This window comes from Coregonus clupeaformis, chromosome 31 (genome assembly GCF_020615455.1).
Source record: "Coregonus clupeaformis isolate EN_2021a chromosome 31, ASM2061545v1, whole genome shotgun sequence".
NCBI lineage: Eukaryota > Metazoa > Chordata > Actinopteri > Salmoniformes > Salmonidae > Coregonus > Coregonus clupeaformis.
This window is the reverse complement of record NC_059222.1, coordinates 45,734,936-45,879,114: the sequence shown is the minus strand read 5'-3', so window position 1 is coordinate 45,879,114 and position 144,179 is coordinate 45,734,936. Positions and strand designations below refer to the sequence as shown.

At 44.3% G+C, this 144,179-nt stretch overlaps 6 protein-coding genes and 1 long non-coding RNA gene across 18 annotated transcripts in view; 2 read left to right on the top strand and 5 right to left on the bottom strand.

Annotated features, from left to right (window-relative positions):
* dnajb12b (DnaJ heat shock protein family (Hsp40) member B12b) overlaps positions 1-6,508 on the bottom strand; it is a 19,761-nt gene extending 13,253 nt beyond the window's left edge. The window contains exons 1-6 of the mRNA XM_041836059.2: positions 6,328-6,508; positions 5,639-5,810; positions 5,132-5,277; positions 4,702-4,875; positions 4,490-4,557; positions 1,201-1,310 (exon numbers count right to left, since the gene is read on the bottom strand). Coding sequence (XP_041691993.1) covers positions 1,201-1,310; positions 4,490-4,557; positions 4,702-4,875; positions 5,132-5,277; positions 5,639-5,810; positions 6,328-6,460 — 803 coding nt within the window. The 5' untranslated portion in view covers positions 6,461-6,508. The remainder of the gene's footprint in view (positions 1-1,200; positions 1,311-4,489; positions 4,558-4,701; positions 4,876-5,131; positions 5,278-5,638; positions 5,811-6,327) is intronic.
* Positions 6,509-12,725: 6,217 nt separating this feature from the next.
* On the bottom strand, positions 12,726-20,472 carry scd (stearoyl-CoA desaturase (delta-9-desaturase)). Its single transcript, XM_041836058.2, has 6 exons — positions 20,215-20,472; positions 19,675-19,934; positions 18,880-19,010; positions 15,833-16,038; positions 13,951-14,183; positions 12,726-13,483 (listed from the first exon to the last, which is right to left on the bottom strand). Exons 2-6 carry the CDS (start codon positions 19,910-19,912, stop codon positions 13,278-13,280), a joined length of 1,014 nt encoding a protein of 337 aa, XP_041691992.2. The 5' UTR covers positions 19,913-19,934; positions 20,215-20,472; the 3' UTR covers positions 12,726-13,277.
* A 15,634-nt stretch (positions 20,473-36,106) lies between these two features.
* sec31b (SEC31 homolog B, COPII coat complex component) lies at positions 36,107-56,916 on the bottom strand. 6 transcript variants are annotated; one of them, XM_041836051.2, is made up of 27 exons: positions 56,791-56,916; positions 55,446-55,560; positions 54,891-55,014; positions 54,580-54,775; positions 54,227-54,322; positions 54,059-54,067; positions 53,597-53,737; positions 50,440-50,582; positions 49,630-49,729; positions 49,273-49,434; positions 48,739-48,915; positions 48,205-48,438; positions 47,430-47,597; positions 47,026-47,161; positions 46,620-46,798; positions 45,653-45,779; positions 45,084-45,229; positions 44,709-44,882; positions 44,065-44,247; positions 43,422-43,713; positions 42,654-43,028; positions 42,238-42,282; positions 41,556-41,611; positions 41,021-41,179; positions 39,109-39,228; positions 38,874-38,945; positions 36,107-36,700 (listed from the first exon to the last, which is right to left on the bottom strand). In XM_041836051.2, exons 2-27 carry the CDS (start codon positions 55,522-55,524, stop codon positions 36,521-36,523), a joined length of 3,873 nt encoding a protein of 1,290 aa, XP_041691985.2. In that variant the 5' UTR covers positions 55,525-55,560; positions 56,791-56,916; the 3' UTR covers positions 36,107-36,520. The 6 variants fall into 6 exon arrangements, with proteins under 6 accessions (XP_041691985.2, XP_041691987.2, XP_041691990.2 ...); XM_041836053.2 differs by having other exon boundaries at positions 48,739-48,891; positions 56,791-56,915; XM_041836056.2 differs by lacking the exon at positions 42,238-42,282 and having other exon boundaries at positions 56,791-56,915.
* A 6,186-nt stretch (positions 56,917-63,102) lies between these two features.
* On the bottom strand, positions 63,103-69,109 carry ndufb8 (NADH:ubiquinone oxidoreductase subunit B8). The gene is made up of 5 exons (XM_041836048.1): positions 68,974-69,109; positions 68,418-68,544; positions 68,033-68,132; positions 63,917-64,072; positions 63,103-63,275 (listed from the first exon to the last, which is right to left on the bottom strand). The coding sequence occupies exons 1-5, from the start codon at positions 69,083-69,085 to the stop codon at positions 63,183-63,185; spliced, it is 588 nt and encodes a 195-aa protein (XP_041691982.1). The 5' UTR covers positions 69,086-69,109; the 3' UTR covers positions 63,103-63,182.
* Positions 69,110-70,513: 1,404 nt separating this feature from the next.
* Positions 70,514-72,350, bottom strand: gpx9 (glutathione peroxidase 9). The gene is made up of 5 exons (XM_041836049.2): positions 72,076-72,350; positions 71,800-71,893; positions 71,442-71,572; positions 71,050-71,180; positions 70,514-70,904 (listed from the first exon to the last, which is right to left on the bottom strand). Exons 2-5 carry the CDS (start codon positions 71,882-71,884, stop codon positions 70,847-70,849), a joined length of 405 nt encoding a protein of 134 aa, XP_041691983.1. The 5' UTR covers positions 71,885-71,893; positions 72,076-72,350; the 3' UTR covers positions 70,514-70,846.
* A 912-nt stretch (positions 72,351-73,262) lies between these two features.
* Positions 73,263-119,183, top strand: fbxl15 (F-box and leucine-rich repeat protein 15). 7 transcript variants are annotated; one of them, XR_006657697.1, is made up of 7 exons: positions 73,263-73,438; positions 73,728-73,887; positions 74,010-74,512; positions 78,450-78,597; positions 78,881-78,922; positions 79,037-79,194; positions 118,945-119,183. XR_006657697.1 is itself a non-coding variant. In XM_045209904.1 (6 exons), the coding sequence occupies exons 1-5, from the start codon at positions 73,413-73,415 to the stop codon at positions 78,920-78,922; spliced, it is 879 nt and encodes a 292-aa protein (XP_045065839.1). In that variant the 5' UTR covers positions 73,264-73,412; the 3' UTR covers positions 78,923-78,966; positions 118,945-119,183. The 7 variants fall into 7 exon arrangements, 2 of the variants coding, with proteins under 2 accessions (XP_045065839.1, XP_045065838.1); XR_006657695.1 differs by having other exon boundaries at positions 79,037-79,308; XR_006657694.1 differs by lacking the exon at positions 118,945-119,183 and adding an exon at positions 80,055-81,037.
* On the top strand, positions 74,521-76,184 carry LOC123482385. Its single transcript, XR_006657698.1, has 3 exons — positions 74,521-75,199; positions 75,262-76,046; positions 76,143-76,184. It is a non-coding gene; the product is annotated as an uncharacterized LOC123482385 (long non-coding RNA).
* Positions 119,184-144,179: the final 24,996 nt, after the last annotated feature.

Sequence of the window (144,179 nt, the reverse complement as noted above, 5' to 3'; positions counted from 1 at the left end):
GACCCTCATCATGTCTTAACCATGAACCAACCCTCATCATGTCTTAACCATGGACCGACCCTCATCATGTCTTAACCATGAACCAACCCTCATCAGATCTTAACCATGGACCAACCCTCATCATGTCTTAACCATGGACCAACCCTCATCATGTCTTAACCATGGACTGACCCTCATCTGGTCTTAAGCATGGACCGACCCTCATCAGGTCTTAACCATGGACCGACCCTCATCAGGTCTTAACCATGGACCGACCCACATCAGGTCTTAACCATGGACCGACCCTCATCAGGTCTTAACCATGGACCGACCCTCATCAGGTCTTAACCATGGACCGACCCTCATCAGGTCTTAACCATGGACCGACCCTCATCAGGTCTTAACCATGGACCGACCCTCATCAGGTCTTAACCATGGACCGACCCTCATCAGGTCTTAACCATGGACCGACCCTCATCATGTCTTAACCATGGACCGACCCTCATCAGGTCTTAACCATGGACCGACCCTCATCAGGTCTTAACCATGGACCGACCCTCATCAGGTCTTAACCATGGACCAAAGACCCCTTATGACTACTTTCCCCTAAAGTCAATCTATGACCTGTGACCTCCCTAAAGACTACCAGGATGCGTCCCAAATGGCACCCTATTCCCTATTTAGTGTACTACTTTTGACCAGGGCCAATAGGGAATAGTGCACTATATAGGGAATAGGGAGCCATTTGGGACACAGTAGATGACCATCTCTCCACCTCAGTCAAACTAATGCAGCTAGCAACACAAAGAAACTGCTGAAAACCACATTTCCAAACAATTTCCAGAAATAATCATTACTAGAGGATTACCAAATTGTGAAATACTTTGTCATAGCAGGATAAGTGTGCAATTGGGGAATAATCCGTCCCATCAAAGGCAGTTCAGCATTTTGTAATACAAGGAAAGAAGAACCATAAAATGATTGCATTATTTGGGGGGAAGGTGCTTCATAATATATCATAGTCAAATATATGACTATATGAGTTTAAGACAGCACAACTAGGGTTGCAAAATTCCAGTAACTTTTCCAAATATCAAGAAATTCCAGATTTTTCCAGAAATCCTGGTTGGAACATTCCCAGAATCAGGTGAGCAGAAGCATAGGACCTGGCTTCTCCACGAGGTTATGATCCAGGTGTGGGGGGTCAGGGGTCAGACTCACGGCCTGAAGCTGAGGCTGTATGGGGCAGTGGAGACCATCATCTGACTGAGAGCTGACACAACCACCAGGATGACGATGGGCAGCAGCTGGACGAAGAGCGCAAAGCCTCCCTGCAAATCACAAAAACACACAGGTTTGTTAGACACAACAATAACAAACTGATAGGGTAGACTATACAGGTTTGTGTGAGTTAACTGATAACACTGATATATATATATATATATAGATATATATATATATATATATATATATATATATATACACACACTGCTCAAAAAAATAAAGGGAACACTATAACACATCCTAGATCTGAATGAATGAAATAATCTTATTAAATACTTTTTTCTTTACATAGTTGAATGTGCTGACAACAAAATCACACAAAAATTATCAATGGAAATCAAATGTATCAACCCATGGAGGTCTGGATTTGGAGTCACCCTCAAAATTAAAGTGGAAAACCACACTACAGGCTGATCCAACTTTGATGTAATGTCCTTAAAACAAGTCAAAATGAGGCTCAGTAGTGTGTGTGGCCTCCACGTGCCTGTATGACCTCCCTACAACGCCTGGGCATGCTCCTGATGAGGTGGCGGATTGTCTCCTAAGGGATCTCCTCCCAGACCTGGACTAAAGCATCCGCCAACTCCTGGACAGTCTGTGGTGCAACGTGGCGTTGGTGGATGGAGCGAGACATGATGTCCCAGATGTGCCCAATTGGATTCAGGTCTGGGGAACGGGCGGGCCAGTCCATAGCATCAATGCCTTCCTCTTGCAGGAACTGCTGACACACTCCAGCCACATGAGGTCTAGCATTGTCTTGCATTAGGAGGAACCCAGGGCCAACCGCACCAGCATATGGTCTCACAAGGGGTCTGAGGATCTCATCTCGGTACCTAATGGCAGTCAGGCTACCTCTGGCGAGCACATGGAGGGCTGTGCGGCCCCCCAAAGAAATGCCACCCCACACCATGACTGACCCACCGCCAAACCGGTCATGCTGGAGGATGTTGCAGGCAGCAGAATGTTTCCCACGGCGTCTCCAGACTCTGTCACGTCTGTCACGTGCTCAGTGTGAACCTGCTTTCATCTGTGAAGAACACAGGGCGCCAGTGGCGAATTTGCCAATCTTGGTGTTCTCTGGCAAATGCCAAACGTCCTGCACGGTGTTGGGCTGTAAGCACAACCCCCACCTGTGGACGTCGGGCACTCATACCACCCTCATGGAGTCTGTTTCTGACCGTTTGAGCAGACACATGCACATTTGTGGCCTGTTGGAGGTCATTTTGCAGGGCTCTGGCAGTGCTCCTCCTTGCACAAAGGCGGAGGTAGCAGTCCTGCTGCTGCGTTGTTGCCCTCCTACGGCCTCCTCCACGTCTCCTGATGTACTGGCCTGTCTCCTGGTAGCGCCTCCATGCTCTGGACACTACGCTGACAGACACAGCAAACCTTCTTGCCACAGCTCGCATTGATGTGCCATCCTGGATGTGCTGCACTACCTGAGCCACTTGTGTGGGTTGTAGACTCCGTCTCATGCTACCATTCAAAAGTGACCAAAACATCAGCCAGGAAGCATAGGAACTGAGAAGTGGTCTGTGGTCACCACCTGCAGAACCACTCCTTTATTGGGGGTGTCTTGCTAATTGCCTATAATTTCCACCTGTTGTCTATTCCATTTGCACAACAGCATGTGACATTTATTGTCAATCAGTGTTGCTTCCTAAGTGGACAGTTTGATTTCACAGAAGTGTGATTAACTTGGAGTTACATTGTGTTGTTTAAGTGTTCCCTTTATTTTTTTGAGCAGTATATATATATATATATATATATATATATATATATATATATATATATATATATATATACATACATATACATATACATATACATATATACAAAAGCATGTGGACATCCCATCAAATTAGTGGATTCGGCTATTTCAGCCACACCCGTTGCTGACAGGTGTATAAAACCGAGCATGGCATTACTGAAGAGCTCAGTGACTTTCAACATGGCACCATCATAGGATGCCACCTTTCCAACAAGTCAGTTCGTCAAATTTCTAACCTGCTAGAGCTGCCCCGGTCAACTGTAAGTGCTGTTATTGTGAAGTGGAAATGTCTAGGAGCAACAACGGCTCAGCCGCAAAGTGGTAGACCACACAAGCTCACAGAACGGGACCACTGGGTGATGAATCGTCTGTCCTCGGTTGCAACACTCACTACCGTGTTCCAAACTGCCTCTGGAAGAAACGTCAGCACAAGAACTGTTCGTCGGGAGCTTCATGAAATGGGTTTCCATGGCCGAGCAGCAACACATAAGCCTAAGATCACCATGGGCAATGCCAAGCGTCAGCAGGAGTGGTGTAAAACTCGCCGCCATTGGACTCTGGAGAGGTGGAAATGCGTTCTCTGGAGTAATGAATCACGCTTCACCATCTGGCAGTCCGACGGACTAATCTGGTTTTGGTAGATGCCAGGATAACGCTACCTGCCCCAATGCATAGTGCCAACTGTAAAGTTTGGTGGAGGAGGAATAATGGTCTGGGGCTGTTTTTCATGGTTCGGGCTAGGCCCCTTAGTTCAAGTGAAGGGAAATCCTAACGCTACAGCATACAATGACATTCTAGACGATTCTGTGCTTCCGACTTGTGGCAACAGTTTGGGGAAGGCCCTTTCCTGTTTCAGCATGACAATGCCCCTGTGCACAAAGCGAGATCCATACAGAAATGGTTTGTCAAGATCGGTGTGGAAGAACTTGACTGGCCTGCAGAGCCCTGACCTCAACCCCAGCGAACACCTTTGGGATTAATTGGAACGCCGACTGCGAGCCAGGCCTAATCACCCAACATCAGTGCCCAACCTGACTAATACTCTTGTGGCTGAATGGAAGCATTTCCCGCAGCAATGTTCCAACATCTAGTGGAAAGCCTTCCCAGAAGAGTAGAGGCTGTTTTAGCAGCAAAAGGGGGACCAACTCCATATTAATGTCCATGATTTTGGAATGAGATGTTCGATGAGCAGGTGTCCACATACTTCTGGTCATGTTGGTTAACAATACAGTCCCTCCCAAGTAAGCCATTCTCAGTTTTAAGCGCAAAAACGACTCAAGGACTCCCCCTGCTGTACAGCAGGCCAAAGTACATTAGAAAATAATTAAGAAAATGCCCATGCAGCACATTGGATAATTAATTAGTTTTGACTGACTCCCTGAAGATCATGGTAGATAAATTGATCTACTTAATGACCTGAACTGCAAAATGTGCAATCAAGAAACATCCCTGGCGTACCTCTCTCTGTTGTCCCTGCTGTCCTGCTGGCCTCTGATTCCGCCCATTTCTGTATACATGAACGTTGCCTTGAGAAGCAAAACAGACAACCAATAGATAGAGCATTAGCAGTGGAGTTGTCAGTATTTAGCAGTACAATGATACACATTGATGAAGTAAAAGAGATGTAGATGCAATGGTTTCTAATGACTGTGTGTGTGTGTGTCACTCACTTGCTGGAAAACCCCCTCCGAAGAACATATTGAAGAGGTCCTCTGGTGAAATATCAGCCTGGAAGTCTCCGTTGGTCTGGCCCTGTCTTGACGGATGTCTCTTCTCCTCACCACACTGGTCATACTGTCTCCTCTTGTCAGCATTACTCAGGCAGGCATAAGCATTTCCAATAGCTGGGGGGAAAACAAACACCTTTTTTTGTATCTTCAAATGACATTAAATGATATACAATTAATTGGAGCGGTTTCCCAGAGACAGATTAAGCCTAATCCTGGACCAGAAAGCATTCTCCATTGGGATTCTCCATTGAACACGCTTTTTAGTCCAGGATTAGGCTACATCTGTGTCTGGGAAACCGGCCCCTTGACTCTTAAGAAATCGTTATCACGTTCAAATAGGCATAAGAAAATATGTATGGTTTCTGTTTACCTTTAAATGCCTCAGTCGCACCAGGTGCATGGTTTTTGTCGGGATGGAATTTCAACGCTAATTTTCTATATGACTTTTTAAGATCATCTTCAGATGCATCTTTTTTCACTCCAAGAATCTCATAGTAGTCTTTACACTGTTTTATTCTGCAAATAAAGATTTCATCTATAAGACAGAACCATCGAAAACAGTAAATTGTTTCAGGAACATAAGGATATTTTCAAGTCATGGCAAATGTTCTGACAGGGAAGATTAATTGTGGAAAGTGGGAGTTAGACAGATGTTTGATGTTAATGTTTTATAAGCTTTGAAACAGTTTCAATATAACATGCCATTTAGCAGACGCTTTTATCAACAACAACAATTAAGGCAGCCTCCCCGTGTTAAATGCTGAAGACACATTTTGATTGAAGGTACTCAGTTGTGCAACTGACTAAGTATCCTTTTCCTTCCAATTACATTTTATATGATAATAATTGCAGTGATACTAAAATCGCTGCATCCTACTTCTTGACAGCGTCCAGCTGGTCTGAGGTGTAGGATTTGGCTGTCTGGGAGGCTTTCTCTCCTTGGTCCTCCTCCCCAGGTCTTCGCTGCCTTGGTCCAGTGCCATCACTGCTTCGTGACTGGTTGCCATGACCAGGGGTGAAACCATTTTTTGCAATCAAGTCCAGCAGTGCTGGAAATACAGATAGAGTAACATTTAGAGCAACAGAGTATAGTAGTTTCCCCCAGAAACGTCCCCACTGAGCAGGCCCATCGGGGCAAATCTCTGATGACATCTCCCTCTTGTGCAGTCAGAAGCACCTGGAGTGAGTTATTCTGAGTAATAGCGTCAAAGACCGTTAGCTATGTAGCTACACAGTTTGTATTTAGCTAGCAATATGAGATTGGGTGCAACTGAATGCACAGACTACATAGCTAACGTTAGGTATCTAACTAGCTAGCTAATTTACCTAGCAGCATCCAATGAATGCAATGGACTGTGTCTACTTCAACTACTTCCAAATACAACAGTGACAATGCAAAATTGAGGAAGATTAACTGTTTTATATGAAAAATCGACGATAATTAGCTAGCTAGCAGTGAGATGGGTAACGTATTTTTGCAACTATAGCGGGCCCTCAATTTCCCAAGATAAGATAGCCTGGATGCTAGCTGGCATTCATGTCGCTTCTCAAGCGGCGGTCTTTTACCTCTCGCCTTATCCGTCGGAAAAAGTTTCTGTGCCTTTTCTAGAAATCTGACGGCCTTCTCTGCTTGATTGTTTGTTAATGCAGCAGTTGCGATGTCAATGCAACGCTCTGCTTCGTCTCTATTTACTTCCATTGCGGAACGCAGCTTGAGGTAAATAAAAAAAACAATGCTAATAGCCGTTTACGGCGCTTTCTAATGACGTCACGTTTAAAGTCTGGAAGAAGTGGTGGGGTCATGCTGGTGTTGCCCACTAGATAGAGCCAAACCTTCCATAACAAAGCCATCACCTACAGAGAGATGAACCTGGAGAAGAGTCCACTAAGCAAGCTGGTCCTGGGGATCTGTTCACAAACACAAACAGAGCCCACAGAGCCCCAGGACAGCAACACAATTAGACTCAACCAAATCATGAGAAAACAAAAATATAATTACTTGTCACATTGGAAAGAATTAACAAAAAAACAGAGCAAACAAGAATGCTATTTGGCCCTAAACAGAGAGTACACAGTGGCAGAATACCTGACCACTGTGACTGACCCAAAATTAAGGAAAGTTTTGACTATGTACAGACTCAGTGAGCATAGCCTTGCTATTGAGAAAGGCCGCCGTAGGCAGACCTGGCTCTCAAGAGAAGACAGGCTATGTGTACACTGCCCACAAAATGAGGAAACTGAGCTGCACTTCCTAACCTCCTGCCAAATGTATGACCATATTAGTGACACATATCTCCCTCAGATTACACAGACCCACAAAGAATTCGAAAACCAATCCAATTTTGATAAACACCAATATCTATTGGGTGAAATACCACAGTGTGCCATCACAGCAGCAAGATGTGTGACCTGTTGCCACAAGAAAATGGCAACCAGTGAAGAACAAACACCATTGTAAACACAACCCATATTTATGTATTCTTTATTTTTCCTTTTGTACTTTAACTATTTGCACATTGTTACAACACTGTATATAGACATAATATGACATTTGAAATGTCTCTATTCTTTTGGAACGTTTGTGAGTGTAATGTTTACTGTTCATTGTTTATTTCCCTTTTATTTATTATCTACTTCACTTGCTTTGGCAATGTTAACATATGTTTCCCATGACAATAAAGCCCTTTGAATTGAATAGCCCTTATGGGGCCCCATGATGGAGCCAGATGATGTTTTGAGTGGAATCAAATCAAATCGAAGTTTATTGGTCGCGTACACAATTTTATCGCAGGTCCAGCGAAATGCTTCTGTATCTAGTTCCAACAGTGCAGCAATATCTAGCGATACAAATAACACATCATCCAAAAGTACATAAATAAAGAACAAGATATTAAGACATCAGAACAAGCCAAAGGTGGCACCACGTGTTCAAAAGTGTTGTGGCAAAATTCTTAGGTGTCTTTCTGGGGCCTGGAGTTTTTCCTGATCTCATGACCTGGTCTCTCTGCTATCTCCTGTAGTCCACGATCAGCTCCTTCGTTTTGTAGATGTCGAGGGCGAGATTAGCACACTGACCTGTATCTGACCTGAGACAGCACACTGACCTGTATCTTTGTCCAGGGATTCGAACCGGCATCCCTTATTATTACCTTAATAAAATAATAAGGGGTTGCCGGATCGAATCCCGGGTCCGATGAGAAAAGTCTGGTGGGATAGCTAACAGAGACTTGTTATGAAATCCTAGATACCGTTGCCTAACGTTGTGCTGAAACAGGTAGGGATCATCTACCTTAACTTGTCCAATAAGAAACGTGTTTTCCTTTTTCGTTAAAAAAGGTTTTGAAACAGTGCGCACTGATGAATACACGACCCAGTTCTACCCAGTTCACTTACCCTCATCTTTGAAGTGTTGACTGTGCTTTGGCTTATTATCAGTTCTGTTATTATTGGTATTATTATATCATATTTACAACTTCACTTATAGATTAAACAAAGGGTACAATGTATTTTTATTTGATTGGGCATTTGAACAATATATTAATTCAAATCAACGTTGCATTTAAATGCAGGAACATACAGTATCTTCAACACAGCATATTTCCCACCTGTAGAAAATCTTCTATTTACAGTGCATTACAACATTCCTCGCAAAATGTGTCAGACTGTTGCTAAGGCATTTCAAGAATACTGGAAAAAATAACTGCACTGCAAACGGTAGAGCAACAACAATTCATTTAATTATACGTTTAATTGAAAATATCTGAATTTTACTTCAGAATATATTTCATATTTTACATATACCAGAACATAAGAATGATAACGGTTTCGCTTCCCTCAACATGACAGAATGAACAATATTAATTTGGGGATCATTGAATAATACAGTAAGGGAAGTATTTGAATGACTTGTTGTAATAATTTGGAGTTCGGTAAACTCTATGATTAGCTCTCACTAGCATTTCACATTAAAGTAGCCTGTTTCCCAGATCAATGTGTGCTGTATAGCCAACTCCTGCAGTTGTTTTGATATACAGCACAAACCGATCCGGGACTGGGACCAGGCTAACGTTAAAGCACCTTTTTGTTCAAAAGTTCCATGCAGATGCCATGTCCTGTGTCTGTACCTCCTACAGGTTGGCATGTCTATCGGACTCACAAGGCCATTGTCTACTAAAGCCCAGTAAAACAACCAATGGATTCCTCTCTGAAGGAACTGAAATACTTATATCTGCATTGTGGTACGTGTCATTTCTGCCTTTCACTTTTTAACAACAAAACTGAATGGGATGTGAACACAGAAAAGGATCAGGAATGAATGTAAGTAGTCGTAAGGCATTGGGCAGTAGTAGAGTATCCTGGCTCAAATTCTCTTTTTAAAAGGCCCAGTGCAGTCGAAAATGTGATTCCTGTGTTTTACATATTTCCACACTACGAGGTTGGAATAATACTGTGAAATTGAGAAAATTATGATAATTCCCTTTTAGTGTAAGAGCTGTTTGAAAAGAGCCTGAAATGTCAGCCTGTTTTGGGCGAGGGAGTTTTGGCCTTGCATGGTGACATCACCAGGCGGTAAATTAGTTAATATATAAATAAGAAAGAGGGTTCCAAACCCCTCTGCCAACAACAGCTAGTTTTCAGTTCCCCCTCCTTCCCTCCCCAGTCAGACCACTTCCAGACAGTCCTAGCTAAATTCTTGCTTGAGAAATTGCCCTTTGCTACGAAGCTATTTTTTGTTTATTTTTGACCATTTTAATTGAAAACAATCACAGTAAGGTACTTAATTGTTACCCAGAAAATGCTAGATATTGCTATAAAAACAGCTGCATTGGACTTTTAAAATAATTTAAAAAGGTGCTCTAATAATTCTGTCCATTTTAGAAGTCCTGTGCAATTGCCAAAGGAAAAAGTACTAGAAGCAATACTTTTTCATGACATTTTTTTCAAGTAAATGAAAACCACAATGGCAAAAAAAGACAATAAATGCATACAGAACATTTTGTCAAGTTAACATACAAACAGAATCTTTCAAGTTGAATAAAGAGTAACTCCCCTATTGAACAATCTCATCTAAGTCACAATCTGAGCCTCTGTAGATCATCCAAAGGCCCCTGGACCTTATATTGACCAAATAACACCTGAGTCTACTGCATGTGTTACTACTTTACTGAGGAAAACATATCAACAAGATTGCCTCAGTGTCAATGTTATCTTTTGCATGCTTTACGACTGTCTCAGGTAACAACTGACATAATTTAGCTAGTGTCAGGGAAATCAGGGCAGTTGTTTAGGTTATGACAAAGACCACACTTTTAAGCGTTGGCCCAGTAACCGAAAGGTCACTGGTTCAAATCCCAGAGCTGACTAGGTGAAAAATCTGTCGGTGTGCCCTTGAGCAAGGCACTTAACCCTAATTGCTCCTGTAAGTTGCTCTGGATGAGAGCGTCCGCTAAATGTCTAAAATGTTCAATGTTTTAAAATCTTGTACAATCTTATGACCTAAGTAGCTTGCTAAACAGCATTATCCAGCTACAACAGGCTAATAATGGCTCTAAACAGCATTATCCAGCTACAACGGGCTAATAATGGCTCTAAACAGCATTATCCAGCTACAACGGGCTAATAATGGCTCTATGGTATGGCTGCACTAGACATGTCCAATCAATGGCACATTATGGGTACATAGAGGTAACTGCCAAAATAAAAGTAACACCAACATAGTCTTAATAGGGCGTAGGGCCACCACGAGCCAGAACAGCTTCCCCTTGGTATAGATTCTACATAGTCTTAATAGGGCGTAGGGCCACCACGAGCCAGAACAGCTTCCCCTTGGTATAGATTCTACATAGTCTTAATAGGGCGTAGGGCCACCACGAGCCAGAACAGCTTCCCCTTGGTATAGATTCTACATAGTCTTAATAGGGCGTAGGGCCACCACGAGCCAGAACAGCTTCCCCTTGGTATAGATTCTACATAGTCTTAATAGGGCGTAAGGCCACCACGAGCCAGAACAGCTTCCCCTTGGTATAGATTCTACATAGTCTTAATAGGGCGTAGGGCCACCACGAGCCAGAACAGCTTCCCCTTGGTATAGATTCTACAAGTGTCTGGAACTCTGTTGGAGGGATGTGACACCATTATTCCTGGAGAAAAATCCATCATTTGGTGTTTTGTTGGCGAGGTGTAATATGCTGTCTCGGTGCCGCTCCAGAATCTCCCATAAGCGTTCAATTGGGTTGAGGTCTGGTGACTGAGACGGCCATGGCTTATGGTTTACATCGTTTTCATGCTCAGCAAACCATTCAGTGACCACTCGTGCCCTGGGGACGGGTGGCATTGTCATCCTATGGGGGCATAGCCATGGTAGCCAAAATAATGACCTGCCCAGCATTTGACCCTAAGCATAATGGGATGTTAATTGCTTAATTAAACTCAGGAACCACACCTGTGTGGAAGCACCTGCTTTCAATACACTTTTGTATCCCTCATTTACTCAAGTGTAATTATTTTTGGCAGTTAACTTTAGATAGATTTATCATCAAATATTACGAGAAAAATCTACTCACATTGTCATGCTATGGCAGAGATGAAATACAACATATGGTAGTTGGCGAATGTTTGAAACTTAATTTGTATTAACTCCTTATATAACCATGTTATAAGTAAGTTAAATATGATGATACTGCAGGTTCCTCTTCAAGGGTAGACGGGATTCAGAAGTACATTTCATGGCCATAATCCTAACAACTACATTTACATGGACCTTTTACTAGTTTACTTTAATCAACTAATCATTTTTATTGAGTTGTCTTTTTGTCAATTCAATTAAAAAGGGCTGTAGACTACAAATAGCTTGAGAAGGTGCACACAGCCTACGGTATAATGCCCAAGGCATAGGGCAGAGAACTGATTCACAGGGGAAATGCTTCCATTTGGAGAAAATAGGCCTAACTGATGTGAGGCTGGATATGCCTCTATTCATGGCCGGATTACCAACTGGGAAATGAGCTTTAAGACGGCACATTTTTCCTCTCTGCCCCATGGCAAAATGTGTAGAATTGCAGGAAGTTAGCTTTAAAAAAAATGTTTTTGCTCCACCGCCATGAGGGGGCCTCCAAAATATTCTTGCCCAGGGCCCCAAATGTGGTTAGCCGGCCCTGCTTCTTTAAGAAACATTAGCACATTCAAAATTATTATTATATTTTCCAAAAGTAACAATTATTATAACCTGGTTGAAAATGAAGGCATTTTGGGAAGGGGGAGCATGTATTCTCAATTTGTTTTTCTAAAATGTATAAAATATTTAATCTCTTAACAGTTTGTGACAGTACAGTCATATCTGTGCTTTATTCAGTTCCCCTGCAATTCCTCTCAATAAAGTAACAGTCCTTCTGTATACTTTAAACAATTTGCTGTAAACTGTAACCATGTTGAATAAGAACCAAGTCAGCTGAAACCTAATACAGATACTCTATGAAATGGAACATGGTTTTCCACATTTCAGGACTCTATTCCTTATTAATATCCAGTAATCATGAAAGTAATTGTCTACGGTTTCCAGATTTTTATGAAATATGACTTATAATTAATTACAATATGAGTGAAATAGTTTTCCTTCCAAAAAATTGTAATTAAGTATGTTAAAAAGCAGCTTTTCTGTGTTGGAATGGTGTGGGCGTTTACCAGTCATTAAAAATATTAATGTGAGTAGACCACTGATTGGCCAGCACATCATAATCTATGAGCAAGCATTTTTGTTTGAAGTGTTTTTTTTCCTCCAATTTATGCTTTGGCCACAAATACGAGTATAGGACGAGTTCGCAATATTATTTGGGTATGAGTTAACAGAATATGAACTTTTAAAAGTTTGATTTTCACTGGACAGTTACTTTAAAAATAGAAAAGTATCTGTTTTGGTCACATGACCCACATTACATGAAATCTACGGACAAAACTGACAGCTTCACTTCAAGATGGAGATTTAAAAAGGTGTCACAACAACAGTTTAAAATGTCATTTCAGCTTCCGTATTTTTCAAATCTCTCCTTTAATACTTTGACTGCAGTTTAAGAAACTATTGATTGATTGCCTATGCAACATCAAAATGTACCACTGCAGCAGAAAAAAAGCATTCGCAGCTCAGGAATACCTCATCCGGCCTACTGAGGGAGACTTGACCAATGGCAGCATTCAGCTTTGGCAACAGACATATTTGGACCATTTCACACAACAGACTAGTGGCTGCAGCGAAGATGAAATGAAACAGTAAAACATAACAAGGTGATCAAAGTCCCTTTTTCAAAAGCTAACATTCATCTTTAAGAACTCTTTAGGAAATGTATAGCTCACAAAAGGGAGAAGAGTGAAGCCGTGATTGTAGCTACAAGATAGAGAAGTGCCTCTCAAAATTACACTGCAAACTAAACTTTTGTCGGTTTTTTTTATATATATATATATATATATATTTTTTTTTACATTGGTTTTGTTTTGGAGCTTTTTTGAGATTGGGGGAAAACCTCCTAGCCACTCCGGTTGCGGGTGCTTCCGTCCCCAGTGCGCTGGGCCCGGGCCAGGACTATTTCAGGGGACACTCTCTTGCAGTCCTTTGCCAGGCCGAGGAAACACATCAAGTCGATGAAACAGGTGGTCAGGTTCAGCTTACAGCCAAACTCACTTGTTGCGTAATCATAAGGGAAGGTGTGGTGATAGTTATGGAACCCTTCACCTGAAAGTGACAGGAAACCGTCGTTAGGCTAACGGGTGACCATTATTTACACATAATAATATATTCAAGATATCTTGTAAGATGTGAACGCCCACACATGGTTTGAGAAGAGCTACTATACACATATTATTTTCTGTCGAGCACAGAGTTGGGAACTGAAACCTAAAATTCATGGTCCGCATGAACTTGCTCTTCTCTACAATGATTGCATAACCAATCCCCTTTGATCTCTTCCCCAAACAGGTGCAATCAAAGCAAACGGACACCATGTAAAACATATTAAACATGTGCAGCATCACTCAGGAAGGTAATTACAAGCACAGAAGGCAAAGCTTGTTATGTAATGCTACTGTTCTGCCATAACTGTGTAGTATAGAGTCATTTTACGATATAATTAAATGTTATAAAAAGGGGCAACTTAATGACATTTTAAGATCTTTTAAAATGGCAAGAGGTAGGTAACATACCTATGGCACTAAGGGTGACAAACTTGTTCTCTCTGGGGTTGATGTTGGCGTCGTAGGGCCGGTTGCCCCACATGTGGGCAGCACTGTTGACCAGCCAGGTAGCGTTCAGTACCAGGGTGTACCTCAGCAGGCCTGGCACAAAGTAGCCCAGCCACAGGCTCTCTCCCCACAGGCACCAAGGAACAAACATGGGGACTGCGAAACACATCAACAGCACTGACATCTTGTAATACCTGTGGATAAAAAAACAAAAAATAGTACAGAGACATATCCTCCATGACATGTTGTAATACCTGTGGAGAAGACAAGAGAACAGACATATCCTCCATGACATGTTGACATACCTGTGGAGAAGACAAGAGAACAGACATATCCTCCATGATATGTTGACATACCTGTGGAGAAGACAAGAGAACAGACATATCCTCCATGACATGTTGTAATACCTGTGGAGAAGACAAGAGAACAGACATATCCTCCATGACATGTTGTAATACCTGTGGAGAAGACAAGAGAACAGACATATCCTCCATGATATGTTGTAATACCTGTGGAGAAGACAAGAGAACAGACATATCCTCCATGACATGTTGTAATACCTGTGGAGAAGACAAGAGAACAGACATATCCTCCATGACATGTTGTAATACCTGTGGAGAAGACAAGAGAACAGACATATCCTCCATGATATGTTGTCATACCTGTGGAGAAGACAAGAGAACAGACATATCCTCCATGACATGTTGACATACCTGTGGAGAAGACAAGAGAACAGACATATCCTCCATGACATGTTGACATACCTGTGGAGAAGACAAGAGAACAGACATATCCTCCATGACATGTTGTCATACCTGTGGAGAAGACAAGAGAACAGACATATCCTCCATGACATGTTGTAATACCTGTGGAGAAGACAAGAGAACAGACATATCCTCCATGACATGTTGACATACCTGTGGAGAAGACAAGAGAACAGACATATCCTCCATGATATGTTAACATACCTGTGGAGAAGACAAGAGAACAGACATATCCTCCATGACATGTTGACATACCTGTGGAGAAGACAAGAGAACAGACATATCCTCCATGACATGTTGTAATACCTGTGGAGAAGACAAGAGAACAGACATATCCTCCATGACATGTTGTAATACCTGTGGAGAAGACAAGAGAACAGACATATCCTCCATGACATGTTGTAATACCTGTGGAGAAGACAAGAGAACAGACATATCCTCCATGACATGTTGACATACCTGTGGAGAAGACAAGAGAACAGACATATCCTCCATGACATGTTGTAATACCTGTGGAGAAGACAAGAGAACAGACATATCCTCCATGACATGTTGACATACCTGTGGAGAAGACAAGAGAACAGACATATCCTCCATGACATGTTGACATACCTGTGGAGAAGACAAGAGAACAGACATATCCTCCATGATATGTTGATATACCTGTGGAGAAGACAAGAGAACAGACATATCCTCCATGATATGTTGAAATACCCATCATATGGAGGCAGCACAGAAGATAAAGGTCTATTCAAACTGTCAGTTTAATAGATATATCTGTACAGGTCCAAACACAGCAACACGGTCTCGGCTGGCAGGCTCTTCTTTGACAGATTATCACATTATTCAGTTACAAATACATAACATGCCATGAGGTTATGGATGTTTCTGATCTTCATTAAAAAACTAGGAATTACCATTTTTAAGAAGCTTCTCAAACCTTATGAGCCATATTGATGATCTAACAATGACTAAGCTAGGTTTAGTGCCATCACAGATTATGGAGTGAACAGAAACATTTATGGAAGAGAAAATGCAACCAATACTGTATGAATTGATCATCGGGAAGGAATACATACTTCCTCTGGAACATGACAACTTTGTCGGCCTTCAAGTCACTGAGCTCCAGCTTCTTCCCTTTCTCAATGACGTCTGGGTGTTTACGCACCAGGAGCCAACCGATGTGGGAGAAGAAGAACCCTCGGATGGCGTTGTGGGGGTCGGCATCGGTCTCTGAAAACTTGTGGTGAACTCTGTGGTCCCGAGCCCATTCAAAGATGTCATTCTGTAATGGGGACACAAAGACTAAGATTTATACACAGAAATAGAATCCATAGAATGGGCCTCCCCATTCAAGTCAATGATGGCATAATGGGTGGACTGGCAGCCATTTTGAGTGTACCCATGCCTAGGTCGTTAATATACAGCCATTTTGAGTGTACCCATGCCTAGGTCGTTAATATACAGCCATTTTGAGTGTACCCATGCCTAGGTCGTTAATATACAGCCATTTTGAGTGTACCCATGCCTAGGTCGTTAATATACAGCCATTTTGAGTGTACCCATGCCTAGGTCGTTAATATACAGCCATTTTGAGTGTACCCATGCCTAGGTCGTTAATATACAGCCATTTTGAGTGTACCCATGCCTAGGTCGTTAATATACAGCCATTTTGAGTGTACCCATGCCTAGGTCGTTAATATACAGCCATTTTGAGTGTACCCATGCCTAGTTCGTTAATATACAGGTCAAGACAGCGGAATAATTCCATGCGGAGCATTCGAAAAGAAACAAATTGATTTCAGCTAACTACTCAGTAAGCACATAGAATAACTGTTGTACTGTCATTCTGGTCATTTTAAACCATTTTTCAAATGATCTACATCCACTTTATTAGTTGGCGGAACGCCAACTAATAAAGTGGATGTAGATCATTTGAAAAAACGTTTAAAATGACCAGAATGACAGTACAACAGTTATTCTATGTGCTTACTGAGTAGTTAGCTGAAATTAACTACGATTTTGTTTATTTTCCACTTTTTCATGGCGAACTTTCAGTACTGCTAACATTCCCTTCCAGTCATTTTTACTCACTAATCCTGTAGAATCAGCAACGGCGCTAGTCCAATGAATTTGTTTATTTTCAAACGCTTCTGCATGGAATTATTACGTTGGCATAAACTTTGTTATCTTCTAACTAGACCCATGCCAGGAAATAAAAGCAGGAAGTGTCCCCTTCAATCTTTGCTGTGTTGTCAACTCAAATGACATTACAGAAAATACATCCCATTGCATGAGCCATATACAGTGAGGGGGAAAAAAGTATTTGATCCCCTGCTGATTTTGTACGTTTGCCCACTGACAAAGACATGATCAGTCTATAATTTTAATGGTAGGTTTATTTGAACAGTGAGAGACAGAATAACAACAAAAAAATCCAGAAAAACGCATGTCAGAAATGTTATGAATTGATTTGCATTTTAATGAGGGAAATAAGTATTTGACCCCTCTGCAAAACATGACTTAGTACTGGGTGGCAAAACCCTTGTTGGCAATCACAGAGGTCAGACGTTTCTTGTAGTTGGCCACCAGGTTTGCACACATCTCAGGAGGGATTTTGTCCCACTCCTCTTTGCAGATCTACTCCAAGTCATTAAGGTTTTGAGGCTGACGTTTGGCAACTCTAACCTTCAGCTCCCTCCACAGATTTTCTATGGGATTAAGGACTGGAGACTGGCTAGGCCACTCCAGGACCTTCATGTGCTTCTTCTTGAGCCACTCCTTTGTTGCCTTGGCCATGTGTTTTGGGTCATTGTCATGCTGGAATACCCATCCACGACCCATTTTCAATGCCCTGGCTTAGGGAAGGAGGTTCTCACCCAAGATTTGACGGTACATGGCCCTGTCCATCGTCCCTTTGATGCGGTGAAGTTGTCCTGTCCCCTTAGCAGAAAAACACCCCCAAAGCATAATGTTTCCACCTCCATGTTTGACAGTGGGGATGGTGTTCTTGGGGTCATAGGCAGCATTCCTCCTCCTCCAAACACGGCGAGTTGAGTTGATGCCAAAGAGCTCCATTTTGGTCTCATCTGACCACAACACTTTCACCCAGTTCTCTGAATCATTCAGATGTTCATTGGCAAACTTCAGACGGGCATGTATATGTGCTTTTTTGAGCAGGGGGACCTTGCGGGCACTGCAGGATTTCAGTCCTTCACGGCGTAGTGTGCTACCAATTGTTTTCTTGGTGACTATGGTCCCAGCTGCCTTGAGATCCTCCCATGTAGTTCTGGGCTGATTCCTTGCCGTTCTCATGATCATTGCAACTCCACGAGGTGAGATCTTGCATGGAGCCCCAGGCCGAGGGAGATTGACAGTTCTTTTGTGTTTCTTCCATTTGCGAATAATCACACCAACTGTTTTCACCTTCTCACCAAGCTGCTTGGCGATGGTCTTGTAGCCCATTCCAGCCTTGTGTAGGTCTACAATCTTGTCCCTGACATCCTTGGAGAGCTCTTTGGTCTTGGCCATGGTGGAGAGTTTGGAATCTGATTGATTGATTGCTTCTGTGGACAGGTGTCTTTTATACAGGTAACAAGCTGAGATTAGGAGCACACCCTTTAAGAGTGTGCTCCTAATCTCAGCTCGCTACCTGTATAAAAGACACCTGGGAGCCAGAAATCTTTCTGATTGAGAGGGGGTCAAATACATATTTCCCTCATTAAAATGCAAATGAATTTATAACATTTTTGACATGCGTTTTTCTGGATTTTTTTGTTGTTATTCTGTCTCTCACTGTTCAAATAAACCTACCATTAAAATTATAGACTGATCATTTCTTTGTCAGTGGGCAAACGTAGAAAATCAGCAGGGGATCAAATACTTTTTTTCCCCTCACTGTAAGTTAGCATAATTTGAATGAACATTCTACATTACAGCCTGATCTCGCGATAGCTCACATTCTGAGCGCATGCAGCCGTCTGCTTGACCAGGCTAACAGAATGATACTTTGGGGAAAGTTTGTTCATCATATCAAACGAAGACGTTTTGTGTGTATACCGATACTATCTGTCATCTGATGTTTAACCCGGTTAAATAAAAGTGAAGTGGGAAAGACATGTTTTACCTGAAAGGCCATGGAGTTGGCAGTGGCGAGAAAGATTCTGAGAGGTAACGAGGCCTTGTAGGACCTGTGGCTCCATAGCCGGTGAGCCCCAGCAGTCACTCCTAAAGCGCTTATTAAAAAGCAAAACACAGCTGTGTGTGGAGAGAGAGAGAGAGAGAGAGAGAGAGAGAGAGAGCGAGGGAGAGAGACAGAGAGAGAGAGATAGACAGAGAGAGACAGAGAGAGAGACAGAGAGAGGGGGATAGAGGGGGATAGAGGAACAACATCTATTTAATGAACATGCAGAGCATCAGGTGGCAGAGATCAAGAATGGATCCTGTACTCTTTTGTTTTTCCTAAAACATTCATTCATATGTTTGCCATCTAATCAAGTAAAAGGGTATGTTATTCCATAACAGGGTATAAACTAGTGATAGTGAATAATAATAGATTAGTAGGGTCACCTACTATAATGTCTATTTTCCATAGAATCATTCATTTGGGGCTCATCTCCGGGATAGAATAATCAGATTTGGTTAGGACTTTTTCGTGAATGCATAATAACCATTCTTTCTAGAACTTTCTACATGTCTGGTTATTAAGAGTATTACAGTTGCAGAGAAATGACAACCATCCGTATTCACCAGCAGGGGAGAAAGAAAGAGTCAGGGAGCTTTGCGCTACGCAGCACTGAAGCCTGGCGAATCCAGCTGTGCGACCAATCCGATGGGCAAATTAACTACGCCATAAAAAACAATTTCAATGTCAAACCGAGTTCATTTGAAATAACAAGTGGGTTAGGTATATCATACTTACACCAAGCCCAGGTCAAAACATGAGCAGATGGGACGAGGGAGATGCCGTACACGGCTGCAATGTGCAATAAAGTCATCAATGTGATATTTTTCCACACGATTATCATTGGAGGTTTAGGACCTTCTTTCTCCTTGTACGTTTCATCAAACACATCATCCCTTCTTGTCGCCGATTCTGCGAGCACATCACAGTTCCTGTGTCTCCCCGGACCCTCTACCTTCGCGTCAGTCATCCTCATCGTGATTTTGTTGTTGAATGAACTGGCAACGAATGCAGACATTTTTGTTACCTTCAAAATATGTGACAACACAACAGGCATACACAGTAGTGACATGAATGTGAATTAAATGTATTGTTTCTGCAGAAACTGACATGTTTAGCTAATGTCACTCGAAATCGTGGTTAACGTTGCCGGATGATGACAAACCCTGTCTGTTGCTGGATGATGCTGAACACTGGCATCGCGACATCGTGTACGTTAGCTAGCTAATGTTGGATGAAAAGTCCCCCGTATTCCATGAAATAAAAGATCAAACGTACCTTATGAAGGTGACTTCTGTAGATTGATGCGACCAAATATGACAGAATCAAGCTTCAAATGGTGGTATACGGCACTGAATTCAAAATAATATCGGTCACTATGATGATGTGACTTCCACAGTGTTGCTGATGCCGTTCTCCTCACCAGGTGCTCCGGTTTTGGACAAGATATTTGCGAGACTGTAATTGGACAAGCTGGGTTTGACACCACCTTTCTCGCGACATGTCATTGGTTGGCCTTTTATCTCCTGTTCACGTTTTTGTAAGAACTTGTTATAGAATATTTTCATAATTTACATAATCATGTACTACAGTCTGGTTTTCATGTCTAGGACTACGGTACCGTTCTTGGTTATTACACCGTTCCCCCCTCAAAAGGTAAAATATTGGATAGAGAAAGTGTAGGCCTACTTTAGTCACAACTCAATAATACATTTTGGTCAATAATCATCTATTGTGCAGGTTTATACAAATAGTTTATATGTTTGATTGGATTGAATTGGCACTCTAGAAATTGAATGCATTACTGACAATACCAGTAGCCTATACAAAAAACATATTATAAGAACCAAAAGGTTGATTTGGAACATCAGTGACAGAAATAGCCCATTGTAACTCTGTCAGCATAATGGGACTATATTCAGCCATTAGATTTCCTATTTTTAGTCGTTTAGCAGACGCTCTTATCCAGAGCGACTTACAGTTAGTGAGTACATACATTTTTCATACTGGCCCACCCATGGGAATCGAACCCACAACCCTGGCGTTGCAAGCGCCATGCTCTACCAACTGAGCTACAGGAGGCTTAGATAGGAGGTAGGCTACAGTCATTCCAACCCTCTCTCAGCTCCAGCTATGCCAAGTGCCTCCCACACCTATATGATGCATTCCACAGCATGCCTCAGAATGTCACACCACCTTTACAGTGGCTTCAGTGGTGCTTGTTTCAGCGGCTCTTATGTGCTTGATTCGTTCATCCTTTCCTTTTAATATCACTACTTTCATTCAAACACTGAAGAAGGAGAAGAAGAATACTTTGTCCAGTGAGACAGCCCACAGCCACACCCACACACGGTTGTCCTGCAATGATGGGAATGCAGTGAGAGATACTGTATGACAGTGCTTGACTTGAGCGGGAGGTGTGCAGACTCGAGCTCCGTACCGGCACGTTAAATGTTTTGGGAAATGCAAACCAGCTCCTCTATAAAACAAAAGAAGCCTGTCGCCGGCGCAGATTCATACACCGCGGCAAAAAACGTTGTTCAAAGCAGAATGAAGGCGGGATCTGCATTGAAAAGCAATGGATTTGGCCATTCATTTCCTGTTTCCGCTTTGTTCAAATGTATTTGCTGCTAGTCTGTGAAACTGTGCGTGACAGTAGGCTGTACCCGATTGTGCAGATTGAAAATGCGCCAGCCTGAATGGCATGATGCGCTGTTCAAAGTGTCAAATTAGGGTTTGTAGGGTCATGAAAAGTCATGGAAATATGATCAATCACTTAAAAATCGGCCATTATCGGAATGACCCTTCATTGCGTGGCTGTGTGTGCTGCAACTAGTACCCCCCTGTATATATAGCTTCCCTACTGTTATTTTATTTTACTTCTGCTCTTTTTTTCTCAACACTTTTTTGTTGTTGTTTTATTTTACTTTTTTATTAAAAATAAATGCACTGTTGGTTAAGGGCTGTAAGTAAGTATTTCACTGTAATGTCTGCACCTGTTGTATTCGGCGCATATGGCCAATACAATTTGATTTGATTTGATTTGATGTGTACCAAGTGCGAGTGGGCCGTTGCCCGAGGAGAGAGCGCGGCATTTCTGCAGCAGGTATAAAATAATGACAGACAATAGACTAACTACACTGAACAAAAATATAAACGCAACATGCAAATATTTCAAAGATTCTACTGAGTTACAGTTCATATAAGGAAATCAGTCAATTGAAATAAATAAATTAGGCCCTAATCCAGTGGCGACCGTCATTCAGGGCAGGTGGGGCAGAGCCACATTTTAAGCTAAAAAATGAATAACAATAATACATAAATGCAGGTGTTTCAGCCTAGCTCAGTGCTTTCTGTGGTGGTGGGAAAGACAGCGGAAAAAATACAGACCGTAGGTGTTGGTAATGTTCTCTAGTTGCGCCAATGATTAGCTCATTGTTCTGTCACTGGTGGGGACCATATGTCACTGCCAAGTCTAAGGGTAGAGCTCGAAAATTCAAGCCCCTTGGGTGCTGCCATAGTAGAAGTACCCATCCAAGAAGGCTCAAGGTCATTGGCCACAGATAAAATGACATCAAATCACGTTATATCTACAGTAGCTTTGATTGGGCTGATCATGTCAACATCATACTTTCAAAATCTTAGCTAATCTTAGCTAGCAGTCATCATCATGAATCAAGTCGACAATCTACTGGCAAATCCTTTTTAATCCTTATCATATGAAGAGAAATAATGAAGAGAAATTATAGATAAAACGTATCGGTGCTCATCGGCCATTGGACATAAACATTACAGGACAAGTTGGAAATCGCAAATTCAACAATGGAAGGAATCAGTGGCTAACTGCAAGCATTGCAAAGCAATCACCAGCCTGCTATTCAGTGGAGTGGCTGTGTTGTCCCAAATCTGGGATTACGGGTCTCTTTTTCAAGTTTAAAATGATAAACATTCAACATTGGCCATGCTGTCAATGAAGCATGATTTGTGTCGCGCTCAAAACAACTGTTAACTCGGAACAGCAAAAACTTGACTTCGGTGAGTTCAAGACAACTGGGAACTCGTGAAAAAACGAGCTCCGACTGGGAAAATAAATGTTGAATGGTCATCCAACTCGGAATTGTAAATCAGATACTCTGGCCTCTTTCTAGAGCTACGACCTGAAGATCAATGACGTCATCATGATTCGACCTTGTTTTTTTCAGAGTTCCCAGTTGTCTTGAAAGCACCATAAATCCAGAGAATGCCAGACTTTGATGACAAAATCTGCCCACGAAGGACCGTCGCGCCACCTTCATGTTCAAGTGAGCACAGCACAACAAGGTGAGTCCAAAAATGTATTGTATGCTGCTGCATAAATGATGTAATATGCCAGGGAGATATGTATACTGCAGCTAAGAAAGTAATACTAAGTGTATGTTGTGTATTAAGCCCATGTGCCTCACCCTAATAATTTGGTCTATTTTCGCCTCTTAATTTCGCCTACTGTTCTGACTTGGTGGTGCACATGTAGCCTATAGCCTGTTTTAGAGAAATGTAATCATCGAATATTGTAAGAGCTTTCATTGTCTGCTTATATGCCCCCTTTATTTATCCTACGGTTCTGACTTGGTGTACAGGGAGAACACTGTAAGAACGGCCCATGTTCTGAATTCTGTCGCTGTACATTTCAAAAGTGCTGAACAAATAGTTATATTGACTATGTCCGTCCCAGCTCGCTCATTAATGTCTTAATCGAAATTACGGATTGCCTCTTATCCGCTTGTCGTCCCCTTATGCCATAGTTTGGACATCTCAATTGTCAGTAGAAACCACATTTGTTTAAGCAAGTCAGCCATATCAGCTATGTATTTTTTTAAAGGCAGTGAATGAGGCTGAGTAAACTGTTTCGCTGCCAGACAAGGCTCCGCTGATAGCCAGGTGTAGCAGTGGCAAGATGTTGGGACTGCTGTTGGGACTCTGCTGTTGGGACAGCTTTATGTAGGCCCTAACAGTTTGTGGGCACCGTTTGTCACGTTATAGTGCAGTTAATGCATTGTTTAGTGTTGTGTTGTGGTGGCTCTGCTGGCATGCCTCCCACATTTTAGTTTTTGTTTGCCCCACGGCAGGTTTGGGCGGCAGGTAGCTTAGTGGTTAAGAGTGTTGTGCCAGTAACCGAAAGGTTGCTGGTTCTAATCCCCAAGCCGACTATGTTGATGTGCCCTTGAGCAAGGCACTTAACCCTAATTGCTCTGGATAAGAGCATCTGCTAAATGACTAAAATGTAAGATTTACATGCTAAAATCGCCACTGCCCTAATCTATGGATTTCACATGACTGGGAATACAGATGTGCATCTGTTGGTCACAGATACTGCCTGGATCTGACTGAAAACCAGTCCGTATCTGGCAGGGGCACAACTTTCATTGGGGATGAGGACATGTCCCCACCACATTCTGAAATTGCATTTTTGTCCCCCCCCAGTTCTCACTGGAATGTGATACAAAACGAACATGCGGACGCCTCCAAGCGGTCGGGTAGGCTGTTTCTAAAACCAAAGTTGCGCCCCCTGTGCTATTTACAAACACGTGACTGACGCAACTGTTCTGGGGACATACGCTAAGCTACATAATGTACACTGAACAAAAATATAAACGCAACAGTATCAAAGATTTTACTGAGTTACAGTTCGTATAGGGAAATCATTCAATTGAAATAAATTCATTAGGCCCTAATCTATAGATTTCACATGACTGGGAATACAGATATGCATTTTACAGGAATTATGTACAGATCCTTGCGACATGGGGCTGTGCATTATCATGCTGAAACATGAGGTGATGGCGGCGAATGAATGGCATGACAATGGACCTCAGGATCGCGTCACGTTATCTCTGTGCTTTCAAATTGCCATTGATAAAAAGCAATTGTGTTCGTTGTCTGTAGCTTATGCCTGCCCATACCATAACCCCACCGCCACCATGGGGCACTCTGTTCACAACGTTGACATCAGCAAACCACTCGCCCACACGACGCCATACACGTGGTCTGCCATCTGCCCGGTACAGTTGAAACCGGGATTCATCCATGAAAAGCACACTTCTCCAGCGTGCCAGTGGCCATCAAAGGTGAGCATTTGCCCATTGAAGACGATTACGACGCCAAACTGCAGTCAGGTCAAGACCCAGGTGAGGACGACGAGCATGCAGATGAGCGTCCCTGAGACGGTTTTGCAAACCCACAGTTTCATCAACTGCCCAGGTGGCTGGTCCCATACGATCCCACGATCCCGCAGGTGAAGAAGCCGGATGTGGAGGTCCTGGGCTGGCGTGGTTACACGTGGTCTGACGTTGTGAGGCCGGTTGGATGTACTGCCAAATTCTCTAAAACAACATTGGAGGCAGCTTATGGTAGAGAAATGAACACTAAATTATCTGGCAACAGCTCTGGTGGACATTCCTGCAGTCAGCATGCCAATTGCACACTCCCTCAAAACTTGAGACATCTGTGGCATTGTGTTGTGTGACAAAACTGCACATTTTAGAGTGGCCTTTTATTGTCCCCAGCACAAGGTGCACCTGTGTAATGATCATGTGGTTTAATCAGCTTCTTGATATGCCACACCTGTCATGTGGATAGATTATCTTGGCAATGGAGAAATGCTCACTAACAGGGATGTAAACAAATTTGTACACAAAATTAGAGAGAAATAAGCTTTTTGTGCATATTGAACATTTCTGGGATCTGTTATTTCAATGTTGCATTTATATTTTTGTTCAGTGTTACACGTTGTTTTGAATTGGCTATCTCGCTAGTTAATTATAACTAAGCTTTAATGTCATTGTCACCTTTCCACCTGCACTAGCCTGAATACATCTGCACCGTTGGAAAGCTGGGATTCCCCTTTATTAAACCGTAGCCGCAACAACAACAATTCTAAGAATAGCTTAATTGACAAATAACTGGCTGTGCATCACAGGAGGTTGGTGGCACCCTAAATGGGGAGTACGGGCTCGTGGTAATGACTGGAGTGGAATCGGTGGAATGGTATCAAATACATGGTTTCCAGGTGCCATTCCATTTGCTCTGTTCCGGTCGTTATTATGAGCCTCCTGTGCTTTGCATAGATCTATCTTGAAATATGAATATTTGAGCCTTATATATAAACAGTTAAGCCGTGTTCACATTGGCAGTTTGAAGTGACTCAAATCCTATTTATTTGCATAATCTTAGCTTGCTACATAACGTCTGAGTGATAGGAAGCACAAGAACCACCACCAATCAGCCTACATCACTGCACACTCACCCGTCGTTACTATGACAACTAGGGTAGCCTTGTCTGCAAATGACTGCTGTCTGAACACACACAAATCCGATTTGGTCACGCTGTTTGGACAGTCAGTAGTCCAAAACGGATTTGAGCATTAAGGCCTGCAGGAACAAGGCTTTAGATACCATGCTTTGAAGTAGCCTACCATTTCCATTTGATCCCTGATTCATTGAATGAGGGAATAATTTTGTAAAAACAGACGTATTTGGTTGTAATGTTGCAATATTTTATATCAAGGGTGGCAACCATCCTCCAGGATTGCTACTGGGTGTGCAGGCTTTTGTTCAAGCCCTGGTCTAACCACATTGTAGCCTAAACATCAGCTGCTCAACAGGACCTTGATAAGCAGACTTGGGTGTTTCAGGGCTGGATCAAAAGCAAAGCGTGCACACCCAGGAGCTCTCCAGATGGCCGGTTGACCACAACACAACATGGATGGACATCATGAAAATGATCGGAGAGGTTGAGAGTAGAAGAAGTTCAGGAGAAAGAACAAACATAATGTAATTACTGTAAAATTGACTGTGTCCATAAATATAAATCAATAAATAACATGCCATTTAGCAGAGGCTTTTATCCAAAGCGACTTACAGTCATGCGTGCATACATTTTTGTGTATGGGTGGTCCCGGGGATCGAACCCACTACCCTGGCGTTACAAGCGCCGTGCTCTACCAGCTGAGCTACAGAGGATAGTGGGTATGGGCTGGAAGTAGAGGCCTAGGCGTTGTTGTTCACTAGGTTACTCCAAGTAGGGAAAGGGTGGCGGGGTTGGAAAGTAATAAAGGGGAATATATACAAATGTTTAAAGGATATGTGTATGTATGTATGTGTGTGTGTGTGTGTGTGTATGTATGTATATATATATATATATATATATATATATATATATATAAACATGGGGGATTGGAAGTGATGCAGACAATTACATTGATGGAAGTTACAATCTATCTGCAATATTAAGCTGATCTACCCCCCACCCAAAAAGAAAAAAAAAACATCAGACACCGCAGTCTTCCAGTGTCAATAATGGTTACTATTTAATATAGCCTATAATAATAGTCATGGAAATGTGGTTAAGTCATGGAGAAGTCATGGAAAACGTGTATGAACCTTTAACAGTGAATAATCAGAGGTCTCTAAAGCATAATGTCATTTGGGAATTACAGATCCTGCCCTTCTTTCATCCCAGGTCAAACACTGGAGTAGGCATTTTACTAACCAGATCCATGGCTGTGCTATCTTAGTCTTTGAGTCCACAGCTCTCAGTGAATTGCAAGTGAAGTGTTCCCTAAAATTCAAAGCTGGCTAGAGCTCTAGGAATCATGTGTGGGTAGGACTATGAATGGCGCTATATATATCTGCTTCCCAAATGGCACCCTATTCCCTATATAGTGCTCAACTTTTGACCAGAGCCCTCTATTCAAAAGTAGTGCACTATATAGGGAATATGGTGCCATTTGGGATATAGCCATATGACTCTGACACACCCACCAACATGATAAGACGTGTGCATTTCCCATTGGTGACTGTAGGATACTTATATATATGCATTGTGTTTGATGGAGGTTATGGTTACATCACCTTGTCAAGAAGAGGTTACTCTAGGTCATGAAGGCACTGAGGCGGTTCACCTGGTAAAATCACCCGTACAACAGCTTACAACGTCTGATTCAACACAACCAATCAGCAACAGTTCTTCTTCAACATGTGTTCCCCTCTGACCAATCCTACGACATGCCTGCAAAGTGAGTGAAAACCTTAGCAAGGCATCACGTCTGAAGTAAAACATATATATATTTTTTTATCCAGACCTATAATTTACGGTCAGTCCTATCTGAGATCCTTGGGACGTCCCTAACCATTTTAAATTTCAACTTCAATCGGGACGTCCCAAGGATACCAGATAGCACGGACATATAATTTACATTCCCTATGGATGATAGTTGCACAGATAGAACAATGAGCCAGAAATTCCACCGGATGTATAAATGTGAAGCATCCGGTTGGCGTTTCCACTCACTACCAAATATGGTGATGAGAGGAAGCCCAATGGCCGGCTGAGGGACAAGATGGAGCGAGATGGATTTTGGCCGACATTCTGCCAATTCTCTCACCGATGAAACATTTTATCTCCATACGGTTTTCTGTTTCCAGAACTAGAATCTGTAACAAACAAAGTAGATGTTTTGTAAACTTTACCCTTTGCCAAATTTTCAAAAAAATTGCGTTGTTTAGGAGTGCAATGGTGAATTGAGTTATTGAATATATATCAATAGAATCTCACTAGCTCGTGCTTGGCTCCGCTCACCTCCTTGCTTCTTCTGCCCACTATGATTCATTTGCTCCCATTGGAAACGACAGGCTCTGGTCTATCTTGGGTTAGTTATAAAAATCTTTGATAGTGGGGTGACGCAATCCTACTTTAAAACCTCCAGTTTTGTTGTATGGGTATGGCAGAGTTTTGGCGCCACCTACTTGGCAAGACGTAACATGAAAAGACAGAATAACGTCACTGTCTCGTAATTATAGGGCAGCCAATATAGTTTTCTCTATCTTCCTTTGCTGAAGAATCACCCTCACACAATCATAAATCCCTTTATACACTTTCTGCACTAAACATTTACACTTGCTTATACAAGTCTGAATTCAATGTTTTATAAAAAATAAATAAAAAATACAGCAAAGGATGACAATGTAAGCAACAATGGATTGTATAAATATTTGTGCAACAAATAATGTGCACTGGTTGAGGCACTTCAATGCCTTCTGCTGCCATATGATGTATTCTTCTGGCTCTCTCTGGACAACCTGTTTGACTGACTGACAGCTCTTCAACCAACCTATAGTACAGAATAAAACGAATACAATAATAATAATAATAATAAGCCATTTAGCAGACGCTTTTATCCAAAGCGACTTACAGTCATGTGCGCATACATTTTTACGTATGGGTGGTCCCGGGGATCGAACCCACTACCCTGGCATTATAAGCGCCATGCTCTACCAATTGAGCTACAGAGGACCACAACAGGGTGTAACATACCACATCAGATAGTTTATTACATGACCAGAAGTATGTGGACACCTGCTTGTCGAACATCTCATTCCAAAATCATGGGCATTAACATGGAGTTGGTCCCCCCTTTGCTGCTATAACAGCCTCCACTCTTCTGGGAAGGCTTTCCACTAGATGTTGGAACATCGCTGCAGGGACTTGCTTCCATTCAGCCACAAGAGCATTAGTGAGGTCGGCACTGATGTTGGGCAATTAGGCCTGGCTCGCAGTCGGCGTTCCAATTCATCCCAAAGGTGTTCGATGGGGTTGAGGTCAGGGCTCTGTGCAGGCCAGTCAAGTTCTTCCACACCGATCTCGACAAACCATTTCTGTATGGACCTCGCTTTGTGCACGGGGGCATTGTCATCATGCTGAAACAGGAAAGGGCCTTTCCCAAACTGTTGACACAAAGTTGGAAGCACAGAATCGTCTATAATGTCATTGTATGCTGTAGCGTTGAGATTTCCCTTCACTGGAACTAAGGGGCCTAGCCTGAACCATGAAAAACAGCCCCAGACCATTATTCCTCCTCCAACAAACTTTACAGTTGGCACTATGCATTCGGGCAGGTCGCGTTCTCCTGGCATCCGCCAAACCCAGATTCGTCCGTCGGACTGCCAGATGGTGAAGCCTGATTCATCACTCCAGAGAACGCGTTTCCACTGCTCCAGAGTCCAATTGTGGCGAGCTTTACACCACTCCAGCTGACGCTTGGCATTGCGCATGGTGATCTTAGGCTTGTGTGCGGCTGCTCGGCCAGGGAAACCCATTTCATGAAGCTCCCAACGAACAGTTAACGTGCTTAAGTTGCTTCCAGAAGCAGTTTGGAACTCGGTAGTGAGTGTTGCAACCGAGGACAGACGATTTTTGTGCGCTACACGCTTCAGCACTCGGTGGTCCCGTTCTGTGAACTTGTGTAGCCTACCACTTCACGGCTGAGCCGTTGTTGCGCCTAGACATTTCCACTTCACAATAACAGCACTTACAGTTGACTGGGGCAGCTCTAGCAGGGCAGAAATTAGACAAACTGACTTGTTGGAAAGGTGGCATCCTATGACGGTGCCACCTTGAAAGTCACTGAGCTCTTCAGTAAGGCCATTCTACTGCCAATGTTTGTCTATGGAGTCTGCATGGCTGTGTGCTCGATTTTATACACCTGTCAGCAACGGGTGTGGCCGAAATAGCCGAATCCACTAATTTGAAGGGGTGTCCACTTACTTTTGTATGTACATTTGAAGTCGGAAGTTCACATACACTTAGGTTGGAGTCATTAAAACTCGTTTTTCAACCACTCCACAAATGTATTGTTAACAAACTATAGTTTTGGCAAGTCAGTTAGGACATCTACTTTGTGCATGACACAAGTCATTTTTCCAACAATTGTTTACAGACAGATTATTTCACTTATAATTCACTGTATCACAATTCCAGTGGGTCAGAAGTTTACATACACTAAGTTGACTGTGCCTTTAAACAGCTTGGAAAATTCCAGAAAATGATGTAATGGCTTTAGAAGCTTCTGATAGGCTAATTGACATCATTTGAGTCAATTTTGAGGTGTACCTGTGGATGTATTTCAAGGCCTACCTTCAAACTCTTTGCTTGACATCATGGGAAAATCCCCCAAAAATATGGTAGACCTCCACAAGTCTGGTTCATCCTTGGGAGCAATTTCCAAACGCCTGAAGGTACCACGTTCATCTGTACAAACAATAGTACGCAAGTATAAACACCATGGGACCACGCAGCCATCATACCGCTCAGGAAGGAGACGCGTTCTGTCTCCTAGAGTTGAACGCACTTTGGTGCGGAAAGTGCAAATCAATCCCAGAACAACAGCAAAGGACCTTGTGAAGATGCTGGAGGAAACAGGTACAAAAGTATCGATATCCACAGTAAAACTAGTCCTATATCGACATAACCTGAAAGGCCACTCAGCAAGGACGAAGCCACTGCTCCAAAACCATCATAAAAAAGCCAGACTACGGTTTGCAACTGCACATGGGGACAAAAATCTTACTTTTTTGAGAAATGTCCTCTGGTCTGATGAAACAAAAATATAACTATTTGGCCATAATGACCATTGTTATGTTTGGAGGAAAAAGGGGGTACTTGCAAGCCGAAGAACACCATCCCAACCGTGAAGCACAGGGGTGGTAGCATCATGCTGTGGGGGTGCTTTGCTGCAGGAGGGACTGGTGCACTTCACAAAATAGATGGCATCATGAGGAAGGAAAATTTTGTGGAGATATTGAAGCAACATCTCAAGACATCAGTCAGGAAGTTAAAGCTTGGTCGCAAATGGGTCTTCCAAATGGACAATGACCCCAAGCATACTTCCAAAGTTGTGGCAAAATGGCTTAAGGACAACAAAGTCAAGGTATTGGAGTGGCCATCACAAAGCCCTGACCTCAATCCTATAGAACATTTGTGGGCAGAACTGAAAAGGTGTGTGCGAGCAAGGAGGCCTACAAATCTGACTCCGTTACACCAGCTCTGTCAGGAGGAATGGGCCAAAATTCACCCAACTTATTGTGGGAAGCTTGTGGAAGGCTACCCGAATCGTTTGACCCAAGTTAAACCATTTAAAGGCAATGCTACCTAATACTAATTGAGTGTATGTAAACTTCTCACCCACTGGGAATGTGATGAAATAAATAAAAGCTGAAATAAATAATTCTCTCTACTATTATTCTGACATTTCACATTCTTAAAATAAAGTTGTGATCCTAACTGACCTAAGACAGGGAATATTTACTAGGATTAAATGTCAGGAATAGTGAAAACTGAGTTTAAATGTATTTGGCGAAGGTGTGTGTCACGAATACCGCCGAGGCTGCTCCTCCTCCTTGTTCGGGCAGGCTTCGGCGTTCGTCGTCCCCGGAGTACTAGCTGCCACCGTTTGATGTTTTCGATGTTTGTTTTGTCATGTCTAGTTTAGTGCACCTGTTTCGTATTCTGTCATGATTATGTCACCTAGAAGTTTCCCTGTGTTATGTTTTGTAGTCGTGTGTTGATAGGTTCGGTGCCTTGGCTTTGTATAGTATTTTACGCACTACGCGTATTTCTACTCTCGTTGTTGCATTACGCACTGCGCGTGTTTTGTTCGCCTCCAGTGTTTGAGGCCGTTTATTTTGTGTCTATTTACAAGTATTAGTAAAGTCGTCTTGACATCCTCTGTAATCCTGCGATTGACTCAACCACCGCATCCACATCAGCACATATCTGACAGTGTGTGTAAACTTCCGACTTCAACTGTATAGTGTATATTACAAAGCAAGATTAATGAGTTAGCCAGCTAACTTAAATACTCTCAAATAACTTTATTTTTTAGAGATAAAGCTTGAAATGGGCATGGCCTAATTGATTCAACAACCAAAAACATATCTAAGCTTAGGTTTCTTAATGAACCAGAAAATCAAGTTTTTTTTGCTTGTTTATCAAAGTTAGCTGGTTAACTCATTGATCCCGATTTGTAGTATACCACATCTGACATATCTTCTCACAACCTCACCTAGACTATCTGCATTGACCCTTTTTGCACTAACCTTTTTGACTCATCACATAAGCTGCTGATACTGATCATTATCTGTCACTTTATTCCTAGTTATATGTACATATCTACCTCAATTACCTTGAACCCCCGCACATCGACTCGGTACTGGTACCCCGTCCCCCGCACATCGACTCGGTACTGGTACCCCGTGTATATAGCCAAGTTATTACCTTGAACCGCCGCACATCGACTCCGTACTGGTACCCCGTGTATATAGCCAAGTTATCGTTCCTCATTGTGTATCTAGTATTACTGGTTTTACTTTTCTATTATTTCTCTATTTTCTTTCTCTTTGTATTGTTTTGGAAGAGCCCTTAAGGAAGCATTTCACGGTTAGTCTACACCTGTTGTTTATAAAGCATGTGACAAATACAATTAGATTGGAATTCAGTTTTCTTTCTCAAGTTCAACACTACAAGTATGAAAAATGTATGCACTCACTAACTGTAAGTCGCTCTGGATAAGAGCGTCTGCTAAATGACTAAAATGTAAATGTACAAAAACATTTGATTTGAATTAGCACATTACATCATCTAGATTAAAATTAAGTACATAAACAATAGAATGGATCAACTTTGGTGTGATCATTTTTTGTGCACAAATCCCCCCCCCCATTTCTACATTTCTAGAAACAAAATATAGGATGCAACAGGTCAAATAAGAAAATACTAATTCATTATTAAACAGGGGGAATTACTAATTCATTATTAAACAGGGGGGAATACTAATTCATTATTAAACAGGGGACATTACTAATTCATTATTAAACAGGGGAAATTACTAATTCATTATTAAACGGGGGAAAATACTAATTCATTATTAAACAGGGGAAATTACTATTTCATTATTAAACAGGGGGGAGGGGGGAATACTAATTCATTATTAACAGGGGGGAATACTAATTCATTATTAAACAGGGGGAAAATACTCATTCATTATTAAAAGGGGTAAATACTAATTCATTATTAAACAGGGGGGAATACTAATTCATTATTAAACAGGGGAAATTACTAATTCATTATTAAACAGGGGAAATTACTATTTCATTATTAAACAGGGGGGAGGGGGGAATACTAATTCATTATTAACAGGGGGGAATACTAATTCATTATTAAACAGGGGGAAATACTCATTCATTATTAAAAGGGGTAAATACTAATTCATTATTAAACAGGGGAAATTACTAATTCATTATTAAACAGGGGGAAATACTAATTCATTATTAAACAGGGGGAAATACTAATTCATTATTTTACAGGGGGGAATACTAATTAATTATTAAACAGGAAGAATTACTCATTCATTATTAAACAGGAGAAATCACTAATTCATTATTAAACAGGGGGAAATACTAATTCATTATTAAACTGTGGAAAATACTAATTCATTATTAAACAGGGGGAAATACTAATTCATTATTAAACAGGGGGAAATACTAATTCATTATTAAACAGGGGGAAATACTAATTCATTATTTTACAGGGGGTAATACTAATTAATTATTAAACAGGGAAAATTACTCATTCATTATTAAACAGTGGAAAATACTAATTCATTATTAAACAGGGAAAATTACTAATTCATTATTAAACAGGGGGAAATACTAATTCATTATTAAACAGGGAAAATACTAATTCATTATTAAACAGGGGGAAATACTAATTCATTATTAAACAGGGGGAAATACTAATTCATTATTTTACAGGGGGTAATACTAATTAATTATTAAACAGGGAAAATTACTCATTCATTATTAAACAGTGGAAATTACTCATTCATTATTAAACAGGGGGGAATACTAATTCATTATTAAACAGGGAAATACTAATTCATTATTAAACAGGGGGAATACTAATTCATTATTAAACAGGGGGAATTACTAATTCATTATTAAACAGGGAAATACTAATTCATTATTAAACAGGGGGAATTACTAATTCATTATTAAACGGGGAAATATTAATTCATTATCAAACAGGGAAATCGTCAACAAAAACATAGGGGAAGTGTATTTTACGGACCACTTGCAATTAACACAAATATTTCAAGAGATTTATTCATGGGTTTCTTTGCCATAAATCATATTTCAGTCGATAACTAACATGTTCTTCAATCGGCATGAAATGTCAAGTATAACCACACCAGAGCTGTTTAGAGTGGTGTGGGTATTACCGTTTATACACTACAGAAGACAGGACATTTTAAACAGGGTGAAAAGTCAACAATCAGGACAGTCATTTAGCAGACGCTCTTATCCAGAGTGACTTGCAGTTGGTGAGCGCATACATTATTATTAATACTGGCCCCCCGTGGGAATCGAACACACAACCCTGGCGTTGCAAACGCCATGCTCTACCAACTGAGCTACATCCCTGCCGGCCATTCCCTCCCCTACCCTGGACGACGCTGGGCCATGGGTCTCCCGGTCGCGACCGGCAACGACAGAGTCTGGATTCGAACCAGGATCTCTAGCGGTACAGCTAGCGCTGCGATGCAGTGCCTTAAACCACTGCGCCACACGGGAGCCTCATACAGTATCTCAATCACACAAGCTAGCTGACAGCAGTGGGCCACTCTATATCGATTATAACATAGACTGACTATAATAAAAATCCAGCAACTTGACAAGTATCATTAAATTACATTCTGTTGTTGCATAGCTCTGGTCCAGGGCAGGTGCTGACACAGCTCAGCTTCAGCAAGCCTCACTTAACACCCTGGATCAGAGCTAGTTGTTGCAGTGCTTTGGCCTGACAACGTAACAAACTAGGAGATGGCACAATGGTAAGTAGAACACACTGGTAAGTCAGTGAAATGTTTTTAATTCATTCACTTTTCCTAACCATTCTAAAAATCAGCTGGATGTGGTTTGTTAAGGAAAGATGAGGTAGGAAGGTGGACAATACAGCCTTTCTCTCTCCATCAAAGTCTTCCCCTAGTTGGATGTGTTACCATGATTAGAACTACTGACAGCCAAAGAATCCAAGCACACATTGTTCCGAGACATTGTGCATATTTCTCCACTCTCAAAGATATAACATTTTAATAATCCTCATTTATTACTTATATATTTAACATCAGCTATCTTTCCCTCAAAAGCAAAAGGACTCTACTTTTTAAATAATATTGGGTGTTTTGCTGTTGATAAACACCACAGTAACAATAACTGGTCTTCTCAGAGAGAAAGAGAATACCTCTCATCACCAGCCAAGTCAGAAACCTTTCAATGAGTCAGCGAATACCACAAAATCTGCAATAAATGTTTTTATCAAAGCACATTTCAACAGCTGAAAAAGAAATAATATATATAACATTATGATCCATTCATATGATAACACTGAAGTCTGGTTGTTTTGTCTTGGTGTGTTTTGGAGTGCGTCCCAAATGGCACCCTATTCTCTTTATAGTGCACTACTTTTGACAAGAGCCCACAGGGCCCTCATAGAGCCCACAGGGCCCTCATAGAGCCCACAGGGCCCTCATAGAGCCCACAGGGCCCTCATAGAGCCCACAGGGCCCTCATAGAGCCCACAGGGCCCTCATAGAGCTCTTATAGAGCCCACAGAGCTCATTGGGCCCTTAGAGTCCACAAGGTCTGGTCAAAAGCAGTGCATTATAGGAAATAAGGTTCATTCTAGACGCTAGCCTAGGTGTGAGATCAGCGGTCAGACGGCCAGCTTGTTGGCGATGGTCATGACCACTTTGAGGATGGGCATGAAGGCTTGGATCTCGCTGAAGTTGCTGCTGGTGACCACAGCAGTGTGGACCTCTAGGCCACGCGGGTAGTTCTGGACAGACACACAGCGACTGATCTCATGTAAACCACCCAGGATGTTGGTAGACAGCTACAGGATGACGGGAGAATTTAAGTTACTGTAGGCATGTAAAAACTTTCTTTACAATATTTTATGCACGTGGACTACCTTGACTGGGTCTGTTATGTAGTGGACTACCTAGACTGGGTCTGTTATGTAGTGGACTACCTAGACTGGGTCTGTTATGTAGTGGACTACCTTGACTGGGTCTGTTCTGTAGTGGACTACCTAGACTGGGTCTGTTAGTGGACTACTTAGACTGGGTCTGTTCTGTAGTGGACTACCTTGACTGGGTCTGTTAGTGGACTACCTTGACTGGGTCTGTTCTGTAGTGGACTACCTAGACTGGGTCTGTTATGTAGTGGACTACATAGACTGGGTCTGTTAGTGGACTACCTAGACTGGGTCTGTTATGTAGTGGACTACCTAGACTGGGTCTGTTATGTAGTGGACTACCTAGACTGGGTCTGTTAGTGGACTACCTAGACTGGGTCTGTTAGTGGACTACCTAGACTGGGTCTGTTATGTAGTGGACTACCTAGACTGGGTCTGTTAGTGGACTACCTAGACTGGGTCTGTTATGTAGTGGACTACCTAGACTGGGTCTGTTAGTGGACTACCTAGACTGGGTCTGTTCTGTAGTGGACTACCTAGACTGGGTCTGTTCTGTAGTGGACTACCTTGACTGGGTCTGTTAGTGGACTACCTAGACTGGGTCTGTTATGTAGTGGACTACCTAGACTGGGTCTGTTATGTAGTGGACTACCTAGACTGGGTCTGTTATGTAGTGGACTACCTAGACTGGGTCTGTTAGTGGACTACCTAGACTGGGTCTGTTCTGTAGTGGACTACCTTGACTGGGTCTGTTCTGTAGTGGACTACCTTGACTGGGTCTGTTCTGTAGTGGACTACCTTGACTGGGTCTGTTCTGTAGTGGACTACCTAGATTGGGTCTGTTATGTAGTGGACTACCTTGACTGGGTCTGTTCTGTAATGGACTACCTTGACTGGGTCTGTTAGTGGACTACCTTGACTGGGTCTGTTCTGTAGTGGACTACCTAGACTGGGTCTGTTCTGTAGTGGACTACCTTGACTGGGTCAGTTAGTGGACTACCTAGACTGGGTCTGTTATGTAGTGGACTACCTTGACTGGGTCTGTTCTGTAGTGGACTACCTTGACTGGGTCTGTTAGTGGACTACCTTGACTGGGTCTGTTATGTAGTGGACTACCTTGACTGGGTCTGTTCTGTAGTGGACTACCTTGACTGGGTCAGTTAGTGGACTACCTAGACTGGGTCTGTTATGTAGTGGACTACCTTGACTGGGTCTGTTCTGTAGTGGACTACCTTGACTGGGTCTGTTAGTGGACTACCTTGACTGGGTATGTTATGTAGTGGACTACCTTGACTGGGTCTGTTATGTAGTGGACTATCTAGACTGGGTCTGTTATGTAGTGGACTACCTTGACTGGGTCTGTTATGTAGTGGACTACCTTGACAGGGTTAGAATGAGAACTAACTGACATCATGGTACAGGGGTCGCGTTAATGCAGAATTCTGTGATTTTCACGCAGAAAAATTAAATAAAACGCATAAGAAATATCTTGTTGCGTTTTGTAAAGACAGATGTAAAATGCTTCTTATTGTAATTTCTGCTCGGCATCAGACTAATTTTGTGCTTCAGTTACACTTCTCCACTTGGATGAAATTTCATGAACAGGCATTCTATCAGTAGATAGCGCTCTGACTGATGTGGAGCTACTAAAGACTTTTTACGGTAAAATGCAAGATTAACTTCAAGCAAAACATTGGGAAATGTAGCTGGCTACATTCTTTCTATGATAAACATTCGAAATATGATGGCCATGCATCGATTTTGCAAAATATACCTTGCCTTTTCATTGTAAGCTCATTTACTTGTGTGGCTGCCAGCCAAATAGCGTTGCACTTCTGTTGTCATCTGATGAAAATGAAGCCAATTTCTGCTGAATGTGTTGCACTAATGTATTTTCTGTGAAGGAAAACTATAGTTGCACGTCCCTGATCACGCTATTGAAGCAAAAAAAACAGTTGACTTTCAATGTAAAACGCAGGTGAAATGGTTTTAAAAAACGCAGATTTTTTGAAGGTCTGCGTTTTGAAAAAGCAGATTGCTGAACTCTAAGGCGACCCCCGGTGGTAAACTATCTGCTACACGTTCTCACCGTTTGCTCTCTCAGCTTGTCATACAGGTACCCAAGGCGTTTCGATGCATCGTCAAGTTTTCTTTTTGTTTGCTGAGAAAATAACACATAGAATATTAGATGTCAGACTACAACAGGAGCACATACAGAACGGCTCTGTGTGTAAGACTTACCGCTTCGTATGCAGATAGATGGGTAGAAATCCTGGCTTTTGAATATACAAGACCTGATACTACTGTCCTGTGTAAAGACTTACTGGATCTTGTGCGGCTAGCTGGCAGCGTTGAACCAGGCTGTCGAAGGTCTGTTTGAGGACCATGTGCTCTGCAGGAATCTCTCTCTGCTCCACCCTCTCAGCCGGCAGCGCCTGGAGGAGCTGAAGGGGCCCACAGGGGTTAGAGATCTGCCCATCTATAGATATTTATATGAGCCCACAGGGGTTAGAGATCTGCCCATCTATAGATATTTCTATGAGCCCACATGGGTTAGAGATCTGCCTATCTATAGATATTTCTATGAGCCCACAGGGGTTAGAGATCTGCCCATCTATATATATTTCTATGAGCCCACAGGGGTTAGAGATCTGCCTATCTATAGATATTTCTATGAGCCCACAGGGGTTAGAGATATGCCCACCTATAGATATTTCTATGAGCCCACAGGGTTTAGAGATCTGCCTATCTATAGATATTTCTATGAGCCCACAGGGGTTAGAGATCTGCCCATCTATAGATATTTCTATGAGCCCACAGGGGTTAGAGATCTGCCCATCTATAGATATTTCTATGAGCCCACAGGGGTTAGAGATCTGCCCATCTATAGATATTTATATGAGCCCACAGGGGTTAGAGATCTGCCTATCTATATATATTTCTATGAGCCCACAGGGGTTAGAGATCTGCCTATCTATAGATATTTCTATGAGCCCACAGGGGTTAGAGATCTGCCCATCTATAGATATTTCTATGAGCCCACAGGGGTTAGAGATCTGCCTATCTATAGATATTTCTATGAGCCCACAGGGGTTAGAGAACTGCCCATCTATATATAGATATATATTTCTAGGAGCCTGCCAGAGCCTATTATGAGGGAATAGGAGTTAAGAACTAGATGTTATGTTTCAGGTCTCTCTTGAATTTTGCATACAGATGTTAGTTAACCTCAATCCCACCCTTTTCCTTAAGCAGAGCGAATGGAGACTTGAGTCTGGCAGCCTGACTTTAGGGGTTAGTGGTCACCCTGCCAGGCCTTTAATAAGCAAGTAAATGGCAGCCTGACTTTAGGGGTTAGTGGTCAGCCTGCCAGGCCTTTAATAAGCAAGTAAATGGCAGCCTGACTTTAGGGGTTAGAGGTCACCCTGCCAGGCCTTTAATAAGCAAGTAAATGGCAGCCTGACTTTAGGGGTTAGTGGTCACCCTGCCAGGCCTTTAATAAGCAAGTAAATGGCAGCCTGACTTTAGGGGTTAGTGGTCACCCTGCCAGGCCTTTAATAAGCAAGTAAATGGCAGCCTGACTTTAGGGGTTAGAGGTCACCCTGCCAGGCCTTTAATAAGCAAGTAAATGGCAGCCTGACTTTAGGGGTTAGTGGTCACCCTGCCAGGCCTTTAATAAGCAAGTAAATGGCAGCCTGACTTTAGGGGTTAGTGGTCAGCCTGCCAGGCCTTTAATAAGCAAGTAAATGGCAGCCTGACTTTAGGGGTTAGTGGTCACCCTGCCAGGCCTTTAATAAGCAAGTAAATGGCAGCCTGACTTTAGGGGTTAGTGGTCACCCTGCCAGGCCTTTAATAAGCAAGTAAATGGCAGCCTGACTTTAGGGGTTAGAGGTCACCCTGCCAGGCCTTTAATAAGCAAGTAAATGGCAGCCTGACTTTAGGGGTTAGTGGTCAGCCTGCCAGGCCTTTAATAAGCAAGTAAATGGCAGCCTGACTTTAGGGGTTAGTGGTCAGCCTGCCAGGCCTTTATTAAGAAAGTAAATGGGAGATGAGAACTAGAGAAGACTGATACTTTCAGGTCTCTCTTGATGTTTCAGATCCGTATTGAATTGTGCCAGTTAGTACTGGGTTAGGTTGGCACTAGTCTCATGCTACCAGACATCCCACTGTATTCTGGCTCCAGAACTGGGCATGGAGAAATAGAAAGGCTGGGGTCGAGACTAGGTTGTCACTGACCTGTACGCTGGGCTCCTGAGGGGCCCCTGGGGGGAACTGCTGGGTGCGACTGGGGTCGTGGCCCTGCTGTCCTTGGGGTTGATGAGGGCCCTCCATGGGAAAACCCCCCATAACAGGGGCGGTGATGGGAGCAGGAGGAGTGTAGTTCTCTGGGACACCCTGAGGCACAGACAGAACACAGATTCACACACTACCAGGTTAATTACAGACAAACAAAAAAAATTCACCTTATACTGGTTAACATATAGCTAAGATCTTAAATGTGTGTTTAAACATGTGTAAGTATTGAAATACCAAAAGATACAGTCTACAACATCTGGGGAACATATTCACTGAATACTGGTTCTCATAGAACTAAGATGGTTAAAGCATGTTTAAGCCTCTGTAGCTATTAACATTTCCAAGATGGTCTACTGGTCCTGGACTGGGTCGGTTCCTAATTGGAACTGGTCCGCATTTCTCCAGTCCGAGCTAGTCCATGTTGTCAGAGAGGATAGGGAACCCGGTGTGAAGGTAATTCATCCAGAGGAGTTACCTTTTTCTTCCTGGGACCCCCTCGTACTGCAGGTGGGTCATTCCAGCCGTCTTGTCCTATAGATAGTGAAATAGGAATAGTCAGCCACAAGAACACTTCTGAACCCAGACAGCAGCCAAAGCCAAGAGCCTATAGAGACCTGGGGATCCATGGAGTTAAATGGAAAGGTCTGTGACATTAAGATGAGCAGGGTTATTTCGCAAAATTAGTCTTAAAAGCGCTTTCAACTCAAAAAAAATAAAAAAAATAAAGTTATTTCCACTAGAGCAGCAACAAACAGGTGACTTCAACAGATAGCAGGCCATGGCCAGGCAGCATCGAAGTGCAGTTAGATTGGACACACGGACTGTCGATAATAACACATTATTGTTGTTGCATTATCTTCACTACTTGGCATAGCCTAATACTGTGGTAATGGATATTTTTAAGCATTCAAATATCAACTTAAAAACAACAGATACTTTGGTATTAAATTAGGTATTATGTTTACATGTAATATAATCACCAGCATGGATTCTTTCACTACATCGTTACAATGGTTTGTTATAAACCCTAGACCGACTCTACGTGTCCCTGTACGATCATGTGACGGCACAAGCAAACACCTTTCTACATGTTGGCAGTAACACGCTCTTATCCCACCACATCCAAACCTAGCCCTGTCTCTCACTCTCACTATCACCTGCATCATCGTCAACAAGGGGAGGACTCAGCCAAGGGAAGTACCCTGAAAGTTAAACAAGGGGGGGACAGCTCAATCAAAAGCATGTATCAATTAACATTACAACATGTGCTAATTCACTTCTCCAATCTCACTACACATGTTTTAGTATTTATAAAAAGAGACAAGTGTCATACAATCATCTATTTCTGACTACCATTCCTTCTTTAAGCATAAATTAATAAAGATTATTTAAGATGTATTGGCTCATAACAGAAAAACAGTGGTGTTACACGTCAATACCTACGTCCCAAATTGCACCCCATTCCCCTTTATAGTGCACTACTGACCTATGAGCCCAGGTCAAAAGTAGTGCACTATATAAGGAAAAGGATAGTATTTGGGATTCAACCCATCAATTGCATCATGGTCAGTACCTGTAGGAGGAGGAGCAACCGAGGGAGCAGAGAAGGACTTGACGGCTGGGGCTCCAGGACCTCCTTGTGGGTACCCAGGTCCCATGGGTGGGTATGGGCCAGAGGGGGGACCTGCAGGTGGGCCCTGGCTGTGAAGGTGAGACCCCCCTGGTGGGTACATGCCGACGGGGGCCCCAGGCTGCTGGTAGCTCGGTGGCATGGGGCCTGAGGGGAGCGAGGTGGGGGTGAAGCCTGAAGGAGGAAGCCCTGGGCTGGGCATGGTGGGGAGGCCGCCAGGGGGGTGTCCAGACAGGCTGGAGCCTGGCATAGTGGGTCCTGGAGCGAAGGCAGAGAGTCCTGCAGACATGGGCTGTTGTGGCTGGAGTGGAGAGAACCCTGAGTTGACAGGAGACAGAAATGTTACATCAAGACCAATCTGGAGTAGACAGAGTAGCACCGGGTTCAGCAGGGCCCGCCTTGTATATTACCTTCAGATAGAAATATATTACGTAGAACAAACCAGTTTCAAGTTTTAATGTAACGTACACAAGTACAGTGCAATGCCTTTCTTGCAAGCGCCAAACCCAACAATGCAGTAATCAATATCAATGAAAACACAGGATATAAGATAAGAAGAACAAGATAAATAATAATAATAATAATATAATATAATAATAATAAGCCATTTAGCAGACAGATAAAGTAAAGTAAACACACTATACACAAGGTCAGTTCCAGATACAACGTCTGACTACTGAACACGGTCCTGGACTGAGGGTGAGAGCCTACCTGGGGCAGCGGCAGGATGCTGGGGGTAGGCTGGCCGTATCCCTGTCCGTGGCAGCCCACTAGGTGGAGGACCATGGGAGGAGGGTGGCAGACCACTAGCTGGAGGACCATGGGAGGAGGGTGGCAGACCACTAGCTGGAGGACCATGGGAGGAGGGTGGCAGACCACCATATGAAGGAGGAGGTGGTCCTCTGGAGTGAGCAGTAGCAGCTTGAGGAGTGAACACGGTAGTCATAGGAGGCTGAGGCTGGCCAACCACTGGCATCACAGGAAGAGGAGGCTGGTGGGGCCCCTGGAGAGAAACATCATCATTTATACACAGTCTGCGTCTGAAAGACCACCCTATTCCCTATATAGAGGACCACTTCAAAAGTAGAGCGGCACGCAGAGACAGAAACATACATGAAATCATAACAACGTCCTAAAGCCTGCTGACTTTTCACAACATGTACTCTAGCAACTGCTATGATATCATGGACACTTCAAGTGGAGATTACGTTCATCAATGTATAAAATCAATGGAAATAAGTATGTTTACTTGATTGTGTTTTATAATCCTCAAATCATTTTTTATTGTGTATTGTTGCACTCTCATGGCTGAGGCAAAAATGTGTCAAACAACAAGCATTGATTCCTAAAATACCGGCGTCAGTGTTGTCTGTGCTGGTGGTTGTGCTTGGGAGGGGGCAGCAGGGGCCTGGGAGGGGGCAGGGTGGCCCCCCGTCACACTGACTATGTTGTAGGGGAACGGTGGGGGCTGTTGGCGCCCTGCTGCTCCCTCAGCCTGGGCGTGGAACAGCCGGTCTCTCATCATCATGATGGAAGCCTGCAGGGACACACAGCACAGAACAAAACCCTTACCTCAGTTATAATAGCACTTTAAATCTTAGTTAGCCAGCTAACTTGCCTTAATATTATGAAATAACATATCTTTTTTTTAATTTTTTTTAAAGATAAGCTTGAAATGGGCATGGTCTAATTGACTCAACAACCAAGAACACATGGAAGTTTAGCTTTTTAAAATCAGTAGTAATTTCTGGTTGTTTATCGAAGTAAGCTGTCAAACTCATTGATCCTGCTTTGTAGTACATCCCTCTGGAGTACCAGATGGGAGGGAAATGAACTTTCTGGACTACAACATTAGTTCCATACGTAGTACATATTACATGCAGGTCTGAACACAATCCAGGAGAGAGAAAACATGCGGGCGTCTTCGAAGCGTAATGACATGATGAAATATTTCCTTGTTGATAAGGGAATCTGAAGAGTAGTGTCGGTTGTGCTTACCTGGTCTGAGGCGTCTGGCAGGTAGGACATTGCTGTAACCAGGCTGCCCTGTGAGGCCAGGAGACCAGCATAGTGAGTCAGCTTGTCAGCCAGGACAGGACTCTGTAGCGCCACCTCACTGCTCCTCAGACGCTCAATAGACTTACGCAGGACCATCACCTTCTCCACCAAGTCCTGGCAGTCAATCACACAGACGGCATAATGTTACTACCCGGTTCCTACGATGTCATTACAGACAGTATCTGGTTGGAAGGAATGCAACCAAATTGGCCAGTTATCGGATCACATCATCATGTTATAACACGAGGGTTCACTTGGAAACGTGACTTCCATGGTTAAATAAAAGGACAAATATATAGATAAACTATTTATTACCTCTAGAACCAGAGGAGAGGAGCAGTCCCTCTGCAGGGCCCAGCATTCCACTAGTTTCTCAATGTTCCCAGAGCAGATGTAACAGAGACATGCCTGCAGACAGCGTTTCTCTGTCCCCTCACCCTCCAGACGTGACCCCAGGGTGTCTACAGTACCAGGAGAGGGAGAGCGAGGGAGAGAGGGAGGGAGGGGGAAGAGAAGGAGAGGTTAGATAGCAGATGTAACAGAGACATGCCTGCAGACAGCGTTTCTCTGTCCCCTCACCCTCCAGACGCGACCCCAGGGTCTCTAGCAGTCAGGGTAAGAAACAGCATCAGACAATACCAACCATACAACAGATATAGTCATGACAAACGCTACATAGCATAGAGATCAGTTCCAGTGCTACCAGGAGAAAGGGGGGTGGGGTTTAGGAATAGGAAGGAGAAGAGCCAATCAGGAACAATCAGGCCTCTCTTGTGAAATAGATTTTTTAGTCACTGCATAAATAAGTGCTGAAATTAAGGTAAAAAGCAAGTCGGAGTTTACTGATTCCTTTGCTACAATCCTCAACATCTTGGTGTCCTTACCACACAGATGAGCAAACTCGTTGGGGTGAGCGTAGGTTAGGAGAGCGGCGAGAGCCTCCTTCCAGTTATCCAACTCACAGCTCTGCACGATGTCTCCCCAGTTCTGGGTCACCACGGATGAGATCAGCTGAGGAAAGATCGAAAGTAGACTTAACATGTTGTAGACTTAACATGTTGTAGACTTAACATGTTGTAGACTTAACATGTTGTAGACTTAACATGTTGTAGACTTAACATGTTGTAGACTTAACATGTTGTAGACTTAACATGTTGTAGACTTAACATGTTGTAGACTTAACAACCATGTTGTATTTATTGACGTCGACTCAGTTGATATAAAATAACTATATTCTGAACTAAACTAAACTTTGCTAGCTAGTAATCAAGTCATACAAATATAATATAATCAGATAGCCCTGAGGGTATGTCCCAACTGGACCCTGGTCAAAGGTAGTGCACTAGACAGGGATAGGGTGCCATTTGAGACGTAGTTTAAAAGTCCCCTGTCTGACCATGGAGATGCTTGTCCAGGTATGTCCCCTGTCTGACCACGGAGATGCTTGTCCAGGTATGTCCCCTGTCTTACCATGGAGATGCTTGTCCAGGTATGTCCCCTGTCTTACCATGGATATGCTTGTCCAGGTATGTCCCCTGTCTGACCATGGAGATGCTTGTCCAGGTATGTCCCCTGTCTTACCATGGAGATGCTTGTCCAGGTATGTCCCCTGTCTGACCATGGAGATGCTTGTCCAGGTATGTCCCCTGTCTTACCATGGAGATGCTTGTCCAGGTGTGTCCCCTGTCTTACCATGGAGATGCTGTTCCTCTGCTTGTCCAGGTATGTCCCCTGTCTTACCATGGAGATGCTTGTCCAGGTATGTCCCCTGTCTTACCATGGAGATGCTTGTCCAGGTATGTCCCCTGTCTTACCATGGAGATGCTTGTCCAGGTACGTCCCCTGTCTTACCATGGAGATGCTGTTCCTCTGCTTGTCCAGGTATGTCTGCTGGGTCTTCTGCAGTAGCTCCTCTCCTCCACTGATAGCCAGCAGGATGGCCTCAGCGTAGCGCCCGTCGTTCAGACACAGATCCACCGCTCCCTCAAAGTTACCCACCAGCAGAGCCTGGCTGATCAGACCGTCTGCATCTGCAACAACAGAGGCATAAATCACTGAATGAGATACGGAGAGTGACATTCATACAAAGGGCCAGTTACCAGGACACAGATTCATATTAAGGCTAATCCTGGACTAAAAAGGTTTTACATTGAACATGCTTTTTTTTATTTTTTATCTGTGTCCGGGAAACCAGTCCATACTGTTTAGATTTCACAGGAAGAGAGAGCTGTGATACTGAACAGAAAACAAGCAGTACCTGCTGAGACAGGGATTTGGAAGCTGATCTTCTCCTTGTCCTGTGGTTGTGGTGGGATGTGACTGAAAAAGTCTGAGGGGGAGGATGAACCAGGGGTCTTGGTGGAGTCGACTGCATCACCGGACTCTTCTGACCTCTGGAAAAACAAACAAGAACTATTAACTTTGATGGAAGGTTGGTGCTGGTAATATACATGTTATCTGTAAACACTAAAGGGGACATTTTAACAGAGTCATCTGACAGGATTCATTTTGTTATGAAAAAGAGACCACACGTCACTTCTGATACCCGTCACTGCCCTCTGGTGGACTGTGGAAGAAATGCAGTCTGGACTAGAATTAGGAGTACTATGAAGAGAATGGACTATGTAGCAGGGCTATGTAGAGGCATGTTCCTGGTCTGACCTGAGTAGAGAGAAGCTGTATCTTCTCAGCCAGATCGTTGGCATCCACTCCATGTCCGTTCGGCTGCAGGTTCTTCCCCAAGCAGGTGGATATCTTTCTCTCCAACTCCTCTTTGCTGAAACCCAGAAGTCTCAGGAATTTGACCCGGGCTTCGTCTTCAAAGTTGACCTGCAAACGTCAGGAGGTGGATAACATCACAAACATTAAAACAGCCCTTGCAGAACTTGTGTTCATCATTGACAATATATTGGTCATGGCTGTTTCTTTCCAAATCCATCGTAAAGAGAAGCCTACTGTTCATGCAACGTGTCATCTCCAGAGGTGTTCTGTGATTCCTACTACTGTTCAGTCTGAAGGATACGCAGGACCACAGATGTCACAGATAACTGTACTCTTTTAATCACAACGTTAACTGAACAATGGGGGGGTGGGGGGGGGGGACGTAAACGTATCCCAGGGTCAAACAATGTAACATTATGGGGACAGTGTGAGATTTCAGCAATGAAACCCCTTTTCTACTTACCCAGAGTCATGTGATCTCACGGATACCATTTTTGTCTCTGCATGCAGTTTTGAAGGAAGTTAAAAAGGTAGTTTCGAGAGCCATTGCTAACTAACGTTAGTGCAATGACTGGAAGTCTACTGGAACTGTTAGCATGCTAAAATGGTATCTATGAGTTCATCTGACCCTTGGTAAGTAGAAATCTCCCAAAAATCTCCCATTATCCCTTTAAAATGAACCTTTCATGCCACTGTTAAGCGTCATAACACCTACCAGGAGAAACCTCCATATGTCCTGTTCAGAGTCTGTTGGGGCCTTGTGGATCTTGGCCTGGCAGTAGTCTGACAAGGAGCCGGACTGCAGAGCAGCCTGCAGCTCTCTGGAGCGCTGGAGGAACTCTGTTTCCGTGGTGACCTGGCTCACAAACACCTGCCTGGGGACAGGGACGGGCTGTGGGCTCTGGACTGGAGGCTTAGGGCTCCCAAATGTGATCAGCTTCCCACCAAACTACAAGGAGAAGAGATGGGGGGGGGGAATGTAGTATTACCATGATGCAGTTATAATACATTGTAAGACTTGTCACGAGCACGTTTGGCCCCTTTATAAGTAGAGCGTCACCGAAGAGTAACACTTTACGTCATGACTAAGAATACACATTAACCGTGAGTTTCCTCCATAATCCATAGGTTCTCATGCCTTACTGCTTAAACATATTGGGGTTCCTCACAATAGGCATCTACTTATGTTATTTACCTTCAGAAATACAAAAAATTGACATACAAAAATATATAAGTACATTGCACTTACAGCGAATGAGGCTCCTACGGGCCTGCGCACCCACTTGGGGGGCTTCTTCAGCGGAGCGACGAGGGTGGTCTGAGGGGTGGGTTGGGGAACCTGCAGAGGGGGCAGCACCTGGCCCGTCCCAAACGGATCCATGGTGTCAAAGGACGAGGAGATCTGTGGGAAAGTACCACACATGGACTGCATTCCAATCTAAATATTATTTAAAGGTAAGATAGATGAGCAGAGCTCTTTAATGAGGGGGGATCTACAGCCATGTCCTACCATTATAGCAGCAGTAGCAACCACATTTAAAGCTAGGCTACACACCAGACTCTGCCAAAATGTTAAGACAATCAAATCGCATCTATTCCATACCCCTGGTCAAAAGTAGTGCACTAGATAGGAAATAGGTAGCCTTTGACATTTTAGTCATTCAGCAGACACTCTTATCCACAGCGACTTAGTGGCAGCCCTGGATTGTGGGTGTTTTCCTTTAGACAGTAAATAGACACGGCCAGTGGATGTAGAGCTGTAACACAGATGGAGACTCTCTACCTGATCAGCCCTTCTCTGCTGCTGGGCCTCCAGGCTTCCTCCCATCACGCTGTAGACACTGATCCACCCGTCAAACGAGGCTGCCGACAGCAGCCCTGGGTTCCTGGGGCACCACTGGATGTCAAAGCACCACTGGTTGGTTGTTGGTAACTCATAGATCACCTAGAGAGACGGGAGAGAGATTGGATCACCATTACAACGTGAGACGATTTAGAAAAGATCTAGAGACAGATCACCTGGACACCAGAGGCATGTGAAGAAGCCCTGGGCAGGGAAAGACGGCGGAACTTTGTTGTGGAGGCCATATACACCACATGGTGTGATGAGGCCTTTCAAACAGATCAGAAAACCAGGTACCTCTCCAGTGTTTGGATTCCAGCAGAGGATCCTGTTATCTTTAGCACTACTGAGCAACAGCTCTGGGTCTGCTTGGCTCCACGCTATGGACAGAAGTCCCCTGAGGAGGAAAAACATGACGCCATCATCACCTACAGTCAAGGCTTTTTCTTTGAACTTCAACTATGAAAACACAACAACAGCCTAGCTATAAAATCTAATTGTATTTTATTAATCCCCAAAAGGGAAATGTGACTGCACCACCTAATACATACAACACCAATAAAAACACAACAAACGACATTCAGACAATTACAGCAGCACATCACCAATGCATTAAACAAGAAAGAAACGTTGGATTATGTGTGGAGATTACTATTGTTACATTTACATTTACGTCATTTAGCAGACGCTCTTATCCAGAGCGACTTACAAATTGGTGCATAGATATTACTGAAACATTAAGCATTTAGCTGCACCTGCCATAACAGAGACCATATCACCATCATACATAACAACTCCATGTAAACCATATCACCATCATACATTACAGCTCCATGTAAACCATATCACCATCATACATAACAGCTCCATGTAAACCATATCACCATCATACATTACAGCTCCATGTAAACCATATCACCATCATACATTACAGCTCCATGTAAACCATATCACCATCATACATAACAGCTCCATGTAAACCATATCACCATCATACATAACAACTCCATGTAAACCATATCACCATCATACATAACAGCTCCATGTAAACCATCATACATAACAGCTCCATGTAAACTCATGTAGCATAATGTCCAAAAGGCTCACCTTGTGTGGTTCTCCAGGACTTTGAGAGGGGACGTGGCGAAGCGCAGGTCCCACATCTGAATAACTGGCATGCGGTCATCTTCGGAGGCCAGGACCAACTGTGTGGCCACCTCAGGGTGCCAGAGCATCCCTGAACAGTGCATCTACAACACAAACCAACACCACATCAGACACACTACAATCGTAGAGAGATAGATATCGTCAGAAGCTCTTCAACCCACATAATATATGTCATCTAGCAGATGCTTTCATCCAAAGCGACTTCCATTACAGTAAGTTGCATTACAGTAACAGTGAGTTGCATTACAGTAACAGTGAGTTGCATTACAGTAACAGTGAGTTGCATTACAGTAACAGTGAGTTGCATTACAGTAACAGTGAGTTGCATTACAGTAACAGTGAGTTGCATTACAGTAACAGTGAGTTGCATTACAGTAACAGTGAGTTGCATTACAGTAACAGTGAGTGCACGTAGGCCTATGGGTTTTGTGTATGTGATCTCTGCAGGAATTGAACTCACAACCTCTGACCAACAGTTACACAGGACCACACAACCATACAGGTTGAGATACCAGAATAGACACTCAAAACACCATGTACTGTAGTGTTGTCACGATACCAGAATAGACACTCAAAACACCATGTACTGTAGTGTTGTAACGATACCAGAATAGACACTCAAAACACCATGTACTGTAGTGTTGTCACCATACCAGAACTTTGACTTCGATACCGATACCAGGTTTAGTATCACGATACTCGATACCAAAACGATACCACGGCAAAAAAAATAAGCCGTATTAGCCAAAGTCACAGAATGGCACTTGATCCAGACAGATCTTTTGAGTTCAATATCTTTGCATTTGAAATGTTAGAGTTTTTAATGTATGCATTAATTAATCAATTTGACTTTGTTTTTTTACAGATCTAACTACATAACGGTAATCATTTATTTAAATGGTAAATCTTTATTGATAAACTGGGTAAATCAAGGTGTAGCCTAGGCCTATCCACAATACAGGGGAATGCATATTCAATAAGAGTGTGCAAATGCATTGCGTTATTGAGCTTGTTTTGGTTGATTTCATGGGGCTACAGATGAAAAACAATCTGTTTCCATTCAAGACATATTTGATTGTACTGATCAACAACATTTGCATAGAAGAAGCAAACTCTTCTTTTATAAAAGTGTGCGCTGTCTCTTTAAGACCAATGACCTCATTCACACATACAGCTCCAGGCTTGGGCAAAGATGATCTCGACTGGTGAGAGACAAGGGAGATGAATTGAATGAATAACGTTTTTGGTGACAATCAGCTCTGAAATCAGCAATATTTAGCGTTATGGTTTGCATATTAATCACGAACAAGGTACTAGGTAGTGAATGTATGTTAGTTTCAGCAGTAAGCTAGCAAGGACAGTTAGCTTCCAGCTTTGTAGGCTACCGGTATCTTCTTGCATTGTAGTCACTAATCTACTGTCCTCACCCTGTTGCTGTAGTCACTAATCTACTGTCCTCGTCCTGTTGCTGTGGTCACTAATCTACTGTCCTCACCCTGTTGCTGTGGTCACTAATCTACTGTCCTCACCCTGTTGCTGTGGTCACTAATCTACTGTCCTCACCCTGTTGCTGTGGTCACTAATCTACTGTCCTCACCCTGTTGCTGTGGTCACTAATCTACTGTCCTCACCCTGTTGCTGTAGTCACTAATCTACTGTCCTCACCCTGTTGCTGTGGTCACTAATCTACTGTCCTCACCCTGTTGCTGTGGTCACTAATCTACTGTCCTCACCCTGTTGCTGTGGTCACTAATCTACTGTCCTCACCCTGTTGCTGTGGTCACTAATCTACTGTCCTCACCCTGTTGCTGTGGTCACTAATCTACTGTCCTCGCCCTGTTGCTGTGGTCACTAATCTACTGTCCTCACCCTATTGCTGTGGTCACTAATCCACTGTACATACCCTGTTGCTGTGGTCACTAATCTACTGTCCTCACCCTGTTGCTGTGGTCACTAATCTACTGTCCTCGCCCTGTTGCTGTGGTCACTAATCTACTGTCCTCACCCTGTTGCTGTGGTCACTAATCTACTGTCCTCACCCTGTTGCTGTGGTCACTAATCTACTGTCCTCACCCTGTTGCTGTAGTCACTAATCTACTGTCCCACCCTGTTGCTGTGGTCACTAATCTACTGTCCTCACCCTTTTGCAGTAGTCACTAATCTACTCTACTGTCCTCGCCCTGTTGCTGTGGTCACTAATCTACTGTCCTCACCCTGTTGCTGTGGTCACTAATCTACTGTCCTCACCCTGTTGCTGTGGTCACTAATCTACTGTCCTCACCCTGTTGCTGTGGTCACTAATCTACTGTCCTCACCCTGTTGCTGTGGTCACTAATCTACTGTCCTCACCCTGTTGCTGTGGTCACTAATCTACTGTCCTCACCCTGTTGCTGTGGTCACTAATCTACTGTCCTCACCCTGTTGCTGTAGTCACTAATCTACTGTCCTCACCCTGTTGCTGTGGTCACTAATCTACTGTCCTCACCCTGTTGCTGTGGTCACTAATCTACTGTCCTCACCCTGTTGCTGTAGTCACTAATATACTGTCCTCACCCTATTGCTGTGGTCACTAATCTACTGTCCTCGCCCTGTTGCTGTGGTCACTAATCTACTGTCCTCACCCTATTGCTGTGGTCACTAATCCACTGTACATACCCTGTTGCTGTGGTCACTAATCTACTGTCCTCACCCTGTTGCTGTAGTCACTAATCTACTGTCCTCACCCTATTGCTGTGGTCACTAATCCACTGTACATACCCTGTTGCTGTGGTCACTACTCTACTGTCCTCGCCCTGTTGCTGTGGTCACTAATCTACTGTCCTCACCCTATTGCTGTGGTCACTAATCCACTGTACATACCCTGTTGCTGTGGTCACTAATCTACTGTCCTCACCCTGTTGCTGTGGTCACTAATCTACTGTCCTCGCCCTGTTGCTGTGGTCACTAATCTACTGTACATACCCTGTTGCTGTGGTCACTACTCTACTGTCCTCACCCTGTTGCTGTGGTCACTACTCTACTGTCCTCGCCCTGTTGCTGTAGTCACTAATATACTGTCCTCACCCTGTTGCTGTGGTCACTAATCTACTGTACTCACCCTGTTGCTGTGGTCACTAATCTTGATGATGGGCTCGTTCTTCCTCAGGTCCCAGACCACTGCTTTCCCACTGGGGTTGGCAGAGGCCAGGATGTGTTGGACCTGTTGGTTCCAGGACACGACACTGATATCTTCAGGAGGCTAGGTGGATGGGGAGAGGAGGAGCAACATTGTTATAAATATAGATATTCCTCTAGGAATTACTGATTGGAGAATATCCCGGCACACATTTTAGACATTAACAAAAAAGTGTTATTACACATCAAAAAGCAAAGCCAAAAATACCCAACACTGCCACACTGTGGAAGACCATCATCATAGAAATGCACACGCTATTTCTTTAGAGACTTCAGTAATCTCTTGATAGGGGAAAGTTTCAGGTTATTCAACATTCCCACCAGCCCACACATGTTAAAGCCACCACACACCAGACACTAACCACACGCTGGCTTTCACTCTTACCTCACAGAGCTACAAAGAGGGAAACATGGAGAAAACTGTTCAAAATGAAATTAAAGACTCATTACAGGGATTTCATCATCTGGAATACCCACCATTTTGATTTTGAGAAGAAATACTATGGAAATACAAATACAGTGGAATGGGACAAACTACCCCAAAAGACATTACCTGTGACTTTGTCCCAGGTGTCATTGGATTGCTGAAATTGTTCAGATCCCAGATGTAGATCTCTGAATCGTTTGCCCCTGACGCCAACAGATTACTCTGAAAAAGAGCACATTCAAATGAGCAAAAAATACATGTGGGGAATATGATACTGTACAGAACATTGTATTGAACATATTCTTTAAGTGTTCATATTAAAACCTTAATATGATACTGTACAGAACATTGTATTGAACATATTCTTTAAGTGTTCATATTAAAACCTTAATTTAATGTAATTTAGTAGCTATTTTAATTGCATGCCAAACTACAAGTGAGAATTGGCCAAAGACTTGACTCGCTGCTCCTATTATTACCTGAAAGGGGTTGAAGTCTAGTGCTCTGACAGGCCCAGTGTGTTTGTCAGACTGTCCTATTATTGCCTCTGCCCCTGATGTTACGATGGCTTCTGGGCTGTACACCGTTACCATGCCATTATCACTGCCTCCAATCAGTCTCCCTCCCAAACCGTCTTCTCCTGCTCCAAAGTTTACCCACACCAGACTATGCAGCCTAGGGGACAGAATGGTTGAATCATATGTATTGATACAATAACATATGAACTTGATGACTCGTATGTAGTATTGGGTTAGCAGCTACTTCTCCCTGGCTCATTTTGTTGCTTTACCTGTTAGAAGTAGGTAGGGACCCCTTGAGTTTCATGTCCAGGGAAGGATCGGCAAAATCCACCTGGAATATTTCCAGGGCGGCAGCGGTGTTGAATGACGCGTCCAACTGCTGCGCTGATGTGCCTGTTAGTCAACAAAAACAATAAGACCAAGAATGAAATCCCATAAATCACAAGACCTCAAGAGTATGTTATTCGGCATTAAAAGTGAAGCCTGTTATCATTGGTTACATCACTCCTGTGTTAGCAGCCTGCTCCCAAATCTGTTTATGCGCGCTTGCCAAGTTAGGCAAGTTGGCAAGATAGCATAAACAGATCTGGGAGGCTACTGGCAAGACTGCGTAAACATCTGGAACCATCTACTGTATAAGTGCATGACAGGCCTGATACACAAAACGTTCTACCCTACCTAAGGTCAGGTGGAAGGGTTAGGGTTAGTGCAGGACAGGTATGGACAGGCCTGATACAGGTAACATTTGTGCCCTACCTAAGGTCAGGTAGAAGGGTTAGGGTTAGTGCAGGACAGGTCTGATACAGGTAACATTTGTGCCCTACCTAAGGCCAGGCAGATAGGGTGGTGGGGGGCAGGACTCCATGCTGGATGAGCCGTCCTCTGGATCTCTTTCAGCCTCATCTTCCTCTATTGGGCTAGGATGCCTCTATCAAAGTCCTAAAGAATGGAAAACAAGCACTTTTAATGATGTTTCAATACTAGGGTGCATTCAGTTTGGTTCAACGTTTGCTACATTGTGTGACGGTTACTACTGAATGACATGTTTCCCCCAAAACGGTGCGCACCATTCTTCAACAGCTTTTGAGGTATGTTCACTCCCGTTTGGTGGGTGTGCCCTGATCAATATGGGTGTGACACATTGAGATATATATTGACCAGTGTGACCATTTGTAGCTAATTGCACCATAGACAATAGCCCTCTGAGCCACCATAATCACACCGTTCTTCAAATGGTCGTTCAGCACAGTACCGTTTCCATTGAATGAAACGTTGAACATAACCAAAACATTTCGAAAATGAACAGTTTTGCCATACTGAACACACCCCTGACGTTATGACCCCTGGAGTGTATTAATTCTGCCGATTCTGTTGCAAAACGTTTCGTCTGTAATACAACCGTTTACTCTGAACGGAAAGAGTTTTGCAACGAAAACGAGTTTCTATTGGACAAATTAAGGTAGGTCGCTCTCTCCGTTTGGTTCTTCAACGGTAAACGGTTTCCGTTGTAAGACGTAATGAATACACCCCAGGTAGACCCATTGCATTGGGCAGTAATGGATGTCTTATGGGGCTAGCCAATTTCTAAACACTATGAGCTAGCTACATAAAAATATATTAAAAAGTTAATCGTTTCTGAATAATCAAACAAAATATATTGTAGGGCGTTAGCTAGCTAAGACACGTGTAGGGATGGTTAATCACCTGACACATTATTTACTAACGTTAGAAGAATCAATTTCAAGCACGTCTCATGAATCACCAACACGAGAAGCGAGCGTACCGTTAGCTAGATAGCTACTGCTGGGTGATGAGAAAACTTTAGCAAGCTAGCTAACATCCGTCATTTGGTTACCTAGCAACACACATCTGCTAACGGCTTTTCTTCGCCGTAATGTATATATTCTAGAATGTTAGCTAGATAGCTAGTAGTTCAACCAACATTACCTAAACCATCCCTGGTTCAACCACTTTCTTTAGCTAGCTAGGCTAGTTACCGCTACGTGTCATTGGCTGCTGTTAGAGCTACTGCTAGCTTGACAGCTAAATCGTGCAGACGTGTCGTTCAGTTTATACGTCTAGCAAGCTAGTTAAATGCTAGAATACTTGTATTCTAACACTATATTGTTAGTACCCCCATATCTGCGTATAAAAATATATAATACTTACGTCGGAATTAATTATAATAAATCTTTCTAGCTACAAATGATGAAGAAATCCACCGGGCACTCCCAACGTAATCATGGATATGTTATCCTCTTCTACGGTGGCCGACATGATATCAAACACCACCGCGGTCAGTATCCTGATTTAACATGCAGCTGTGTGTAGCAATATTTTCAGTTCAGCAAAGATTGTCTCGCCTCTCCGTATGTCGGCTGCTGTATCTGTACTGGGCTTGGTTGATGAAAGTACTGAATAAATATGTATACTTTTTTCAAAACAGTATGGTAATTTTGCTGAAGAAAAATGTTGTGACTTGCTTCAACCAGCCACATTTGCAGTGACTTCAGAAATTATTCATACCCCTTGTCCACATTTTGTTGTGTTACAGCTTGAATTCAAAATTGATTAAATATATGTTTTCCTCAACCATCAACACACAATACCCATAATGAAAATAAAGTGAAAACATGTTTTTAGACATTTTTGTAAATGTATTGAAAATGAAATACAGAAATATCTCATTTCAAATCAAATCAAATCACATTTTATTTGTCACATGCGCCGAATACAACAGGTGTAAACCTTACAGTGAAATGCTTACTTACCTTAACCAACAATGCAGTTCAAGAAAGAGTTAAGAAAATGTTTACTAAATAAAATAACTAAAAAAACAAAATAAAAGTAACACAATAAAATAACAATAACGAGGCTATATACAGGGGGTACCGGTACCGAGTCAATGTGCAGGGGTACAGGTTAGTGGAGGCAATTTGTACATGTAGGCAGGGGTAAAGTGACTATACATAGATAATAGACAGCGGGTAGCAGCAGCGTAAAAACAAATGGAGGGGGGTCCATGTAAATAGTCTGGGTGGCCATTTTATTAATTGTTCAGCAGTCTTATGGCTTGGGGGTAGAAGCTGTTAAGGAGCCTTTTGGTCCTATACTTGGCGCTCCGGTACCGCTTGCCGTGCGGTAGCAGAGAGAACAGTCTATGACTTGGGTGACTGGAGTCAGACATTTTTTGGGGCCTTCCTCTGACACCGCCTAGTATATAGGTCCTGGATGGCAGTAAACTTGGCCCCAGTGATGTACTGGGCCGTACGCACTACCCTCTGTAGCGCCTTACGGTCAGATGCCGAGCAGTTGCCATACCAGGCGGTGATGCAACTGGTCAGGATGCTCTCGATGGTGCAGCTGTAAAACTTTTTGAGAATCTGGGGACCCATGCCAAATCATTTCAGTCTCCTGAGGGGGAAAAGGTGTTGTCGTGCCCTCTTCCTTTACATAAGTATTCACACCACTGAGTCAATACAGAGTGGAATAGAATCACCATTGGAAGTGATTACAGCTGTGAGTCTTTCTGGGTAAGTCTGTAAGAGCTTTGCACACCTGGATTGTACAATATTTGCATATTACTCTTTAAAAAATTCTTCAAGCTCTGTCAAGTTGGTTGTTGATCATTGCTAGACAGCCATTTTCAAGTCTTGCAATAGATTTTCATGCTGATTTAAGTCAAAACTGTAACTAGACCACTCAGGAACCTTCAATGTTGTCTTGGTAAGCAACTCCTGTGTAGATTTGGCTTTGTGTTTTAGGTTATTGTCATGCTGAAAGGTGAATCTGAACCAGGTTTCCCTCTAGGATTTTGCCTGTGCTTAGCTCCATTCTATTTAGCTCTAACTCATTTTAAAAATATATATACAGCTGCGGAAAAAATTAAGAGACCACTGCAAAATTATCAGTTTCTCTGGTTTTACTATTTATAGGTATGTGTTTGGGTAAAAATAAAATTTTTGTTTTATTCTATAATCTACTGACAACATTTCTCCCAAATTCCAAATAAAAATATTGTCATTTAGAGCATTTATTTGCATAAAATGACAACTGGTCAAAATAACAAAAAAGATGCAGTGTTGTCAGACCTCGAATAATGCAAAGAAAATAAGTTCATGTTCAACACAATAGTAATGTTTTAACTTAGGAAGAGTTCAGAAATCAATATTTGGTGGAATAACCTGATTTTCAATCACAGCTTTCATGCGTCTTGGCATGCTCTCCACCAGTCTTTCACATTGATTTTGGGTGACTTTATGCCACTCCTGGCGCAAAAATTCAAGCAGCTCGGCTTTGTTTGATGGCTTGTGACCATCCATCTTCCTCTTGATCACATTCCAGAAGTTTTCAATGGGGTTCAGGTCTGGAGATTGGGCTGGCCATGACAGGGTCTTGATCTGGTGGTCCTCCATCCACACCTTGATTGACCTGGCTGTGTGGCATGGCGCATTGTCCTGCTGGAAAAAACAATCCTCAGAGTTGGGGAACAATGTCAGAGCAAAAGGAAGCAAGTCTTCTTCCAGGACAACCTTGTACGTGGCTTGATTCATGCGTCCTTCACAAAGACAAATCTGCCCGATTCCAGCCTTGCTGAAGCACCCCCAGATCATCACCGATCCTCCACCAAATTTCACAGTGGGTGCGAGACACTGTGGCTTGTAGGCCTCCGTCTAACCATTAGACGACCAGGTGTTGGGCAAAGCTGAAAATTGGACTCATCAGAGAAGATGACCTTACTCCAGTCCTCTACGGTCCAATCCTTATGGTCTTTTGCAAACCTCAGCCTGGCTCTTCTTTGCTTCTCATTGATGAAGGGCTTTTTTCAAGCTTTGCACGACTTCAGCCCTGCCCCTAGGAGCCTGTTTCGAACCGTCCTCGCCATGCACTTCACTCCAGCTGCCGTTTGCCATTCTTTTTGTAGGTCACTTGATGTCATCCTACGGTTGTTGAGTGACATTCGAATGAGTTGGCGGTCATCCCGGTCAGTAGAGAGTCGTTTTCGCCCTCTGCCGGTCTGTAGCTTTGTTGTCCCCAATGTCTGCTGCTTGACCTTGTTCTTATGAACCGCCATCTTTGACATTTTAAGGATGGAAGCAACCTGACGCTCACTGTATCCCTCTGCCAGTAAAGCCAGAATTGACCCCTTATTTTCCTCACTCAAAACTTTCCTTTTCAACTCTTTTGGCATGGTCAATAGTTATTTTTTGATTAATATTACTTTTGAGGTACTATTAGCACTGTTTTTGCCATCCAGCTGGTCCTATTACAAGAGGATAGTGATGACAACAGCAGTGGTTTTTATACTTTTCCTCGCTAAATAAGATTTGGTTCAGGTGATCACCTAATCAGTACCTAATTCAGTAGAATGAGGTGTGCCTGTGTTGGAATTCAACAGACACTGGAATGGAATGACTGTCATACATGTAGAGATGCTGATTTAAGAAAAATTAGCAGTGGTCTCAATTTTTTCCACATTTGTATCTTCTTCTTCTTCTTCTTCTTCTTCAAGGTTTTATTGGCGTACTACATCCCAAAATGTGTATTGCCGCCACCTACTGGGTGGGGTAAAAACAGAGATACTTTAACAAAAAAAAAGATACATATTATTCTCAAAAAAATAAACAAAAGTCCATGTCCTCCTTCACTTGGTAAAATGTACTCAGATCCCTACAAAAGTCCATGTCCTCCTTCACTTGGTAAAATGTACTCAGATCCCTACACAGGCTCTGGGGCCTGAGAGGGGGAAGCATCCTCAGACAGTATTCCCTGCAAAGTCTCAGCCGTGAAATCCTGGAGACCCAATAACTTTTAGCCGCTTTCACAATGATTTCCAATTTCTTAGATTTTTTGTTAGTTTGTCTTGTACAATTAATCACCCCCGCAATAAACGCAACAAAATCCACCTTTCTTCACGATTAATATTTCAGGATCTCTCAACTAACTGTCATCCACAGACTGTTGGGCATCATCCTCTGCCATAGCTTCATCATCTCTACTCACTGCTTCGACAGTTTTCACTGCCTCTGGTCACCTTCTCGACAGCCCTGATCCTTTCTACTTCGACTTCCTTCACCCAAACAGGGAACTCTGGAACCTGATTCCCATCACAATTGCAACACCGTGCATCCTCAGACTCTTCAACAATGATATGCCGTTTGCAAACACTTGACACGTCATCAAAACTTTACATTTATGAAATTGAAGTTGCTTTTGTACATAAGCTCCCACCGCATATCTCACATATCCCAGCTTTCCATGGGTCGGGGGAGAACTTCTTCATCAAACATCAATAATACAGAAAGCCTTCCCTCATCCTTTCCATTCACAGTGCGGGTTAAGCGACGTGAATCAACTATTCCTGGCATGTTCATCTTAAACGATGAAGCCTCAATATCCATAGAGACACCAGATATGACACCTTTTATCGGTGCCCTACACCGATGATCATAGCATTCCACTTCACGCGTCGATAATTTGTACATCCACAGTGCTTTCTCCTTTTGACACACATGAAATCAACATTACATTTACATTTACGTCATTTAGCAGACGCTCTTATCCAGAGCGACTTACAAATTGGTGCATTCACCTTATGATAGCCAGTGGGACAAGCGCTTTACACATTTTTTATTTTTTATTTTTTTTGGGGGTAGGGTAACACCACTCCACTCCTGGTCACTCTGACTGACTCCACTTCTCCCAATGCATCCTTCACCATCTTTGTGACCGCAAACTGGTTTCCCCCCCAAAAAACATCCTTGCTCATGAATCGCACTCCAACAAGGAATGAGGCATTATCATACCGAGACTTATCTTGATTTACAGCTTTAGGCCTTTTAGCTCCATTTTTAGATGTTACAATATTCCACTCCTTTCCTCTAGCTTCACTCGCGCCAACAGAATCAAGCATTACCTATGCTTCCTCTATTGCTCTCCCACCTCTGGTAAGCAACTCGTGTATATTTGGCCTTGTGTTTTACATTATTGTCCTGCTGAAAGGTGAATGTGTCTCCCAGTGTCTGTTAGAAAGCAGAAAACCAGGTTTTCCTCTAAGATTTAGCCTGTGCTAAGCTTCATTCCATTTTATCCCAAAAAAACAACAACCTCCCTAGTCCTTGCCGATGACAAGCATACCCATAACCAACGTTCCCTCTAAACTGTGCGCATAGGCGGGCGCGCCACTCCCTAGGACTGCCACACAGCCTGCGCAGAGAAGCACCAGATTGAACTTCACTCAACTTTCTAGAGATTTCCCCCTTAGTTAACACTATCAACGTTTCCCTCTACTGTGGGAATTGTGATCAAATCAACGCAATATTAGCCACTTTCAATGCAACATACCGAAACAAAACGAACTATGGGAGACTTAGTATGCAATATATTTTGTTGTAGGCAGAACGCATCATTGTAGGATTTTATTTAATTGACAAGCACCACTCAGCCCATACACTACACAGACTGGTGAGGCATAACCAATCAGAGCTGCAGTATGCAAATAGACCGTTGCCATATATGGATCTGTGCCGTTCACTTTGAACTGTGTTTACAGCATGAGTGGTCTCGAGTAGATGCGCTTGTTTTCAGATCAAATCGAGTGCAGTATGTTGCCACGTGTGTACATTTTGTTCATATCCTTTGATAGTTAGTGACTTATTAGCCCAGTTATAGAGAATTTGTAGTCAGCAATGGGGGAGTGGTTGCTTCCTACACGAGTACAAAACGTGTGCATTTCTAGACATCTTTGAAAAGCAAGTCAGGTAAAGCACTTTTTTTTTTGTCTTAAAGGGGCAGTGTTGTATTTTGAGACAGGCTTGAATAAGCTAAGTAGCCAATAGGCAGAGGGGTAACAGAATTTGTCTGATTCTCTGTAATAATGGTATGGGAATAATAATGCATTTTATTTTGTAAAGTGGTTTCTTGTATCAAACAACACAACATTTTCAGTCACCTCAAGTCTCATGGAATGTAGGCCTACATTGAACACCACACATTGGCTGGTCCTGTAGGCTGAATGATAGAACAGCTATTTCCATGTTAAAATGTTACGGATGCATTTTATCCATTGTTTTTGATGGTAGGCCACTCTGATAGGCCTACATTATGATCAAATAACCACAGTCGGCTACTTGACCACTGTTAAAACTGTAATTTAAAGCGGGGACAGCCTCAGTGTTCAGAGTAAAACGCAAAATGGAAGTTGCACAGAATTTTCACAACATTCAAGTTTGCGCTCAGCAGGCCTGAAATTTGCACAATGCCGAAATTGTTTTGAGGGAACATTGCCCATAACATGATGCAGCAACCACCATGCTTGAAAAATATGAAGAGTGGTACTCAGTGATGTATTGTGTTGGATTTGCTCCAAACATAACGCTTTGTATTCAGGATATTCTTTTGTATTCAAGTTTGAATGGCTTTTCCATCTTAAAAGGGTTTTTAGAAGGAGTAGCGTTCCAAAGAATAAAGATACAGGTCAAAGATTGGGAGTGTGACTGAGGAAGTCACACTAATAATGATTTATTACAGACAGAAATATACACATTTAGAGAAGCAGATATTTAAATGTTAAAATGTTTGACTTCTTCAGGTTGTTTCTCTGGATCCCCTCCTCTCTCTAAGTGCAGGCTGCTGTAAGGGTATTGTTTCGGTGCCTAGAATAGAGAACAGGGATTACCTAACAGGGGGCATCAGACAGGATGTCCCTGTTCACCTTTCCTACAGGAAGAGGACATTTGATTTTTTGGGGGGGTTTTCTTTAAACAGGTGTTTGGTGACTATGTGTGTGAGAAAGGTGCACAATGGCCTTCAAGAAATACCAGAGAGCCATCATAATAAGGAAATTAAATAGGAAAATATAGTGGAATATAATAATAATAATAATAATAATAATAATAATAGTTCTTCAGTTACCAATGCATGTCTTCTCTCTATTGAATCGGTAGCAAGGCTAGGAAACAATGAAAAAACACTAACAGCAGTAGCACCATCTACAACTCAGTGTACACCCGTCATTAAAATGTATTCAAAGGATCAGATCTGTTGCTCCAACTTAAATCAAATTTTTGTGTCCACGGGACACATATGAGGGGTAGACCCAAAGGCTGTTATTGGATAAGTCCTTTTCAATTCCAGATGTCATAGTAAAAGGTCTTGAGATACCAAAATGGAAAGGGTTTCAATACAACAGGAAAGCATATATTTATATTAACTTCTGGTCTGTGACACCTTAGGGGTTACACCAGCGATTACAACCGAGACAAAGACTGTGATGCTTTCTCATTGCAATACTTACCACAGGCTGGTAAGATGGAAACTTCTCCCCAAGGTAGAACATCAGCAGCATGAATCCAACGAAACCAAACAGATGTTTGCACATCGTGTGCCAGTCAACAGGGCTGGGCGACGTGTCCACGCGATTCCTGATGAACATGTCAAAATCCCAGTGGATCTAGAAAGATAAAATGCAACAGGTGAGAAACCACTGAATGAGTAAGGGAAATACATGCGCTATGAGCAAATGATGATTAATAGCTTACACACATTGACGTAATGCCATTAAAATGTTTACGTACATAAATGTACAGTTACAGAAATCAAGTGGTGTACTGTGAACAATATATAGTAGGGCTGTGACGATACCAGTATTGCAATATTTTATGGCAAAAAATGTAATCAGTACCTAATTCAGTAGAATGAGGTGTGCCTGTGTTGGAATTCAACAGACACTGGAATGGAATGACTGTCATACATGTAGAGATGCTGATTTAAGAAAAATTTGCAGTGGTCTCTTAATTTTTTCCACAGCTGTATATTCTTCTTCTTCTTCAAGGTTTTATTGGCGTACTACGTCCCAAAATGTGTATTGCTGCCACCTACTGGGTGGGGTAAAAACAGAGATACTTTAACAAAAAAAAAGATACATATTATTCTCAAAAAAATAAACAAAAGTCCATGTCCTCCTTCACTTGGTAAAATGTACTCAGATCCCTACAAAAGTCCATGTCCTCCATCACTTGGTAAAATGTACTCAGATCCCTACACAGGCTCTGGGGCCTGAGAGGGGGAAGCATCCTCAGACAGTATTCCCTGCAAAGTCTCAGCCGTGAAATCCTGGAGACCCAATAACTTTTAGACGCTTTCACAATGATTTCCAATTTCTTTGATTTTTTGTTAGTTTGTCTTGTACAATTAATCACCCCCGCAATAAACGCAACAAAATCCACCTTTCTTCACGATTAATATTTCAGGATCTCTCAACTGACTGTCATCCACAGACTGTTGGCATCATCCTCTGCCATAGCTTCATCATCTCTACTCGCTGCTTCGACAGTTTTCACTGCCTCTGGTCACCTTCTCGACAGCCCTGATCCTTTCTACTTTGACTTCCTTCAGCCAAACAGGGAACTCTGGAACCTGATTCCCATCACAATTGCAACACCGTGCATCCTCAGACTCTTCAACAATGATATGCCGTTTGCAAACACTTGACACGTCGCCAAACTTTACATTTATGAAATTGAAGTTGCTTTTGTACATAAGCTCCCACCGCATATCTCACATATCCCAGCTTTCCATGGGTCGGGGGAGAACTTCTTCATCAAACATCAATAATACAGAAAGCCTTCCCTCATCCTTTCCATTCACAGTGCGGGTTAAGCGACGTGAATCAACTATTCCTGGCATGTTCATCTTAAACGATGAAGCCTCAATATCCATAGAGACACCAGATATGACACCTTTTATCGGTGCCCTACACCGATGATCATAGCATTCCACTTCACGCGTCGATAATTTGTACATCCACAGTGCTTTCTCCTTTTGACACACATGAAATCAACATTACATTTACATTTACGTCATTTAGCAGACGCTCTTATCCAGAGCGACTTACAAATTGGTGCATTCACCTTATGATAGCCAGTGGGACAAGCGCTTTACAATTATTATTATTAAAAAAATGTTGGGGGGTAGGGTAACACCACTCCACTCCTGGTCACTCTGACTGACTCCACTTCTCCCAATGCATCCTTCACCATCTTTGTGACCGCAAACTGGTTTCCCCCCCAACAAAACATCCTTGCTCATGAATCGCACTCCAACAAGGAATGAGGCATTATCATACCGAGGCTTATCTTGATTTACAGCTTTAGCCCTTTTAGCTCCATTTTTAGATGTTACAGTATTCCACTCCTTTCCTCTAGCTTCACTCGCGCCAACAGAATCAATCATTACCTATGCTTCCTCTATTGCTCTCCCACCTCTGGTACACGAAGCAGCTCAAACTCGTTGGTCCTTTAAAAACCTGCTGTATGTAAAATATTGTGTGCTATAGCTTGGGAAATAAATGTGACTCTGGATGACATCATTAGGGCTGTTTTCCAAAAGAACTTAATCCACTTCATGTTTTGTTTTCTTGCCACGATACTAAACGAGTTTTGGGATACTGGTATCATCCCCGACCTAATATATAGTCTTAGTCAGTCGTGTTGCCACGATACTAAACGAGTTTTGGGATACTGGTATCGTCCCCGACCTAATATATAGTCTTAGTCAGTCAATAGTACTCCTGAGTGGCGCAGTGGTCTAAGGCACTGCATCGCAGTGCTAACTGTGCCACTAGAGATCCTGGTTCGAATCCAGGCTCTGTCGCCGCCGGCCGCGACCGGGAGACTCATGGGCGGCGCACAATTGGCCCAGGGTAGGGGAGGGAATGGCCGGCAGGGATGTAGCTCAGTTGATAGAGCATGGCGTTTGCAACGCCAGGGTTGTGGGTTTGATTCCCACGGGGGCCAGTATAAAAAAAAAAGATGTATTCACGATACTAAACTTGTTTTGGGATACTGGTATCGTCCCCGACCTAATATATAGTCTTAGTTAGTCGTGTTGTCACGATACTTGTAGGCATGATTTTTTTTATAGATATACACTGAAAAAGAAATATTAAACAACATGCAACAATAAAATATTTTATTAAGTTACAGTTCATAAGGAAATCTGTCAATTTAAATAAATTCATTAGGCCATAATCTATGGATTTCACATGACTGGGAATACAGATATGCATCTGTTGGTCTCAGATACCTTTAACAAAAAAAGGTAGTGGCGTGGATCAGAAAACCAGTCAGTATCTGGTGTGACCACCATTTGCCTCATGCAGCGCGACACAGCCTCTTCGCATAGAGTTGATCAGGCTGTTGATTGTGGCCTGTGAAATGTTGTCCCACTCCTCTTCAATGGCTGTGCGAAGTTACTGGATATTGGCAGGAACTAGAACACGCTGTTGTCCACGTCGATCCAGTGCATCCCAAACATGCTCAATGGGTGTCATGTCTGGTGAGTATGCAGGCCATGGAAGAATTGGGACATCTTCAGCTTACAGAAATTGTGTCCAGATCCTTGAGACATGGGCTGTGCTGAAACGTGAGGTGATGGCGGCGGATGAATGGCACGACAATGGGCCTCAGGATCGCATCACGGTATCTCTGTGCATTCAAAACGGCCATCAATAAAATGCAATTGTGTTCATTGTCCGTAGCTTATGCCTGCCTGCCCATACCCCCACCATGGGGCACTCTGTTCACAACGTTGACATCAGCAAACCGCTCGCCCACACGACGCCATCTGCCCGGTACAGTTGAAACCGATATTCACCCGTGAAGAGCACACTTCTTCAGTGTGCCAGTGGCCATCGAAGGTGAGCATTTGCCCACTGAAGTCAGTTACGACACCGAACTGCAGTCAGGTTAAGACTCTGGTGAGGACGACAAGCACGCAGATGAGCTTCCCTGAGACGATTTCTGACAGCTTGTGCAGAAATTCTTTGGTTATGCAAACCCCCAGTTTTCATCAGCTGTCCGGGTCGCTGGCCAACATTCAATTATCTGGCAACAGCTCTGGTGGACATTCCTGCAGTCAGCATGCCAATTGCACGCTCCCTCAAAACTTGAGACATCTGTGGCATTGTGTTGTGTGACAATACTGCACATTTTAGTGGCCTTTTATTGTCCACAGCACAAGGTGCATCTGTGTAATGATCATGCTGTTTAATCAGCTTCTTGATATGACATGTCAGGTGGCTGGATTATCTTGGCAAAGGAGAAATGCTCACTGACAGATATAAACCAATGTGTGTAACAAAATTTGAAAAATAAGCTTTTTGTGCATATGGAACATTTCTGTGATCTTTTATTTCAGCTCATGAAACATGGGACCAACATTTTACATGTTTCGTTTATATTTTTGCTCAGTGTAAGTATTGTGAGAGCGGATACTGTATCGTCACTATTAGTCAGTCAGTGTATAGAAATATACCCCATCTTACCACCTCTCCCCAGTTCCTACTCCATCTTACCACCTCTCCCCAGTTCCTCCCCCATCTTACCACCTCTCCCCAGTTCCTCCATCTTACCGGCTCTCCCCAGTTCCTCCTCAGGTCAGGGTGGTCCCAGGAATACCAGGGGTCTCTCTCATGCTGGGATCTGTCTGGCAATTTTGGATAGTCTCCATACCTACAGAAACACAATACAACAGGAAAACAGTCCATAGGTGAATAACCTTAGGTAATGCAGAAATCAGGAAATGTTAAAACTCCTATTGCTCTCCAATATTGTCTCTCATACCCTATATAGTGCATCCCATAGGGATATCAGTGAGTTCAACCCACAGGTTGAATTACCAAATCAATTTGCTAGTTGTTTGGCAAAGGAACATAGCTCCTGCTGTGATGGGGTGGTTATAGAGGAAAGGAAAACAATGGCGTGTCCTTCCTTATCCATGGTACCCAGCTTCCTTACCCCTCGCCATTATCGGGGATTGGTTCATAATCCTCCACCCTCATGTTGTACTTCTTTGCTGCTGCTGCCCTCTCCTCGGGAGTCTTGGGGTATGGACCTGGCAGCATGCCCTTGGAAGGTCCAGAGGCTATACAACATTTGGAAATTAGTCAATACAGTACCATTTATCCCTATGATCAACCAGAGTGTGATTGTCAGCTAGCTAACTAGCCGTTTGAGAGTAACGTTAGGAATTGAACAAACAAAAAAACTACCTAGCGTAGTTAGCACAAGTTATCCAAAGACAGTAACGTTGGCTGGCTAGGTAAACGTTTATGGGATCATCTAGCCTCATATTTTATCGTAGATAGCTAGCTACATACTACTGAATGAAGCTTGTACTGACGTTAGTAAACAACTGAACAAGATGCAGCTCTGTTGTTAGCAAGCTAGGCTAGGTCAAGGTTAGCGAAACTCTGCCTTGCATGTTCTAACTTCCATTCCAACTTGATGCAGGCATTTTGCATTTGTACAACGATATCGCAGAAAGAAAAAAAAAAAAGATCCATGAACCAACCTGCTCTGACTTGGGAGAGAAGCGCCGAGAAGCCTTGCCGTTTCCCATTGGAAAGAGCTCGAGCCCAATTTCTGAAACCCACCGCAGCCATGTTCAGTGGTCGCGGTGACATTGAACAGTGAAATACGCATGCGTCCCGTGATAACTACCGGAAAATCAAATGTTGATTTTTTTATATTTTCTTCTTCGGGATTTGGTGGGCGGATCGCATCCAACTTGTACGTGCATACACCGCCACCTACTGCACTGAAGTGATAGGCCAGTCACAGCCAACCTATATTACATTCTCTTAATTAGTCCTGTTCCTCTAAGAAAGTGAAATATAGCTCTAGACAACACCGCCTACACTCATTAAAAACCCACTACGGTCAAATACTTTGACCGTATTTGCTCCTGCACCATGCCAACGGCCTGGGAGGACGGGACACCACCCCTCAACACACCCTGTAACTCTTCTGAAGTCAAATCTCGTATACCCAAATACATCTCTGCATAAACATTGCACCTGAAACAACGCAGTGGATTCGCCACAAAAGCTCTAACAGGTTAACTGATATATCCTAACATGACTTTGTCGGGTAAAGACTCTGACTCAAAAGGCCTGACAGTGACTCCTCTGTTTCACCACCCTCCCCACCGGGTCTGCGACGCACCAAACGGCGGACGTCACAAACACCAGGAATCCTCAACTTCAATTGCTCCATCTCCACACGTATCGCTACCCCAGAAATCACTCCTTTCAATAGTGCCCTGTTCCTAAGAGCAAAGCAAGAAACAGATCTTGACCGAAGTTACGTGACACAGAGCACCTGCTCCCTCTTATCAGAAGAGACACAAACAAATATCACAAGTCCACTACAGGTTACCTTCACTCATTCAACTGCCCCCAACTCCTTTCTCACCCACCCTGAAACCACAAATGGACCCGACAAAAGGCAAGGGTCCACTTTCTCCAAAAATGTCACTCCTACTGGACCAGATTCTTCTTTATCATGTCCAAACTCGGTGGTCCTCACCGCAGGTACTTCATCCTCACCCTCGTCAGGTTCCATCTCTGAGCTACTGGAGGACATATCCCTCTTTTTGCACTTGACGCCAACTTTCCTGATCACACCTGCCACCACATTTAATTCAACCTCACTGTCGTCACGTTCAATTTCCTTCTGTAGCTTTTCCAGAGGTTCTGTGCTATCCTCCATTCCATATTCACTCAAAACATGTTCCACTTTTCTCATTTTTTGATTGTCTGACATCTTATCACCTTAAAAAAATGGGTATTTTTTTCTGAATAGCAGTCTCTTTGATCAGAAAAACGTCAAAGTATAGAAATGTCAAACATAAAACTATCCAAATCATGAATTGTATTTTATCATCACACATCCATAAAGTGCTCAGTTAAATTGTGTATATTCTTTATGTATGGTATATCATTCCATACAAGTAGGTTTGAGTTTCTATGAGTCTGGAGACTCGGTTTTTCACCCTACTGTAGCCAACAAATAATGTTTTAACAATGTTAAACAATTAAATGGACAACGTATTTTAAGATTTCAGGCAAAATATTTATTCACTTCCTCTGTTTTGCAACAATAACAAAGGGAGTAGTTACATTGAGAGCATGCTGATTACATGCCTACTGATCACCAAAAGGGCCTGGAGGGTTCTGATACTCTGATAGGCCTACTAATCACCAACAAGGGCTGGAGGGATCTGATACTCTGAGTGAATGCACTGAAACTCAGAGTCCTTCTCCCTGCTCCATCAGATCCAGCTCAGCTGCATTTAGTCTGCATTTATTGAGAGATCGTCACTCTTCCTCTGCTGGCGAAGGACCCACTTTCTTGACAGCCATAAAGGGAACAGATGGCTCCATTTATAGAAGGCTTGCGATGTCTTTCTCCACGATCTCAGGAGGGCCATGAAGTTCATAACTGGGGAAAAGGAGAGGCCATTATAAAGTATTTTCAAATCTTGTTATTTGTAAACGAATTAACGAATGAATTATATGAATGCATGATTGATACATTTATTATACTGTCAAGTCATTTTTTCTTCTTCTTCGTGTGATTGACTTACCGTCTGAAAGGCACCCCTTTAGAATCGATTAGAAACTTCTCAAAGTTCCAGCGAATGTCATTGACTTTGATGGGTGACCAGTATAACTTCTTTATATCTCCTATGACAGGGTTCACATAGGGCAAAGACTCCTGTTGTAGAAGACATGAACAAAAGCTTTTAGTGAGGTCTGGAAGTCCATAAGGTATTCAACTTGACCCCAGAGTGAGGTACATAATAGTACATAAGGACATGTCAAATATACTACCACATAGCCATCAATCTAGTTTGATGTGTGACTGTGCTAGTCCATTAAACATTTATGCTAGTATGAAAAATGTATGTACTCACTAAAAAACTGTAAGTCGCTCTGGATAAGAGCGTCTGCTAAATGACTAAAATGTAAAATGTACCTTGAGATAGGCGAAAAGAGGTTCTTCATTCAACCCGTTGACCTCGATCTTGCCAAACACAGGGAACTTGGGGACAAACCCCCCACCTGGCCTTACATACTTGAGAAGGTTGAGGGTTTCATGATTTACCTCTGAAGACACAACAACAACAAATACAACAGAACAGTAAGCTTATTAGTTCTGAAACAGAGACATTTAAAAAACAAACTGGTCTCGTCATCGTTGTTCCACATGACAAACAAGCATACTATGGGCCTACACATGAGTGTTTTGATACTTAGCATTACTCCTGGAGACAAAGTAGGCCTATAAGTTACAACAGATCAAAAACACTTATTGTTATTTCAAAAAGACTTACCAGGTGCCTGAAGACCAAACTGATTGCAGGAGAATCCCAGGACAGTGAAGTTGAGGTCACCAAACATTTCCATGAGTGCATTCATTCTGTGGTACTGTTGGATGACCCACATAATTAGAACACCACCTCAACATTCCCCTTGGAGAACAAAAACATTCCCCTTGGGACTGACTGTAAAATATCTCTAATACTACAACACAATTAGGCCTGTGTTCGCTGACCAGCATTAGGCTTTTAGCCTGTATGGGCTAGCACCATGAATCATCATTAGCCTACCTCCTCTATTGTTGACTCTCAGAAGGTGGCCATGTTGACAACGAGGAGCACCATGCCCCTGTAGTCACTGAGAGGAACGCTCTGACCGTCCAAGGTCTCAGCGCTGAAATCATAGATTGATTTAATGCACGCCATTATAGGATATACTTCTTCTTTAGCTTGTAGCCTATATCCAGAGCGGTCAGTCAGGAGTGGGTATTCACTCAGCCACCCTGTTGGTCTTCCTCATTCAGGGAACCATAACTCTAGGCTCAGCAATTGTTCAGCATGGTTGACTCCATTGTGTCCCTGCCTGCTAAAAGGTGAATTGACAGAATGGTTATTTGTTCAGCAGTTTGCATGGGTATGCAGATCCTGTTAGTGACAGTTAGTCATTGGTTTCCTCTCATTTTTCCACTTGACAGGTATGTAGAAAAGCTATGCATCTATTGGAAATACTGTAGAACCATAGGAAACTAATATTGGTGCTGTTCCTGGGGGTCACTATAGAATAGTCCTCTGTAGCTCAATTGGTAGAGCATGGCGCTTGTAATGCCAGGGTAGTGGGTTCGATCCCTGGGACCACCCATATGTAAAAATGTATGCACACATGACTGTAAGTCGCTTTGGATAAAAGCGTCTGCTAAATGGCATATTATTATTATTATAATAGATTATCTATTTTACAATATAAAGAAAATACTATATTGTCAGATTATTGATTATTTTGTACATGGTAGAGAATTAAGTATGATCATCATAACCAAAGCTTAAATGGAATTGGATATTTCATTAATTGAGCCTATTGGTTATTACTGTGTCCAAGCTTGGCCTATACATTTTGTTTTCCATACATAATAAATTGCATTTGTAGAACGATTTTCATTTATTGACATGAATCAAAGCTCTTCACATTGTGAGCCACCATTGGATAATAAAATAATTCCTTCTGATAAAGAACTGATCAAGTCATTCCTTAAACTGACAGTGAGTGCGTATCGGTAAAATGCACATGCGTAGAATGTCACTTGGATCCTAATTTCACTTCATAACGTTCGGTCGTACATTTTTACCAAAACATTGCACATAATTGTCAAAGACCATCAATAATCATTCAAATTTATCATTTTTTCTCAGCTTTATTTATCCTAAAACAAACACATTTACTGTGATATAGAGTCACTATTCCTGCGCAGAGAGGTTGACTGTGCATTCTGGAACATACCCAGTGTTCGAACCCGGAAGTTCGGGAATACAGCCCAAAAAGCTGAGCTAGAAAGCTTCGACCAAGGCTCACAAGATAGCTACATGTACAACGACAGTTTGTTAGCTATCTCGCATATTTCTGTGGATTCAAAATGGATGCGGAAACAGAGTGTTGCAAGTATGTATTTTGTAAGCACACATGTATTTTTGTTTACCATAAAAAAGTGTCAGCGGAGCTAGCTAACCGTTAGCTACCGTAGCTTGCTACGGCAGTTGGAGAATGCATGCCCTGCCCTGTCCTGCAGAATCATCACATCATTCCTTATGGTTGAGCTAGCTAGCTAACGTATCTAGCCATCAATCTAGTTTGTAGAGCTAGTTCAAACGCGAGGCAGACGTTGCTGTGTGACTGTGCTAGTCCATTAACTTGTTCATCATTTGATCAAGTTTTAAATGTCTGTTGGCAGATGTCACCTCTTGGATTTGCCCTGGGAGGATGTGCTGGTAACACACATCTTCTGCTACCTGCCATTACGCCAGCTGGTGCGGCTACAGAGAGTGAGCAAGCAGTTCTATGCCCTCATCCAGGTGTACCTGGCCAACTGTCGCATCTTTGACCTCACACAGGTAGGCCACACACTATCCATTCTATTTAGTCCAGGATTTCCTTAAAGTTTCTTGTACTGAAATGCTCATACACTATTTAGCCTAATACCCAGTTTACAATCACACTCCTGTAATGTTCCCAGATCGGGCCCAGCCTTCCCAAGGAGGCATTCAGCAACATACTAAGGGACAACAAAGTCCTTCAGAACTTGTCCGTCCAGAACTGCTCCGATTGGGTGACGGACAAGGAGCTGCTGCCTGTGATTGGCCAGAACCAGCACCTGCTGAGAGTGGACATGAGGGGGTGTGACCGGCTGACCCGTCACTCTTTAGTAGCCGTGTCGTTGAGCTGCACACACCTGGAGTACCTAGTCCTGGCCCACTGTGAGTGGGTGGACAGCCTGTCCATACGCAGCCTGGCTGACCACTGTGGGGGCCTGAGGTCCATCGACCTGACCGCCTGCCGCCAGCTCAAAGACGAGGCCATCTGTTATCTATCCAAGAAGTGTGTGAAGATGAGGTCGCTGTCTGTGGCGGTCAACGCCAACATTACAGACGTGTCTGTGGAGGAAGTGGCCAAGAACTGCAGGGAGCTGGAACAGCTAGACCTGACAGGCTGCCTGAGGGTTAGGAACAACTCCATCAGGTGCTGTTGTTTTGATACACTGACTGCTCAAATGATTGGTATCATCTCTCTCTCTGTGTGTGTGTGTGTGTGTGTATTTTGCTAATGTAGGTTATCTATATACTAGTCAGGTTTATATACTAGTCAGGTTCATATACTAGTCAGGTTCAGATACTAGTCAGGTTCATATACTAGTCAGGTTTATATACTAGTCAGGTTTATATACTAGTCAGGTTCAGATACTTGTCAGGTTTATATACTAGTCAGGTTCATATACTAGTCAGGTTCATATACTAGTCAGGTTCATATACTAGTCAGGTTCTAGTCAGGTTCATATACTAGTCAGGTTTATATACTAGTCAGGTTTATATACTAGTCAGGTTTATATACTAGTCAGGTTTATATACTAGTCAGGTTCATATACTAGTCAGGTTCTAGTCAGGTTCATATACTAGTCAGGTTTATATACTAGTCAGGTTCATATACTAGTCAGGTTCATATACTAGTCAGGTTTATATACTAGTCAGGTTCAGATACTAGTCAGGTTCATATACTAGTCAGGTTCATATACTAGTCAGGTTCTAGTCAGGTTCATATACTAGTCAGGTTTATATACTAGTCAGGTTTATATACTAGTCAGGTTTATATACTAGTCAGGTTTATATACTAGTCAGGTTCATATACTAGTCAGGTTCATATACTAGTCAGGTTCTAGTCAGGTTTATATACTAGTCAGGTTTATATACTAGTCAGGTTCATATACTTGTCAGGTTCATATACTAGTCAGGTTTATATACTAGTCAGGTTCATATACTAGTCAGGTTCTAGTCAGGTTCATATACTAGTCAGGTTTATATACTAGTCAGGTTCATATACTAGTCAGGTTCATATACTAGTCAGGTTTATATACTAGTCAGGTTCAGATACTAGTCAGGTTCATATACTAGTCAGGTTCAGATACTAGTCAGGTTCATATACTAGTCAGGTTTATATACTAGTCAGGTTTATATACTAGTCAGGTTCAGATACTTGTCAGGTTCATATACTAGTCAGATTCTAGTCAGGTTCTAGTCAGGTTCATATACTAGTCAGGTTCATATACTAGTCAGGTTCATATACTAGTCAGGTTCATATACTAGTCAGGTTCTAGTCAGGTTCATATACTAGTCAGGTTCAGATACTAGTCAGGTTCATATACTAGTCAGGTTCATATACTAGTCAGGTTCTAGTCAGGTTCATATACTAGTCAGGTTCTAGTCAGGTTCATATACTAGACAGGTTCAGATACTAGTCAGGTTCATATACTAGTCAGGCTCTAGTCAGGTTCATATACTAGACAGGTTCAGATACTAGTCAGGTTCATATACTAGTCAGGTTCTAGTCAGGTTCATATACTAGTCAGGTTCAGATACTAGTCAGGTTCATATACTAGTCAGGTTCATATACTAGTCAGGTTAATATACTAGTCAGGTTCATATACTAGTCAGGTTTATATACTAGTCAGGTTCATATACTAGTCAGGTTCATATACTAGTCAGGTTCAGATACTAGTCAGGTTCATATACTAGTCAGGTTCTAGTCAGGTTCAGATACTAGTCAGGTTCAGATACTAGTCAAGTTCATATACTAGTCAGGTTCAGATACTAGTCAGGTTCAGATACTAGTCAGGTTTATATACTAGTCAGGTTCATATACTAGTCAGGTTCATATACTAGTCAGGTTCATATACTAGTCAGGTTCATATACTAGTCAGGTTCATATACTAGTCAGGTTCATATACTAGTCAGGTTCAAATACTAGTCAGGTTCATATACTAGTCAGGTTTATATACTAGTCAGGTTCATATACTAGTCAGGTTCATATACTAGTCAGGTTCTAGTCAGGTTCAGATACTAGTCAGGTTTATATACTAGTCAGGTTCATATACTAGTCAGGTTCTAGTCAGGTACAGATACTAGTCAGGTTCATATACTAGTCAGGTTCATATACTAGTCAGGTTCATATGCTAGTCAGGTTTATATACTAGTCAGGTTTATATACTAGTCAGGTTCTAGTCAGGTTCATATACTAGTCAGGTTTATATACTAGTCAGGTTCTAGTCAGGTTCTAGTCAGGTTCATATACTAGTCAGGTTCATATACTAGTCAGGTTCATATACTAGTCAGGTTCATATGCTAGTCAGGTTTATATACTAGTCAGGTTCATATGCTAGTCAGGTTTATATACTAGTCAGGTTCATATACTAGTCAGGTTTATATACTAGTCAGGTTCTAGTCAGGTTCAGATACTAGTCAGGTTCATATACTAGTCAGGTTCAGATACTAGTCAGGTTCAGATACTAGTCAGGTTCATATACTAGTCAGGTTCATATGCTAGTCAGGTTTATATACTAGTCAGGTTCATATACTAGTCAGGTTTATATACTAGTCAGGTTCTAGTCAGGTTCATATACTAGTCAGGTTCATATACTAGTCAGGTTTATATACTAGTCAGGTTTATATACTAGTCAGGTTTATATACTAGTCAGGTTCTAGTCAGGTTCAGATACTAGTCAGGTTCATATACTAGTCAGGTTCATATGCTAGTCAGGTTTATATCCTAGTCAGGTTCATATACTAGTCAGGTTTATATACTAGTCAGGTTCTAGTCAGGTTCAGATACTAGTCAGGTTCATATACTAGTCAGGTTCATATACTAGTCAGGTTCAGATACTAGTCAGGTTCTAGTCAGGTTCAGATACTAGTCAGGTTTATATACTAGTCAGGTTCATATACTAGTCAGGTTCATATACTAGTCAGGTTCATATACTAGTCAGGTTTATATACTAGTCAGGTTCTAGTCAGGTTCAGATACTAGTCAGGTTCAGATACTAGTCAGGTTCATATACTAGTCAGGTTCAGATACTAGTCAGGTTCATATACTAGTCAGGTTCAGATACTAGTCAGGTTCTAGTCAGGTTCAGATACTAGTCAGGTTCATATACTAGTCAGGTTTATATACTAGTCAGGTTTATATACTAGTCAGGTTCATATACTAGTCAGGTTCATATACTAGTCAGGTTCATATACTAGTCAGGTTTATATACTAGTCAGGATCTAGTCAGGTTCAGATACTAGTCAGGTTCATATACTAGTCAGGTTCATATACTAGTCAGGTTTATATACTAGTCAGGTTCAGATACTAGTCAGGTTCTAGTCAGGTTCAGATACTAGTCAGGTTCATATACTAGTCAGGTTTATATACTAGTCAGGTTTATATACTAGTCAGGTTCATATACTAGTCAGGTTCAGATACTTGTCAGGTTCATATACTAGTCAGGTGTATATACTAGGCAGGTTCATATACTAGTCAGGTTTATATACTAGTCAGGTTCATATGCTAGTCAGGTTCATATGCTAGTCAGGTTCATATGCTAGTCAGGTTCATATGCTAGTCAGGTTCATATGCTAGTCAGGTTCATATACTAGTCAGGTTTATATACTAGTCAGGTTCATATGCTAGTCAGGTTCATATGCTAGTCAGGTTCATATGCTAGTCAGGTTCATATGCTAGTCAGGTTCATTTTGACTAAGTCGTTTGTCACTGTTATTCTACTGTCATGTTCCACCTGTATGTCTCGCTCTGGGCTGACACTTTTTGGGTGCAAAACCCACAGTGTTTTACTGTGACATGTTTTAGATGTGCAGTGGCACATCCTCAGTGGCACACCTGTAGGAACCATGTTCATGCTGTGTTTGTCTGACTCTGCAGTCCAGGACGGTTGCAGACTATGTCCTGCTCCGGCTTGCTTTGGATGAAGGGGAGTGGCACTCTACTTTGATATTCACTGGTAATCCTGTCCTTACACCTTTTGGTCCTCTGTGTGTGTGTGTGTGTGTGTGTGTGTGTGTGTGTGTGTGTGCGTGCGTGTGTGTGTGTGTGTGTGTGCGTGCGTGCGTGCGTGCGTGCGTGTGCGCAGGACTGTTGCAGAGTACTGCCCCAAGCTGCAGTCTCTGAAGGTGAACCACTGTCACAACGTGACTGAGTCCAGTCTGGACCCCCTGCGGAAGAGGAATGTAGAGATTGATGTGGAGCCACCACTACAGAGGGCCCTTGTGCTGCTGCAGGTATGAGGGCGGAGGACACGCTCATGTACAATTATTACTGTCATTTAGAAAATCACAATTAGTGTATAATAATAATAATAATCACATATCACCCTCACAGTTTTACCACTTGGAAGAACATCCGGTACCCTATACATTTAATGTGAATGGCTGAACACACGCGTTGTCTTGTATTGTTTCACTGAGGCATTGATAAAAGCAATTGTACTGCAAGGACCATACAAACCAAAAAGTCAGTCTGAAATATGTATTGTTGTCTGTCTATCCCTTGGTGCTACTGCAGGATGTGGTGGGGTTCGCTCCCTTCATCAACCTCCAGATCTAGGCTAACGAACATCTGTATTCCTCCATCCAACCAACTGGAAACGGGTAGGCTAGCTAGGCTAACGAACATCTGTATTCCTCCATCCAACAGACTGGAAACAGGTAGGCTAGCTAGGCTAAGGAACATCTGTATTCCTCCATCCAACCAACTGGAGACGGGTAGGCTAGCTAGGCTAAGGAACATCTGTATTCTTCCATCCAACAGACTGGAAACGGGTAGGCTAGCTAGGCTAACGAACATCTGTATTCCTCCATCCAACCAACTGGAAACGGGTAGGCTAGCTAGGCTAAGGAACATCTGTATTCCTCCATCCAACAGACTGGAAACGGGTAGGCTAGCTAGGCTAAGGAACATCTGTATTCCTCCATCCAACCAACTGGAAACGGGTAGGCTAGCTAGGCTAATGAACATCTGTATTCCTCCATCCAACCAACTGGAAACAGGTAGGCTAGCTAGGCTAAGGAACATCTGTATTCCTCCATCCAACAGACTGGAAACAGGTAGGCTAGCTAGCTAGCGCTTCTCCGAAATATTTGAAGCTTTTTGATCTAAATAGCTGTTTATTTTGCAAGTGTGTGCCTATGCATTCATGCAGTATAAATGTTATGTAACTACACATTTCCTGAAGTGTGCACTCGTTCACTTCTCCCTACCTCATCCCCATATTGTTATTTATTTTGCTAATTTGCACCACAGTATCTCTATTTGCACATCATCTCTTGCACATCTATCATTCCAGTATTAATACTAATTGTAATTATTTTGCACTATAGCCTATTTATTGCCTTACCTCCATAACTTGCTACATTTGCACACACTGTATATATATATTGTTTTTATCGCACTGCTTTGCTTTATCTTGGCCAGGTCGCAGTTGTAAATGAGAACTTGTTCTCAACTGGCTTACCTGGTTAAATAAAGGTGAAATAAAAATAAAATATAAATAAATATAAATATATTTAAAAGTATTGGGATAGGTGTAGGTATGTGCTAGACAGAGTTTCCACAATATGTATTATACCAGTAGTTACCAGTAAATGCAGTGCATGCTTAGGGAGAAAGGACAGATTATTGGACACTATTGTAATGTTCTGCAGTCTATGTAACCAGCTTCATTGTTTTTATTTTGCAGGTTTTCCTCCACTAGGAGAATTACCTGTTTCAATTGAAACACACCCTGTGTGCTGGGACATCAATTAAAGCAATGCAAGGACAAGCGGTTAACGGATGTATATGGGAAATATATTGTGGAACTTGTCTCTTAGTTATTCCAGTGGTAGGCCTATCATAGTCTGGATGCCAGTCTGTTTAGCTAACAGTTAACAGCTCTCTGACTTGCTGGAGGACCCAGTGTTACACCTCCTCACAGTAATATTTTGGGTTCCAGTCTGTTTAGCTAACATGTCTTGTCATGTGCCACGGAGTACAAAAGAGTGGAATGTTAGCTATACAGACTTGAACCCAGACTAGGTCTACCATATTCTGGGGAGAAAATATGTCTTTTTGAGTTGATGTTGCAGATTATAATTATGCCCTTATGAAAAGACTGAAGGAAGCCATGCACTTTTTTTAGTAACGCTGTCTAGGAGTCAGAAAGATTCCTGCGGTATTTCTTTGTGTCTTATCACACTCTAACAACACTAGATGTTCTTGTGATCTATAGCTTTTTTAAAAGGGCCATTCCAACCAAAGGAGAAGACATTGTAACTGTAAGTTTTTGTGTGTTTATTGACATGTTACTCTGCTAATTGGATGATACGTACACCGCTAAATGTTTCATTCAGATTAGCAAGGTAAACTTTTTTATATTAGGTAGGTAAACGTTTTATAGCGTGTGTTTGCATTGACCTTACATTGACTGAAACTATGCTCTTCTTACAATATCCTTTTTAAATGGTAGTTCAGCTGATCAGTTCATGCCCGGCCCGCCATTGTAAAAATGTCATGTTATAAAAATCTGGATGCCATGATCTTGGAATCCTCCTTTTTGTCTGTTTTACTTTAGGAAATCTCGTTTTCGATTTGAACGTCTGAAAACATGTAGGCCTAGTTGTAAATCGACATTAGTTCAATAAAGCTTTCTCATACGGAATGCTATGAGGGAGGACACATTTCCGTTGGTTTTTCAATAGTCACATATTACAATCACAGTTCTACATCTTGGAGGAAACATGAGAAGAACATGCAGAGTAAAGTACATTTAATGTGATTGGCTGAACACCCACATTGGTATTGTTTCAATGAGGAGTTTCAGTATTGAAACCTATTTGAATTGTATATGTAAGGAGGACAATCCAAACATGGCTATCTGAGAATATCAAATCAAATGTTATTGGTCACATGCGCCGAATACCAAGTACTATCTATAACCTGTGAGCTGTGTTATCTTTGTCTTGCTAGTTATCTTACTACATTATGTCTGCGTGGCAGTTGGGTGGAACAGGACTTCTCTTTGTGTAGCCATAACATTACGACTAGAAGGAATGCTCTCTTCCTGTAACAAACATATGCCAATACATGTGCACGTCGGTGAACTTCAAGTGAAAGGGTTTGAAAAAACGAAGGTGCCGCTGTACTCCTAATTATCCCACAACGCTTCACGGCAAATCGAGAAGTGGATATTTTTACTGTCACAATACCCAACCTCCTGACTGTTAATGCAACAGGCTGGGGAGCGGCACAGGGTCAGCATTACAGCCCTACGCTTGTAACAGTTCAGGGGTTAAATGCCTTGCTCAAGGCCACAATGGCAGTAGGGGATGGCACCAGCCCTGTGTCTATTAACTTTTAAATGCTGTGCTTGATTTAGCTTGCCTGGCGCAATGGAATCAATGGAATAGTCCGGAAAGTGCAAACCCCACCCACCCAGCTGGCACTCCAGGCAGGCTCAAGCAAACGCTCAAACAACAGCCTGAATGAAATCAACTTGAACTTTAATACTGTTGGTACTATTTCAGCTCTCTGACTTGCTGGAGGACCCAGTGTTACACCTCCTCACAGTAAATAATATGCCAGTAAATATCTGAAGGCAAATGCACAAACACACAGAGACAGTCCTGAGGTAACCAAATACTGTATATGAGCAATGTTGTATATTTTGAAGTGTTCTTGTGGGTTAGCTAAGGCTTAATGCCTGAGGAGGCAGAGTAGCATATTATTCTGTTGAGAATAGAATGTTGATGCCTGGACAATGTAAAATTCATGTAGAACTGTATCATTTAAAATGTAGGCTTTCTAAATACATCCGCAAGACGTCTTGCCAATTAACAAACTGTCTAAACTGCATCTTCCCAATGCATAATGTCAGATTAATTTTTTTATTTTTATTTTGAATATTTTAATCATACAATATGCTTGCAGTGAAGCCGCTGAACATCTAAATGACATTCGTCATCTAACAAACTCCCATCCAGAGCGACCCACAGAAGCAACCAGGGTCAACGCCCTGCTCAAGGGCACGTCGACAGATCTCCCATAAGGTCAAAAACGGGAACCCGAACCAGCGACCCATCAGCCACCGGCCCAAGCTCCCAACCGCCAGGCCACCAGCCCTCCAAGATCCCCCCCCCCCCACAGTTCCCCAAAAGCTGCCCTCAACCATCCAAGACACAGTTTCCCCCGAGAAATATAAAATAATTCCATTCCCCACCCCCAAGACCCTGTCCCCAAGCCCCCATTCCCCAATGCACCAACAAAATGAACAAAAGAAAAGACAAAGGAAAACAGAAAACAACAACGCAAAAAAACAAAAGTCATCAAGGACAACAACAATCATAACAGCAAGGCCAACTGAATACGTTTGAGTGCATGTATGGCTCTTTTGACGTGTGTATATGTGCGTGTGTGTGTGTCCGTGTATGTGCACGTGTGTGTATTTTAATGAGAGCGTGTGTATATGCATGTGTACAAACACCTGCACGGCATCAGCTTCAGGCAAACAGTGTCATTCAAACATACTTTTTGCATTTCTACGCGCCATATACCTTTCAACTATGCTGTGATGTTCAACATACAATTTGAAAATACCTAATCGAAATAGAATCCACAGATTGCGAGTTGAAGATAAATACTTTTACTAAGAGTATTAGTATATTAGTAATTGGCTGACCCGGTCTCTCCAGATATCCACAAACAATACTATTTCTAGGGTCAATTTTAGATTCATGTTATGCATTTTCAGCCATTCCTGAACCTGAGACCAGAAACAGGCTACCTGAGGGCAGTACCAAAACAAATGGTCTATTGATTCTGTATCCTCACAACAAAATCTGCAGAGCTGCGATGATTGTACGCCCCAAATATTCAACATTTTGTTGCTGGCAAGAATTATGTACAATACTTTTAGCTGAAAAGCACGAAGTCTTTAATCTTGAGTCGTTTTATATATCAATTTGTACACCCTGTACCATGGAATCGGTACATCAAAAATCTCTTCCCAACTATTTTGCAATCTGTATGGCACAGCTGTCAACATCCTGGTCCTCAAATGAAACTGGTATACTTTCCTATTTATGCTATTTTTATTCCTCCGCCAGTTTTGATCCTTTATATTGGGCAGACAGACCAGTTCCCTACCTCCTCCCGCTGCCACCTGCCTCCTCCATTTTTGAGGTAATGCTGTAATCAATTGGTTGTAATCTTGGATTGAGCAGACCTTCCCATACAATTATGATATCTAAATGAAAGACATAACTACCATTCCAATTTACAATATCATTTAAAAACAAAATACCCTTTTCAAACATATTTTCCATAAATACAAGTATTTTATCAACCAGCACATTTGAGTTCAGCCATAATATTTGTTGTAATATTTGTTCCATCTTTTCAGGGGGATGAAATTGAAGTCAGCTCAGCAATGCTTGTTTGAAAAATGGAGATACTTTGAAAAAAAGTTTCATTTTCAATTAATCGAAAATGAGACATGGCAATCTGCACAAAGGCAAAAAGGCCATTTATAAACAATAGATTCGCTTTTCTTAGTAATCTACTTGAGAACCATTTAGGGTTCTGTCACAAGTGTAGAGAGGAGGAGGCAGTCGCAGGTTTAGAACTACTGCATTTATTAAAGTACCATAGCTTAAAGCGGGACGAAACCCACAGTGCAAAATATAAAGTACTCAGGGAAAAAAGTAGGAGCAGGAAAGAACAAGCAACATAAACAACGACCGACAAAGACAAATGACAGAGGGAGTATATATATATATATATATACAGTGATAGAGTGGAGATTGGAACCAGGTGTGTGTAATGACGAGACAAGTCCGGGGTTGAAGAGTGAAGGGCGTTTGCGGCAGCTAGAAGGACTCCCACTCCAGAGCCCGGCCCGTCAGCACTGAAATCACCAAGGCCACCTTGTCCCTCTCGGAGGCCGTCCCGGCATGACGTGCAAGGTGGAGGTCACACTGCAGGAGAAACCCCCTACAGTGAGCTGGGGTGCTGTCAAACCGCTCCGGGAGGGGCAGGTGGACGTTGCTGATCGGAACGGGTGATGTAGATTGTGGTGGGGTGGCTGGAACGACCATGAGGAGCTGGGATGGTGGAGGTGTAGCCTGAATTTGGCGTACGGTCCGGATCACCTCGTCCATGGCAGTCCCGGGGTGCTCCAGGCACGAGTCTTGCTGTAGGAGCTGCAGCGGAGAGGTCGGGATGTCCTGCTGCCTCCTGTTTTCTTGGGTCGGTCATTCTGTCACAAGTGTTGAGAGGAGGAGGCAGTCGCAGCTTTAGAACTACTGAATTTATTAAAGCACCATAGCTTAAAGCGGGACGAAACCCACAGTGCAAAATATAAAGTACTCAGGAAATAGTATGAGAGATTCCTCTCAGGAAAACAAGCAACATATACAATGACCGACAAAGACAAATGACAGAGAGAGTATATATACCGTGATAGAGTAGGGATTGGAACCAGGTGTGTGTAATGATGACGAGACAAGTTCGGGGATGATGAGTGAAGGGCGTTTGCCAGCAGCAGGTTCGGCAGCAGCTAGAAGGCCGGCGACGCCGAACGCCTGAGCTGGACAGGAGGGGGAGACAAAGCGAAGGCAGGTTCAAGTAAAACTTTTGGATAAGTGAAGCTTTTAGAGAGAGGTTTACTGCTTTTAGAGTTAATAATCTCAACCCACCCAGTTCATATTCATGATATAGATAGGCACGCTTTATCTTGTCTGGTTTAGCATCACAGATAAAGCTAAATATTTTTTTGCTCATATGATTTGAAAAACAAAATCATCATAAGTAAGTGAGTAAACTGAGATATAACTAAGGAGTTAATCAGGGCATTTTTACCATAAATATATTGGTATTTACCTCTCCATGGTTGCAGGATCTTTTCTATTTTTACTAGTTTTCTAGTGAAATTCATTCTAGAGAGCTCATTTATATATTTTGTGATATGAATATCAAGTATGTCTACTTCACCGTCAGCCCATTTTATAGGTAAACTGCAGGGTCATGTAAAAGTTGTAGTTTTTAAAGATCCAATACGTAATATTGTACATTTATCATAATTAGGTTTTAGTCCAGAGAGTCCAGAAAAGTTATCTAGATCTTCAATGAGACATTGCAGGGATCTAGCTTGAGGACTTAATATAAAACTTGAGTCATCGGCATACATGGACAACTTTGTTTTTAAACTTTGGATTTCTCATCCTCTAATGTTGTTATTGTCGTAGAAATATTTAACTCAAAAGTAGTCAACTCACAAAATATCTCTCAAGAAACTGGAGCTTGTGAATCCAAAAAATTAGACTTTATTGCGTAACAAAGCCGAGCTTGCTCCATGGAACAACTGCTTGCCCTGAACCGGAGCTCTCCTTTCATACCGACACAAATGCATAGTCAACATACATAGTTACTCCTCTCTATGAAAAGAAGGTTAACGACATCCGATCCTCGTTTGTTAAGTCTAATGACACTGCTGGTCCTGCTCACACTGCCCTACCCTATGCTTTGACTTCTTTCTCCCCTCTCTCTCCAGATAAAATCTTGCGACTAGTGACTGCAGGCCGCCCAACAACCTGCCCGCTTGACCCCATCCCCTCCTCTCTTCTCCAGACCATCTCCGGTGACCTTCTCCCCTACCTCACCTCGCTGATCAACTCATCCTTGACCGCTGGCTATGTCCCTTCCGTCTTCAAGAGAGCGAGAGTTGCACCCCCTTCTCAAAAACCAACACTCGATCCCACTGATGTCAACAACTACAGACCAGTATCCCTTCTTTCTTTTCTTTCCAAAACTATTGAGCGTGCCGTCTTTAGCCAACTCTCTTGCTATCTCTCTCAGAATGACCTTCTTGATCCAAACCAGTCAGGTTTCAGGACTGGTCATTCAACTGAGACTGCTCTTCTCTGTGTCACGGAGGCTCTCTGCACTGCTAAAGCTAACTCTCTCTCCTCTGCTCTTGTCCTTCTAGACCTGTCTGCTGCCTTTGATACTGTGAACCATCAGATCCTCCTCTCCACCCTCTCCGAGCTGGGCATCTCCGGCGCGGCTCACTCCTGGATTGCGTCCTACCTGACCGGTCGCTCCTACCAAGTGGCGTGGCGAGAAGCTGTCTCCGCACCACGTGCTCTCACCACTGGTGTCCCCCAGGGCTCAGTTCTAGGCCCTCTCCTTTTCTCCCTATACACCAAGTCACTTGGCTCTGTCATATCCTCACATGGCCTCTCCTATCATTGCTACGCTGACGATACACAACTAATCTTCTCCTTTCCCCCTTCTGATAACCAGGTGGCGAATCGCATCTCTGCATGTCTGGCAGACATATCAGTATGGATGACGGATCACCACCTCAAGCTGAACCCTGGCAAGACGGAGCTGCTCTTCCTCCCGGGGAAGGACTGCCCGTTCCATGATCTCGCCATCACGGTTGACAACTCCGTTGTGTCCTCCTCCCAGAGTGCGAAGAGCCTTGGCGTGACCCCTGGACAACACCCTGTCGTTCTCCGCTAACATCAAGGCGGTGACCCGATCCTGCAGGTTCATGCTCTACAACATTCGGAGAGTACGACCCTGCCTTACACAGGAAGCGGCACAGGTCCTAATCCAGGCACTTGTCATCTCCCGTCTGGATTACTGCAACTCGCTGTTGGCTGGGCTCCCTGCCTGTGCCATTAAACCCCTACAACTCATCCAGAATGCCGCAGCCCGCCTGGTGTTCAACCTTCCCAAGTTCTCTCACGTCACCCCCCTCCTCCGCACACTCCACTGGCTTCCAGTTGAAGCTCGCATCCGTTACAAGACCATGGTGCTTGCCTATGGAGCAGTGAGGGGAACGGCACCTCCGTACCTTCAGGCTCTGATCAGTCCCTACACCCAAACGAGGGCATTGCGTTCATCCACCTCTGGCCTGCTGGCTCCCCTTCCTCTGCGGAAGCATAGTTCCCGCTCAGCCCAGTCAAAACTGTTCACTGCTCTGGCACCCCAATGGTGGAACAAGCTCCCTCACGACGCCAGGACAGCGGAGTCACTCACCACCTTCCGGAGACATTTGAAACCCCACCTCTTTAAGGAATACCTGGGATAGGATAAAGTAATCCTTCTACCCCCCAAAAAAAAAAAAAAAACGTAAATGTGCCCTAATTGCTCCTGTAAGTCGCTCTGGATAAGAGCGTCTGCTAAATGACTAAAATGTAAATGTAAATGAATGAATAACATCTTTCAGTATCACATGTTGGCTACTCACGAGGACTACTTGTGCTTCTCTAAATGGGGCCTCTGTATCTTATTAGTGGCGTGACTCAAAAAGTTATGTACATACGTACGTTAAAGAACAATCACACTCTGTATTGACTATATTCACTATCCAGACATACATCTGGAGTACAAAGTATCAATCATGTTCATTCTGTTTTACCTTTATCATTTCATAACACATTATAAAACGTATCAATTAATACTTAAACATGGTTTAAACAAGTCATCCGTAACCCATTCTCAACCACATACATTTAAGCATTTATCATTTACCATCCTCCCTGGCCCTTGAGATTATGTGCATGTGGCTATGTGTCAGGTCATAAGCACAAACAAATGATAACACTAGTTCCATTGTTACTCCAATCTCCACACAGCCACAACGAGGAGTTGTATCTCCATCACATGTCATTGACATACCCAGACCAGCTGCAGGGAGTTATGAAAAGCACAGAAATGTCTCTGCTCTGTCTTAACCCTTCAACTGGTTCTCAATCCATAAGCATTTAAGGCATATAGGTGTTTCATTCTACAACATATGTACTAGAAAATCATCCATATTATTTGAACTGATTTTAATAGCTAGCATTTCGATGGCCATAACGAATAGATATGGTGACAGTGGACACCCTTGTTTAACTCCTCTTGACAATTGAAAACTCTGAGAAGTAGCCGCTATTTACTATTTTATACCTGGGGTTGCTATACATTACTTTTACCCATTTTATAAGAGAATCACTGAAATCCAGTCTTACTTTATCTAAGGCCTTTTCAAAATCCGCTATAAATACCAGGCCTGGCTTCTTAGATGTTTCATGTTGTTCTATTATTTAAAGTAGTTGTCGTATATTGTCTCCAATGTATCGTATGTAAAAAGCTGTCTGATCAGGATGAACAATACCGTGTAAAACCTTTTTAATTCTGAGTGCAATGCATTTCGCTAGTATTTTTGCATCACAACATTGAAGTTTAAGAGGCTTCCAGTTTTTTTTTATTGACTGATTTGACTGATAGACTGATTTGTAATAGACTGTCATAGCCCCAAATATTTTTTTTTACATTGGTTGTTGACTACATCACTTTTTCACATGGCAGGGTTGCTAAAATTTCTGATATCAAAATGGGGTTGTGTGCCAAAAAAGTTTGGGAAGACCTGGGCTAAACGCATTAGCTACTCTAGGCTTTAATGATGAACTCAATCTAAGACCTGGGATAAATGCAGTAGTTAACCTTAATGATGAACTCAATCCAATACCTTTTCTCTGACAGTTATTCATTGGGTTTTTTCATTATAATGTTATTCCATGTTAATTCCACATCTATTTATCTTACAGTGCCTTCAGAAAGTATTCACACCCCTTGACTTCTTTGTCATTTTGTTGTGTTATTAAAGCCTTCATTTAAAATGGTAAAACTGAGATTTTCTTTCACTGCCTACACACAATACCCCATAATGTCAAAGTGGAATTATGTTTTTATAAATGTTTACAAATGAATAAAAGCTGAAATGTATTGAGTCAAGAAGAATTCAAACCCTTTGTTATGGCAAGCCTAAATACGTTCAGGAGTAAACATGTGCTTAACAAGTCACATAAGTTGCATGGACTTACTCTGTGTGTAATAATAGTGTTTAACATGATTTTTGAATGACTACCTCATCTCTGTACAACACACATACAATTATCTGTTAAGTCCCTCAGTCGAGCAGTGAATTTCGAACACAGATTCAACCACAAACACCAGGGAGGTTTTCCAATGCCTTCAATGAAATGGTAGATAAAAAAATAAAAAAAGAAAGCAGACATTGAATATCTCTTTGAGCAAGGTGAAGTTATTAAATACACTTTGGATGGTGTATCAATACACCCAGTCACTACAAAGATACAGGCGTCCTTCCGAACTAAAGCTGCCGAAGAGGAAGGAAACTGCTCATGGATTTCACCATGCAGCCAACTGTGACTTTAAAACAGTTACAGAGTTTAATGGCTGTGATAGGAGAAAACTGAGGATGGATCAACAACATTGTAGTTACTCCACAATACTAACCTAATTGACAGAGTGAAAAGAAGGAAGCCTGTACAGAATAAAAATATTCCAAAACATGCATCCTGTTTCCAACAAGGCACTAAAGTAATACTGCAAAACATGTGGTAAAGCAATTCACTTTTTGTCCTGAACACGAAGTGTTATGTTTGGGGCAAATCCAATACAACATGATTGAGCACCACTCTCCATATGTTCAAGCATGGTGGTGGCTGCATCATGTTATGGGTATGCTTGTAATCATTAAGGACTGGGGAGTTTTTCAGGATAGAAAATAAACAGAATAGAGCTAAGCACAGCCAAAGTCCTAGAGGAAAACCTGGTTCAGTCTACTTTCCACCAGACACTGGGAGATGACTTCACCTTTCAGCTGGACAATAACTTAAAACACAATTATACACTGGAGTTGCTTACCAAGACGACATTGAATGTTCGTGAGTGGCCTAGTTACAGTTTAGACTTTAATTGGCTTGAAATTCTATGGCAAGACTTGAAAATGTCTATATAGCATTGATCAACAACCGACTTGACAGAGCTTGAAGAACTTTAAAAAGAATAATGGGCAAATGTCGTGCAATCCAGGTGTGCAAAGCTCCAGGTCATCTATAAATCACTGCTAGGCAAATCCCCGTCTTATCTTAGCTCAATGGTCACCATAGCAACACCCACCCGTAGTATGCGCTCCAGCAGGTATATCTCACTGGTCATCCCCAAAGCCAACACCTCCTTTGGCCGCCATTCCTTCCAGTTCTCTGCTGCCAATGACTGGAACGAACTGCAAAATCTCTGAAGCTGGAGACTTTTATCTCCCTCACTAACTTTAAGCATCAGTTGTCAGAGCACCTTACCGATCACTGCACCTGTACACAGCCCATCTGAAATTAGCCCACCCAACTACCTCATCCCCATATTGTTATTTATTTTGCTCATTTGCACCCCAGTATCTCTATTTGCACATCATCTCTTGCACATCTATCATTGCAGTGTTAATACTAAATTGTAATCATTTTGCACTATGGCCTATTTATTGCCTTACCTCCATAACTTGCTACATTTGCACACACTGTATATATATTTTCTGTTGTATTTTTAACATTATGTTTTGTTTACCCCATATGTAACTCTGTGTTGTTGTTTTTATCACACTGCTTTGCTTTATCTTGGCCAGGTCGCAGTTGTAAATGAGAACTTGTTCTCAACTGGCTTACCTGGTTAAATAAAGGTGAAAAAAAAAATCCTAGAGGAAAACCTGGTTCAGTCTACTTTCCACCAGACACTGGGAGATGACTTCACCTTTCAGCTGGACAATAACTTAAAACACAATTATTCACTGGAGTTGCTTACCAACACGACATTGAATGTTTGTGAGGGGCCTAGTTACAGTTTTGACTTTAATTGGCTTGAAATTCTATGGCAAGACTTGAAAATGTCTGTATAGCATTGATCAACAACCATCTTGACAAAGCTTGATGTCAAGGTGGAGTGTAGTGGAACGTGGAATCACACGCAGGACACAGAGATTCAAAGCCAAATGTCTTTAGTGAAGTCCGTAGTACACGCCAAACACGGCAACAGGCCACAGGCGAAAACAAACGCACACTAGACTGTCCAAAGTAAGTATGCACAACGTGCAGGACTCTCTTACAAAACACGAAAATAAGAGAGCACAATACAGAGGACCAAACAACAACACGTGACAGTAGAACAATTACACACAACACCTGACCAAACACAAGATAACTAAATAGGGTGCCTAATGAACACTAAACAATAAACAGGTGTGACAAACAGACAAAATCAATCAAACATGAAACATCGAACGGTGGCAGCTAGTACTCCGGAGACGACGACCGCCGAAGCCTGCCCGAACAAGGAGAAGGAGCCGCCTCGGCCGAAACCGTGACAGTACCCCCCCCCCTTGACGCGCGGCTCCAGCCGTGCGCCGCCCCCTGCCTCGGGGACGACCAGGAGGACGCGGAGCAGGGCGCGCAGGATGACCACGATGGAATTCGGTCAGAAGAGACGGGTCCAGGATGTCCCTCCTCGGCACCCAGCACCGCTCCTCCGGGCCGTACCCCTCCCACTCCACGAGATATTGGAGACCCCCCATCCGGCGTCTCGAATCTAGGATGGCCCGAACAGTGTACGCCGGAGCCCCCTCGATGTCCAACGGGGGCGGAGGAGTCTCTTCTATCTCAAAGTCCTGGAGTGGACCAGCTACCACCGGCCTGAGGAGAGACACATGGAACGAGGGGTTAATATTTTTGTAATCAATGGGCAGTTGTAACCTGTAACACACCTCGTTCAATCTCCTCAGGACTTTAAAAGGCCCCACAAACCGCCGACCCAGCTTCCGGCAGGGCAGGCGGAGGGGCAGGTTTCTGGTTGAGAGCCAGACTCGATCTCCAGGTGCGTACACTGGCCCCTCACTGCGGTGGAGGTCGGCGCTCGTCTTCTGTCGACGGATGGCTCGCTGCAGATGGACGTGTGCAGCGTTCCACGTCTCCTCCGAGCGCCGCACCCACTCATCCACCGCAGGGGCCTCGATCTGGCTCTCATTCCAAGGTGCCAGAACCGGCTGGTACCCTAACACACACTGGAAAGGGGTTAGTTTAGTGGAGGAGTGGCGGAGAGAGTTCTGTGCCATCTCGGCCCAGGGCACATATCTCGCCCACTCCTCCGGCCGGCCCTGACAATATGACCTCAGAAACCTACCCACATCCTGGTTGACACGTTCGACCTGCCCATTACTCTCCGGGTGGTAACCCGAGGTAAGGCTCACCGAAACCCCCAACCGTTCCATAAACGCTCTCCAGACTCTGGAGGTAAACTGGGGGCCTCGATCAGACACTATATCCTCGGGTACCCCGTAATGCCGGAAGACGTGAGTAAATAGAGCCTCAGCGGTCTGTAGGGCAGTAGGAAGACCCGGCATGGGAAGGAGACGACAGGCCTTCGAGAACCGATCCACAATGACCAGGATGGTGGTATTCCCCTGTGAGGAGGGAAGGTCGGTAACAAAATCCACCGAGAGGTGGGACCAGGGTCGTTGTGGAACGGGCAGGGGTTGTAACTTACCCCTGGGCAAGTGTCTGGGCGCCTTACACTGGGCACACACTGAGCAGGAGGAGACATAAATCCTCACATCCCTGGCTAATGTTGGCCACCAGTACTTTGTACTAAGGCAGTGCACCGTCCGGCCAATACCTGGATGTCCAGAGGAGGGTGACGTGTGAGCCCAATAAATAAGCCGATCCCGGACCTCGAGCGGGACGTACGTCCGACCCACCGGACACTGTGGAGGGCTAGGGTCGGTGCGTAACGCCCGCTCGATCTCCGCATCGACCTCCCATACCACCGGTGCAACCAGACAAGACTTAGGCAGTATGGGAGTGGGCTCCACGCACCTCTCCTCCGTGTCATACCGCCGAGACAGGGCATCTGCCTTCCCGTTCTGGGACCCAGGGATGTAAGTGATCTTAAACACGAACCTGGCTAGAAACATAGTCCACCGAGCCTGGCGAGGATTCAGTCTCCTAGCCGCCCGAATGTATTCCAGGTTACGGTGGTCAGTCAGAATGAGAAAAGGGTGTTGAGCCCCCTCAAGCCAGTGCCTCCACACCTTTAGGGCCTGTACCACGGCTAACAGCTCCCTGTCCCCTACGTCATAATTCCGCTCCGCCGGACTGAGCTTTTTCGAATAAAAGGCACAGGGGCGGAGTTTAGGTGGTGTGCCGGACCGTTGTGAAAGAACGGCCCCGATACCGGCTTCAGACGCGTCCACCTCCACTTGGAATGGTAAAGTGGGATCCGGATGCGCCAGCACTGGAGCCGAGGTAAACAGGTCCTTCAGTTTCCCAAAAGCCCTGTCCGCCTCAGCTGACCACCGCAAGCGCACCGGACCCCCCTTCAGAAGGGACGTTATGGGAGCTGCCACCTGTCCAAAACCCCGGATAAACCTCCGGTAGTAATTCGCAAAACCCAAGAACTGCTGCACCTCTTTAACCGTGGTTGGGGTTTGCCAATTACCACGGCTGACACACGGTCAACCTCCATCCTCACCCCTGACGCAGACAACTGATAACCCAAAAAGGAGACCGACTCCTGGAAGAACAGACATTTCTCGGCTTTGACATACAGGTCATGCTCCAACAATCTCCTCAATACTCTGCGCACCAGGGCTACATGCTCGACCCGGGTAGAACTGTACACCAGAATATCGTCTATGTACACCACCACTCCCTGCGCCTGCATGTCCCGGAAAATCTCATCTACAAAGGATTGGAAGACTGATGGAGCATTCATTAACCCGTATGGCATGACGAGATACTCGTAATGACCGGAGGTAGTACTAAATGCTGTCTTCCATTCATCGCCCTCTCTAATGCGTACCAAGTTATATGCGCTCCTGAGGTCCAATTTTGTGAAGAACCGTGCCCCGTGTAATGACTCCGTCATAGTCGCAATCAGCGGGAGTGGATAACTATATTTCACAGTCACCTGATTGAGACCGCGGTAATCAATATACGGGCGCAAACCTCCATCCTTTTTCTTCACAAAAAAGAAGCTCGATGACGCGGGTGAAGTAGAGGGCCGTATGTATCCCTGTCTCAGAGACTCGGCAATGTATGTCTCCATTGCCCTCTTCTCCTCCTGTGACAACGGATACACATGGCTCCGCGGGAGCGCAGCTCCTGCCTGGAGGTCTATCGCACAATCCCCCTGTCTATGCGGCGGCAACCGTGCCGCTCTTGTCTTGCTAAACACGAGTGCCAAATCCTCATACTCAGGTGGAATGTGCAGTGCGGGCATCTGGTTCGGACTCTCCACCGAGGTCGCCCCTACGGAAACACCCAGACATAGCCCCTCACACTGAGCAGACCACCCTTTAAGAGCCTTCTCTCGCCACGAAATAGTTGGATCATGGGTAATCAACCAGGGAAGCCCCAGTACCACCGGATACGCAGGAGAGTCGATCAGATAGAGCTGAATCGTCTCCTCATGACCCCCCTGCGTCTCCATCCTAAGTGGCGCTGTGACCTCCCTAATCAACCCAGATCCTAACGGACGACTATCTAGGGCATGTACAGGGAAAGGATTATTAACAGGAAGGAGGGGAATCCCTAACTCTACACAGAATTTGCGATCTACAAAATTCCCAGCTGCGCCTGAATCTACTAGCGCCTTATGCTGGGAACGAGGTGCAACCTGTGGAAAACAAACAGGTATAGTTATGTGTATGACAGAAAGCTCTGGGTAAGTGGAGCGTCTACTCACCTGGGAGGACTCCCCAATGTAAGGTCTGCCGTCTCCCCCACTAGGGGACCCTCCCCAGCACCTAGCCGCGGTGTGCCCTCCACGGCCACAGTTGGTGCAGGGGACGGCCCCCCTCGGGCTCCTTCTTCTCCTTCCTCTAGCGCCAGCACCTCCGAGCTCCATCGGGCTCGGCTCGGAGGCGCTGGAGGGTGGAATGGGCGACCCCCACTTGGGACGTCCGCGGGTAGCGAGCAGGGTGTCCAGCCGAATGGCCATGTCAACCAACTGGTCAAATGAGAGTGTAGTATCCCTGCACGCCAACTCCCTGCGGACGTCCTCCCGGAGGCTACAGCGGAAGTGGTCTATGAGGGCCCGCTCATTCCACCCTGCATCTGCCGCTAGAGTCCGGAACTCCAGCGCAAATTCCTGAGCGCTCCTCATCCCCTGCCGGAGGTAGAATAGACGCTGCCCCGCCGCCTTCCCCTCTGGTGGATGGTCGGACACAGCACGGAAGCGGCGGGAGAACTCCGTGTAGGTGATAGCGTCTATTCTCCTCCATTCGGCGTTGGCCCACTCCAACGCCTTGCCGGTGAGACAGGAGATGAGGGCGGAAACGCTCTCGTGTCCTGAGGGCGCCGGGTGTACGGTGGCCAGGTAGAGTTCCACTTGTAACAGGAACCCCTGACACCCGGCAGCGGTGCCGTCGTACGCCCTCGGGAGCGAGAGCCGAATTCCACTGGGTTCCGGTAGTTGGACGGGCGGGCTGACCGATGGTGATGGTGCGGTAGGTGGGGGTGTGGGTACCCCGCTGGTCTCCCATCGATGGAGGGTGTTCATCACTCGGTCTAGGGCGTGCCCGATTTGGTTGATGCGATCCTCTTGACCACGAAGGCGCTCCTCCATGATCTCGGGGGGTGCGGGTGCTCCTTCCTGCTGATTCCATAAGATGGTGTGTAATTCTGTCAAGGTGGAGTGTAGTGGAACGTGGAATCACACGCAGGACACAGAGATTCAAAGCCAAATGTCTTTAGTGAAGTCCGTAGTACACACCAAACACGGCAACAGGCCACAGGCGAAAACAAAAAATGCACACTAGACTGTCCAAAGTAAGTATGCACAACGTGCAGGACTCTCTTACAAAACACGAAAATAAGAGAGCACAATACAGAGGACCAAACAACAACACGTGACAGTAGAACAATTACACACAACACCTGACCAAACACAAGAGAACTAAATAGGGTGCCTAATGAACACTAAACAATAAACAGGTGTGACAAACAGACAAAACCAATCAAACATGAAACATCGAACGGTGGCAGCTAGTACTCCGGAGACGACGACTGCCGAAGCCTGCCCGAACAAGGAGAAGGAGCCGCCTCGGCCGAAACCGTGACACTTGATGAACTTTAAAAAGAATAATGGGCAGATGTCGTACAATCCAGGTGTGCAAAACTCTTAAAGACTTACCCAGAAAGACCCACAGCTGTAATCCCTGCCAAAGGTGATTCTAACATGTATCGATTTAGGAATGGGAATACTTATGTACAGTTGAAGTCGGAAGTTTACATACACTTAGTAATTAAAACTCGTTTTTCAACCACTCCACACAGTTCTTGTTAACAAACTATAGTTTTGGCAAGTCGGTTAAGACATCTACTTTGTGCATGACACAAGTACTTTTTCTAACAATTGTTTACAGACAGATTATTTCACATATAATTCACTGTATCACAATTCCAGTGGTCAGAAGTTTATGTACAATAAGTTGACTGTGCCTTTAAACAGCTTGGAAAATTCCAGAAAATGATGTTAAGGCTTTAGAAGCTTCTGATAGGCTAATTGACATAATTTGAGTCAATTGGAGGTGTACCTGTGGATGTATTTCAAGACCTACCTTCAAACTCAGTGCCTCTTTGCTTGACATCATGGGAAATTTCCAAACGCCTGAAGGTACCACGTTCATCTGTACAAACAATAGAACGCAAGTATAAACACCATGGGACCATGCAGCTGTCATACTGCTCAGGAAGGAGACACATTTTGTCTCCTAGAGATGAACGTACTTTGGTGCGAAAAGTAAAAATCTATCCCAGAACAACAGCAAAGGACCTTGTGAAGATGCTGGAGGAAGCAGGTAAAAAAGAATCTATATCCACAGTAAAACTAGTCCTTAATCGACATAACCTGAAAGGCCGCTCAGCAAGGAAGAAGCCACTGCTCCATAACCTCCATAAAAAAGCCAGACTACGGTTTGCAACTGCACATGGGGACAAAGATTGTACTTTTTGGAGAAATGTCCTCTGGTCTGATGAAACAAAAATAGAACTGTTTGGCCATAATGACCATCGTTATGTTTGGAGGAAAAAGGGGGTTGCTTGCAAGCCGAAGAAAACCATCCCAACCGTGAAGCACGGGGGTGGCAGCATCATGCTGTGGGGGTGCTTTGCTGCAGGAGGGACTGGTGCACTTCACAAAATAGATGGCATCATGAGGAAGGAAGATTCTTAAAATAAAGTGGTGATCCTAACAGGGAATGTTTACTAGGATTAAATGTCAGGAATTGTGAAAAACTGAGTTTAAATGTATTTGGCTAAGGTGTATCTTAACTTCCGACTTCAATTGTATATAACACATTATTTTTTAATTCTATGTCCAGTAAGAGTTAGATCTGAAGTATGATTCAGCTTTCTACCTGGCCCAGAGCTTGTTCTCTTCCAAGATCTGCCAATATTATGAGTTCCTTGTAAGCCAAACATGGTAGGCCTGAAACGACAGTTACACCTGACCTGGTGCTACAGGCCAGAACAAGCCTGTTTTAAACGTGTTGTTTTGCATATCGATGTGGATTCATCTGGATCATAACAGGCTCATAGTGTTGTGGTCTTTAACGTGATGACAGAGGCTGTGGTCATAGAGCCTTGTGGTCTTCAGAGGCCCATTATACAGTATGCTGGGAACATGGTCAATTAAAGACAGTTGTGACGTTAACTCAGTTATTTAATTATCACTTTGTTCATCTTACCAGGTTGGTGGGACATCAATTAAGCAGTGCAAGGACAAGCAGAAACGGATGTATATGGGAAATATATTGTGGAACTTGTCTCTAAGTTATTCCAGTGGTAGGCCTATCATAGTCTGGTTGTCAGTCTGTTTAACTAACAGTTGACAGCTCTCTGACTTGCTGGAGGACCCAGTGTTACACCTCCTCACAGTAATATTATGCCAGTAAATATCTGAAGGCAAATGCACAAACACACGGAGACAGTCCTGAGGTAACCAAATACTGTATATGAGCAATGTTGTATATTTTGAAGTGTTCTTGTGGGTTAGCTAAGGCTTGATGCCCGAGGAGGCAGAGTAGCATATTATTCTGTTGAGAATAGAATGTTGATGCCTGGACAATGTAGAAACCATGTAGAACTGTATCATTTGAAATGTAGGCTTTCTAAATACATTTGCAAGACGTCTTGCCAATTAACAAACTATGTCTATTTTAAATCCACAATGAAAGAGAGGTTGAACAGGCTAGTAATAGGGGTTGCTACATTTTCGGCGGCTAATTTTAGAAAGAAAGGGTCCAGATTGTCTAGCCCAGCTGATTTGTAGGGGTCCAGATTTAGCAGCTCTTTTAGGACATCAGCTATCTGAATTTGGGTGAAGGAGAAGCGGGGGGGCATGGGCAAGTTGCAGCGGAGGGTGCAGAGCTGGTGGCCGGGGTAGTGGTAGCCAGGTGGAAAGCATGGGCAGCTGTAGCAAAATGCTTATTGAAATTCTCCATTATCGTAGATTTATCGGTGGTGACAGTGTTTCCTAGCCTCAGTGCAGTGGGTAGCTGGGAGGAGGTGCTCTTATTCTCCATGGACTTTACAGTGTCCCAAAACCTTTTGGAGTTAGTGCTACAGGATGCAAATTTCTGTTTGAAAAAAGCTAGCCTTTGCTTTCCTAACTGATTGTGTATATTGGTTCCTGACTTCCCTGAAAAGTTGCATATCGCGGGGGCTGTTCGATGCTAATGCAGTACGCCACAGGATGTTTCTGTGCTGGTCAAGGCCATTAAAGTTTGGGGTGAACCAGGGGCTATATTTGTTCTTAGTTCGGATTTTTTTGAATGGGGCATGCTTATTTAAGATGGAGAGGAAAGCACTTTTGAAGAACATCCAGGCATCCTCTACTGACGGAATGAGGTCAATATCCATCCAGGGTACCCGGGTCAGGTCAATTAGAAAGGCCTGCTCGCTGAAGTGTTTTAGGGAGCATTTGACAGTGTATCCTGTAGCTCAGTTGGTAGAGCATGGCGCTTGCAACGCCAGGGTTGTGGGTTCGATTCCCACGGGGGGCCAGTATGAAAAATGTATGCACTCACTAACTGTAAGTTGCTCTGGATAAGAGCGTCTGCTAAATGACGTAAATGTATCCATGTCTACATTTAATTTGGTCAGGAAGGATGCTTCTTGGTAAATGGTCTTATTGCAAATTGTCTAAATATATATATATATACTGTATACATTACCGTTCAAAAGTTTGGGGTCACTTAGAAATGTCCTTGTTTTTGAAAGAAAAGCAATTATTTTGTCCATTAAAATAACATCAAATTGATCAGAAATACAGTGTAGACATTGTTAATGTTGTAAATGGCTATTGTAGTGCACAACTGAGCAAGAGGACAAATACATTAGAGTGTCTAGTTTGAGAAACAGGCGCCTCACAGGTCCTCAACTGGCAGCTTCATTAAATAGTACCCGCAAAACACCAGTCTCAACGTCAACAGTGAAGAGCGACTCGGGATGCTGACTTTCTAGGCAGAGTTGCAAAGAAAAAGCCATATCTCAGACTGGCCATCTTAATCTTTTCTTTTTATTGGCCAGTCTGAGATATGGCTTTTTCTTTGCAACTCTGCCTAGAAGTTCAGCATCCCGAGTCGCCTCTTCACTGTTGTGAGGGATAAAGTTCACATGTATTTGTCCTCTTGCTCAGTTGTGTACCGGGGCCTCCCACTCCTCTTTCTATTCTGGTTAGAGCCAGTTTGCGCTGTTCTGTGAAGGGAGTAGTACACAGCGTTGTACGAGATGTTCAGTTTCTTGGCAATTTCTCGCATAGAATAGCCTTCATTTCTCAGAACAAGAATAGACTGACGAGTTTCAGAAGAAAGTTATTTGTTTCTGGCCATTTCAAGCCTGTAATCGAAGCCACAATTGCTGATGCTCCAGAATCTGAACTAGTCTCAAGAAGGCCAGTTTTATTGCTTCTTTAATCAGCACCACAGTTTTCAGCTGTGCTAGCATAATTGCAAAAGGGTTTTCTAATGATCAATTAGCCTTTCAAAATTATAAACTTGGATTATTAAACACAACGTGCCATTGGAACACAGGACTGATGGTTGCTGATAATGGGCCTCTATACGCCTATGTAGATATTCCATTAAAAATCAGCCGTTTCCAGCTACAATAGCAAATTTACAACATTAACAATGTCTACAGTGTATTTTTGATCAATTTGATGTTATTTTAATGGACAAAAAAATAATTTTCTTTCGAAAACAAGGACATTTCTATGTGACCCCAAACTTTTGAACGGTAGTGTATATATATGGCGGCAGGTAGCTTAGTGGTTAAGAGCGTTGTGCCAGTAACCGAAAGGTCGCTGGTTCTAATCCCCTAGCCGACTAGGTGAAAAATCTGTTGATGTGCCCTTGAGCAAGGCACTTAACCCTAATTGCTCCTGTAAGTTGCTCTGGATAAGAGCGTCTGCTAAATGCCTTTTTTTTTTTTTTTTTTATATAACACATGTTTTTTCATTCTATGTCCAGTAAGAGTTAGATCTGAAGTATGATTCAGCTTTCTACCTGGATCATACTTCAGATCTAACTGAAGTATTTGCAACGCCAGGGTTGTGGGTTCGTTTCCCACGGGGGAGTATAAATAAATATATATATATATGTATTCACTAACTGTAAGTCGCTCTGGATAAGAGCATCTGCTAAATGACTAAAATGTAAATGTAAGTATGATTCAGCTTTCTACCTGGCCTAGAGCTTGTTCTCTTCCAAGATCTGCCAATATTATGAGTTCCTTGTAAGCCAAACATGGTAGGCCTGAAACGACAGTTACACCTGACCTGGTGCTACATGCCAGAACAAGCCTGTTTTACGTGTTGTTTTGCATATTGATGTGGATTCATCTGGATCATAACAGGCTCATAGTGTTGTGGTCTTTAACGTGATGACAGAGGCTGTGGTCATAGAGCCTTGTGGTCTTCAGAGGCCCATTATACAGTATGCTGGGAACATGGTCAATTAAAGACAGTTGTGACGTTAACTCATTTATTTAATGATCACTTTGTTCATCTTACCAGGTTGGTGGTTTACTGGGAACTAATGAATGATATAGTCTTATATTGGTTTATCTTGTCAGAGAACACGCTGCAGGCCTGACATAACAGTTACACAAGGTTGTCTGGGCCAGAACACACTGCAGGACAGGTATTGAATTTGCATCATACTTCAGATCCCCCTTCTACCGGATATCGGCAAATTAAACTTAATCATTTCCTACACTCTAAAAAGAAAAAGGTTCCAGGAGTATCCTTTAGGGGTTCTTCAAATTGAAACTGTGGGGGGATCCCCTATAAGTTCTTCAAAGAACCCCTTTTATTGGCTCCTCGAAGAACCTTTTGAATAACCTTTAGGGGAATTTTTTTGAACTACCCCCCCTTCCCCTATTATAATTATAATAATAATTTTTACAAATAATAATATGCATAACAATAACAACAATAACACAATATTTTAGTTGTCAGTGTTTATTATGATTTTAGTGGCAAAAGCAGAATAAACAAATCTAAATATGAGGTAAACTCCCAGCAGAGCCTAAAGTCCAATGGGTACAGTGGGGAGAACAAGTATTTGATACACTGCCGATTTTGCAGGTTTTCCTACTTACATAGCATGTAGAGGTCTGTAATTTTTATCATAGGTACACTTCAACTGTGAGAGACGGAATCTAAAACAAAAATCCAGAAAATCACATTGTATGATTTTAAGTAATTCATTTGCTTTTTTATTGCATGACATAAGTATTTGATACATCAGAAAAGCAGCACTTAATATTTGGTGCAGAAACCTTTGTTTGCAATTACAGAGATCATACGTTTCCTGTAGGTCTTGACCAGGTTTGCACACACTGCAGCAGGGATTTTGGCCCACTCCTCCATACCGACCTTCTCCAGATCCTTCAGGTTTCGGGGCTGTCGCTGGGCAATACGGACTTTCAGCTCCCTCCAAAGATTTTCTATTGGGTTCAGGTCTGGAGACTGGCTAGGCCACTCCAGGACCTTGAGATGCTTCTTACGGAGCCACTCCTTAGTTGCCCTGGCTGTGTGTTTCGGGTCGTTGTCATGCTGGAAGACCCAGCCACGACCCATCTTCAATGCTCTTACTGAGGGAAGGAGGTTGTTGGCCAAGATCTCGCGATACATGGCCCCTTCCATCCTCCCCTCAATACGGTGCAGTCGTCCTGTCCCCTTTGCAGAAAAGCATCCCCAAAGAATGATTTTTCCACCTCCATGCTTCACGGTGGGGATGGTGTTCTTGGGGTTGTTCTCATCCTTCTTCTTCCTCCAAACACGGCGAGTGGAGTTTAGACCAAAAAGCTCTATTTTTGTCTCATCAGACCACATGACCTTCTCCCATTCCTCCTCTGGATCATCCAGATGGTCATTGGCAAACTTCAGACGGGCCTGGACATGCGCTGGCTTGAGCAGGGGGACCTTGCGTGCGCTGCAGGATTTTAATCCATGACGGCGTAGTGTGTTACTAATGGTTTTCTTTGAGACTGTGGTCCCAGCTCTCTTCAGGTCATTGACCAGGTCCTGCCGTGTAGTTCTGGGCTGATCCCTCACCTTCCTCATGATCATTGATGCCCCACGAGGTGAGAACTTGCATGGAGCCCCAGACCGAGGGTGATTGACCGTCATCTTGAACTTCTTCCATTTTCTAATAATTGCGCCAATAGTTGTTGCCTTCTCACCAAGCTGCTTGCCTATTGTCCTGTAGCCCATCCCAGCCTTGTGCAGGTCTACAATTTTAACCCTGATGTCCTTACGCAGCGCTCTGGTCTTGGCCATTGTGGAGAGGTTGGAGTCTGTTTGATTGAGTGTGTGGACAGGTGTCTTTTATACAGGTAATGAGTGGAGAACAGGAGGGCTTCTTAAAGAAAAACTAACAGGTCTGTGAGAGCCGGAATTCTTACTGGTTGGTAGGTGATCAAATACTTATGTCATGCAATAAAATGCAAATTAATTACTTAAAAATCATACAATGTGATTTTCTGGATTTTTGTTTTAGATTCCGCCTCACACAGTTGAAGTGTACCTATGATAAAAATTACAGACCTCTACATGCTTTGTAAGTAGGAAAACCTGCAAAATCGGCAGTGTATCAAATACTTGTTCTCCCCACTGTATATCCTCTGGCCTGTTGATGTTAATGTGTTGATGTTCTCCGTATCCATAGCCAGAATGATTTTCCAGTGCATGGAGATTGAACAGGTTTCCTGTTATATTCATCAGAGGTGTGGGGAGAGTGAATAAAAAAAAATAGTAATTATACAGATACTTAACAAAATATGCACATTACAGTATTTTTGTGGTAAATGTGAATGAATAAAACTGTTTTGATAATGGTTTTCATACACATACCTTGTCCGTAATGTAGAGGCTTATGGGATATTAATTGAAGAGGTAAGGGAGAAGGAGGTAAATGTGATCTGCGTAACATACCAGTACCAATTGACATACCTTTTGTATGCCTCCTCATCTGTATACCTGCGGACATTGACACAAAAGTGAGCAGTTCAGTCATCTGCACCCAATACAGCTATCCTTCAACATATTCTTATAGCCTATATATTCTTAACTCTTTGTTTATTGATATCCATTGAATTGTGTCCATTTTCTGTTTTAGAAAGATTTGCACACATATGAAAAGATAGATGGTATCATCAGAAAACAATTTAAATTCAGATCATACAAGGGATAAACCTGACCTTAAATTGAGGAGATCTTGACCAGATTTGGCCAAATTGAGGAGATCTTGACCAGATTTGGCCAAATTGAGGAGATCTTGACCAGATTTGGCCAAATTGAGGAGATCTTAGACCACTGCGCCACTCCCCGAGTGGTCTAAGGCACTGCATCGCAGTGCTAGCTGTGCCACTAGAGATCCTGGTTCGCATCCAGGCTCTGTCGTAGCTGGCTGCGACCGGGAGACCCATGGGGCGGCGCACAATTGGCCCAGGGTAGGGGAGGGAATGGCCGGCAGGGATGTAGCTCAGTTGGTAGAGCATGGTGTTTGCAATGCCAGGGTTGTGGGTTCGTTTCCCACGGGGGGGCCAGTATGAAAAAAAATATATAATAATAATGTATGCACTCACTAACTGTAAGTCGCTCTGGATAAGAGCGTCTGCTAAATGACTAAAATGTAAATGTAAATGTTGACATTTTTCAGTTAAGTGACAGCACCTGCTGTCCTTTCAAATTAAAATGCAAATGTTTCAGTTGGGTAGTTAGGTTCCTGCAAGAACCCCCCACCAACTAAGGATGTTCCTTGAAGAACCCCACCTGCTATGGGGTTCTTGGAAGAACTCTTTGGGTGCAATTTTCAGTGCCAAGAACCCTAAGGTTGGTGGTAGTCTCCATACTACATGTCCCAGCCATCTTTTGTGTTGTGTCTGTTTCAAATTAAAAGTATCCTCAAACAGATCTTTATTTATCCATTGTCAGTTGAAACTAGTATATTTACTGCCACAGACAGTACCTAACCCTCCGAAACACAATTCAACCTAACAGGCAATCAAATAATGATTGACAACATGTAAGCTATATTTCAACTGCAAATGTTTATTGAAAAACATCAATACATTTACCCAATAATCACTTGCTGTCTTTCAAATACATTGTTAAAGTTGTTGGAATGGTTCTATATAGACCTTTTAGGGGTGTCATATATTCAGCAAGCAATAAAACCCTTTATGGTTGTATCCAGAAAATGTTTTCTAGGAGTATAGTGAGTGACTGTGTGCATTGAGTGTTGACTTATTTGATGACCTGGAGCGAGATGGCATGGATAGAAAGATTTCTTAAGAATCAATTTGCATAAAACAATTTTGTACCAAGATTAGCCAAAAACATGTGTTCTTAGGGAAATGCTTAGGGTGTTGGGGTGTGGCAATTACCTGGAAAAGGTATGATAAAAGACGTCTGAAAAACAGCAGAGAGGCAACTCTGTCTCTGGACCACATAGCAGACTGCTTCTACCAACTCCAGAATCTCCAGGTTAGTTGAACTTTATCCCTCACTGACGTCCTTGGAGGAAGGGTTTTCTAGACAATGTGTGTCTGCTTCTGCTTTGCTTGCTCTTTGGAGTCTAGGCCGGCCGGGTGACTGTAAAAGGACTTTGTGACAACTGCTGATGTAAAAAGGCTTTAGAAATGAATTTGATCAATTGATTGATTGATTGGTTGGTTGGTTGATTGACTTATTGTCCAACCTGGATGGGGGTGTTTTCTGTGTAGGAAAGGATGAGGAGCCATGGTGTGTTAGTGCTGGTCACTCTGCTGGGTTTCCTGTTGACAAACCAGCTCAACCAGGTTAACGCTAAGGAAGGTATGTCTAGTGTGTGTGTCTTTGTGTTTGTTTGTTTTTGTGTGTGTACATTTTTCCTGCCTTATCAGAACCACAATGTCCTGACAAGTCACTAGAATGTCCTGACAAGTCACTAGAATGTCCTGACAAGTCACTAGAATGTCCTGACAAGTCACTAGAATGTCCTGACAAGTCACTAGGAATGTCCTGACAAGTCACTAGAATGTCCTGACAAGGTAGGAGAACCGGAAAAAACATTTTGAAAAGTCAGGACTTTTTTTAATGTGCTGAATTTGTTTAAATGCTAATTTAGGTTTAAGTGTTATGTTTAGGGCTTGGGGTTAAGGTTAGGGTTGGGGTTAAGATTAAGGTTAGGGTTAAAGTCAGGGTAAGGGTTAGGGTTTGGTTTAGGGTTAGGGGTTAGGAAAAATTGGATTTTGAATGGGAATAAATGTGTTCTCCCCAAAAAGTCCTGAAAGTTCACGAAAGCAAAGCTGTGTGTGTGTGTTTTAAAGACAAAGAGAAAGGTGTTTTTGAGTATGTAGAAGATGCATCCTTTCAATACAGTTCAATACATTTTACTGTATGTCCTCTCTGACAGATGTAACTGCCAGTGGGCTCAGAGAACTGGATTTTGCAGAGGTTGATCCTATTGCTGAAAAACAGGGTAAGAGTGTATGTTTCTCTTGGATTTCCATCTATCCATCCATCACTAAAATAATTAATGAATAATATACCACTATTAATAATAATTATAATTATAATGGTAATAGAACTGTTGGTTCATTTTAAATAACTTTATTTTAATCTTTCTCTGAAAAGACTCTGTGCCTCAAGAAGAATTAGAGGCTCAAAATGAAGGTAAGTTAATCTCTCTACAAAGTAGTACATTGATAATGACTTTACTACTGGGAGTAATGATAATAATGTAGCTGGCTGAGGAGTCAACACCTAGCTGGAACTAGTGTGTACATGTCCTGGCATACTCCCAGATAATGATGTCTCATACATTGTGATATTGATATTAATGTCCCATATGTACAGTGGCAACTGATATTGATATTAATATATCATATGTACAGTGGCAACTGTTATTGATATTAATATATCATATGTACAGTGGCAGCTGATATTGATATTAATATCTCATATGTACGGTGGCAACTGATATTGATATTAATATATCATATGTACAGTGGCAGCTGATATTGATATTAATATCTCATATGTACAGTGGCAACTGATATTGATATTAATATATCATAGGTACAGTGGCAGCTGATATTGATATTAATATATCATATGTACAGTGCAGCTGATATTGATATTAATATATCATATGTACAGTGACAGCTGATATTGATATTAATATCTCATATGTACAGTGGCAGCTGATATTTATATTAATATCTCATATGTACAGTGGCAGCTGATGTTGATATTAATATCTAATTTGTACAGAGGCAGCTGCAGTAGGATTACAGCAGGAGATTCAGGGGACACCCGATGCAGAGAAGTTGCAAAATCTCTTTTGGGGATGGCGTCATAGATATAACAGGATTATCTGGAATCTCAGACGTATCAACCAGTGGCTGATCTGGCGTCTCAGGCGTCTCAGAAGTATCAACCAGCGGCTGATCTGGCGTCTCAGGCGTCTCAGACGTATCAACCAGCGGCTGATCTGGTGTCTCAGACGTACTGTGCGTTTTGGATGGTGGCACCATCGCTATTGTTAATAAGCAGCTGTAAGTCCTAGTCTTTCTTTAGGGGTGAGATGTCTTTGTGTGTGTGTGTATGTGTGTGTGTGTGTGTGTGTGTGTGTGTGTGTGTGTGTGTGTGTGTGTTGTAAGTTCTGACATGCAGTACGTGTCTGTGCAGAGAGCGAGGGAAGGAGGGAGAGGGTGAGGGAGGGAGGGAGGGAGGGAGGGAGGGAGGGAGAGAGAGGGTGAGGGAGGGAGGGAGGGAGAGAGAGGGTGAGGGAGGGAGGGAAGGAGGGAGAGAGAGAGAGAGGGTGAGGGAGGGAGGGAGAGAGAGAGAGGGTGAGGGAGGGATGGAGGGAGAGAGAGAGAGAGGGTTAAGGAGGGAGGGATGGAGGGAAGAAGGGAGAGAGAGGGTGAGGGAGGGAGGGAGGGATGGATGGAGGGAGAGAGAGAGAGAGAGAGTGGGTGAGGGAGAGATGGAGGGAGGGATGAGGGAGAGGGTGAGGGTGAGGGTGAGGGTGAGGGAGAGGGGGGGAGGGAGGAAGGAATGGAGAGTAATACGTTCCATGCATTTGAATTCTGAAAATGTGTGTGACCTGGACATCTGAAAGTAAAGTAATGTCATAAAGTTAGGAGGGAGGGTAAATAGAGCACATCCTGGACATTAGAACTGCATCCACGATCTGGGTTCTTTATTCCTGCCTCCAGTGATACAACAACCAATTGGAAACAAGCAATTCTACAAATTAGTATTATTGTATTATAATAAATCACAGTAATATATATACTGTATGTGTGTGTGTGTGTGTGTGTGTGTGTGTGTGTGTGTGTGTGTGTGTGTGTGAGTAGTTATCAGGTATTGAGGATCCTCTCGTCTCCATATTGATTGGACCACTGCGTAAGTCACAGGTCACCTGACATCACCTGTCATTATTCCCAACGGATGCAGATCTACAATCCACAATATATCCATCATTGTACCATCCATTGTACCATCCATAGCTTCTGAATGTACCATCCATAGCTTCTGAATGTACCATCCATAGCTTCTGAATGTACCATCCATAGCTTCTGAATGTACCATCCATAGCTTCTGAATGTACCATCCATAGCTTCTGAATGTACCATCCATAGCTTCTGAATGTACCATCCATAGCTTCTGAATGTACCATCCATAGCTTCTGAATGTACCACCCATAGCTTCACAATAAATGTGAATGTTTTTTCTGTCCGGATTGATACATCAATATTAATGACGTTACTGACGTTAATGACGTTACGATGTGAATTCATGGTGGAAATGTTGTATGGCTCACCTGTTTAACTGCGATCCTTCAATAAACCTGTATTAAGCATTATACATTGTTAGCTGGGCTTTTTTACACCTGTCAAATATGTCAAAACCTCCCTATCTTTGCTCATCTGATTGACAGTTCAGTGGTTGTCATCATGTTGATAGGTAGAGGAGGGTGATATGCTGGTTTGCACACTCTGCATGCGTTCCAAATGGCACTCTATTCTGACCAGAACCGTATGGGTCTTTGTTCTGAAGTAGTGCACTGCGTAGAGAATATGGTGCCATTTGGGATGCAGTCTCTCATATACTTCCTGCTGACTTTATAGATCAAAGGTCACATTGGGGGAACTAGACACTGGGCAACAGGAAGATCAAAGGTCTCATTGGGGGAACTAGACATTGGGCAACAGAAACCATATCACGAGAGCGTTCATGGAGCGTTTGGGGGTCTCGGTGAGCCTTACCTCAGGGTACCACCCGGAGAGTAACGGGCAGGTAGAACGAGTCAACCAGGATGTGGGTAGGTTTCTGAGGTCGTATTGCCAGGACCGGCCTGAGGAGTGGGCTCGGTACATTCCCTGGGCCGAGATGGCCCAGAACTCTCTCCGCCACTCCTCTACCAACCTAACCCCCTTCCAATGTGTGTTAGGTTACCAGCCGGTTCTGGCACCTTGGCAGCAGAGCCAGATCGAGGCCCCTGCGGTGGATGATTGGATGAGGCGCTCGGAGGAGACGTGGAACGCTGCAAACGTCCACCTGCAGCGGGCCATCCGTCGTCACAAGGCGAGCGCCGATCTCCACCGCAGTGAGGGGCCAGTGTACGCACCCGGAGATCGAGTCTGGCTCTCTACCAGAAACCTACCCCTCCGCCTGCCCTGCCGGAAGCTGGGTCGGCGGTTTGTGAGGGCCCTTTAAAATCCTGAGAAGATTGAACGAGGTGTGTTATAGGTTACATCTGCCTGTTGAATATAAGAATATTAACCCCTCGTTCCATGTGTCTCTTCTCAGGCCGGTGGTAGCTGGTCCACTCCAGGAAGGTGAGATAGGAGAGACTCCCTCCGCCCCCCACTGGACATCGAGGGGGCTCCGGCGTACACCGTTCGGTCCATCTTGGACTCAAGACGCCGGATGGGGGTCTCCAGTATCTCGTGGAGTGGGAGGGGTACGGCCCGGAGGAGCGGTGCTGGGTGCCGCAGAGGGACATCCTAGACCCATCTCTCCTGTCTGAGTTCCACCGGGACCATCCCGCGCGCCCTGCTCCGCGCCCTCCTGGTCGTCCCCGAGGCCGGGTCGGCGCACGGCTGGAGCCGCGCGTCAAGGGGGGTACTGTCACGGTTTCGGCCGAGGCTGCTCCTCCTCCTTGTTCGGGCAGGTTTCGGCGGTCGTCGTCCCCCGAGTACTAGCTGCCACCGATCTATGTTTCATGTTCGTTTGGTTTTGTCTTGATGTTGTACACCTGTGTCTAGTTAGTCCTCATTAGTGTCCTATTTTAGTTCTCGTTGTGTGTGTATGGTGTTGTGTGTGATTGCTCTTCTGTTTTGGTGTTCTGAGCTACGTACTTCCCTCCGTTGTTTGGAGCGGTTTTCGCACATGTTAGTGCGCCTTTTGTTTGACGCCTGTGTGCGCTTTATTTCGCCTCCGGGCTTATTGTGCTCGCTTACTACGTGAATATTCACTAAAGTCTTTTGGACTTAGCTTCTGCGTCCTGCGCTTGATTCCTGCACCACACCCACCTTCAGCACCCCTGACACTGACTCTACCTTGTGGACATGATTTGTAGTTACATCATAGATTTCTGGGATTCATCCAATTACTTAATTAATACACTTAAAATCTAAAATCCTTAGTTGCTACATTCATTTTTGGACTTATAACTTAATGTTATACCCATTGATTCTCAAAGAATATAACTTATAAATGCATCGTGAGCTTAGTTCAACTGTCGCAACTGTTGTTCTACTCCAATGTTAGTAGACAATGTACATTTTTACTACTATTTTGATATCTCTGTCTATGACTTTGAGTGGTGACATTTTTCCAGGCCTATCCCTCAGCTTTTACCAAAACAGAGGCAGGGTAACGGCTTTGTTATGGTTTTAATAAAGGATTCTAGCTTTGACTCAGATATAAAAGACCTGCAGAAGAACACTGAGTCCAGTATTCAGTCCAAGACACATTACAGAGCAGCACACTCTACAGCCCAGCCAACAGTAAATAAACTTGAGTTAGTGCTAAACACGGCTGCTAGAATCTTGACTAGAACCCCAAAATGTGATCGTATTACTCCAGTGCTAGCCTCTCTACTCTGGCTTCCTGTTAAGGGTAGGGCTGATTTCAAGGTTTTACTGCTAACCTACAAAGCATTACATGGGCTTGCTCGTACCCATCTCTCCGATTTGGTCCTGCCCAACATACCTACACGTGCGCTACATTCACAAGACGCAGGCCTCCTTATTGTCCCTAGGATTTCCAAGCAAACAGCTGGAGGCTGTGGAGCTCCATTGTTATGGAATGGTCTGCCTTTCCATGTGAGAGACGCAGACTCGTTCTCCACCTTTAAGTCTTTACTGAAGACTCATCCCTTCAGTAGGTCCTATGATTGAGTGTAGTCTGGCCCAGGGGTGCGAAGGTGAACGGCAAGGCACCGGAGCGACGAACCGCCCTTGCTGTCTCTGCCTGGCCGGCTCCCCTCTCTCCAATTGGATTCTCTGCCCCTGACCCTATTACGGGGGCTGAGTCACTGGCTTACCGTCCCTAGGAGGGGTGCGTCACTTGAGTGGGTTGAGTCACAGACGTGATCTTCCTGTCCGTTTTTGCGCCCCCTCAAGCTCGTGCGGTGGTGGAGATCACGTGGGCTATACTCAGCCTTGTCTCAGGGTAGTAAGTTGGTGGTCTGTTGATATCCCTCTAGTGGTGTGGGGGCTGTGCTTTGGCAAAGTGGGTTATATCCTGCCTGGTTGGCCCTGTCCGGGGGTATCATCGGATGGGGCCACAGTGTCCCCCAACCCACCCCTGTCTCAGCCTACGGTATCTATGCTGCAATAGTCTATGTGCCGGGGGGCTAGGGTCAGTCTGTTATATCTAGTGTAACTCTCAAATTAAAATAAAATGCAAATAGACGGGGTAGCAATTTGATTAGATGTTCAGGAGACTTATGGCTTGGGGGTAGACGCTGTTAAGAAGCCTTTTGGACCTAGACCTAGACAGAGAGAACAGTCTATGACTAGGGTGGCTGGAGTCTTTGACAATTTTTAGGGCCTTCTTCTGACACGGCCTGGTATAGAGGTCCTGGATGGCAGGAAGCTTGGCCCCAGTGATGTACTGGGCTGTACGCACTACCCTCTGTAGTGCCTTGCGGTCGGAGGCCGAGCAGTTGCCATACAGGCAGTGATGCAACCAGTCAGGATGCTCTCGGTGGTGCAGCTGTATAACTTTTTGAGGATCTGAGGACCCATGCCAAATCTTTTCAGTCTCCTGAGGGGGAATAGGCATTTGTCGTGCCCTCTGCTGGTCATCTATGAACGTTTGAACATCTTGAAGAACAATCTGGCCTTAAAGGCCATGTACATTTTACATTTACATTTTAGTCATTTAGCAGACGCTCTTATCCAGAGCGGCTTACAGTTAGTGAGTGCATACATTTTTCATACTGCTTGTCATCGGCAAGGACTAGGGAGTTTATGATAAAAAGTAACGGAATAGAGCTAAGCACAGGCAAAATCCTAGATACTGTATACACTAGATGCTTACCAAGACAACATTGAATGTTCCCGAGTGGCCTAGTCAGAGTTTTGTCTTAACATCGGCTTGAAAATCTATAGGAAGACTTAAAAATGGCTGTCTAGCAATGATCAACAACCAACTTGACAGAGCCTGAATAATTTTTTTAAGTATAAATGGGAAAATATTGTACAATCCAAATGTGGGAAGCTCCGAGACTTATCCAGAAAGACTCACAGCTGTAATCACTGCCAAAGGTGATTCTAACATGCATTGACTCAGGGGTGTGAATACTTACGTAAATTAGATATTTCTGTATTTCATTTTCTATAAACTTGCAAGAATTCAAGTGGCAAAGCATCAAGTCTATTTAATTTAGTGCACCGTGTTCATAACAGATTATAGTTTTGGGATTTTTATTTTATTTATCAGATGTTTCAACGATGGGCGGAAGGTCGCTTAGTGGTTAAGAGTGTTGTGGCAGTAACCGAAAGGTCGCTGGTTCTAATCCCTGAGCCGTGTAACGATCCCGGCAGTCTGAGTCGGGTCCTGTCTGGTGATTAGTTTTCCTGTTCGTGATCTCCAGTTTCCCGAGGGTTCGGGAACGCTCCGGGGAGCTCTCTTGTTTTCCGCACCTGCATCCCATCAGCAATCTGCACACCTGGTCCTGATCATCACCCTTCTTAGGCTCTGGCCTAACATCCAGTTCCCTGCCGGATCGTTAGCCATGAACAGTATGTTTGTCCGTGTATCAGCCTGGAAACATCTAGCGTTAGTTTTGTTGTTTTGCACCTTGTTGAATTGCTGTGTACTGACCTCCGTTTTGTTCTGTCTACAGTCTCTCACCCGGAACCTTCACCCAACCTCTGCCTGATGGTCGGCGGCTGCCGAGCCATATCTGGACCTACCGCTGCACCCTCAACAACCCATCCACGCCACCCGCTCTGTTCCCTGGATTATTCAGCCTCACTCGGGAGTCTATTCAATAAACACTCACCTTTGTCTCAAAGTACCTTGTCCTGGTCTGCTTCTGGGTTCTGGCTTAGTAAACCGTGACAGAACGATCCGGCCAGTAATGAACCCAGCGGACCTGGACTCTGTTCGCCATGCCATTACCCATCAGGAGAAGATGTTGGGCCATCATAGCACGGAGCTACAGGAGATCGCGTTGGCAGTTCGGAACCTTTCTACCGGTCTGACGGAGGTCCAGAACCAGCGCGAGTTTCCGGTGGAGGATCCACTACCGGTTTCACCCATCTCGCCTGCCGCGTCTGGAGCGGTGTCCTTCCGTGAGCCCAAGGTTCCGGCGCGGATAAATATGAGGGGGAGCTGGGAAGATGCCGTTCCTTCCTTATGCAGTGTGGATTAGTGTTCGATCTACAGCCCTACTCTTATGCCACAGACAAGGCTAGGATAGCCTTTGTGATTGCGTTGCTGCGTGGTCGAGCGCTGGAGTGGGCTTCAGCCGTTTGGGAACGACAAGACCCCTGCATGGCTTCATACCAGGGGTTCACGGCCGAGATGAGGAAGCTCTTCGACCATTCCGTCCGAGGGAGGGACGCAGCTAGGCGCCTGTTTTCACTTCACCAAGGAACTCGCAGCGTGGCCGACTTCGTGATCGAGTTCAAGACGTTGGCTGTGGAGAGTGGGTGGAACGAGGAGTCTCTGCAAGCGGCCTTTTACCAGGGTCTGTCGGAGCAGCTCAAGGATGAGTTGATCTCCTATCCGGAGCCTAGTGACCTGGACAGCTTGGTAGCCTTGTCTATTCGGGTGGATAATCGAGTCCGAGAGCGAAGGAGGGAGAAGCAATGGGGTCCGTCCAATCGATCAGCTTCTCAGTTCCCAGTCGGGTCGGGTGGTGGACCAGAACACGTCGATCATTCTCCACCACAAAGGATTAGTGGAGAGGTCCTTTCTTCCGATTCTGAACCCATGCAAGTGGGGCGGCACGGGTTAACCAAGGAGGAGCGTCAACATAGACGTAGGACCAACTGCTGCCTCTACTGTGGTAGCTCGGGACATTACATCTCCACTTGTTTCCGGCGGTCGTCAAACTGCCCGGCTCGCTAAAGTTGGGAGGACTTTTAGCGAGCCAGTTTCAACCTCTCAGTACCTCTGTCAGACCCCGTTTCCCGGCTACCCTTGTGAATAGGAATCAAAGCTTAGCGATTAACGCTTTTATCGATTCAGGTGCCGATGGAAGCTTTCTTGATGCCGAGTTGGTGGAACAGCTGGGGCTTTCCAAGGAGCAATTGCGGAAGCCATTGAAGCGACCACTCTGAACGGCAGTAGTCTGGCACGTATCACGATGAGGACTGAACCGGTTAAGATGCGGTTGTCGGGGAATCATTCTGAGATGATTTCATTCTTCATTCTGCCGTCTTCCCATGTTCCTCTGGTCCTTGGATACCCCTGGCTGAAGGAACACAATCCCACGTTCGATTGGGTGACGGGCAAGGTAACGAGTTGGAGCCTTGATTGTCATGCTAACTGTCTCAAGACTGCCTGCCCCCATTCGGTTCCCAGTCAGGTGATTGAGGCTAAACCCCCAGATTTGTCCCTGGTTCCCGAGACATATCACGATTTGGGGGAAGTTTTCAGTAAGCAGAAGGCTCTGTCACTCCCTCCCCACCGACCATATGATTGTGCCATCAACCTGTTCCCGGGAGCTGTCTACCCCAAGGGAAGGTTATACAGTATCTCCCGACCTGAACGTGAGGCGTTGGAGACCTACATCAAGGAGTCCCCTAGCGGCTGGTCTCGTTCGTCCCTCGTCATCACCCCTGGGGGCAGGATTCTTCTTTGTGGGTAAGAAGGATGGCTCTCTTCGACCGTGTATTGATTATCGGGGGTTGAATGCCATCACGGTCAAGAACAAGTATCCCCTGCCCTTGATGAGTTCTGCCTTCGACTCCTTACAGGGTGCTACGGTATTCACCAAGCTAGACCCTACGCATGTCGTATCACATGGTCCCGGATCAGAGAGGGGAACGAGTGGTTGACGGGTTTCAATACACCGATGGGTCACTTCGAGTATCAGGTGATGCCGTTTGGACTGACCAATGCTCCAGCGGTATTCCAGAGTATGGTGAACGGCGTCCTGAGAGATATGATCGGTCTCTTTGTGTTTGTTTACCTGGATGACATTCTGATCTTCTCGAAGGAACCTTCCGACCACGTCCAGCATGTCCGGCAGGTTCTGCAGCGATTGTTGGAGAATCGCCTGTTCGTGAAGGCCGAGAAGTGCGAGTTTCACGCCCACACGACATCCTTTCTCGGGTACATCATCTCCAGGGGAGAGATTAGGATGGACCAGGAGAAGGTTAGAGCGGTTCTGGAATGGGCCCAGCCCGGTACGAGATTGCAGCTCCAGAGATTTTTGGGGTTTGCGAATTTCTACCGCAGATTCATCCGGGGATTACAGCCGTGTGGCCGCTCCGTTAACTGCCTTGACTTCCAGTATCAGGACCTTCAAGTGGAATCCGGAGGCGGATCGAAGCGTTTCTGGATTTGAAGAGGCGATTCACCAACGCACCGATTCTCTCTCAACCGGACACGGCCCGTCAGTTCGTCGTTGAAGTGGACCGCGTCTGATGTGGGAGTTGGCGCCATCCTGTCGCAGCGATGCTCCACGGACAGTAAACTCCATCCCTGCGCCTACTACTCTCGTCGCCTTTCGCCTGCGGAGAGGAATTACGATGTGGGTAACCGGGAGCTTCTCGCGGTGAAACTTGCCTTGGAGGAGTGGCGCCACTGGTTGGAGGGGCGGAGCAACCGTTTATTGTCTGGACTGACCACAAGAATCTTGCTTACGTGCAATCGGCTAAACGTCTCAACTCCCGTCCAGGCCAGGTGGGCGTTGTTTTCGGGACGATTCAAGTTTTCCCTGACGTTCCGACCTGGATCTAAGAACGGCAAGGCGGACGCCTTGTCCCGGATGTTCTCCAAGACGGAGGAGAGTGGGTCCAAGACCGAGACAATTCTCCCCCGGAACTGCGTCGTGGGAGCAGTTATGTGGAGGATTGAGGAGGAGGTGCTGGCGGCCCTTCGGACTCAGCCCGGTCCCGGTAACGGTCCACCCGGTCGGTTGTTTGTGCCTGAGTCGGATTCGTCCTGCTGTCCTCAAATGGTCCCACGCCAGCAAGATGGCTTGTCACCCTGGCGTGGCTCGGACAATGGCGTTTCTTCGCAGACGTTTTTGGTGGCCTGCCATGGCCGAGGATACTCGGGGTTTTGTTGCTGCCTGTCCAGTGTGTGCGCAGAATAAGAGTACCAATCGGCCCAGCTCTGGACTACTTCACCCCCCTTCCTATTCCCCGGCGTCCATGGTCGCATCTGGCCCTGGACTTCGTCACTGGGTTGCCCGCTTCTGAGGGGAACACGGTCGTTCTGACTATCGTGGACAGATTCAGCAAGTTCGCCCACTTTGTGCCAATTGCCAAGCTTCCCTCTGCCTCGGAGACGTCCGAGATCCTGGTTAGGGAGGTTTTCAGGGTCCACGGTTTGCCCAGTGATATCGTTTCCGACCGTGGCCCTCAGTTTACCTCTGCTGTCTGGAAGTCCTTCTGTTTGGCCCTTGGAGCTACAGTCAGTCTCACATCTGGTTTTCACCCCCAATCCAATGGTCAGGCGGAGAGAGCCAACCAGAAGATGGAATCCACGCTACGCTGTCTGGTCTCTTCCAACCCCACCTCCTGGGTCTCTCAGTTGCCTTGGGTTGAGTATGCCCACAATACTCTCCCTACATCTGCCACTGGGATGTCTCCCTTCCAGTGCCTGTATGGCTACCAACCTCCCCTGTTCCCTTCTCAGGAGAAGGAGCTCTCAGTGCCTTCTGTTCCATATTCGTCGTTGCCACCGGACCTGGCATCGGGCCAGAAAGGCACTCCTTAGAGTTTCGGACCGGTATCAGCTCCAGGCGAATCGTCGCCGGATCCCGCTCCCACCTATACCATCGGAGATAGGGGTTTGGTTGGCCACACGGGATCTTCCGTTACGGACTGAGTCTAGGAAGTTGTTACCGAAGTTCATTGGTCCGTTTGTGGTGGAGAAGGTGATCAATCCAGTGGCAGTTCGACTCAAACTACCGAGGACGCTCAGAGTCCATCCCACCTTTCATGTCTCCTGCCTCAAGCCTGTCTTCCTCAGTCCTCTGTTGCCTCCTCCGCCTCCTCCTCCTCCTCCTCGGATGATCGGAGGTGGTCCTGCCTACACGGTGCGTCGCATCATGGATTCCAGACGGCGGGGCCGGGGTTTCCAGTATCTCGTGGACTGGGAGGGTATGGCCCTGAAGAGAGGAGTTGGATTCCGCGGCGACAGGTCCTAGATGCTGACCTCATCAGTGACTTCTACCGCCTCCATCCTGGCGCTCCGGGGAGTCCGCCCGGTGGCGTTCGGTCGGAGGGGGTACTGTAACGATCCCGGCAGTCTGAGTCGGGTCCTGTCTGGTGATTAGTTTTCCTGTTCGTGATCTCCAGTTTCCCGAGGGTTCGGGAACGCTCCGGGGAGCTCTCTTGTTTTCCGCACCTGCATCCCATCAGCAATCTGCACACCTGGTCCTGATCATCACCCTTCTTAGGCTCTGGCCTAACATCCAGTTCCTGCCGGATCGGTAGCCATGAACAGTATGTTTGTCCGTGTATCAGCCTGGAAACATCTAGCGTTAGTTTTGTTGTTTTGCACCTTGTTGAATTGCTGTGTACTGACCTCCGTTTTGTTCTGTCTACAGTCTCTCACCCGGAACCTTCACCCAACCTCTGCCTGATGGTCGGCGGCTGCCGAGCCATATCTGGACCTACCGCTGCACCCTCAACAACCCATCCACGCCACCCGCTCTGTTCCCTGGATTATTCAGCCTCACTCGGGAGTCTATTCAATAAACACTCACCTTTGTCTCAAAGTACCTTGTCCTGGTCTGCTTCTGGGTTCTGGCTTAGTAAACCGTGACAAGCCGACTAGGTGAAAAATCTGTCGATGTGCCCTTGAGCAAGGCACTTAACCCTAATTGCTCCTGTAAATCGCTCTGGATAAGAGCATCTGCTAAATGACTAAAATGTAAATGTAAAATTGTCGGCCCAGTTTGACCTAGTTCCATATTCTCCCACTAACGCGACTGGACTTCCTCTCACTACTATATTTGGTTGTGAGAAAACATTCTAAACAAATGCTTCAGCTTTACAGCCCGTGACGTGTCTGGGTTTTCCCTTCTGTCTGTGCTACGACTACGGGGGCGGGCCGGAGCGGAGAGCTAGAGATTTTTTTTCTCCTCGCCCAAGTCCTCTGATTGGCTCAGCTCCAACTTCAGACGATTGAGTCAAAAACCACAATGTGTCAACCAACTAGAAGCCTGTTTTTGCATATTTTAGGGTCGTTAAAAAAAAAAACATGGAAATGAAATTATTATTATTATTATTACTCTTATAATCTCCACCCGGCACAGTCAGAAGAGGACTGGCCACCCCTCAGAGCCTGATTCTTCTCCACCCGGCACAGCCAGAAGAGGACTGGCTACCCCTCAGAGCCTGGTTCTTCTCGATGTTTCTTCCTAGGTTCCTGCCTTTCTAGGGAGTTTTTCCTAGCCACCGTGCTTCTACATCTGGACAGATTATTGGACACTATTTTAATGTTCTGCAGTCTATGTAAATAGCTTTATTGTGTTTTTTTTGCAGGTTTTCCTCCACTAGGAGAATGACCTGTTTCAATTGAAACACACCCTGTGTGCTGGGACATCAATTAAGCAGTGCAAGGACAAGCAGAAACGGATGTATATGGGAAATATATTGTGGAACTTGTCTCTAAGTTATTCCAGTGGTAGGCCTATCATAGTCTGGTTGTCAGTCTGTTTAACTAACAGTTAACAGCTCTCTGACTTGCTGGAGGACCCAGTGTTACACCTCCTCACAGTAATATTATGCCAGTAAATATCTGAAGGCAAATGCACAAACACACGGAGACAGTCCTGAGGTAACCAAATACTGTATATGAGCAATGTTGTATATTTTGAAGTGTTCTTGTGGGTTAGCTAAGGCTTAATGCCCGAGGAGGCAGAGTAGCATATTATTCTGTTGAGAATAGAATGTTGATGCCTGGACAATGTAGAAACCATGTAGAACTGTATCATTTGAAATGTAGGCTTTCTAAATACATTTGCAAGACGTCTTGCCAATTAACAAACTATGTCTATTTTAAATCCACAATGAAAGAGAGGTTGAACAGGCTAGTAATAGGGGTTGCTACATTTTCGGCGGCTAATTTTAGAAAGAAAGGGTCCAGATTGTCTAGCCCAGCTGATTTGTAGGGGTCCAGATTTAGCAGCTCTTTTAGGACATCAGCTATCTGAATTTGGGTGAAGGAGAAGCGGGGGGGCATGGGCAAGTTGCAGCGGAGGGTGCAGAGCTGGTGGCCGGGGTAGTGGTAGCCAGGTGGAAAGCATGGGCAGCTGTAGCAAAATGCTTATTGAAATTCTCCATTATCGTAGATTTATCGGTGGTGACAGTGTTTCCTAGCCTCAGTGCAGTGGGTAGCTGGGAGGAGGTGCTTGTTACGGAGTCTAGTTGATAGGTAATCGACTAGTTGGACTGTTCCCCAGACTCCACGCGTAGGGATTTGTACAAGGCTTAACAAGGCTATTGAACTGAACATTGGTGTCTGTCTTTATTCCTTAATCCAACATATCATACAGAAACATGGTATCAGAAGTGGCTCGGAAAACACACGTTTGTTATTTTTGTAGCTAAGTACAGTATAGGCGCAGTTACGTTCCATATGCGAACACAAGCCGTTTCCTACTCACAACACTGATCAACTCGTGTTAGCTGGCTAGCTAGCATCACTACCTACCTCCATGACTGAAGACAAAGAAATCTCCTATTCCATTGCTATGGCAGCGAACATTCCGCCACCAAATCACATGGTTCTCACAGGGGACTGGAATACTAATTGGGACAACTTCAGGGATGAATTCGAGGACTATGCGCTGGCGACCGGTCTACATGAGAAACCCAACGAGGTACAAGCGGCAACTCTGAGGAGTTTAATGGGCAGCGAATGCAGGCATATCTACCGGCACAATCTCACCCTCACGGCACGACAACAGTGTGATGCAAAGGCTATATTGGATGCATTGGGGAATTACTTCAAACCCGCCAGAAACGTAATTTACGAGCGGTTCGTTTTCGGAAGCTGCAAACAGGAAGAGGGTGAGTCAGTACACAACTTTGTAACCCGTTTGAGAGAGAAATCCGCCACTTGTGAATACGGGGGATTGAAAGATGAACTGATTCGTGACAAAATAGTACTGGGAATTGCAAATGAGAATACGCACCGGGCGTCTACTGAGAGAGAGAGGCTTAACATTAGTAACTGCCATCGAAATGTGCCGCACTGCTGAAGTCACTGACATGAGAATGAGAGCAATGGAAACGGAAACCCCACGCTCCGACGTTGATACTGTTCACGCTGTTGCTAGGCAGACATTCAGACAAAACCAATCGAGGCAGAGTAATTCACCACGAACGGTGAACACAGAGAGCCCCGTAGCATGTAAATACTGTGGGAATACACACACACGTGGCAAAGAGCACTGCCCGGCCTATGGAAAACCATGCAGAGCTTGTGGAACTAATAATCACTTTGCAAAAGTGTGTCTCAAAAGCAAAAGAAGGGTGAGTGAGGGCAAGATTCACTGTGTTGATGATGTTACTCAATGTTCAGAGCTGAACAGTGAAAGTGACATTTACATGCATGAATCCATTGGGGCTGTACACTCAAGAGGGAAGAAATGGTTTGTGACACTACGATTACACAACAAGCAACAACAATGTCAACTGGATTCGGGTGCTACATGCAACGTAATGAGCTACAAAGACAAAATCAATCTGGCACCTGACACACATCTATTTCCCAGCGATACTAGACTAAAGCTGTACTCAGGAGAACTAATGAGCTCTATGGGCACCTTTGAGACCGAATGTGTTATTCGGGGACGCAAACACAAGCTGGAGTTCGAGATTGTGAAAACCAGTCAAAATCCTCTCCTCTCAGGCTCTACATGCGAACGCCTGGGACTGATGCAGTTCACTGTACCAAATGACCTGCACATTGTGGATCATGTCCAGCATGGACCCCTGTCCAAAGAACAACTACTCAGCAGATATGACGATGTATTCAACATGCCCGTTGAATCAGTGCCTGGGGAGGTACACTTTGAAGTGGATGAGAGCATTACTCCAGTCCAGTGTGCTCCTCGCAATGTGCCCATTGCAATGAAAGTGGCTGTGAAGGCCCAGCTGGACAAGTACGAGGCCGATGGCCACATGACATCTGTGACTGAACCAACTGACTGGATCAGCAATATGGTCATAGTGAAAAAACCAGAGAAGCTGAGGGTCTGCATCGACCCAAAGCATCTGAACCAAGCACTGAAACGATCCCACTACATCATGCCGACACTAGAGGATGTCCTCTATAAGCTTCCCAAGGCCAGGATTTTCACCTTGGTGGATGCCCGAGATGCATTCCTTCAATGCAAGCTGGACGAAGAAAGCAGCTTCATGACTACCTTCTGGACCCCCTGGGGTCGGAAACGCTGGCTCAAGCTCCCGTTTGGTGTCTCAGTGGCGCCTGAGGTATACCAACGCAAGCAGCACGAGTTACTGGCTGGGCTCAAGGGCATTGAACCCATCGCCGATGATATCCTGATCGTAGGCTGTGGTGAAACAGACGAAGAAGCAGAACGCGACCACGATGTGAAGCTCCTGGCACTGATGGAGCGCTGCCGATCAGTTAAGCTTCGTCTTGGCCTGAAGAAGCTGCAGTTCAAGGTGAAAGACGTCCACTTCCATGGCCACATTCTCTCGGCAAAAGGCCTGAAGCCGGACCCAGACAAGGTCCAAGCGATCCTCGACATGCCAAACCCGTCTGATGCAAAAGGAGTACAGCGTCTCATCGGCTTTGCAAACTATCTTGCAAAGTTCATGCCACACCTATCAGCAGTCTGTGAGCCTCTGCGCCGGTTGCTGGACAAAGACACACCATGACACTGGCTACCCAAGCACGAGGCCGCAGTGCAGGAGATGAAATCTCTGGCTTCATCCATGCCAGTGTTGCGCTACTACGACGTCACGAAGCCTGTCACAATCCAGAGCGACTCTAGCCAAAGGGGACTTGGATGCTGCCTTATGCAGGAAGGCCAGCCCGTTGCGTTTGCCTCGAGAGCGCTCACCCCCACCGAACAAAACTATGCACAAATTGAGAAAGAGTGACCACAAACCACTCATTGCCATATTCAGTAAACCTCTCCTCAACGCGCCCAAGAGGCTTCAAAGTATGCTCCTGACTCTGCAAAACTACAGCCTGAAGGTCATTTACAAGCCAGGACCTGAGATGTACCTGAGATGACCTGAGATGTACATCAGCGACACACTGAGCAGGGCAACAGCACAATGTACAGGTAGAGGCACTGCCTATCAGCGGCAGGCCATCTGCTCGCTACAGCAGGAACAACAAGATGTTCAACAGATCAATCAGGCAGACTACTTAAACGTGACAGATCACCGCCTAGCCCAGATCAGGCAACATACTGACAAGGACGAACACCTACAGTCACTGAAGTCCATGGCTCTAGCAGGTTGGCCATATCTGAAAGAGGAGACACCTTTCACAGTGAGAGAATACTGGACCTTTCGAGATGAGATCAGTGTGCAAAATGGCGTCTTGTTCAGAGGTCAGAAGGTCATTATTCCCAAATCACTACGTCCAGAGATGCTTACCCGCATACACTCCAGTCACGTCGGAGGTGACGCATGCTACCGTCAGGCTCGTGAAACATTATACTGGCCAAACATGCAAGCAGAAATTAAAGACTTTGTCAGCAACTGTACCACATGCAACGAGTACGCTCATGAACAGCAAAAGGAAACCATGATGTCACACGAACTGCCCACAAGGGCCTGGCAAATCATCAGCATGGACTTATTCAGCCACAGACAAAAGGACTATCTTCTCCTCGTTGATCATTACTCTGACTTTTGGGAAATTGAACTGCTCCCTGACTTGTCCGCAGAGACGGTCATAAAAGCGCTGCAAGGCGCAGTTTGCAAGGCAAGGTCAGCCTGACAAGGTAATCACGGACAATGGCCCACAATTCACTGCACAGTTCAAGCGTTTCGCCTCAGAATGGGAGTTTGACCACGTGACCTCCTCTCCAAGACACCCAAAAGCAAATGGCAAGGCAGAATCAGCTGTCAAGATTGCAAAAAACCTGTTAAGCAGGGCCTTGCGCGACAGCAACGACCCATGGAAAGCGATCTTACAGTGGAGGAACACACCCACCGAAAACATGGACAGCAGCCCAGCACAACGCCTTCTGTCCAGACGTCTGAAGACTACTATCCCCGTAGCTAACAAGCTACTTGAGCCCTGCGTCATGGTTGGCGTCACGGACAAACTGCGTCACAGAAAGCAGCTCGCTAAGTGCTTCTACGACCGGACTGCTCGAGACCTACCAGAGCTGGAGGTGGGTGAAACTATAAGGATGAAACCGCTGCCGGGAGACCACACAGGACTTTGGAGGCTGGGCACATGCCTACAGAGAGTTGCACCACGTTCTTACCTGGTGGATGTTGGTGGCTCCTCTATCGTCGCAATCGGGTGGATCTGCGCGTAGCAGAGCAGTCAAACCAGAACATGCCATACACTCACTTAGATGAGCTGGATCACAGTCCAGGCCTAAGGGTAAGGGGTGCAGAATTGAGACATGAGCCAACTGAAGGTGAAGCTTCTACCCCACCAAACTCTCCAGCTCGTGGCCCTAATCCTACCCCTGTCAGAGCCAATACTTACTCACGGGTGGGTCGGCTGTGCAAGCCACCGGACAGGCTTACTCTGTAAGCAAGAGACTTAACTTGTTGTCTGTTAATTTAAAAAAAAATATTTCAAAAAAAAAAATAAAAAATAAAAAATAAAATAAAAAAGGAAGATGACAGCTGAAGTAAAAAGAAAATGTCATGCTTTTCAATTGTTATGACTTGACTGTTAAGAACGCAATGTTATGCCGTTATGTTTGCACTTTCTATTGAAAAGGATGATGTTACGGAGTCTAGTTGATAGGTAATCGACTAGTTGGACTGTTCCCCAGACTCCACGCGTAGGGATTTGTACAAGGCTTAACAAGGCTATTGAACTGAACATTGGTGTCTGTCTTTATTCCTTAATCCAACATATCATACAGAAACAGTGCTCTTATTCTCCATGGACTTTACAGTGTCCCAAAACCTTTTGGAGTTAGTGCTACAGGATGCAAATTTCTGTTTGAAAAAAGCTAGCCTTTGCTTTCCTAACTGATTGTGTATATTGGTTCCTGACTTCCCTGAAAAGTTGCATATCGCGGGGGCTGTTCGATGCTAATGCAGTACGCCACAGGATGTTTTTGTGCTGGTCAAGGCCAGTCAAGTTTGGGGTGAACCAGGGGCTATATCTGTTCTTAGTTCTGATTTTTTTGAATGGGGCATGCTTATTTAAGATGGAGAGGAAAGCACTTTTGAAGAACATCCAGGCATCCTCTACTGATGGAATGAGGTCAATATCCATCCAGGATACCCGGGTCAGGTCAATTAGAAAGGCCTGCTCGCTGAAGTGTTTTAGGGAGCGTTTGACAGTGTATCCTGTAGCTCAGTTGGTAGAGCATGGCGCTTGCAACGCCAGGGTTGTGGGTTCGATTCCCACGGGGGGCCAGTATGAAAAATGTATGCACTCACTAACTGTAAGTTGCTCTGGATAAGAGTGTCTGCTAAATGACTAAAATGTAAATGTATCCATGTCTACATTTAATTTGGTCAGGAAGGATGCTTCTTGGTAAATGGTCTTATTGCAAATTATCTAAATATATATATATATATATATACTGTATACATTACCGTTCAAAAGTTTGGTGTCACTTAGAAATGTCCTTGTTTTTGAAAGAAAAGCAATTATTTTGTCCATTAAAATAACATCAAATTGATCAGAAATACAGTGTAGACATTGTTAATGTTGTAAATGGCTATTGTAGTGCACAACTGAGCAAGAGGACAAATACATTAGAGTGTCTAGTTTGAGAAACAGGCGCCTCACAGGTCCTCAACTGGCAGCTTCATTAAATAGTACCCGCAAAACACCAGTCTCAACGTCAACAGTGAAGAGGCGACTCCGGGATGCTGACTTTCTAGGCAGAGTTGCAAAGAAAAAGCCATATCTCAGACTGGCCATCTTAATCTTTTCTTTTTATTGGCCAGTCTGAGATATGGCTTTTTCTTTGCAACTCTGCCTAGAAGTTCAGCATCCCGGAGTCGCTCTTCACTGTTGTGAGGGATAAAGTTCACATGTATTTGTCCTCTTGCTCAGTTGTGTACCGGGGCCTCCCACTCCTCTTTCTATTCTGGTTAGAGCCAGTTTGCGCTGTTCTGTGAAGGGAGTAGTACACAGCGTTGTACGAGATGTTCAGTTTCTTGGCAATTTCTCGCATAGAATAGCCTTCATTTCTCAGAACAAGAATAGACTGACGAGTTTCAGAAGAAAGTTATTTGTTTCTGGCCATTTCAAGCCTGTAATCGAAGCCACAATTGCTGATGCTCCAGAATCTGAACTAGTCTCAAGAAGGCCAGTTTTATTGCTTCTTTAATCAGCACCACAGTTTTCAGCTGTGCTAGCATAATTGCAAAAGGGTTTTCTAATGATCAATTAGCCTTTCAAAATTATAAACTTGGATTATTAAACACAACGTGCCATTGGAACACAGGACTGATGGTTGCTGATAATGGGCCTCTATACGCCTATGTAGATATTCCATTAAAAATCAGCCGTTTCCAGCTACAATAGCCATTTACAACATTAACAATGTCTACAGTGTATTTTTGATCAATTTGATGTTATTTTAATGGACAAAAAAAATAATTTTCTTTCGAAAACAAGGACATTTCTATGTGACCCCAAACTTTTGAACGGTAGTGTATATATATGGCGGCAGGTAGCTTAGTGGTTAAGAGCGTTGTGCCAGTAACCGAAAGGTCGCTGGTTCTAATCCCCTAGCCGACTAGGTGAAAAATCTGTTGATGTGCCCTTGAGCAAGGCACTTAACCCTAATTGCTCCTGTAAGTTGCTCTGGATAAGAGCGTCTGCTAAATGCCTTTTTTTTTTTTTTTTTTATATAACACATTTTTTTTCATTCTATGTCCAGTAAGAGTTAGATCTGAAGTATGATTCAGCTTTCTACCTGGATCATACTTCAGATCTAACTGAAGTATTTGCAACGCCAGGGTTGTGGGTTCGTTTCCCACGGGGGAGTATAAATAAATATATATATATATGTATTCACTAACTGTAAGTCGCTCTGGATAAGAGCATCTGCTAAATGACTAAAATGTAAATGTAAGTATGATTCAGCTTTCTACCTGGCCTAGAGCTTGTTCTCTTCCAAGATCTGCCAATATTATGAGTTCCTTGTAAGCCAAACATGGTAGGCCTGAAACGACAGTTACACCTGACCTGGTGCTACATGCCAGAACAAGCCTGTTTTACGTGTTGTTTTGCATATTGATGTGGATTCATCTGGATCATAACAGGCTCATAGTGTTGTGGTCTTTAACGTGATGACAGAGGCTGTGGTCATAGAGCCTTGTGGTCTTCAGAGGCCCATTATACAGTATGCTGGGAACATGGTCAATTAAAGACAGTTGTGACGTTAACTCATTTATTTAATGATCACTTTGTTCATCTTACCAGGTTGGTGGTTTACTGGGAACTAATGAATGATATAGTCTTATATTGGTTTATCTTGTCAGAGAACACGCTGCAGGCCTGACATAACAGTTACACAAGGTTGTCTGGGCCAGAACACACTGCAGGACAGGTATTGAATTTGCATCATACTTCAGATCCCCCTTCTACCGGATATCGGCAAATTAAACTTAATCATTTCCTACACTCTAAAAATAAAAAGGTTCCAGGAGTATCCTTTAGGGGTTCTTCAAATTGAAACTGTGGGGGGATCCCCTATAAGTTCTTCAAAGAACCCCTTTTATTGGCTCCTCGAAGAACCTTTTGAATAACCTTTAGGGGAATTTTTTTGAACTACCCCCCCTTCCCCTATTATAATTATAATAATAATTTTTACAAATAATAATATGCATAACAATAACAACAATAACACAATATTTTAGTTGTCAGTGTTTATTATGATTTTAGTGGCAAAGCAGAATAAACAAATCTAAATATGAGGTAAACTCCCAGCAGAGCCTAAAGTCCAATGGGTACAGTGGGGAGAACAAGTATTTGATACACTGCCGATTTTGCAGGTTTTCCTACTTACATAGCATGTAGAGGTCTGTAATTTTTATCATAGGTACACTTCAACTGTGAGAGACGGAATCTAAAACAAAAATCCAGAAAATCACATTGTATGATTTTTAAGTAATTCATTTGCTTTTTATTGCATGACATAAGTATTTGATACATCAGAAAAGCAGCACTTAATATTTGGTGCAGAAACCTTTGTTTGCAATTACAGAGATCATACGTTTCCTGTAGGTCTTGACCAGGTTTGCACACACTGCAGCAGGGATTTTGGCCCACTCCTCCATACCGACCTTCTCCAGATCCTTCAGGTTTCGGGGCTGTCGCTGGGCAATACGGACTTTCAGCTCCCTCCAAAGATTTTCTATTGGGTTCAGGTCTGGAGACTGGCTAGGCCACTCCAGGACCTTGAGATGCTTCTTACGGAGCCACTCCTTAGTTGCCCTGGCTGTGTGTTTCGGGTCGTTGTCATGCTGGAAGACCCAGCCACGACCCATCTTCAATGCTCTTACTGAGGGAAGGAGGTTGTTGGCCAAGATCTCGCGATACATGGCCCCTTCCATCCTCCCCTCAATACGGTGCAGTCGTCCTGTCCCCTTTGCAGAAAAGCATCCCCAAAGAATGATTTTTCCACCTCCATGCTTCACGGTGGGGATGGTGTTCTTGGGGTTGTTCTCATCCTTCTTCTTCCTCCAAACACGGCGAGTGGAGTTTAGACCAAAAAGCTCTATTTTTGTCTCATCAGACCACATGACCTTCTCCCATTCCTCCTCTGGATCATCCAGATGGTCATTGGCAAACTTCAGACGGGCCTGGACATGCGCTGGCTTGAGCAGGGGGACCTTGCGTGCGCTGCAGGATTTTAATCCATGACGGCATAGTGTGTTACTAATGGTTTTCTTTGAGACTGTGGTCCCAGCTCTCTTCAGGTCATTGACCAGGTCCTGCCGTGTAGTTCTGGGCTGATCCCTCACCTTCCTCATGATCATTGATGCCCCACGAGGTGAGAACTTGCATGGAGCCCCAGACCGAGGGTGATTGACCGTCATCTTGAACTTCTTCCATTTTCTAATAATTGCGCCAATAGTTGTTGCCTTCTCACCAAGCTGCTTGCCTATTGTCCTGTAGCCCATCCCAGCCTTGTGCAGGTCTACAATTTTAACCCTGATGTCCTTACGCAGCGCTCTGGTCTTGGCCATTGTGGAGAGGTTGGAGTCTGTTTGATTGAGTGTGTGGACAGGTGTCTTTTATACAGGTAATGAGTGGAGAACAGGAGGGCTTCTTAAAGAAAAACTAACAGGTCTGTGAGAGCCGGAATTCTTACTGGTTGGTAGGTGATCAAATACTTATGTCATGCAATAAAATGCAAATTAATTACTTAAAAATCATACAATGTGATTTTCTGGATTTTTGTTTTAGATTCCGCCTCACACAGTTGAAGTGTACCTATGATAAAAATTACAGACCTCTACATGCTTTGTAAGTAGGAAAACCTGCAAAATCGGCAGTGTATCAAATACTTGTTCTCCCCACTGTATATCCTCTGGCCTGTTGATGTTAATGTGTTGATGTTCTCCGTATCCATAGCCAGAATGATTTTCCAGTGCATGGAGATTGAACAGGTTTCCTGTTATATTCATCAGAGGTGTGGGGAGAGTGAATAAAAAAAAATAGTAATTATACAGATACTTAACAAAATATGCACATTACAGTATTTTTGTGGTAAATGTGAATGAATAAAACTGTTTTGATAATGGTTTTCATACACATACCTTGTCCGTAATGTAGAGGCTTATGGGATATTAATTGAAGAGGTAAGGGAGAAGGAGGTAAATGTGATCTGCGTAACATACCAGTACCAATTGACATACCTTTGTATGCCTCCTCATCTGTATACCTGCGGACATAGACACAAAAGTGAGCAGTTCAGTCATCTGCACCCAATACAGCTATCCTTCAACATATTCTTATAGCCTATATATTCTTAACTCTTTGTTGATTGATATCCATTGAATTGTGTCCATTTTCTGTTTTAGAAAGATTTGCACACATATGAAAAGATAGATGGTATCATCAGAAAACAATTTAAATTCAGATCATACAAGGGATAAACCTGACCTTAAATTGAGGAGATCTTGACCAGATTTGGCCAAATTGAGGAGATCTTGACCAGATTTGGCCAAATTGAGGAGATCTTGACCAGATTTGGCCAAATTGAGGAGATCTTAGACCACTGCGCCACTCCCCGAGTGGTCTAAGGCACTGCATCGCAGTGCTAGCTGTGCCACTAGAGATCCTGGTTCGCATCCAGGCTCTGTCGTAGCTGGCTGCGACCGGGAGACCCATGGGGCGGCGCACAATTGGCCCAGGGTAGGGGAGGGAATGGCCGGCAGGGATGTAGCTCAGTTGGTAGAGCATGGTGTTTGCAATGCCAGGGTTGTGGGTTCGTTTCCCACGGGGGGGCCAGTATGAAAAAATATATATAATAATAATGTATGCACTCACTAACTGTAAGTCGCTCTGGATAAGAGCGTCTGCTAAATGACTAAAATGTAAATGTAAATGTTGACATTTTTCAGTTAAGTGACAGCACCTGCTGTCCTTTCAAATTAAAATGCAAATGTTTCAGTTGGGTAGTTAGGTTCCTGCAAGAACCCCCACCAACTAAGGATGTTCCTTGAAGAACCCCACCTGCTATGGGGTTCTTGGAAGAACCTTTTGGGTGCAATTTTCAGTGCCAAGAACCCTAAGGTTGGTGGTAGTCTCCATACTACATGTCCCAGCCATCTTTTGTGTTGTGTCTGTTTCAAATTAAAAGTATCCTCAAACAGATCTTTATTTATCCATTGTCAGTTGAAACTAGTATATTTACTGCCACAGACAGTACCTAACCCTCCGAAACACAATTCAACCTAACAGGCAATCAAATAATGATTGACAACATGTAAGCTATATTTCAACTGCAAATGTTTATTGAAAAACATCAATACATTTACCCAATAATCACTTGCTGTCTTTCAAATACATTGTTAAAGTTGTTGGAATGGTTCTATATAGATCTTTTAGGGGTGTCATATATTCAGCAAGCAATAAAACCCTTTATGGTTGTATCCAGAAAATGTTTTCTAGGAGTATAGTGAGTGACTGTGTGCATTGAGTGTTGACTTATTTGATGACCTGGAGCGAGATGGCATGGATAGAAAGATTTCTTAAGAATCAATTTGCATAAAACAATTTTGTACCAAGATTAGCCAAAAACATGTGTTCTTAGGGAAATGCTTAGGGTGTTGGGGTGTGGCAATTACCTGGAAAAGGTATGATAAAAGACGTCTGAAAAACAGCAGAGAGGCAACTCTGTCTCTGGACCACATAGCAGACTGCTTCTACCAACTCCAGAATCTCCAGGTTAGTTGAACTTTATCCCTCACTGACGTCCTTGGAGGAAGGGTTTTCTAGACAATGTGTGTCTGCTTCTGCTTTGCTTGCTCTTTGGAGTCTAGGCCGGCCGGGTGACTGTAAAAGGACTTTGTGACAACTGCTGATGTAAAAAAGGCTTTAGAAATGAATTTGATCAATTGATTGATTGATTGGTTGGTTGGTTGATTGACTTATTGTCCAACCTGGATGGGGGTGTTTTCTGTGTAGGAAAGGATGAGGAGCCATGGTGTGTTAGTGCTGGTCACTCTGCTGGGTTTCCTGTTGACAAACCAGCTCAACCAGGTTAACGCTAAGGAAGGTATGTCTAGTGTGTGTGTCTTTGTGTTTGTTTGTTTTTGTGTGTGTACATTTTTCCTGCCTTATCAGAACCACAATGTCCTGACAAGTCACTAGAATGTCCTGACAAGTCACTAGAATGTCCTGACAAGTCACTAGAATGTCCTGACAAGTCACTAGAATGTCCTGACAAGTCACTAGAATGTCCTGACAAGTCACTAGAATGTCCTGACAAGGTAGGAGAACCGGAAAAACATTTTGAAAAGTCAGGACTTTTTTAATGTGCTGAATTTGTTTAAATGCTAATTTAGGTTTAAGTGTTATGTTTAGGGCTTGGGGTTAAGGTTAGGGTTGGGGTTAATATTAAGGTTAGGGTTAAAGTCAGGGTAAGGGTTAGGGTTTGGTTTAGGGTTAGGGGTTAGGAAAAATTGGATTTTGAATGGGAATAAATGTGTTCTCCCCAAAAAGTCCTGAAAGTTCACGAAAGCAAAGCTGTGTGTGTGTGTTTTAAAGACAAAGAGAAAGGTGTTTTTGAGTATGTAGAAGATGCATCCTTTCAATACAGTTCAATACATTTTATTGTATGTCCTCTCTGACAGATGTAACTGCCAGTGGGCTCAGAGAACTGGATTCTGCAGAGGTTGATCCTATTGCTGAAAAACAGGGTAAGAGTGTATGTTTCTCTTGGATTTCCATCTATCCATCCATCACTAAAATAATTAATGAATAATATACCACTATTAATAATAATTATAATTATAATGGTAATAGAACTGTTGGTTCATTTTAAATAACTTTAGTTTAATCTTTCTCTGAAAAGACTCTGTGCCTCAAGAAGAATTAGAGGCTCAAAATGAAGGTAAGTTAATCTCTCTACAAAGTAGTACATTGATAATGACTTTACTACTGGGAGTAATGATAATAATGTAGCTAGCTGAGGAGTCAACACCTAGCTGGAACTAGTGTGTACATGTCCTGGCATACTCCCAGATAATGATGTCTCATACATTGTGATATTGATATTAATGTCCCATATGTACAGTGGCAACTGATATTGATATTAATATATCATATGTACAGTGGCAACTGTTATTGATATTAATATATCATATGTACAGTGGCAGCTGATATTGATATTAATATCTCATATGTACGGTGGCAACTGATATTGATATTAATATATCATATGTACAGTGGCAGCTGATATTGATATTAATATCTCATATGTACAGTGGCAACTGATATTGATATTAATATATCATAGGTACAGTGGCAACTGATATTGATATTAATATATAATATGTACAGTGGCAGCTGATATTGATATTAATATATCATATGTACAGTGCAGCTGATATTGATATTAATATATCATATGTACAGTGACAGCTGATATTGATATTAATATCTCATATGTACAGTGGCAGCTGATATTTATATTAATATCTCATATGTACAGTGGCAGCTGATGTTGATATTAATATCTAATTTGTACAGAGGCAGCTGCAGTAGGATTACAGCAGGAGATTCAGGGGACACCCGATGCAGAGAAGTTGCAAAATCTCTTTTGGGGATGGCGTCAGAGATATAACAGGATTATCTGGAATCTCAGACGTATCAACCAGCGGCTGATCTGGCGTCTCAGGAGTCTCAGACGTATCAACCAGCGGCTGATCTGGCGTCTCAGGCGTCTCAGACGTATCAACCAGCGGCTGATCTGGTGTCTCAGACGTACTGTGCGTTTTGGATGGTGGCACCATCGCTATTGTTAATAAGCAGCTGTAAGTCCTAGTCTTTCTTTAGGGGTGAGATGTCTTTGTGTGTGTGTGTATGTGTGTGTGTGTGTGTGTGTGTGTGTGTGTGTGTGTGTAAGTTCTGACATACAGTACGTGTCTGTGCAGAGAGCGAGGGAAGGAGGGAGGGAGGGAGGGAGGGAGAGGGTGAGGGAGGGAGGGAAGGAGAGAGAGGGTGAGGGAGGGAGGGAGGGAGGGAGAGAGAGGGTGAGGGAGGGAGGGAAGGAGAGAGAGGGTGAGGGAGGGAGGGAGGGAGGGAGAGAGAGGGTGAGGGAGGGAGGGAAGGAGGGAGAGAGAGAGAGAGAGGGTGAGGGATGGATGGAGGGAGGGAGAGAGAGAGAGAGGGTGAGGGAGGGATGGAGGGAGAGAGAGAGAGAGAGGGTTAGGGAGGGAGGGATGGAGGGAAGTAGGGAGAGAGAGGGTGAGGGAGGGAGGGAGGGATGGATGGAGGGAGAGAGAGAGAGAGTGGGTGAGGGAGAGATGGAGGGAGGGATGAGGGTGAGGGTGAGGGTGAGGGTGAGGGTGAGGGTGAGGGTGAGGGTGAGGGTGAGGGAGAGGGTGGGAGGGAGGAAGGAATGGAGAGTAATACGTTCCATGCATTTGAATTCTGAAAATGTGTGTGACCTGGACATTTGAAAGTAAAGTAATGTCATAAAGTTAGGAGGGAGGGTAAATAGAGCACATCCTGGACATTTGAACTGCATCCACGATCTGGGTTCTTTATTCCTGCCTCCAGTGATACAACAACCAATTGGAAACAAGCAATTCTACAAATTAGTATTATTGTATTATAATAAATCACAGTAATATATATACTGTATGTGTGTGTGTGTGTGTGTGTGTGTGTGTGTGTGTGTGTGTGTGTGTGTGTGTGTGTGTGTGAGTAGTTATCAGGTATTGAGGATCCTCTCGTCTCCATATTGATTGGACCACTGCGTAAGTCACAGGTCACCTGACATCACCTGTCATTATTCCCAACGGATGCAGATCTACAATCCACAATATATCCATCATTGTACCATCCATTGTACCATCCATAGCTTCTGAATGTACCATCCATAGCTTCTGAATGTACCATCCATAGCTTCTGAATGTACCATCCATAGCTTCTGAATGTACCATCCATAGCTTCTGAATGTACCATCCAATGTACCATCCATAGCTTCTGAATGTACCATCCATAGCATCTGAATGTACCATCCATAGCTTCTGAATGTACCATCCATAGCTTCTGAATGTACCATCCATAGCTTCTGAATGTACCATCCATAGCTTCTGAATGTACCATCCATAGCTTCTGAATGTACCATCCATAGCTTCACAATATATGTGAATGTTTTTTCTGTCCGGACTGATACATCAATATTAATGACGTTACTGATAATCGATGACGATGTGAATTCATGGTGGAAATGTTGTATGGCTCACCTGTTTAACTGCGATCCTTCAATAAACCTGTATTAAGCATTATACATTGTTAGCTGGGCTTTTTTACACCTGTCAAATATGTCAAAACCTCCCTATCTTTGCTCATCTGATTGACAGTTCAGTGGTTGTCATCATGTTGATAGGTAGAGGAGGGTGATATGCTGGTTTGCACACTCTGCATGCGTTCCAAATGGCACTCTATTCTGACCAGAACCGTATGGGTCTTTGTTCTGAAGTAGTGCACTGCGTAGAGAATATGGTGCCATTTGGGATGCAGTCTCTCATATACTTCCTGCTGACTTTATAGATCAAAGGTCACATTGGGGGAACTAGACACTGGGCAACAGAAACCACATCACTATCTCTGCTCTGACTGTCACGGTTTCGGCCGAGGCTGCTCCTCCTCCTTGTTCGGGCAGGTTTCGGCGGTCGTCGTCCCCGGAGTACTAGCTGCCACCGATCTATGTTTCATGTTCGTTTGGTTTTGTCTTGATGTTGTACACCTGTGTCTAGTTAGTCCTCATTAGTGTCCCATTTTAGTTCTCGTTGTGTGTGTATGGTGTTGTGTGTGATTGCTCTTCTGTTTTGGTGTTCTGAGCTACGTACTTCCCTCCGTTGTTTGGAGCGGTTTTCGCACATGTTAGTGCGCCTTTTGTTTGACGCCTGTGTGCGCCTTTATTTTGCCTCCGGGCTTATTGTGCTCGCTTACTACGTGAATATTCACTAAAGTCTTTTGGACTTAGCTTCTGCGTCCTGCGCTTGATTCCTGCACCACACCCACCTTCAGCACCCCTGACAGAATCACACACCTTTACTAATGGAATCAGCAGGAGCAACAGTCACGCCTGAGTCGCTGGAGGAGCATGTCCGCGGCCAGGATGACCAGATACGACAACTGGGGACCGCTCTACAGGACGTCATCAACACCCTGCACCGATGGGAGTCCAGAGGGGTACCCACACCTCCACCTACCCTGCCACCCCCATCGGCCGGTCCACCAGTCCCAGGTCCGGAACCCAGTGGGATTCGGCTCTCGCTCCCGAGGGCGTATGACGGAACAGCTGCCGGGTGTCAGGGTTTCCTCCTGCAGGTGGAGCTCTACCTGGCCACTGTACACCCGGTGCCCTCGGGACACGAGAGCGTTTCCGCCCTCATCTCCTGTCTCACGGGCAAGGCGTTGGAATGGGCCAACGCCGAGTGGAGGAGGATGGACGCCACCACCATCTCCTACGCCGAGTTCTCCCGTCGCTTCAAGGCCGTGTTCGACCATCCACCTGAGGGCAAAGCGGCGGGGGGGGGGGGGCGTCTAGTCCACCTGAGACAGGGGAGGAGGAGCGCACAGGCGTTCGCGCTGGAGTTCCGGACTCTAGCGGCAGACGCAGGGTGGAATGAACGGGCCCTCATCGACCATTTTCGATGTAGCCTACGGGAGGACGTTCAACGTGAGTTGGCCTGCAGGGACACCGATTTCACCTTCGACCAGTTGGTCGATATGTCCATCCGTCTGGACACCCTGCTGGCCACCCGTGGACGTCCCGAGTGGGGTCCGTCCATTCCACCCTCCGGCACCTCCGAGCCGAGCCCTATGGAGCTCGGGGGTGCTGGCGCTAGAGAAAGGAAGAGGAGGAGCCCAGGTCTGCACCAAGTGCGGTCGTGGAGGGCACACTGCGGCCAGGTGCTGGGGAGGGTTCCCCGAGGGAGGAGACAACAGGCCCCGCACTGGGGAGCCTTCCCAGGTGAGTAGACGCCCCACTTACCCAGAGCTCTCTGTTGCGCACTTTTGTATACCTGTTTGTTTCCCACAGGTTGCACCTCATTCCCAGCATAAGGCGCTAGTAGATTCAGGCGCAGCTGGGAATTTTGTTGATCTGAAGTTTTGTTTAGATTTAGGGATCCCCCTCCTACCTGTTGACAAGCCTTTTCCCGTTCATGCTTTACATAGCCGCCCGTTGGGGTCGGGGTTGATTAGGGAAGTCACAGCGCCACTTAGGATGTGTGCGCAGGGGGGTCATGAGGAGACTATACAGTTGTATCTGATCGACTCTCCTGCGTACCCGGTGGTGCTGGGAATTCCCTGGTTAAGCACCCATAACCCTGCTATTTCGTGGCAACAGAGGGCTCTCAATGGGTGGTCTGCTCAGTGTGAGGGGCGATGTCTGGGTGTTTCCGTAGGGCCGACTTCGGTGGAAAGTCCAAACCAAGTGCCCGCACTGCACATTCCGCCTGAATATGGGGATTTAGCTCTCGTGTTTAGTAAAGCTAGGGCGACGCAGTTGCCTCCTCATAGACAGGGGGATTGTGCGATTGATCTCCAGGCAGGAGCAGCGCTCCCACGGAGCTACGTGTATCCCTTGTCTCAAGAGGAGAGAAAAGCTATGGAAACTTACATAGCCGAATCTTTGAGACAGGGATACATACGGCCCTCCACTTCTCCCGCCTCCTCTAGCTTCTTTTTTGTGAAGAAAAAGGATGGAGGGTTGCGCCCGTGCATCGATTACCGTGGTCTCAATCAGATTACTGTGAAATACAGTTATCCATTCCCTCTGATTGCGACCATGACGGAGTCATTGCATGGAGCGCGGTTTTTCACAAAACTGGATCTCAGGAGCGCGTATAACTTGGTGCGCATTAGGGAGGGCGACGAATGGAAAACAGCGTTTAGTACCACGTCAGGTCATTTCGAGTATCTCGTCATGCCATATGGGTTGATGAATGCTCCATCAGTCTTCCAATCCTTCGTAGATGACATTTTCCGGGATATGCAGGGGCAAGGGGTGGTCGTGTACATTGATGACATTCTAGTGTACTCGTCTACCCGAGCCGAGCATATAGCCCTGGTCCGTCGTGTATTGAGGAAGCTGTTGGAGCACGACCTATATGTCAAGGCAGAGAAATTTCTGTTTTTCCAGGAGTCGGTCTCCTTTTTGGGCTATCGGTTGTCCGCGTCAGGGGTTAGAATGGAGGTGGATCGTGTGTCAGCTGTGTGTAATTGGCAAACCCCAACCACTGTCAAAGAGGTGCAGCAGTTCTTGGGCTTTGCGAATTACTACCGGAGGTTTATCCGGGGTTTTGGACAGGTGGCAGCTCCCATCACGTCCCCTTCTGAAAGGGGGGTCCGGTGCGCCTACAGTGGTCAGCTGATGCGGACAGGGCCTTTAGGAGACTGAAGGACCTGTTTACGTCGGCCCCGGTGCTGGCGCATCCGGACCCCGCATTACCCTTTCAGGTCGAGGTGGACGCGTCTGAGGCCGGTATAGGGGCCGTACTCTCTCAACGGTCCGGCACGCCACCTAAACTCCGCCCCTGTGCTTTTTACTCTAAAAGCTCAGCCCGGCGGAGCGAAATTATGACGTCGGGGACAGGGAGCTGTTAGCTGTAGTTCAGGCCCTTAAGGTGTGGAGGCATTGGCTTGAGGGGGCTCAACACCCTTTCCTCATTTTGACTGACCATCGGAACCTGGAGTACATCCGGGCAGCGAGGAGACTGAACCCTCGCCAGGCTCGATGGAGCATGTTTCTCGCCAGGTTCGTATTTAAAATCACGTACATCCCTGGGTCCCAGAATGGTAAGGCAGATGCGCTGTCCCGCGGTATGACACGGAGGAGAGGTCCGTTGAGCCTACTCCCATACTACCGGAGTCTTGTCTTGTGGCACCGGTGGTGTGGGAGGTCGATGCCGAAATCGAGCGAGCGCTATGCATCGACCCCAGCCCTCCACAGTGTCCTGAGGGTCGGAAGTACGTTCCGCTCGAGATTCGGGATCGACTCATTTACTGGGCTCACACGTCACCCTCCTCTGGACATCCGGGTATTGGCCGGACAGTGCATTGTCTTAGCACTAAATACTGGTGGCCCACGTTAGCCAGGGATGTGAGGGTTTATGTCTCCTCCTGCTCGGTGTGCGCCCAGTGTAAGGCGCCCAGACACCTGCCCAGGGGTAAGTTGACTGTAAGTCGCTTTGTAAAGCGTCTGCTATCTTTAAGTTACAACCCCTGCCCGTTCCACAACGACCATGGTCCCACCTCTCGGTGGAGTTTGTGACAGATCTTCCCCTCTCTCAGGGGAATACCACCATCCTGGTCATTGTGGACCGGTTCTCTAAGGCCTGTCGTCTTCTCCCTATGTCGGGTCTTGCTATGCCCTACAAACCGCAGAGGCACTATTTACCCACGTCTTCCGGCATTACGGGGTACCCGAGGATATAGTGTCTGATCGAGGCCCCCAGTTTACCTCCCGAGTATGGAGAGCGTTCATGGAGCGTTTGGGGGTCTCGGTGAGCCTTACCTCAGGGTACCACCCGGAGAGTAACGGGCAGGTAGAACGAGTCAACCAGGATGTGGGTAGGTTTCTGAGGTCGTATTGCCAGGACCGGCCTGAGGAGTGGGCTCGGTACATTCCCTGGGCCGAGATGGCCCAGAACTCTCTCCGCCACTCCTCTACCAACCTAACCCCCCTTCCAATGTGTGTTAGGTTACCAGCCGGTTCTGGCACCTTGGCAGCAGAGCCAGATCGAGGCCCCTGCGGTGGATGATTGGATGAGGCGCTCGGAGGAGACGTGGAACGCTGCACACGTCCACCTGCAGCGGGCCATCCGTCGTCACAAGGCGAGCGCCGATCTCCACCGCAGTGAGGGGCCAGTGTACGCACCCGGAGATCGAGTCTGGCTCTCTACCAGAAACCTACCCCTCCGCCTGCCCTGCCGGAAGCTGGGTCGGCGGTTTGTGGGGCCCTTTAAAGTCCTGAGAAGATTGAACGAGGTGTGTTATAGGTTACATCTGCCTGTTGAATATAAGAATATTAACCCCTCGTTCCATGTGTCTCTTCTCAGGCCGGTGGTAGCTGGTCCACTCCAGGAAGGTGAGATAGGAGAGACTCCTCCGCCCCCACTGGACATCGAGGGGGCTCCGGCGTACACCGTTCGGTCCATCTTGGACTCAAGACGCCGGATGGGGGTCTCCAGTATCTCGTGGAGTGGGAGGGGTACGGCCCGGAGGAGCGGTGCTGGGTGCCGCGGAGGGACATCCTAGACCCATCTCTCCTGTCTGAGTTCCACCGGGACCATCCCGCGCGCCCTGCTCCGCGCCCTCCTGGTCGTCCCCGAGGCCGGGGTCGGCGCACGGCTGGAGCCGCGCGTCAAGGGGGGGGTACTGTCACGGTTTCGGCCGAGGCTGCTCCTCCTCCTTGTTCGGGCAGGTTTCGGCGGTCGTCGTCCCCGGAGTACTAGCTGCCACCGATCTATGTTTCATGTTCGTTTGGTTTTGTCTTGATGTTGTACACCTGTGTCTAGTTAGTCCTCATTAGTGTCCTATTTTAGTTCTCGTTGTGTGTGTATGGTGTTGTGTGTGATTGCTCTTCTGTTTTGGTGTTCTGAGCTACGTACTTCCCTCCGTTGTTTGGAGCGGTTTTCGCACATGTTAGTGCGCCTTTTGTTTGACGCCTGTGTGCGCCTTTATTTCGCCTCCGGGCTTATTGTGCTCGCTTACTACGTGAATATTCACTAAAGTCTTTTGGACTTAGCTTCTGCGTCCTGCGCTTGATTCCTGCACCACACCCACCTTCAGCACCCCTGACACTGACTCTACCTTGTGGACATGATTTGTAGTTACATCATAGATTTCTGGGATTCATCCAATTACTTAATTAATACACTTAAAATCTAAAATCCTTAGTTGCTACATTCATTTTTGGACTTATAACTTAATGTTATACCCATTGATTCTCAAAGAATATAACTTATAAATGCATCATGAGCTTAGTTCAACTGTCGCAACTGTTGTTCTACTCCAATGTTAGTAGACAATGTACATTTTTACTACTATTTTGATATCTCTGTCTATGACTTTGAGTGGTGACATTTTTCCAGGCCTATCCCTCAGCTTTTTACCAAAACAGAGGCAGGGTAACGGCTTTGTTATGGTTTTAATAAAGGATTCTAGCTTTGACTCAGATATAAAAGACCTGCAGAAGAACACTGAGTCCAGTATTCAGTCCAAGACACATTACAGAGCAGCACACTCTACAGCCCAGCCAACAGTAAATAAACTTGAGTTAGTGCTAAACACGGCTGCTAGAATCTTGACTAGAACCCCAAAATGTGATCGTATTACTCCAGTGCTAGCCTCTCTACTCTGGCTTCCTGTTAAGGCTAGGGCTGATTTCAAGGTTTTACTCCTAACCTACAAAGCATTACATGGGCTTGCTCGTACCCATCTCTCCGATTTGGTCCTGCCCTACATACCTACACGTGCGCTACGTTCACAAGACGCAGGCCTCCTTATTGTCCCTGGGATTTCCAAGCAAACAGCTGGAGGCTGTGGAGCTCCATTGTTATGGAATGGTCTGCCTATCCATGTGAGAGACGCAGACTCGTTGTCCACCTTTAAGTCTTCACTGAAGACTCATCTCTTCAGTAGGTCCTATGATTGAGTGTAGTCTGGCCCAGGGGTGCGAAGGTGAACGGCAAGGCACTGGAGCGACGAACTGCCCTTGCTGTCTCTGCCTGCCTCTCTCCACTGGGATTCTCTGCCTCTGACCCTATTACGGGGGCTGAGTCACTGGCTTACCGTCCCTAGGAGGGGTGCGTCACTTGAGTGGGTTGAGTCACAGACGTGATCTTCCTGTCCGATTTTGCGCCCCCTCGAGCTCGTGCGGTGGTGGAGATCTTCGTGGGCTATCCTCAGCCTTGTCTCAGGGTAGTAGGTTGGTGGTCTGTTGATATCCCTCTAGTGGTGTGGGGGCTGTGCTTTGGCAAAGTGGGTTATATCCTGCCTGGTTGGCCCTGTCCGGGGGTATCGTCGGATGGGGCCACAGTGGCCCCCGACCTACCCTGTCTCAGCCTACGGTATCTATGCTGCAATAGTCTATGTGCCGGGGGGCTAGGGTCAGTCTGTTATATCTAGCGTAACTCTCAAATAAAATAAAATGCAAATAGTCGGGGTAGCAATTTGATTAGATGTTCAGGAGACTTATGGCTTGGGGGTAGACGCTGTTAAGAAGCCTTTTGGACCTAGACCTAGACTGAGAGAACAGTCTATGACTAGGGTGGCTGGAGTCATTGACCATTTTAGGGCCTTCTTCTGACACGGCCTGGTATAGAGGTCCTGGATGGCAGGAAGCTTGACCGCAGTGATGTACTGGGCTGTACGCACTACCCTCTGTAGTGCCTTGCGGTCGGAGGCCGAGCAGTTGCCATACCAGGCGGTGACGCAACCAGACAGGATGCTCTCGATGGTGCAGCTGTATAACCCATGCCAAATCTTTTCAGTCTCCTGAGGGGGAATAGGCATTTGTCATGCCCTCTGCTGGTCATCTATGTACGTTTGAACATCTTGAAGAACAATCTGGCCTTAATGGCCATGTACATTTTACATTTACATTTTAGTCATTTAGCAGACGCTCTTATCCAGAGCGGCTTACAGTTAGTGAGTGCATACATTTTTCATACTGCTTGTCATCGGCAAGGACTAGGGAGTTTATGATAAAATGTAACGGAATAGAGCTAAGCACAGGCAAAATCCTAGATATACACTAGATGCTTACCAAGACAACATTGAATGTTCCCGAGTGGCCTAGTCAGAGTTTTGTCTTAACATTGGCTTGAAAATCTATAGGAAGACTTAAAAATGGCTGTCTAGCAATGATCAACAACCAACTTGACAGAGCTTGAATAATTTTTTAAATAATAAATGGGAAAATATTGTACAATCCAAATGTGGGAAGCTCCGAGACGTATCCAGAAAGACTCACAGATGTAATCACTGCCAACGGTGATTCTAACATACATTGACTCAGGGGTGTGAATACTTACGTAAATTAGATATTTCTGTATTTCATTTTCAATACATTTGCAAGAATTTAGAAATAAAAATTTTGAAACTTTGCAAAGCATCAAGTCTATTTAACTTAGTGCACCGTGTTCATAACAGATTATAGTTTTGGGATTTTTATTTTATTTATCAGATGTTTCAACGATGGGCGGAAGGTCGCTTAGTGGTTAAGAGTGTTGTGGCAGTAACCGAAAGGTCGCTGATTCTAATCCCTGAGCCGACTAGGTGAAAAATCTGTCGATGTGCCCTTGAGCAAGGAACTCAACCCTAATTGCTCCTGTAAGTCGCTCTGGATAAGGGCATCTGCTAAATGACTAAAATGTAAATGTAAAAGTATCGGCCCAGTTTGACCTAGTTCCATCTTCTCCCACTAACGCGACTGGACTTCCTCTCACTACTATATTTGGTGGTGAGAAAACATTCTAAACAAATGCTTCAGCTTTACAGCCCGTGACGTGTCTGGGTTTTCCCTTCTGTCTGTGCTATGACTACGGGGGCGGGCCGGAGCGGAGAGCTAGAGATTTTTTTTCTCCTCGCCCAAGTCCTCTGATTGGCTCAGCTCCAACTTCAGACGATTGAGTCAAAAACCACAATGTGCCAACCAACTAGAAGCCTATTTTTGCATATTTTAGGGTCGTTGAAAAAAAAACATGGAAATGAAATTATTATTATTATTATTACTCTTATAATCTCCACCCGGCACAGCCAGAAGAGGACTGGCCACCCCTCAGAGCCTGGTTCTTCTCGATGTTTCTTCCTAGGTTCCTGCCTTTCTAGGGAGTTTTTCCTAGCCACCGTGCTTCTACATCTGGACAGATTATTGGACACTATTTTAATGTTCTGCAGTCTATGTAAATAGCTTTATTGTGTTTTTTTTGCAGGTTTTCCTCCACTAGGAGAATGACCTGTTTCAATTGAAACACACCCTGTGTGCTGGGACATCAATTAAGCAGTGCAAGGACAAGCAGAAACAGATGTATATGGGAAATATATTGTGGAACTTGTCTCTAAGTTATTCCAGTGGTAGGCCTATCATAGTCTGGTTGTCAGTCTGTTTAACTAACAGTTAACAGCTCTCTGACTTGCTGGAGGACCCAGTGTTACACCTCCTCACAGTAATATTATGCCAGTAAATATCTGAAGGCAAATGCACAAACACACGGAGACAGTCCTGAGGTAACCAAATACTGTATATGAGCAATGTTGTATATTTTGAAGTGTTCTTGTGGGTTAGCTAAGGCTTGATGCCCGAGGAGGCAGAGTAGCATATTATTCTGTTGAGAATAGAATGTTGATGCCTGGACAATGTAGAAACCATGTAGAACTGTATCATTTGAAATGTAGGCTTTCTAAATACATTTGCAAGACGTCTTGCCAATTACAGTTTTTCTCAGTCGCTTTGGTGCATTTTTCACATCATCCCTAACATGTGCAAAATAATAAGTGCATTTCTCAGAACAATTTGTACAAACTGCAATATACAATAGATATGTTTCTAAAGCTAGTCAGTCACTAAAAATCCTTAGTACATCTCTCAAAAGTAAATATTCATGCCAATGATCATGTCAGTGTCATCAGAATGATAAGTCATTGAGTCATTGTTCACGAACAAGGTTGTCAAAATGTTTAGGCATGTTGTCAATGGAACTGTGTACTTTGACAGTATTACCTGATGTAAACTTAGGCTACAGTTTGGATGACAGTTACTGTATTGAAAATGCACAAGGCTGCACTTCTATGGCATATATCAATTTCAACAGTACTATTTACATATTACTGTATGTGGGTTATTGATTGAAAGAGACTGGACAACCCA

What these genes read in the sequence shown, in the direction of transcription:
- gpx9 (XM_041836049.2), bottom strand. Translation starts at nt 71,884, where the DNA reads ATGAATGCACTCATGGAAATGTTTGGTGACCTCAACTTCACTGTCCTG. An exon ending in GTTTGGTCTTCAGGCACCTG is followed by an intron (nt 71,573 to 71,799) that starts GTAAGTCTTTTT and finishes TTGTGTCTTCAG; the next exon opens with AGGTAAATCATGAAACCCTC. An exon ending in AAAGGGGTGCCTTTCAGACG is followed by an intron (nt 70,905 to 71,049) that starts GTAAGTCAATCA and finishes CCTTTTCCCCAG; the next exon opens with TTATGAACTTCATGGCCCTC.
- sec31b (XM_041836051.2), bottom strand. Translation starts at nt 55,524, where the DNA reads ATGAGGCTGAAAGAGATCCAGAGGACGGCTCATCCAGCATGGAGTCCT. An exon ending in AGCAGAGAAGGGCTGATCAG is followed by an intron (nt 48,916 to 49,272) that starts GTAGAGAGTCTC and finishes ATTGGAATGCAG; the next exon opens with TCCATGTGTGGTACTTTCCC. An exon ending in TGCCAGACGCCTCAGACCAG is followed by an intron (nt 44,248 to 44,708) that starts GTAAGCACAACC and finishes GTGTCCCTGCAG; the next exon opens with GCTTCCATCATGATGATGAG.
- fbxl15 (XM_045209904.1), top strand. Translation starts at nt 73,413, where the DNA reads ATGGATGCGGAAACAGAGTGTTGCAA. An exon ending in GTTAGGAACAACTCCATCAG is followed by an intron (nt 74,513 to 78,449) that starts GTGCTGTTGTTT and finishes GCGTGTGCGCAG; the next exon opens with GACTGTTGCAGAGTACTGCC. An exon ending in GGGCCCTTGTGCTGCTGCAG is followed by an intron (nt 78,598 to 78,880) that starts GTATGAGGGCGG and finishes GTGCTACTGCAG; the next exon opens with GATGTGGTGGGGTTCGCTCC.
- ndufb8 (XM_041836048.1), bottom strand. Translation starts at nt 69,085, where the DNA reads ATGTCACCGCGACCACTGAACATGGCTGCGGTGGGTTTCAGAAATTGG. An exon ending in GGAGGAACTGGGGAGAGCCG is followed by an intron (nt 64,073 to 68,032) that starts GTAAGATGGAGG and finishes TTATCTTTCTAG; the next exon opens with ATCCACTGGGATTTTGACAT. An exon ending in TTCCATCTTACCAGCCTGTG is followed by an intron (nt 63,276 to 63,916) that starts GTAAGTATTGCA and finishes TCTCTATTCTAG; the next exon opens with GCACCGAAACAATACCCTTA.
- scd (XM_041836058.2), bottom strand. Translation starts at nt 19,912, where the DNA reads ATGAGGATGACTGACGCGAAGGTAGAGGGTCCGGGGAGACACAGGAAC. An exon ending in TGTTTTGACCTGGGCTTGGT is followed by an intron (nt 19,011 to 19,674) that starts GTAAGTATGATA and finishes CTCCACACACAG; the next exon opens with CTGTGTTTTGCTTTTTAATA. An exon ending in GTTGTCATGTTCCAGAGGAA is followed by an intron (nt 14,184 to 15,832) that starts GTATGTATTCCT and finishes TTTTATCCACAG; the next exon opens with GTATTACAAGATGTCAGTGC.